The following is a 144179-nucleotide window of genomic DNA, read 5'->3' on the forward strand; positions in this document are numbered from 1 at the left end:
TTTTTGGCTAAAGCCTACATCAGGGTGAAGCTGTCACACCAAGTGCATTTAACCAGCAATAGTCTGTTCATTTTTTGGCCATATACAAAATCAGGGGCAAGCTGCGCCTGTCACCAAGTGCATTTAACCCTCAATGGTGTGGTTGTTTTTTGGCTAAAGCCTACATCAGGGTGAAGCTGTCACACCAAGTGCATTTAACCAGCAATAGTCTGTTCATTTTTTGGCCATATACAAAATCAGGGGCAAGCTGCGCCTGTCACCAAGTGCATTTAACCCTCAATGGTGTGGTTGTTTTCTGGCTAAAGCCTACATCAGGGTGAAGCTGTCACACCAAGTGCATTTAACCAGCAATAGTCTGTTTATTTTTTGGCCATATACTACATCAGGGGCAAGCTGCGCCCGTCACCAAGTGCATTTAACCCTCAGTAGTGTGGTTGGTCAAGCTGTGACACCAAGTGCATTTAACCAGCAATAGTCTGTTCATTTTTTGGCCATATACTACATCAGGGGCAAGCTGCGCCCGTCACCAAGTGCATTTAACCAGCAATAGTGTGGTTATTTTTTGGCCATATCCCAGTCTAATTCTGTCACTAAATCCATACCGGTCACCCAGCGCCTAAATACTAGGCCTCAAATTTATATCCCGCTAAATCTCTCGTTACCGCTGTCCTGTTGTAGCTGGGAAAGTTATTTAGTGTCCGTCAAAGCACATTTTTTGTTCTGGGTTGAAGTACAATTCCCAATTTAGCAATTTCATAATTTAGTGGTTTCTGCTATATCAGAGCTATTTGAAATCTATCCCTAAAAGGGTATATAATATTCAAGGTGCACATTGGGTCATTCAGAATAACTTCACACACACCCGCTACTGTGTATTTTCAAGTCTAATTCTGTCACTAAACCCATACCTGTCACCCAGCGCCTAAATACTAGGCCTCAAATTTATATCCTGCTAAATCTCTCGTTACCGCTGTCCTGTTGTAGCTGGGAAAGTTATTTAGTGTCCGTCAAAGCACATTTTTTGTTCTGGGTTGAAGTACAATTCCCAATTTAGCAATTTCATAATTTAGTGGTTTCTGCTATATCAGAGCTATTTGAAATCTATCCCTAAAAGGGTATATAATATTCAAGGTGCACATTGGGTCATTCAGAATAACTTCACACACACCCGCTACTGTGTATTTCCAAGTCTAATTCTGTCACTAAACCCATACCTGTCACCCAGCGCCTAAATACTAGGCCTCAAATTTATATCCTGCTAAATCTCTCGTTACCGCTGTCCTGTTGTAGCTGGGAAAGTTATTTAGTGTCCGTCAAAGCACATTTTTTGTTCTGGGTTGAAATACAATTCCCAATTTAGCAATTTCATAATTTAGTGGTTTCTGCTATATCAGAGCTATTTGAAATCTATCCCTAAAAGGGTATATAATATTCAAGGTGCACATTGGGTCATTCAGAATAACTTCACACACACCCGCTACTGTGTATTTCCAAGTCTAATTCTGTCACTAAACCCATACCTGTCACCCAGCGCCTAAATACTAGGCCTCAAATTTATATCCTGCTAAATCTCTCGTTACCGCTGTCCTGTTGTAGCTGGGAAAGTTATTTAGTGTCCGTCAAAGCACATTTTTTGTTCTGGGTTGAAATACAATTCCCAATTTAGCAATTTCATAATTTAGTGGTTTCTGCTATATCAGAGCTATTTGAAATCTATCCCTAAAAGGGTATATAATATTCAAGGTGCACATTGGGTCATTCAGAATAACTTCACACACACCCGCTACTGTGTATTTCCAAGTCTAATTCTGTCACTAAACCCATACCTGTCACCCAGCGCCTAAATACTAGGCCTCAAATTTATATCCTGCTAAATCTCTCGTTACCGCTGTCCTGTTGTAGCTGGGAAAGTTATTTAGTGTCCGTCAAAGCACATTTTTTGTTCTGGGTTGAAATACAATTCCCAATTTAGCAATTTCATAATTTAGTGGTTTCTGCTATATCAGAGCTATTTGAAATCTATCCCTAAAAGGGTATATAATATTCAAGGTGCACATTGGGTCATTCAGAATAACTTCACACACACCCGCTACTGTGTATTTCCAAGTCTAATTCTGTCACTAAACCCATACCTGTCACCCAGCGCCTAAATACTAGGCCTCAAATTTATATCCTGCTAAATCTCTCGTTACCGCTGTCCTGTTGTAGCTGGGAAAGTTATTTAGTGTCCGTCAAAGCACATTTTTTGTTCTGGGTTGAAGTACAATTCCCAATTTAGCAATTTCATAATTTAGTGGTTTCTGCTATATCAGAGCTATTTGAAATCTATCCCTAAAAGGGTATATAATATTCAAGGTGCACATTGGGTCATTCAGAATAACTTCACACACACCCGCTACTGTGTATTTCCAAGTCTAATTCTGTCACTAAACCCATACCTGTCACCCAGCGCCTAAATACTAGGCCTCAAATTTATATCCTGCTAAATCTCTCGTTACCGCTGTCCTGTTGTAGCTGGGAAAGTTATTTAGTGTCCGTCAAAGCACATTTTTTGTTCTGGGTTGAAATACAATTCCCAATTTAGCAATTTCATAATTTAGTGGTTTCTGCTATATCAGAGCTATTTGAAATCTATCCCTAAAAGGGTATATAATATTCAAGGTGCACATTGGGTCATTCAGAATAACTTCACACACACCCGCTACTGTGTATTTCCAAGTCTAATTCTGTCACTAAACCCATACCTGTCACCCAGCGCCTAAATACTAGGCCTCAAATTTATATCCTGCTAAATCTCTCGTTACCGCTGTACTGTTGTAGCTGGGAAAGATATTTAGTGTCCGTCAAAGCACATTTTTTGTTCTGGGTTGAAATACAATTCCCAATTTAGCAATTTCATAATTTAGTGGTTTCTGCTATATCAGAGCTATTTGAAATCTATCCCTAAAAGGGTATATAATATTCAAGGTGCACATAGGGTCATTCAGAATAACTTCACACACACCCTCTACTGTGTATTTCCAAGTCTAATTCTGTCACTAAACCCATACCTGTCACCCAGCGCCTAAATACTAGGCCTCAAATTTATATCCTGCTAAATCTCTCGTTACCGCTGTCCTGTTGTAGCTGGGAAAGTTATTTAGTGTCCGTCAAAGCACATTTTTTGTTCTGGGTTGAAGTACAATTCCCAATTTAGCAATTTCATAATTTAGTGGTTTCTGCTATATCAGAGCTATTTGAAATCTATCCCTAAAAGGGTATATAATATTCAAGGTGCACATTGGGTCATTCAGAATAACTTCACACACACCCGCTACTGTGTATTTCCAAGTCTAATTCTGTCACTAAACCCATACCTGTCACCCAGCGCCTAAATACTAGGCCTCAAATTTATATCCCGCTGAATTTGAATACAATACATTGGGCCAAATAATATATTTGTTGTTGTGGTGAACCATAACAATGAGAAAAACATCTAGTAAGGGACGCGGACGTGGACATGGTCGTGGTGGTGTTAGTGGACCCTCTGGTGCTGGGAGAGGACGTGGCCGTTCTGCCACATCCACACGTCCTAGTGTACCAACTACCTCAGGTCCCAGTAGCCGCCAGAATTTACAGCGATATATGGTGGGGCCCAATGCCGTTCTAAGGATGGTAAGGCCTGAGCAGGTACAGGCATTAGTCAATTGGGTGGCCGACAGTGGATCCAGCACGTTCACATTATCTCCCACCCAGTCTTCTGCAGAAAGCGCACAGATGGCGCCTGAAAACCAACCCCATCAGTCTGTCACATCACCCCCATGCATACCAGGGAAACTGTCTCAGCCTCAAGTTATGCAGCAGTCTCTTATGCTGTTTGAAGACTCCGCTGGCAGGGTTTCCCAAGGGCATCCACCTAGCCCTTCCCCAGCGGTGAAAGACATAGAATGCACTGACGCACAACCACTTATGTTTCCTGATGATGAGGACATGGGAATACCACCTCAGCATGTCTCTGATGATGACGAAACACAGGTGCCAACTGCTGCGTCTTTCTGCAGTGTGCAGACTGAACAGGAGGTCAGGGATCAAGACTGGGTGGAAGACGATGCAGGGGACGATGAGGTCCTAGACCCCACATGGAATGAAGGTCGTGCCACTGACTTTCACAGTTCGGAGGAAGAGGCAGTGGTGAGACCGAGCCAACAGCGTAGCAAAAGAGGGAGCAGTGGGCAAAAGCAGAACACCCGCCGCCAAGAGACTCCGCCTGCTACTGACCGCCGCCATCTGGGACCGAGCACCCCAAAGGCAGCTTCAAGGAGTTCCCTGGCATGGCACTTCTTCAAACAATGTGCTGACGACAAGACCCGAGTGGTTTGCACGCTGTGCCATCAGAGCCTGAAGCGAGGCATTAACGTTCTGAACCTGAGCACAACCTGCATGACCAGGCACCTGCATGCAAAGCATGAACTGCAGTGGAGTAAACACCTTAAAACCAAGGAAGTCACTCAGGCTCCCCCTGCTACCTCTTCTGCTGCTGCCGCCTCGGCCTATTCTGCTGCTGCCGCCTCGGCCTCTTCCTCCGCCTCTGGAGGAACGTTGGCACCTGCCGCCCAGCAAACAGGGGATGTACCACCAACACCACCACCACCACCTCCGTCACCAAGCGTCTCAACCATGTCACACGCCAGCGTTCAGCTCTCCATCTCACAAACATTTGATAGAAAGCGTAAATTCCCACCTAGCCACCCTCGATCCCTGGCCCTGAATGCCAGCATTTCTAAACTACTGGCCTATGAAATGCTGTCATTTAGGCTGGTGGACACAGACAGCTTCAAACAGCTCATGTCGCTTGCTGTCCCACAGTATGTTGTTCCCAGCCGGCACTACTTCTCCAAGAGAGCCGTGCCTTCCCTGCACAACCAAGTATCCGATAAAATCAAGTGTGCACTGCGCAACGCCATCTGTAGCAAGGTCCACCTAACCACAGATACGTGGACCAGTAAGCACGGCCAGGGACGCTATATCTCCCTAACTGCACACTGGGTAAATGTAGTGGCAGCTGGGCCCCAGGCGGAGAGCTGTTTGGCGCACGTCCTTCCGCCGCCAAGGATCGCAGGGCAACATTCTTTGCCTCCTGTTGCCACCTCCTCCTTCTCGGCTTCCTCCTCCTCTTCTTCCACCTGCTCATCCAGTCAGCCACACACCTTCACCACCAACTTCAGCACAGCCCGGGGTAAACGTCAGCAGGCCATTCTGAAACTCATATGTTTGGGGGACAGGCCCCACACCGCACAGGAGTTGTGGCGGGGTATTGAACAACAGACCGACGAGTGGTTGCTGCCGGTGAGCCTCAAGCCCGGCCTGGTGGTGTGTGATAATGGGCGAAATCTCGTTGCAGCTCTGGGACTAGCCAATTTGACGCACATCCCTTGCTTGGCGCATGTGCTGAATTTGGTGGTGCAGAAGTTCATTCACAACTACCCCGACATGTCAGAGCTGCTGCATAAAGTGCGGGCCGTCTGTTCGCGCTTCCGGCGTTCACATCCTGCCGCTGCTCGCCTGTCTGCGCTACAGCGTAACTTCGGCCTTCCCGCTCACCGCCTCATATGCGACGTGCCCACCAGGTGGAACTCCACCTTGCACATGCTGGACAGACTGTGCGAGCAGCAGCAGGCCATAGTGGAGTTTCAGCTGCAGCACGCACGGGTCAGTCGCACTACAGAACAGCACCACTTCACCACCAATGACTGGGCCTCCATGCGAGACCTGTGTGCCCTGTTGCGCTGTTTCGAGTACTCCACCAACATGGCCAGTGGCGATGACACCGTTATCAGCGTTACAATACCACTTCTATGTCTCCTTGAGAAAACACTTAGGGCGATGATGGAAGAGGAGGTGGCCCAGGAGGAGGAGGAGGAGGAGGAGGAAGAGGGGTCATTTTTAGCACTTTCAGGCCAGTCTCTTCGAAGTGACTCAGAGGGAGGTTTTTGGCAACAGCAGAGGCCAGGTACAAATGTGGCCAGCCAGGGCCCACTACTGGAGGACGAGGAGGACGAGGATGAGGAGGAGGTGGAGGAGGATGAGGATGAAGCATGGTCACAGCGGGGTGGCACCCAACGCAGCTCGGGTCCATCACTGGTGCGTGGCTGGGGGGAAAGGCAGGACGATGACGATACGCCTCCCACAGAGGACAGCTTGTCCTTACCCCTGGGCAGCCTGGCACACATGAGCGACTACATGCTGCAGTGCCTGCGCAACGACAGCAGAGTTGCCCACATTTTAACCTGTGCGGACTACTGGGTTGCCACCCTGCTGGATCCACGCTACAAAGACAATGTGCCCACCTTACTTCCTGCACTGGAGCGTGATAGGAAGATGCGCGAGTACAAGCGCACGTTGGTAGACGCGCTACTGAGAGCATTCCCAAATGTCACAGGGGAACAAGTGGAAGCCCAAGGCCAAGGCAGAGGAGGAGCAAGAGGTCGCCAAGGCAGCTGTGTCACGGCCAGCTCCTCTGAGGGCAGGGTTAGCATGGCAGAGATGTGGAAAACTTTTGTCAACACGCCACAGCTAACTGCACCACCACCTGATACGCAACGTGTTAGCAGGAGGCAACATTTCACTAACATGGTGGAACAGTACGTGTGCACACCCCTCCACGTACTGACTGATGGTTCGGCCCCATTCAACTTCTGGGTCTCTAAATTGTCCACGTGGCCAGAGCTAGCCTTTTATGCCTTGGAGGTGCTGGCCTGCCCGGCAGCCAGCGTTTTGTCTGAACGTGTATTCAGCACGGCAGGGGGCGTCATTACAGACAAACGCAGCCGCCTGTCTACAGCCAATGTGGACAAGCTGACGTTCATAAAAATGAACCAGGCATGGATCCCACAGGACCTGTCCGTCCCTTGTCCAGATTAGACATTAACTACCTCCCCATAACCATATATTATTGGACTCCAGGGCACTTCCTCATTCAATCCTATTTTTATTTTCATTTTACCATTATATTGCAAGGCTACCCAAAGTTGAATGAACCTCTCCTCTGCCTGTGTGCTAGGCCTAAATATATGCCAATGGATTGTTGCAGTGGTGGCTGACGTGAAGCCTCATTCTCTGCTATGACATGCAGACTGATTCTCTGGTGACATGAAGCCAGATTGTCTGTTACGGGACCTCTCTCCTCTGCCTGGGTGCTGGGCCTGAATTTATGACAATGGACTGTTGCAGTGGTGGCTGACGTGAAGCCTGATTCTCTGCTATGACATGCAGACTGATTCTCTGCTGACATGAAGCCAGATCCTCTGTTACGGGACCTCTCTCCTCTGCCTGGGTGCTGGGCCTAAATTTATGAAAATGGACTGTTGCAGTGGTGGGTGACGTGAAGCCTCATTCTCTGCTATGACATGCAGACTGATTCTCTGCTGACATGAAGCCAGATTGTCTGTTACGGGACCTCTCTCCTCTGCCTGGGTGCTGGGCCTAAATATCTGACAATGGACTGTTGCATTGGTGGCTGACGTGAAGCCTGATTCTCTGCTATGATATGAAGACTGATTCTCTGCTGACATGAAGCCAGATTGTCTGTTACGGGACCTCTCTCCTCTGCCTGTGTGCTAGGCCTAAATATATGCCAATGGATTGTTGCAGTGGTGGCTGACGTGAAGCCTGATTCTCTGCTATGACATGCAGACTGATTCTCTGGTGACATGAAGCCAGATCCTCTGTTACGGGACCTCTCTCCTCTGCCTGGGTGCTGGGCCTAAATTTATGAAAATGGACTGTTGCAGTGGTGGGTGACGTGAAGCCTGATTCTCTGCTATGACATGCAGACTGATTCTCTGGTGACATGAAGCCAGATCCTCTGTTACGGGACCTCTCTCCTCTGCCTGGGTGCTGGGCCTAAATTTATGAAAATGGACTGTTGCAGTGGTGGGTGACGTGAAGCCTCATTCTCTGCTATGACATGCAGACTGATTCTCTGCTGACATGAAGCCAGATCGTCTGTTACGGGACCTCTCTCCTCTGCCTGGGTGCTGGGCCTAAATTTATGAAAATGGACTCTTACAGTGGTGGGTGACGTGAAGCCTGATTCTCTGCTATGACATGAAGACTGATTCTCTGCTGACATGAAGCCAGATCCTCTGTTACGGGACCTCTCTCCTCTGCCTGGGTGCTGGGCCTAAATATCTGACAATGGACTGTTGCATTGGTGGCTGACGTGAAGCCTGATTCTCTGCTATGATATGAAGACTGATTCTCTGCTGACATGAAGCCAGATTGTCTGTTACGGGACCTCTCTCCTCTGCCTGTGTGCTAGGCCTAAATATATGCCAATGGATTGTTGCAGTGGTGGCTGACGTGAAGCCTGATTCTCTGCTATGACATGCAGACTGATTCTCTGGTGACATGAAGCCAGATCCTCTGTTACGGGACCTCTCTCCTCTGCCTGGGTGCTGGGCCTAAATTTATGAAAATGGACTGTTGCAGTGGTGGGTGACGTGAAGCCTCATTCTCTGCTATGACATGCAGACTGATTCTCTGCTGACATGAAGCCAGATTGTCTGTTACGGGACCTCTCTCCTCTGCCTGGGTGCTGGGCCTGAATTTATGACAATGGACTGTTGCAGTGGTGGCTGACGTGAAGCCTGATTCTCTGCTATGATATGAAGACTGATTCTCTGCTGACATGAAGCCAGATTGTCTGTTACGGGACCTCTCTCCTCTGCCTGGGTGCCGGGGCCTAAATATCTGAGAATGGACTGTTCCAGTGGTGGGTAACGGGAAGCCAGATTCTCTGCTATGATATGAAGACTGATTCTCTGCTGACATGAAGCCAGATTGTCTGTTACGGGACCTCTCTCCTCTGCCTGGGTGCTGGGCCTAAATTTATGAAAATGGACTCTTACAGTGGTGGGTGACGTGAAGCCTGATTCTCTGCTATGACATGAAGACTGATTCTCTGCTGACATGAAGCCAGATTGTCTGTTACGGGACCTCTCTCCTCTGCCTGGGTGCCGGGGCCTAAATATCTGAGAATGGACTGTTCCAGTGGTGGGTGACGGGAAGCCAGATTCTCTGCTATGGAACCTCTCTCCAATTGATTTTGGTTAATTTTTATTTATTTAATTTTTATTTTAATTAATTTCCCTATCCACATTTGTTTGCAGGGGATTTACCTACATGTTGCTGCCTTTTGCAGCCCTCTAGCCCTTTCCTGGGCTGTTTTACAGCCGTTTTAGTGCCGAAAAGTTCGGGTCCCCATTGACTTCAATGGGGTTCGGGTTCGGGACGAAGTTCGGATCGGGTTCGGATCCCGAACCCGAACATTTCCGGGATGTTCGGCCGAACTTCTCGAACCCGAACATCCAGGTGTTCGCTCAACTCTAATAGGGACCCATCTGCGGAAGCCACCTTGATGCCTGGTAGATGGGCCCGACACGTATGTGAGCTAAGAGCTTCCATTATTCATTTATACTCATTTATAGTTGGTATTGTACCACTTTTATCTAGAATGACCTTGAAATAAAGCATACCTCTAACGTATTAACCCTTTCAACATTGTCCTTCATACAAAACTACTCAAGCTACTAGTGTTTTTACAATCAAACCTAACTGTTGTATGACCACAAATCCTCTAATTCCTAGCTGGCCATAGCTAAAAACCTGCCCTATTATCCCCAGCATCTTTTCTAGTAAAGATGCAGAAAAAACAAAGAAAACACAGCAATATTCTATTAGTCAGGTGTGCAAGCTAACTACCACGTAAAGGCATGAGAAGCAGCATCCCCCCAAAAGATAATACTTTGCACACTGAGACATTCAAGACCAGCCCTCTACCCAAAAGAACTTGAGTCCCTCATAGCTGTTTTTAATGGGTAAAAATGGCCTTTGGGGGTGCTGTTCAGTATTTTGTTTATCATTAGGGGAACAAAAATTTTCAAATTATTTTTGGATGCCAGGCACTCTACTCTCACTTTCTAGGATGTGTGCATAGAAACTTTTATTCTTCTATTATGCTAGCATTACACACGATAGCCTCTCTTTCGGCATGTAAACTAAGCATATCTTCTAAGCACAATCAAATGAGAAAAATCAGCCTGGTTTTACAGAAGAAACCCTAATTTAACCATAATTGATAATTTAGCCATTGTTGATATGCTGTGCTGTTTACTATTTTTCATAAGTCATGCTCCTATGTTAGGTAAATGTTCTGCATTGTCAACACAATTGTCCTGTCCATATAGTACAAAGTAGTACAAAGTACCATATAATCATCTTACATAGACATTGGTCAATAGTCACCAGAAAATGGCCAATCCCTTAACAATTACCCTGAAATGACTGTATGTTGTGTATGCAAAATCAGTAATTATTATGCAACTCTTAGCAGGTTGATAAACTCAGTTAGTCATTAACAACTGGATGGTAATCAATGTGTAGAAAAGTTATACTTCATCTGAACGACATGCATTCTTCTCCAGGAACAATGGACAATGCCACAGAGGCCCCGTCTACTCAGCCTAGATATGCCACTTTTGAGGTCCCTGATATAATTGTCGTTGGGGTTTATTTTGTCTTTGTCCTTGCAGTTGGAATATGGGTAAGTCCATAAGTGGTAACATGTTATCGCTAACATCTTGCTGTGTAGGCTACCAATTCTTTAAGAACCATTCACTAAGATTGGGTGCAGACTTTGAAATGTAATTGCAAATCAACTGTTTGGGTTGCTAATTCTTTAAAGGGAGTCCTCGGTTCAATTCCAATTAAGGGCAACATCTGCATTCATGTCTACAGATTGTACCCAAGTCTAGTGTTAGTGGAGTCTGTCACCAGGGAGTTCACTGTTCAACCAGACACCATGCCTTGTAGGGCTAGCTCAGCTGAATGTAATGATTAGGGATGAGCGAACTCGAACTGTATAGTTCGGGTTCGTACCGAATTTTGGGGTGTCCGTGACACGGACCCGAACCCGGACATTTTCGTAAAAGTCCGGGTTCGGGTTCGGTGTTCGTCGCTTTCTTGGCGCTTTTGTGACGCTTTCTTGGCGCTTTTTGAAAGGCTGCAAAGCAGCCAATCAACAAGCGTCATACTACTTGCCCCAAGAGGCCATCACAGCCATGCCTACTATTGGCATGGCTGTGATTGGCCAGAGCACCATGTGACCCAGCCTCTATTTAAGCTGGAGTCACATAGCGCCGCCCGTCACTCTGCTCTGATTAGCGTAGGGAGAGGTTGCGGCTGCGACAGTAGGGCGAGATTAGGCAGATTAACTCCTCCAAAGGACTTGATTAACTGATCGATCTGCAGCTGTGGATCATTGAGCTGCTGATCCTCAATTGCTCACTGTTTTTAGGCTGCCCAGACCGTTTGTCAGTCACATTTTTCTGGGGTGATCGGCGGCCATTTTGTGTCTTGTGGTGCGCCAGCACAAGCTGCGACCAAGTGCATTTAACCCTCAATGGTGTGGTTGTTTTTTGGCTAAAGCCTACATCAGGGTGAAGCTGTCACACCAAGTGCATTTAACCAGCAATAGTCTGTTCATTTTTGGCCATATACAAAATCAGGGGCAAGCTGCGCCTGTCACCAAGTGCATTTAACCCTCAATGGTGTGGTTGTTTTTTGGCTAAAGCCTACATCAGGGTGAAGCTGTCACACCAAGTGCATTTAACCAGCAATAGTCTGTTCATTTTTTGGCCATATACAAAATCAGGGGCAAGCTGCGCCTGTCACCAAGTGCATTTAACCCTCAATGGTGTGGTTGTTTTTTGGCTAAAGCCTACATCAGGGTGAAGCTGTCACACCAAGTGCATTTAACCAGCAATAGTCTGTTCATTTTTTGGCCATATACAAAATCAGGGGCAAGCTGCGCCTGTCACCAAGTGCATTTAACCCTCAATGGTGTGGTTGTTTTTTGGCTAAAGCCTACATCAGGGTGAAGCTGTCACACCAAGTGCATTTAACCAGCAATAGTCTGTTCATTTTTTGGCCATATACAAAATCAGGGGCAAGCTGCGCCTGTCACCAAGTGCATTTAACCCTCAATGGTGTGGTTGTTTTCTGGCTAAAGCCTACATCAGGGTGAAGCTGTCACACCAAGTGCATTTAACCAGCAATAGTCTGTTTATTTTTTGGCCATATACTACATCAGGGGCAAGCTGCGCCCGTCACCAAGTGCATTTAACCCTCAGTAGTGTGGTTGGTCAAGCTGTGACACCAAGTGCATTTAACCAGCAATAGTCTGTTCATTTTTTGGCCATATACTACATCAGGGGCAAGCTGCGCCCGTCACCAAGTGCATTTAACCAGCAATAGTGTGGTTATTTTTTGGCCATATCCCAGTCTAATTCTGTCACTAAATCCATACCGGTCACCCAGCGCCTAAATACTAGGCCTCAAATTTATATCCCGCTAAATCTCTCGTTACCGCTGTCCTGTTGTAGCTGGGAAAGTTATTTAGTGTCCGTCAAAGCACATTTTTTGTTCTGGGTTGAAGTACAATTCCCAATTTAGCAATTTCATAATTTAGTGGTTTCTGCTATATCAGAGCTATTTGAAATCTATCCCTAAAAGGGTATATAATATTCAAGGTGCACATTGGGTCATTCAGAATAACTTCACACACACCCGCTACTGTGTATTTTCAAGTCTAATTCTGTCACTAAACCCATACCTGTCACCCAGCGCCTAAATACTAGGCCTCAAATTTATATCCTGCTAAATCTCTCGTTACCGCTGTCCTGTTGTAGCTGGGAAAGTTATTTAGTGTCCGTCAAAGCACATCTTTTGTTCTGGGTTGAAGTACAATTCCCAATTTAGCAATTTCATAATTTAGTGGTTTCTGCTATATCAGAGCTATTTGAAATCTATCCCTAAAAGGGTATATAATATTCAAGGTGCACATTGGGTCATTCAGAATAACTTCACACACACCCGCTACTGTGTATTTTCAAGTCTAATTCTGTCACTAAACCCATACCTGTCACCCAGCGCCTAAATACTAGGCCTCAAATTTATATCCTGCTAAATCTCTCGTTACCGCTGTCCTGTTGTAGCTGGGAAAGTTATTTAGTGTCCGTCAAAGCACATTTTTTGTTCTGGGTTGAAATACAATTCCCAATTTAGCAATTTCATAATTTAGTGGTTTCTGCTATATCAGAGCTATTTGAAATCTATCCCTAAAAGGGTAGATCATATTGAAGGTGCACATAGGGTCATTCAGAATAACTTCACACACACCCGCTACTGTGTATTTCCAAGTCTAATTCTGTCACTAAACCCATACCTGTCACCCAGCGCCTAAATACTAGGCCTCAAATTTATATCCCGCTAAATCTCTCGTTACCGCTGTCCTGTTGTAGCTGGGAAAGTTATTTAGTGTCCGTCAAAGCACATTTTTTGTTCTGGGTTGAAGTACAATTCCCAATTTAGCAATTTCATAATTTAGTGGTTTCTGCTATATCAGAGCTATTTGAAATCTATCCCTAAAAGGGTATATAATATTCAAGGTGCACATTGGGTCATTCAGAATAACTTCACACACACCCGCTACTGTGTATTTCCAAGTCTAATTCTGTCACTAAACCCATACCTGTCACCCAGCGCCTAAATACTAGGCCTCAAATTTATATCCTGCTAAATCTCTCGTTACCGCTGTACTGTTGTTGCTTGGAAAGATATTTAGTGTCCGTCAAAGCACATTTTTTGTTCTGGGTTGAAGTACAATTCCCAATTTAGCAATTTCATAATTTAGTGGTTTCTGCTATATCAGAGCTATTTGAAATCTATCCCTAAAAGGGTATATAATATTCAAGGTGCACATTGGGTCATTCAGAATAACTTCACACACACCCGCTACTGTGTATTTTCAAGTCTAATTCTGTCACTAAACCCATACCTGTCACCCAGCGCCTAAATACTAGGCCTCAAATTTATATCCTGCTAAATCTCTCGTTACCGCTGTCCTGTTGTAGCTGGGAAAGTTATTTAGTGTCCGTCAAAGCACATTTTTTCTTCTGGGTTGAAATACAATTCCCAATTTAGCAATTTCATAATTTAGTGGTTTCTGCTATATCAGAGCTATTTGAAATCTATCCCTAAAAGGGTAGATCATATTGAAGGTGCACATAGGGTCATTCAGAATAACTTCACACACACCCGCTACTGTGTATTTCCAAGTCTAATTCTGTCACTAAACCCATACCTGTCACCCAGCGCCTAAATACTAGGCCTCAAATTTATATCCCGCTAAATCTCTCGTTACCGCTGTCCTGTTGTAGCTGGGAAAGTTATTTAGTGTCCGTCAAAGCACATTTTTTGTTCTGGGTTGAAGTACAATTCCCAATTTAGCAATTTCATAATTTAGTGGTTTCTGCTATATCAGAGCTATTTGAAATCTATCCCTAAAAGGGTATATAATATTCAAGGTGCACATTGGGTCATTCAGAATAACTTCACACACACCCGCTACTGTGTATTTCCAAGTCTAATTCTGTCACTAAACCCATACCTGTCACCCAGCGCCTAAATACTAGGCCTCAAATTTATATCCTGCTAAATCTCTCGTTACCGCTGTACTGTTGTTGCTTGGAAAGATATTTAGTGTCCGTCAAAGCACATTTTTTGTTCTGGGTTGAAGTACAATTCCCAATTTAGCAATTTCATAATTTAGTGGTTTCTGCTATATCAGAGCTATTTGAAATCTATCCCTAAAAGGGTATATAATATTCAAGGTGCACATTGGGTCATTCAGAATAACTTCACACACACCCGCTACTGTGTATTTCCAAGTCTAATTCTGTCACTAAACCCATACCTGTCACCCAGCGCCTAAATACTAGGCCTCAAATTTATATCCTGCTAAATCTCTCGTTACCGCTGTACTGTTGTTGCTTGGAAAGATATTTAGTGTCCGTCAAAGCACATTTTTTGTTCTGGGTTGAAGTACAATTCCCAATTTAGCAATTTCATAATTTAGTGGTTTCTGCTATATCAGAGCTATTTGAAATCTATCCCTAAAAGGGTATATAATATTCAAGGTGCACATTGGGTCATTCAGAATAACTTCACACACACCCGCTACTGTGTATTTCCAAGTCTAATTCTGTCACTAAACCCATACCTGTCACCCAGCGCCTAAATACTAGGCCTCAAATTTATATCCTGCTAAATCTCTCGTTACCGCTGTACTGTTGTTGCTGGGCAAGATATTTAGTGTCCGTCAAAGCACATTTTTTGTTCTGGGTTGAAATACAATTCCCAATTTAGCAATTTCATAATTTAGTGGTTTCTGCTATATCAGAGCTATTTGAAATCTATCCCTAAAAGGGTATATAATATTCAAGGTGCACATTGGGTCATTCAGAATAACTTCACACACACCCGCTACTGTGTATTTCCAAGTCTAATTCTGTCACTAAACCCATACCTGTCACCCAGCGCCTAAATACTAGGCCTCAAATTTATATCCTGCTAAATCTCTCGTTACCGCTGTACTGTTGTTGCTGGGCAAGATATTTAGTGTCCGTCAAAGCACATTTTTTGTTCTGGGTTGAAATACAATTCCCAATTTAGCAATTTCATAATTTAGTGGTTTCTGCTATATCAGAGCTATTTGAAATCTATCCCTAAAAGGGTATATAATATTCAAGGTGCACATTGGGTCATTCAGAATAACTTCACACACACCCGCTACTGTGTATTTCCAAGTCTAATTCTGTCACTAAACCCATACCTGTCACCCAGCGCCTAAATACTAGGCCTCAAATTTATATCCTGCTAAATCTCTCGTTACCGCTGTACTGTTGTTGCTGGGCAAGATATTTAGTGTCCGTCAAAGCACATTTTTTGTTCTGGGTTGAAATACAATTCCCAATTTAGCAATTTCATAATTTAGTGGTTCCTGCTATATCAGAGCTATTTGAAATCTATCCCAAAAAGGGTATATAATATTCAAGGTGCACATAGGGTCATTCAGAATAACTTCACACACACGCTTCTGTGCATTTCCAAGTCTAATTCTGTCACTAAATCCATACCGGTCACCCAGCGCCTAAATACTAGGCCTCAAATTTATATCCCGCTGAATTTGAATACAATACATTGGGCCAAATAATATATTTGTTGTTGTGGTGAACCATAACAATGAGAAAAACATCTAGTAAGGGACGCGGACGTGGACATGGTCGTGGTGGTGTTAGTGGACCCTCTGGTGCTGGGAGAGGACGTGGCCGTTCTGCCACATCCACACGTCCTAGTGTACCAACTACCTCAGGTCCCAGTAGCCGCCAGAATTTACAGCGATATATGGTGGGGCCCAATGCCGTTCTAAGGATGGTAAGGCCTGAGCAGGTACAGGCATTAGTCAATTGGGTGGCCGACAGTGGATCCAGCACGTTCACATTATCTCCCACCCAGTCTTCTGCAGAAAGCGCACAGATGGCGCCTGAAAACCAACCCCATCAGTCTGTCACATCACCCCCATGCATACCAGGGAAACTGTCTCAGCCTCAAGTTATGCAGCAGTCTCTTATGCTGTTTGAAGACTCCGCTGGCAGGGTTTCCCAAGGGCATCCACCTAGCCCTTCCCCAGCGGTGAAAGACATAGAATGCACTGACGCACAACCACTTATGTTTCCTGATGATGAGGACATGGGAATACCACCTCAGCATGTCTCTGATGATGACGAAACACAGGTGCCAACTGCTGCGTCTTTCTGCAGTGTGCAGACTGAACAGGAGGTCAGGGATCAAGACTGGGTGGAAGACGATGCAGGGGACGATGAGGTCCTAGACCCCACATGGAATGAAGGTCGTGCCACTGACTTTCACAGTTCGGAGGAAGAGGCAGTGGTGAGACCGAGCCAACAGCGTAGCAAAAGAGGGAGCAGTGGGCAAAAGCAGAACACCCGCCGCCAAGAGACTCCGCCTGCTACTGACCGCCGCCATCTGGGACCGAGCACCCCAAAGGCAGCTTCAAGGAGTTCCCTGGCATGGCACTTCTTCAAACAATGTGCTGACGACAAGACCCGAGTGGTTTGCACGCTGTGCCATCAGAGCCTGAAGCGAGGCATTAACGTTCTGAACCTGAGCACAACCTGCATGACCAGGCACCTGCATGCAAAGCATGAACTGCAGTGGAGTAAACACCTTAAAACCAAGGAAGTCACTCAGGCTCCCCCTGCTACCTCTTCTGCTGCTGCCGCCTCGGCCTATTCTGCTGCTGCCGCCTCGGCCTCTTCCTCCGCCTCTGGAGGAACGTTGGCACCTGCCGCCCAGCAAACAGGGGATGTACCACCAACACCACCACCACCACCTCCGTCACCAAGCGTCTCAACCATGTCACACGCCAGCGTTCAGCTCTCCATCTCACAAACATTTGATAGAAAGCGTAAATTCCCACCTAGCCACCCTCGATCCCTGGCCCTGAATGCCAGCATTTCTAAACTACTGGCCTATGAAATGCTGTCATTTAGGCTGGTGGACACAGACAGCTTCAAACAGCTCATGTCGCTTGCTGTCCCACAGTATGTTGTTCCCAGCCGGCACTACTTCTCCAAGAGAGCCGTGCCTTCCCTGCACAACCAAGTATCCGATAAAATCAAGTGTGCACTGCGCAACGCCATCTGTAGCAAGGTCCACCTAACCACAGATACGTGGACCAGTAAGCACGGCCAGGGACGCTATATCTCCCTAACTGCACACTGGGTAAATGTAGTGGCAGCTGGGCCCCAGGCGGAGAGCTGTTTGGCGCACGTCCTTCCGCCGCCAAGGATCGCAGGGCAACATTCTTTGCCTCCTGTTGCCACCTCCTCCTTCTCGGCTTCCTCCTCCTCTTCTTCCACCTGCTCATCCAGTCAGCCACACACCTTCACCACCAACTTCAGCACAGCCCGGGGTAAACGTCAGCAGGCCATTCTGAAACTCATATGTTTGGGGGACAGGCCCCACACCGCACAGGAGTTGTGGCGGGGTATTGAACAACAGACCGACGAGTGGTTGCTGCCGGTGAGCCTCAAGCCCGGCCTGGTGGTGTGTGATAATGGGCGAAATCTCGTTGCAGCTCTGGGACTAGCCAATTTGACGCACATCCCTTGCTTGGCGCATGTGCTGAATTTGGTGGTGCAGAAGTTCATTCACAACTACCCCGACATGTCAGAGCTGCTGCATAAAGTGCGGGCCGTCTGTTCGCGCTTCCGGCGTTCACATCCTGCCGCTGCTCGCCTGTCTGCGCTACAGCGTAACTTCGGCCTTCCCGCTCACCGCCTCATATGCGACGTGCCCACCAGGTGGAACTCCACCTTGCACATGCTGGACAGACTGTGCGAGCAGCAGCAGGCCATAGTGGAGTTTCAGCTGCAGCACGCACGGGTCAGTCGCACTACAGAACAGCACCACTTCACCACCAATGACTGGGCCTCCATGCGAGACCTGTGTGCCCTGTTGCGCTGTTTCGAGTACTCCACCAACATGGCCAGTGGCGATGACACCGTTATCAGCGTTACAATACCACTTCTATGTCTCCTTGAGAAAACACTTAGGGCGATGATGGAAGAGGAGGTGGCCCAGGAGGAGGAGGAGGAGGAGGAAGAGGGGTCATTTTTAGCACTTTCAGGCCAGTCTCTTCGAAGTGACTCAGAGGGAGGTTTTTGGCAACAGCAGAGGCCAGGTACAAATGTGGCCAGCCAGGGCCCACTACTGGAGGACGAGGAGGACGAGGATGAGGAGGAGGTGGAGGAGGATGAGGATGAAGCATGGTCACAGCGGGGTGGCACCCAACGCAGCTCGGGTCCATCACTGGTGCGTGGCTGGGGGGAAAGGCAGGACGATGACGATACGCCTCCCACAGAGGACAGCTTGTCCTTACCCCTGGGCAGCCTGGCACACATGAGCGACTACATGCTGCAGTGCCTGCGCAACGACAGCAGAGTTGCCCACATTTTAACCTGTGCGGACTACTGGGTTGCCACCCTGCTGGATCCACGCTACAAAGACAATGTGCCCACCTTACTTCCTGCACTGGAGCGTGATAGGAAGATGCGCGAGTACAAGCGCACGTTGGTAGACGCGCTACTGAGAGCATTCCCAAATGTCACAGGGGAACAAGTGGAAGCCCAAGGCCAAGGCAGAGGAGGAGCAAGAGGTCGCCAAGGCAGCTGTGTCACGGCCAGCTCCTCTGAGGGCAGGGTTAGCATGGCAGAGATGTGGAAAACTTTTGTCAACACGCCACAGCTAACTGCACCACCACCTGATACGCAACGTGTTAGCAGGAGGCAACATTTCACTAACATGGTGGAACAGTACGTGTGCACACCCCTCCACGTACTGACTGATGGTTCGGCCCCATTCAACTTCTGGGTCTCTAAATTGTCCACGTGGCCAGAGCTAGCCTTTTATGCCTTGGAGGTGCTGGCCTGCCCGGCAGCCAGCGTTTTGTCTGAACGTGTATTCAGCACGGCAGGGGGCGTCATTACAGACAAACGCAGCCGCCTGTCTACAGCCAATGTGGACAAGCTGACGTTCATAAAAATTAACCAGGCATGGATCCCACAGGACCTGTCCGTCCCTTGTCCAGATTAGACATTAACTACCTCCCCATAACCATATATTATTGGACTCCAGGGCACTTCCTCATTCAATCCTATTTTTATTTTCATTTTACCATTATATTGCAAGGCTACCCAAAGTTGAATGAACCTCTCCTCTGCCTGGGTGCTGGGCCTGAATTTATGACAATGGACTGTTGCAGTGGTGGCTGACGTGAAGCCTGATTCTCTGCTATGACATGCAGACTAATTCTCTGCTGACATGAAGCCAGATTGTCTGTTACGGGACCTCTCTCCTCTGCCTGGGTGCTGGGCCTAAATTTATGAAAATGGACTCTTACAGTGGTGGGTGACGTGAAGCCTGATTCTCTGCTATGACATGAAGACTGATTCTCTGCTGACATGAAGCCAGATCCTCTGTTACGGGACCTCTCTCCTCTGCCTGGGTGCTGGGCCTAAATATCTGACAATGGACTGTTGCATTGGTGGCTGACGTGAAGCCTGATTCTCTGCTATGATATGAAGACTGATTCTCTGCTGACATGAAGCCAGATTGTCTGTTACGGGACCTCTCTCCTCTGCCTGTGTGCTAGGCCTAAATATATGCCAATGGATTGTTGCAGTGGTGGCTGACGTGAAGCCTGATTCTCTGCTATGACATGCAGACTGATTCTCTGGTGACATGAAGCCAGATCCTCTGTTACGGGACCTCTCTCCTCTGCCTGGGTGCTGGGCCTAAATTTATGAAAATGGACTGTTGCAGTGGTGGGTGACGTGAAGCCTGATTCTCTGCTATGACATGCAGACTGATTCTCTGGTGACATGAAGCCAGATCCTCTGTTACGGGACCTCTCTCCTCTGCCTGGGTGCTGGGCCTAAATTTATGAAAATGGACTGTTGCAGTGGTGGGTGACGTGAAGCCTCATTCTCTGCTATGACATGCAGACTGATTCTCTGCTGACATGAAGCCAGATCGTCTGTTACGGGACCTCTCTCCTCTGCCTGGGTGCTGGGCCTAAATTTATGAAAATGGACTCTTACAGTGGTGGGTGACGTGAAGCCTGATTCTCTGCTATGACATGAAGACTGATTCTCTGCTGACATGAAGCCAGATCCTCTGTTACGGGACCTCTCTCCTCTGCCTGGGTGCTGGGCCTAAATATCTGACAATGGACTGTTGCATTGGTGGCTGACGTGAAGCCTGATTCTCTGCTATGATATGAAGACTGATTCTCTGCTGACATGAAGCCAGATTGTCTGTTACGGGACCTCTCTCCTCTGCCTGTGTGCTAGGCCTAAATATATGCCAATGGATTGTTGCAGTGGTGGCTGACGTGAAGCCTGATTCTCTGCTATGACATGCAGACTGATTCTCTGGTGACATGAAGCCAGATCCTCTGTTACGGGACCTCTCTCCTCTGCCTGGGTGCTGGGCCTAAATTTATGAAAATGGACTGTTGCAGTGGTGGGTGACGTGAAGCCTGATTCTCTGCTATGACATGCAGACTGATTCTCTGGTGACATGAAGCCAGATCCTCTGTTACGGGACCTCTCTCCTCTGCCTGGGTGCTGGGCCTAAATTTATGAAAATGGACTGTTGCAGTGGTGGGTGACGTGAAGCCTCATTCTCTGCTATGACATGCAGACTGATTCTCTGCTGACATGAAGCCAGATTGTCTGTTACGGGACCTCTCTCCTCTGCCTGGGTGCTGGGCCTGAATTTATGACAATGGACTGTTGCAGTGGTGGCTGACGTGAAGCCTGATTCTCTGCTATGATATGAAGACTGATTCTCTGCTGACATGAAGCCAGATTGTCTGTTACGGGACCTCTCTCCTCTGCCTGGGTGCCGGGGCCTAAATATCTGAGAATGGACTGTTCCAGTGGTGGGTGACGGGAAGCCAGATTCTCTGCTATGGAACCTCTCTCCAATTGATTTTGGTTAATTTTTATTTATTTAATTTTTATTTTTATTAATTTCCCTATCCACATTTGTTTGCAGGGGATTTACCTACATGTTGCTGCCTTTTGCAGCCCTCTAGCCCTTTCCTGGGCTGTTTTACAGCCGTTTTAGTGCCGAAAAGTTCGGGTCCCCATTGACTTCAATGGGGTTCGGGTTCGGGACGAAGTTCGGATCGGGTTCGGATCCCGAACCCGAACATTTCCGGGATGTTCGGCCGAACTTCTCGAACCCGAACATCCAGGTGTTCGCTCAACTCTAGTAATGATACCTTTCACTTAGAGATACGTTCCTTGATTATTTTTATAGTACTTTTATTGTACACGCATATGAGGAGTTAGGTGCATCCAGGGCAGGCTCAAATCACTCTGTAGACTCTTGCTCCTCCTGCATTCTGTGCCAGCCACTGCTTTTCTTTCCTAACTGACAGAACAAGGTTTCTGCATAGTCATCTTATGTTGCCCTCTCTATCAAGAAGGAGAGAATGGCAGAGAAAGCAGGAGGAGCAAGGATGAACAGAGTAATTTGTGCCTGGCCTCTGTGCACTTAACTGCTCATTTACCTTAAAATAAGGGAAAATCCCCTCCTAAGACAAGGGGGCACTGCCTCGTCTGGAGAAAAAAAAGTTCAGTCTCCAGAGGTGACAAGGCTTCTTTACCATGAGAGCTGTGAATCTGTGAAATAGTCACCTCAGGATATGGTCATAGTGTTCAACTGGGATTGCTGGTAAAAGGAGACTGTACCAGTTGCTTCTAGAGACAAAAAGAAGCATGGTCTCTTTGAACTTTTGTTGACTCTATAAAAGAGCAATGCATTTTGGAACTGAACCAATCCCTTCTTCAGGAATTGCAGAATGCTGAAGTTTAATGCCTGCAGAAGAGACTGGTCCTGTCCAGAAAGTCGTTTCTCCTTTACACTGTCAATAATAGTTATCAAGAAACCACATTTCTAGACCTTTCTTTACCAGAAACACCTGGTAAAGTCCCCTTTTCCCAGTAATCAAAGTTGAACTATACTGGTTCTACTGGTGTTCCCAGTTTGGACCTCGGGGTGTAGCCATAAATATTTGCACACCTACAGGGGTGTTGTGCTCTGAGCACACCTCCATGAGGTGACAATATCCAATTGCATGCTCGTTTACAAATTTTTGGGGATGGTTGCGCCATTGCGTGTCTTTTTCCAATATAACTACAGAAGGAACAGCTTAGAAGATTTCTTAAAAATAAACATTAACATTACATAATTGTATAGAATTCTACACCTTTGGTTCCTACTCCCTTTCCCTTAATTTCCATCTCCTCCTATCTTTTGGTTGAACTTGTTGCACTTGTTTTTTTTTTTTAACTGTACTATGTAACTATTTAATTACATCCTAGATGATAAATACTGAATTGTCTTCCATGACCACCTGTAATGTGTAGAGCAGGAATCAGTAACCTTCGGCACTTCAGCTGTTGTGAAACTACAACTCCCAGCATGCAAACATGCTCGGCTGTTCTTCTAACTCCCGTAGAAGTAAATGAAACATTAGTTTCTAAACAGCTGGAGTGCCAGAGTTTGCTGATCCCGGGTATAGAGTATTCTCTTTTTTTAACACAATATCTGCAGAATACATCTATCATTACATATAATATAAAAGGTCAGTAGGAAGAGCATTAAAAACACATGGCTTATGGGAATTCCTTAGTATGTGAATCTATAAAATGTAGACCTGGAACTAATAGTGCACTGACCAATTTTTCCATGTTTTACAGTCCTCTGTCCGTGCAAGTCGGGGAACAGTAGGAGGATATTTCCTAGCCGGAAGAACAATGACCTGGTGGTCTGTAAGGAATAATAACAAAACATATTGGCTTATACTATGAATAAGGGATGACATTCTGTATTTATGTGCATTTTTCCTCTATTGATGTGAATCATCAATAGGAAACATAATCCTGCCTGCTGTTTTGGTTCTAACAAATATATTTATTAAGAGTCACTTAAAAAGCGTTGGCCAGTTCAGAAAATTGTTTGCCACAGTCAGCTATCTATCACACTAAATAATCAATTTTTTAGTGCCTACAGCCAGTGTTGAGTGAATCAAAGCATTCGAAGTTGAATTCAACCAGAAGTTTAGGAAATATTTGATTCGCAATGAATCTGAATTTTATGGTGCTTTGTGGCAACGAATCGATTTTTTCCTAAAATGGCAGCGACATGTGTTACACAGTAGAAGTAAGAAGCCCAGTAACAAGAGATCACCCATAATGAAGTGCAGCCAGCCAATCAGCAGTTAGTCAGAACCTGTGATGTCAAAGCCCTATAAAAATCCTAATCCGACCTGGTCTCAGTCATTTTACAGTGAACTGAGCATAGTGAGAGATGTGACTTGTGCTAGGGACAGTGTTTATCAAAGCTTTAATTGTAGAATCTTGGATAGGGAGAGTGCAAGTGAGTGTAATTTAACTGTTATTGGGGTGCCCACTTTGTTAAATAGATAAGCAAGTCCATTAGGCCTTGATTTTCAAATTGGGGTGAATAACCTTTCAAACAAGCTTTCAATTAGGGTGAATATTTTTACTAAAATCGGGTTCAATAAGCTGTCTAATACTACTGTTATTCGGGTGTCCACATTGACATTGAATAACTTGTTTTACATATGCAGTTACTGTACAGTATGTCCAACAGATAGGTGCCAGGGCCCTCAGAAGGAACGGGCAGTGGCAAAAATCTGGAGCCGAGTCTAAGTGGAACCAAAAGAAAGGGGGTGGGGGTAGTAGAAGAAGCTGCAGCAACAGGCCACAGCTGCCAGTGTCATCCAGCAGTTGTGTTTTGACCAACAATCCAGCTGTCCTTGAATGGTTGACTCGGTCTTCACAATTATCTCAACTGACATCAGACATCCACAGCCAAGAGTCAGAGGGTTCCTCTGACACCACACTTAGCTGGCATGGCCCAGGAACAAGCAGTGTTCCCATACCTGTCCTGAACATGCCTCTTTTTTTTCTGCTCCTTCTGCTCGAGAAGTACTGCCGGCTTTGCTTCACTTTTCAGCGAGGACGAGCTAATTGAAGACAGTCAGCAGCTTCTGCCCAGCCCAGATTTGGAGGAGAGGTCTGCTGCTTTCTCCTGTAGGTGTGCAAGTAGCGATAATGACAGTCACTTGGGAGTAGGTGTTGTGAGCAGTTAGGGATGCGGCCATAAAACTAGTGAGGGTGATATAAGTGAGGAGCAGACAGTAGTGGATGATGATGTAACTGATCACACGTGGGAGCCAGGTGAAAAGGGGGCTTCATCATCATCATCATCATCAGGGGGTGAGGGTGGCAGTATCACGATCGGCGTGACTATCACATACGTGACACAGAGGGAGGGAAAGAGGAAGGCCCTGCCCAAGTGAGAGGGAAGGTGGTGACCCCTGACTCACCTTGCGGCTGGCACCTGGCTACCCTGACGTCCCTAGACGGGTTCCTCACCCGTACGCCGATCACGTGCCTAAAACCCTGGCTTTCCCTAAGATGAGCCCTAGATAGTGAACAGGGCGGTGGGAACACTAGTCCGCACCACTAGCTCTAAAGGAAAACACCAAGGGGAGGACAGACAATACAGACTCAACATATAATCCCAGGTGGGCGACAACAGGAGACAACAAAAAGCCCAACAGGGAACCGGAGGGTAGCACTCTGGAACAACAACCAGGATTCACAGCTCCAGGGCGACTCGGTCAGAGTCATCATATATGAGACCCAAAGCCCCAAAAAATCCCTCCACTGACCGGAGAGCCTGGGAACCAGGGGGTAACGAGAACGCCCAGGATTGCGGGTCCCCCTGAAGCAGGGAAATAACAATCCCCACCCGCTGTTCTTCATTACCTGAGGAGTAAGGTCGCTGCTTAAAATATAATTTGCAGGCCTCACGGAACGTCACAAATTTGTCCCTTCCCCCAGAAAATCTGTCAGGAAGAACAACCTTGGGTTCTGTAACAACCTGGTTACCCATAGCAACCGCTGGGCTTGCGGTCTGCTGCATTTGCTGCTGTTGTTGGAGGACAGACGCCTTCAATCCTGCCACCTCCAAAGACAGGCCTTGAAGCTGTTTTGCCAAAGCAGCAATAGGATCCATATTGGATTCTAAGTAGAGAGAAAAAAAATATATTTTTTTTTTCTCCCAAAAAATAAGGGCCAGTTATAATATCACGATCGGCGTGACTATCACATACGTGACACAGAGGGAGGGAAAGAGGAAGGCCCTGCCCAAGTGAGAGGGAAGGTGGTGACCCCTGACTCACCTTGCGGCTGGCACCTGGCTGCCCTGACGTCCCTAGACGGGTTCCTCACCCGTACGCCGATCACGTGCCTAAAACCCTGGCTTTCCCTAAGATGAGCCCTAGATAGTGAACAGGGCGGTGGGAACACTAGTCCACACCACTAGCTCTAAAGGAAAACACCAAGGGGAGGACAGACAATACAGACTCAACATATAATCCCAGGTGGGCGACAACAGGAGACAACAAAAAGCCCAACAGGGATCCGGAGGGTAGCACTCTGGAACAACAACCAGGATTCACAGCTCCAGTGGGTCAGTATAGAAGTCCAGGCAGGAAGCTCTATAACTGGCAACTAGAGAAGTGTGAGAGGAGAATATAAGGAGGTTGGGAGTGGCAGACAAGAAACAGCTGAGGAGGAGAAGCTACGGATCCCTGAGTGAGACAAAAAGGATTGCAAGGCAAACACAGAAAACAATCACTAAGAAACAATGTGATCTTTAGACATAGAGCGCGCAGCCACCCGCTGCGACTTCCTGACTCCGGGTATAACGGAGTCAGACGTGGCTCTTGACACCCTCGTGACAGGCAGCTTGAGTGTGAGACAGCTGCAGGGTTGCAGTGTGCGGCTCAGCCAGCAGGCTGCAAGCATGGCCGTGAATGAGCAGGGAGGCAGCAGTGTGATATCAGGAGGCAAACTTGCCCGAGGTAGATCATCTGCTACTTAGGAGCTTACCTTTCTGGAAACGATTAGCGGTACACTGGTTCATAGAGGCAGTGGTAGGCAGTCAACATGCAGTGTTGGCATTAAAATGCCATAATTGCAGTTGTGGGAATTTGTCATTAAGTCACCAGAGGACATCTGCGTAGGATCTGTGGTCAGAATGTAAAGCAGCGCCAGGGTGCCAATGTTGGCACCACGGCCCTGCGGCAACGCATAGAATGTCATCATAAAGTGGCCTGGGAAAACTGTGGCACTAATGTAGTGGTACAGCCTGACACAGCATTGACTGCATCTCCCAGTGGCCCACACGCCTTGTCCAGCAGTCAGAGCTCCTCAAGAGAAGGAAGCTGTAATTTCTTCCTTTTATCTATTGCTCCTGATGCTCCTCCTCCTACTCCTCTTCATGTGTTTTACTACCAATCGATCACTGAGGCATAGAAGATAAATGTGCACCTGGCCAAGTTGCTCGTACTACAGTCCTTCCCTTTCCATATCGTGAACTCTGAACACTTCAGAGAACTGATGGCTTGTGCCCACCCAAGCTGGGGAGTCCCAAGCCATCATTACTTCTCAAAAAAAAAAAATGCTGTACCAGCCCCACACATGTATGTTGAACAGAAGGTTGGTCAGTCCTTGAGTCTGTCAACATCTGGTACAGTTCATGCCAGTGCTGATGTGTGGCGCTGTAACTATGGTCAAGGGCAATAGATGTCCTTTACAGTACACTGGGTTAATGTGGGTCTGGCAACTTGGCCAGGTGATGGCAATGCCTCCCTTTGCGTTGTAATCGTAGGACTTCAGCGCCAATGTCCTCCTCTGCCTCCTCATCCTCCACCTCCACTGTAGGCATAGTTCAGATTGGTCCTCCAGCATACCACCTAAGCAAAGCACGGTGTTGTCAGGCGGTTATGCACCTGGTCAGCCTAAACAAACTGAGTCTCACACCAGGAAGGAACTGCTCTGCGTCATCAACCAAGAAATCAAAGTCTTTCACCCAACTGCAAGATGTCTTAAAAATGTCCAGGAAACTGCATGCATTTCAGCCACTCTTACCGTGCAAAACATTCCCTCCTTGAGCTTTGTAGAATAGTGTTCCCCTACATCACCTCATATGCAACGTTTTCAGACAGTGGTACTCCATTCTCCACACGTTGGACCGATTGTTTGAGCAGAGGAAACCCATGACCGATTTCTTGATGATTCAAATGTACAGGACTACTCCCTGATGTAACTTTGATGTTAGCCAGTGGCAGCTCATGCGTTACTCCTGCTGTTTGCTCAGGCCCTTTGAGGAGGCTACTTTATTTGTCAGTCACCAGGACTAGAAGATGAATGATGTCATTCCACTCATTCACATCCTGGAGGGGATGCTGATAAATCTGACTTGCGAGGAGACAGAAGATGTGACGCCTACATCTCATGTCCTCCTGAGCCCTGTGGAGGCTAAACTGGCACAGGAAGAAGATGAGGAGGAGGACTTAAACGCCAAGGAATTATATACAGAACTAGGAGGTATATCTGCCCAAGCGACAAGTGGGGAGCAGGAGGAGCTAAAGAACAACAAATATGACACAGATGACCCCGACAGAACATGGCATATTAGGTGGAGATGGAGGCAGGGAGAACCTCCAAGTCCTTTGCGCAAATGGTCAGATACATGCTGAGTTGCTTACATAGTGACAGCTGCTTTATCACTAGAGATGAGCGAATCAAAGCTGCCGAAGTGGAATTTGATCCGAATTTCAGGAAGACGTCGATTCACAATGAATGCGAATTTCCTCATGCTTCGTGGTAACGGAGCGCATTTTTCCTAAAATGGCTGCTGCACGTGTGAAAACATGGAGCAAGGAACTCTAGAAAGGTGGGATCACACAGATTGACATGTCTGCATGCAGCCAATCAGCAGCTAGCCAGCCCTGTGATGTCAAAGCCCTATAAATACGGCAGCCATCTTAGATTCAGACATTTTCCAGTGTTCTGAGTGCAGGGACAGACGTGAGAAAGCGCTAGGGACAGCAATAGGAAAAACCTAATTGTGACAAAGAAAACTAAAAAAAAGATTTATAAGTGCAGGGAGAAGATAGGCAGGAATCATTTCAGAGCCTCTTAGTGCAGGCAGAGATGTCAGAAGGCTCTAAGGGATAGTGATAGGAAAAACCTCATTGTGAAAAAAAATCTATTTACAAGTGCAGGGAAAGATTATTTGGGAATCCAAATAGCCATTATACAGCTCTGTCATTCCAGCAATTTGTTCTTGGGGTGCAAGTGCTATGTTGAAAAGCCTTTAGTGGCTTATATCTGTGGAAAAAGAAAAATATATACACAGTTCACTTCTGAAGTTATATGTGGTATGTGTGATTAGGGGCGTATTTCAGTACAAAAAGAAAATATATACACTGTTGCAGTTATTTGTAGTAAAAGCGTTTAGTGGCCTATTTCATAACATAAAGAAAAATATATTCTCAGTTCACTTCTGCAATTGTATGTGTTGAAAGCATTTAGTGGCCTATTTCAGTACAAAAACAAAAATACACTGCCTGTCCCAAAAAAAAGTTGCCATCTGGATTTAACTAAGCAAATAGTTATGAGCCTCCTATTGGATAATTACTGCATGGGCGATTATCTTTCAGCTGGTAACATGTTATTTAACCACTACTGGTGCAATGAGTTGCTTCTCATTTCTTAAACAACCATGTCGAAAGACACATCTCATGGTCGTGGAAAAGATGTTAGTCTGTTTGAGAAGGGTCAAATCATTGGCATGCATCAAGCAGAGAAAACATCTAAGCAGATTGCAGAAACTACTAAAATTGGGTTAAGAACTGTCCAACACATTATTAAAAACTGGAAGTTTTGGGGACCCATCGTATTAGAGGAAGAAATGTGGCGGTAAAAAAATCCTGAATGATCGTGATCGGCGATCACTTAAACGTTTGGGGAATTTAAATTGAAGAAAAACCAAAGTAGAACTCGGGGCTATGTTTAATGGTGAAAGTAAGAGTATTTCCACACGCACAATGTGAAGGGAACTCAAAGGATTGGGACTGAACAGCTGTGTAGCCGTTAGAAAACCACTAATCAGTGAGGCAAACCAGAAAACAAAAAGGCTTCAATTTGCTAGGGAGTATAAAGATTGGACTCTGGAGCAATGGAAGAAGGTCATGTGGTCCAGATTTACTCTGTTCCAGAGTGATGGGCGCATAAGGGTAAGAAGAGAGGCAGATGAAGTGATGCACCTATCATGCCTAGTGCCTACTGTATAAGCCTGTGGGGGCAGTGCTATGATATGGGGTTGCTGCAGTTGGTCAGGTCTAGGTTCAGCAACAGTATGTGCTCCAAGAATGAGGTCAGCTGACTACCTGAACATACTAAATAACCAGGTTATTCCATCAATGGATTTTTTCTTCCCTGATGGCACGGGCATATTCCAAGATGACAATGCCAGGATTCATCCGGCTCAAATTGTAAAAGAGTGGTTCAGGGAGCGTGAGATATCATTTTCATACATGGATTGGCCACCACAGAGTCCAGACCTTAACCCCATTGAGAATCTTTGGGATGTGCTGGAGAAGGCTTTGCACAGCAGTCAGACTCTACCATCATCAAAGAAAGATCTTGGTGAAAAATGAACGCAACACTGGATGGAAATAAATCTTGTGACATTGCAGAAGCTTATCAAAACAATGCCACAGCGAATGCGTGCCATAATCAAAGCTAAAGGTGGTCCAGCTAAATATTATTGGAGGCGACTATTTTTTTGGACAGGAAGTATATATTCTCAGTTAACTTCTACAGTTATATGTGTTGAAAGCATTTAGTGGCCTATTTCAGTACAAAAAGAAAAATATATTCTCAGTTGACTTCTGCAGTTACATATGTTGAAAGCGCTTAGTGGCCTAGTTCAGTACAAGAAGAAAAATATATTTTCCGTTCACTTCTGCGGTCTTATGTGTGGAGAGCGTTTAGTGGCCTATTTCAGTACAAAAAGAAAAATATATACGCACTTCAATACTGCAGTTATATGTGGTGAAAGCATTTAGTGGTCTATTTCAGTACAAAAATAAAAATATATACGCAGTTCACAGTTGCAGTTATTTGCGGTGAAAGCCTTTAGTGGCCTATTTCAGTACAAAAAGGAAAATATATACGCAGTTCTCTTCTGCAGTTTTATGTGTTGTAAGCGTTTAGTGGCCTATTTCAGTACAAAAAGAAAAATATATATGCACTTCACTGTTACTGTCATGGAACCATGAACCAGACGTACGACAAGAGAAGTGGAAATAAGAAGGCTTTATTGAAAATCAAGCTGTAAGCAAAAGTCCAAACGGATGGCTAAACCGAAGCAGGGTCTTGCGTAGACAGAGGTCAGGAACCAGAAGGGTAGTCAGACGAAGCCTGGATCAGGAACCAGCAGGGTAGTCAGACGAAGCCAGGATCAGGAACCAACGGGGTAGTCAGACGAGGCCAGGATCAGGAACCAGAAGCAGCAGCAGTCTTAGAAGCATGTGAACACAGGAGGACCAAGCAAGGAACTGAAGCCACAGACCTCCTATATATATGAGCTAGGCATTCAGCTCCTCCCAGTGGGAAGGAGAAGCCACAGGGTGGGAGGCTACAAGAAACCCAGAAACCAAGATGGCCGCCAGCACATGTCAAACGAAGGAGAACAGTAAGAAGGTAAGACCATGACAGTACCTCCCCCTCAAGGGCCCCTCCTCCGCGGAGTAAGGAACGGTTTCTGAGGGAAGCGTGCGTGGAAGGCTCGAGCAAAGCAGGAGCATGGACATCTGCGGAGGGAACCCAGGAACGCTCCTCTGGACCATAACCACGCCAATGGACCAAAAACTGCAACCGACCGCGGACCAGGCGTGAGTCCAGGATATTGCTCACCTCATATTCCTCACGATTGCCCACTTGGACCGGACGGGGCCGAGGAACCGAGGAAGTGAAACGATTACACACCAATGGCTTCAACAGGGAGACATGAAACACGTTGGAGATCCGCATGCCAGGAGGAAGCGCAAGGGCATAGGCTACCGGGTTTACCCTGCGAAGCACTCGGAAGGGACCAACAAAGCGAGGCGCCAGCTTTGGAGTGGGCACTCGAAGGTTGAGGTTGCGGGTGGACAACCATACACGGTCTCCGACCTGGTAGGAAGGAGCGGGCGCTCGTCTGCGATCAGCCTGGAGTCTCTGGCGCTGCGCAGAGACCTCAAGGGACCTCTGGATCTGTACCCAAGAAGCACGTAGGACGGAAAGGTGATCCTCCACAGCCGGAATATCCTGGGGAGAGAATACCTCCGGTAACACGGCAGGTTGGAACCCATAATTGGCCATGAAGGGAGACGTCCCAGAGGAAGAGTTCACCGCCGTGTTCCTGGCAAACTCAGCCCAAGGCAGGAGGTCAACCCAATTGTCTTGGTGATCGGAGACATAGCAACGAAGGAATTGCTCCAAGGCCTGATTGGATCGTTCTGCGGCCCCATTGGACTGAGGGTGGTAGGCCGAGGAGAAAGAGAGATGAATCCCCAACTGGGAGCAAAAGGCGCGCCAGAACCTGGACACAAACTGACTCCCCCGATCCGACACAATCTCCTTGGGCAAACCGTGCAACCGGAAGACCTCCCTGGCGAAAATCGTGGCCAACTCTTGTGCAGAGGGTAACTTCTTGAGAGGAACACAGTGGCACATTTTGGAAAACCGATCCACAATCATGAGAATGACCGTATGGCCTCGGGATGCAGGGAGGTCCACAATGAAATCCATCCCCAGGTGTGACCATGGGCGCTCCCCGGTGGCTATGGGTTGCAAAAGGCCCAACGGAAGGTGCCGAGGGGACTTACTCTGGGCACAAACGGAGCATGCCGCTACATATGCGGCGATGTCGGAACATAGAGAAGGCCACCAGAACAGACGTGAAACAGCCCAGGACAGCTGATTCTTTCCAGGATGCCCCGCGGCCTTGGAGTTATGGTAGGTTCGCAACAACCGAGTGCGCAACTCCTCAGGCACAAAACACCTGCCGTTGGGTCTCCCAGAGGGAGCACCAGATTGAGCCGCCAAAATCTGCTCACCCAGGGGAGAGGTCAGGCTGGTGCGAATGGCGGCCAGGATCTGATTCGGAGGTATGACCGAAGTCGGAATCGACTCCTCCCCGGACAGCTCGGAGTACTGCCGTGATAAGGCATCCGCTCTGATGTTCTTGGAACCGGGTAGGTAGGAGACCACGTAATTAAAACGTGACAAGAACAGAGCCCATCTGGCCTGACGTGGTGTCAATCTCTCGGCCTCAGAAAGGTAGGTCAGATTCTTGTGGTCCGTCAGGATGAGAACCGGAACCACCGAACCCTCGAGCAAGTGCCTCCATTCTTTAAGGGCCTGCACGATGGCCAATAACTCCCTGTCACCAATCTGATAGTTGCACTCCGCGGAAGACAGTTTCCGGGAGTAAAACCCACAAGGAAGCAGAGGACCCTCTGGTGTTCTACGCTGAGATAGAAGGGCGCCTACTCCCGTCTCAGACGCGTCCACCTCGAGGACAAAGGGCAACCCAGGGTTGGAATGCGACAGAATCGGAGCCGACACAAAGGCGGACTTTAGAGCCTCAAAAGCTCGGATGGCCTCGAGCGGCCAGACCTGGAAATTACTGCCCTTCCTGGTCAGATCCGTGAGAGGCTTGGCTAGCATAGAAAAGTCCCTGATGAACTTCCGATAATAATTGGCGAAGCCCAAAAAGCGCTGCAGGGCACGGAGACCACTGGGCTGGGGCCACTGTAAGACAGCCGAAACCTTCTCAGGATCCATGGAGAACCCCTCAGCGGAAATGATGTAACCTAAGAAGGTTACCTGGGATCGGTGAAATTCGCATTTCTCAAGCTTACCGAACAGCCTGTTCTCTCGTAACCGTTGCAACACTCGTCTGACATCCATAATGTGGGCCTCCATGGATTCAGAATATACCAAGATGTCATCCAAATAGACCACCACACACTGCTGCAACAGGTCACGGAAAACATCGTTGATGAATTCCTGGAAGACTGCGGGCGCATTGCACAACCCAAAGGGCATAACCAAGGATTCATAATGACCGGTCCTGGTGTTAAACGCGGTCTTCCACTCATCGCCCGCCTTGATCCTTACCAGGTTATATGCCGCCCTCAGGTCGAGTTTGGTAAAGACCGTGGCCCCTTTGAGGCGATCGAACAGCTCGGAAATCAAGGGTATCGGGTAAGCGTTCTTGATCGTGATGCGATTGAGACCCCTGTAATCGATGCAAGGCCTCAACTCACCGCCCTTCTTTTTCACAAAGAAAAATCCAGCCCCTGCCGGGGACGAGGATTTGCGAATGTGTCCGCGTGAAAGCGCCTCCCTCACGTACTCCTCCATGGCCTCATTCTCCGCTACCGACAGTGGATAGACTTTGCCACGAGGAGGAACGGCACCAGATTGTAACTCTATGGCACAATCGTATGGGCGGTGCGGAGGTAGGGCAACCGCGCGCACCTTATCGAATACATCCCGGTACTCTTCGTATTCAGGAGGCAACAGAGAGTCCGAGGAAGTACACAGCAACTTGACAGGCCCATGGATGCAACTAGCCCCACACTGCGGTGACCACGAGAGGATCTCGGCCGATCTCCAATCGAAAGTCGGATTATGCTTCTGGAGCCAGGGGTACCCCAAGACCACCGAGTAGTGTGGAGACGAAATCACCTGGAGACAGACCGACTCTCTGTGAACGGCACCAATGGCTATCCCCACTGGAAGGGTCTCATGAGTCACGTGTGGCGGCAGAAGGGGTCTGCCGTCTATCGCCTCAAGAGCCAGTGGGGAACCTCGAGGCTGCAGAGGAATGGAATTGGCGGCAGCGAACACACTATCAATGAACAAACCACCAGCACCAGAGTCCACCAACGCCTGGGTTGTCACCGAGCCCCCGACCCAGGAGAGGACAACAGTGATCAGTGGTTTGTCAACACGGGAAACCGGGGACGAGGAGACTCCACCCAAGATCTGCCCCCGACAGGATCTCAGGTGCGAGCGTTTCCCGGACGGTTCGGACATGCCAACCGAAAATGCCCACCGAGACCACAGTACATGCATCGGCCCTCGCGTCTCCGGAGTACCCTCTCCCCCTCGGACAGGCGAGCAAACCCCAGCTGCATGGGTTCACCCCCAGACGAGTCATCCCCAGGAGGCGTGGGAGGAGAGGGAGGCACGGGTGGGACAGCAAACGTAGGCGCCAATCTGTTAGAAGACCTCCGCAGGCTCTCCTTAAAGGAAGGTCTCTCCCTGAGTCTGGTGTCAATCAAAATCAGGAAAGAAATAAGAGACTCGAGCTCCACTGGTAGGTCCTTAGCTGCAACCTCATCCTTTAAGGCATCCTAGAGACCATGAGAGAAAGCAGCGACCAGAGCCTCATTATTCCAGCCCACCTCTGCTGCCAGGGTACGAAACTCAATGGCGTATTCAGCTACCGATTGTGAACCCTGTCTGATGGACATAAGGAGCTTCGCAGCAGAGGCAGCACGAGCCGGCACATCGAATACCTTCCGAAGAGAAGCAACAAAACCGGAAAACTCGGCAACCACCGGATTGTTGTTCTCCCATAAAGGGCTGGCCCAGGCCAAGGCCTTGTCCGAGAGCAGCGAGATCAAGAAGCCCACCTTTGATCTCTCAGTAGGAAAGGCATGTGGCAGCAACTCAAAATAAATGTCCACCTGGTTAAGGAAACCTCGGCACTGAGTTGGCTCTCCCCCAAAGCGCTGTGGAAGGGGGGCAGAACCGGTCATACCCCGAGACACCGCAGGCGCAGCAACAGGTGTCGGGGTAGACTCTGGCGCAACAACCGGAGCGGCAGTAGGAGCGGGCCCAGGAGCGACAACCGACCCATCGGCAACGGAAGCGAAATGAGCCGTGCGTTCAAGCAGGGTTTGCAACGCCACAGCGAACCGACCCAACAGGTGATCCTGCTGATCAAGTCTGGCAACCAGCGTAGGTAGCGAGGATGGCCCTGTACCGTCAAAATTCATGGCTTGGTCCTAATGTCATGGAACCATGAACCAGACGTACGACAAGAGAAGTGGAAATAAGAAGGCTTTATTGAAAATCAAGCTGTAAGCAAAAGTCCAAACGGATGGCTAAACCGAAGCAGGGTCTTGCGTAGACAGAGGTCAGGAACCAGAAGGGTAGTCAGACGAAGCCTGGATCAGGAACCAGCAGGGTAGTCAGACGAAGCCAGGATCAGGAACCAACGGGGTAGTCAGACGAGGCCAGGATCAGGAACCAGAAGCAGCAGCAGTCTTAGAAGCATGTGAACACAGGAGGACCAAGCAAGGAACTGAAGCCACAGACCTCCTATATATATGAGCTAGGCATCCAGCTCCTCCCAGTGGGAAGGAGAAGCCGCAGGGTGGGAGGCTACAAGAAACCCAGAAACCAAGATGGCCGCCAGCACATGTCAAACGAAGGAGAACAGTAAGAAGGTAAGACCATGACAGTTACAGTTATTTGCGTTGAAAGCGTTTAGTGCCCTATTTCAGTACAAAAAGAAAAATATATGAGCAGTTCACTGTTGCAGTTATTTGCAGTGAAAGCATTTAGTGGCCTATTTCAGTACAAAAAGAAAAATATTCGTCGCTTTTAGTGGTGTTTTTTTTTGCTTTTAATTTATTTAGTTCAGCTAAAAGTATGTCAGACAGAGAAGTGCCAGGCCATGCACAGAGGAGTGTCAGAGGCCTAAATGTTTCTGGCACAGGCAGAGGTCTCACCAGAGTAAGGGGGCATGGCAGCAGGAGTTGCAGCGAGAGGCCTGAGCTCCCGGTGTCATACAGCGGTTGTGTCTTGACCAGCCACCCAGCTGTTCTTGATTGGTTAACTCGGTCATCCACTTCATCCCAAGTGATCCCCAGCCAACAGTCGGCGGGTTTGTCAGACACAACCCTTAGTTGGCATTGCCCGGAAGCAGGCCCTGTGCCCTCACCTGTCCTCAACCTGCCTCTGTCCTTTGCTGTTCTCCAGCCACAGAAGTATTGTATGCTGTGGGCTCAGCTCCACTATACAGCGAGGACGTGTTACTACAGGGGAGTCAGCAGCTACTGCCCAGCCAAGATCTGGAGGAGACATCCGCCGCTTCCTCTGCTAGGTGGGCAAGTAGTGATGAGGAGAGTCGCGTGGTGTTGTGTTGCGAGCGGTCAGGCTCCTGACCCAGAGACTGTTGAGGAGGACATCGGTGAGATGCAGACACTACTCAATGATAATGAAGCCAATCACACTTGGATGCCGGGTGCAGAAGGGGCTTCATCATCATCAGGAGAAGAGGGAGGCAGCTTGCCTGTGAGGCAGCGGCTGAGCCAGCAATGTGGTAGCATAGCTGGGAGTCAGCAGGATGGCAGCAGTGGGATGTTGGGAGCCAAACATGCCCAGGGTAGACCAACTGTTTTGCAGCAGCCTACCTTCCCAGGAAGTAGTGGTGTAGGGATTCACGTAGGCAGCGGCGGTAGTAGTCAGTCAGTGTGGACTCTTGGAGGGGAAATAACCTACTCGGCAGTGTGGCAGTTTTTAGTTAAGCCGCCGGAGGAGGTTAACATGGCCATATGTAGAATATGTGGGCAGAAGGTGAAGCATGGCCGGGTGCCAATATTGGCACCATGGCCCTGCGTCAACATATGCAGCATCAACATAAAGTGGCCTGGGAGAACCGTGGCTTCAATGTGGTAGTCGAGCCTGCTGCAGTAACCACTGCATCACCCAGTGGCACGCACCCAGTTTCAGGCAGTCAAGGCTCCACCACCTCAGTCGAAGGGAGCTGTCTGTAATTCCTATCTTCTGCTGGTCCAGATGCTTCTGCTCCTCCTCCTCCTCCTCAGTGATTTTGTCAGCAATCGATTACCGAAGCGATTGCCAAGAGACAGCAGTATGCGTGCACTCATCCAACAGCGCAGAAGCTGAATGTGCTCCCGGCCAAGTTGCTGGTGCTGCAGTCCCTCCCTTTCCAAGTGGTGGACTCTACGTTACAGAGAACTAATGGCTTGTGCTGAGCTAAGGTGGAGAGCCCCAAGCCATCATTTCTTTGCGAAAAAGGCAGTACCAGCCCTGCACAAATATGTAGAACAGAAGTTGGGCCAGTCCTTGAGCCTGTCGGTGTCTGCCAAAGTGCATGGCAGTGCTGACGTGTGGATCTGTAACTACGGTCAGGGACAATACATGTCCTTTACGGCCCACTTGGTGAATGTGGTTCCTACACAGCCACACCAGCAACTTAGCCAGGTCACGCCGCTTCCACCTCCACAGTTTCACACCATGTCCTCAGCCTCCACTGCAGGGACAAGTCACAGTGCCCCTCCAGCATACTACATGTGCAGGGCACAGCAGTGTCATGCTGTTCTGCAGCTCATTTGCCTTGGCGAACTGAGTCACACAGGGGAGAAACTGTGTATTTCAGCAAGAAATCGAATCCTGGCTTTCTCCCCGACAAGTCAAAATCGGAACCATGGTGACCGACAATGGAAGGAACATTGTGTCAGCGCTGCGTCAAGGAAGGCTGAGCCATGCGCCCTGCATGGCACATGTGTTCAATCTGGTTGTCAAGCGGTTCCTGAAGTCTTCCACCCATCTGCAAGAAATCCTAAAAATGCCAGGAAACTTTGCATGCACTTCAGCCACTCGTACCCCGCAAAGCACACCCTTCTTGAGCTGCAGCAGCAGAACGGCATCCCTCAACATAGGCTGATATGCGACGTTTCCACCCGTTGGAATTCCACCCTCCATGTGTTGGACCTACTATGCGAACAGAGAAAGGCCAACGATTTCTTGATGATCCAAGCAGATAGGTGTAGTCCCCTGTGTAACTTTGATCGGCCATATTGCAGCTCACTTATGCATCATTATTGGTGAGAGGAAGATATATGGAATGTTTTATTAGATGGGGATAGCACTGCATCACGATATATGAATGTATATTAAGTATATATTAAGTATTCATTGGAGGAGAGTTGGGTACAACCCCTTGTGGGAGGTATGCTGTATATATATCCACATTATGTGAATTTTATTATGGCTTGAGAAAGGCCTATGTGAAGCCGAAACATTGCCTGTCTGCTGATCTTGCACAAAGGAAGACGCTGGTCACGTTTCATCTTTATTTTTCTGTGTAACTTTGATGGCAGCCAGTGGCAGCTCATGCGTGACGCCTGCCGTTTGGTCAGGTCCTTTGAGGATGCCACGTTATTTGTCAGCCACCAGGAGTACCAGATGAACAATTTCATTCCACTGCTTCATGTCCTGGACCAGATGGTAATAACAATAGCTGGTTAGGGGACAGGAGATGTGACGCCTACATTTCACAGCCACATGAGCCATGTGGGGGCTGAACTGGAAGAGAAAGAGGAGAGGGAGTAGAACATTGGAGCACAAGCTATGTGTAGCGAAATGGGTGGTTTTTCTACTCAGCTGACAGGAGAGGAGGAGCAGGAGCAGCCAGAGGAGCTACAGGGTGATGAGGAAGATTAGACAGAGGACCCAGAGACACCACTGCAGTATGCAGTGGAGATGAAGGCAGGGAGTCCCTCTAGGTCACTTGCACAAATGACCCGATGCATACTCTCTTTTTGCGTAATGACAGCTGAATTGTCACCATTCAGCAGAGGGATGACTTCCGTCTCTCTACCTTGTTGGACCCTTGCTACCGGTCCAGAATGGGGGCCTTTTTTACACCCACTGAGAGGGAGGACAAACTGAACTGCCTATGTAGTCAGTTGGCCGCTGCCTATCTGCGCCATCGTCCATCCTCTCGGAGGTCTGACCGGGGGGGGCCCTCTGCACTCAAGTTCCACTGCCATGGCTGCTGTGGAGTGGTGGGGTGGCAGGAGCAGTACCAGCTCCATCAGCAGCAGCCTGAGTCTACAGTCACTAATGAGTAGCTTTCTTCACCCGCATAGTGACCACAGTGAAGAAACTACTCACTAGCAGCAGGTAGACCGGGAGCAGGACCTGATCCAGCAGGTGGTGGCATACTTGGACAGCACCCTGCCAATCTGCTAGACTACTGGGCAGCCAAACTGAATTTGTGGCCACAACTAGCATAGTTTACCCTGGAAAAGCTGTCCTGCCTGGCCAGTAGTGTGGCATCAGAGAGGGTGTTTAATGCGGCAGGGGCCATAGTTACCCCAAGGAGAACTCGCCTGTCCACCCAAAATGTGGAGAGACTGACCTTTGTCAAGATGAATCAGACGTGGATCAGCCAGGATTACCATCCACCAATGCCTGATGCATCCGATTAGATGATCCATGCTGCCTCACCCAAACCTTGAAAAAAGAGACCGTTTTTTTTCTGGCTACCTGCCTCAGCTACTACTCTGATGTTGCCTCCCTGCTTTTGCCACACATCTGATGCCAAGTGCTCCTTCTTTCACCAACCATCATCAGCGGGTACTGGTATTGCCACCCACAGCCCCACTCTGTCACTGAGTAACTTTGTGGTCTCCTGATGCTGCTGCTGCCATCTCCACACTATGTCACCTTGCCACTCTGAGGTATTCTGATGCTGATGCCATTTCCACACTATGTCACCTTGCCACTCTGTGATATCCTGATGCTGCTGCTATCTCCACACTATGCTACCCTGATACTCTCTGGTATCCTGATGCTGCTGCCATATCCACACTATGTCACTGTCATGATAGGGAGTGGGGGAATCTCCCCACCGTATTATGCAGTCTGTTACTAAGCCTGGACACAGGGAAAAGGTACAGGTCACCTCCTACAGCCTAATCCTTACCCTGATCTCCTGACCAAATGAGCACCCCCTAAAGGTGGGAGGGCTCATACACTGGAACCTGGATACTGCTGACCCTAACGGTCCCTTGCAGATGGAAGAAAGATAGATAGAGCAGCAACTGAATGGCAGGTAATAAGCACCAGGTAAAACAACACACCAGAACAACACACCAGAACAACTTTCCTGCCGCAGAAAAGATGGAACAATGGCAACCAAACAACCAGGAACCTCCTGCGAACACCGGATGCAAGCTGACTCCAGGCAAGGCTGCTCCTAAACTTTAGGTTCACCCCTCCGGGAAACTGATGGTGCCCCCTTCCGGAGGCATAGACAGACAAAGGGATGTCTAGCAACCATGCCAGGCATAACACCAAACATTCCAGACATAGTACATCAAACAAGACATTACCACACACCCATAACATAAACCCACACTAAACACAACAACAGGTAAGGGTAGGGGATAGCACATAGAAACAAGGGGGTGACATTGATGTTTAACTAGGATGCAATCCAGGAACATCAACACTCCAACACACACACACACACACACCAAGGCTGAAGACAAAACAAGATCTCAGGCTCAAAACACAAGGATAAATAGAGCCTAGAGACCACACCCAGTTCCACATCAAGGAAGACATTAACCCCACAACCTCCAGACCGAAGGAGGAAACAACTTAAAGGGGAAGTGCACACACAAGCATAAAAAGCAACACGACTCTGCTCCTACTGTGACCTGCCAAAATCTTGTGCTGTTACTGCACTGCTGTTGCCCCCCCTCCCCACTCTGTTTCAGGGCCACTATTGTGACTCTTCATGATGTTGACACCCTCAACAGTCTATTACAGGGGCACTAGTTTCCCAGTTTGGCCGTGTTGACATCACTATTTATTTTTCCATTCTTCTGATCCATCAGAAAAACAGAAAAATAAAAAAGAATGAGTCCAGTCGTTTAAGCGTCCATAAGGCCTCTATCACATGGTCAGTATTTTCTGTCAGGATTTGATCATGATTTGGAAGCCAAACGAAGGAGTGGGTCCAAAACACAGAACAGATACATATATTTCCATCACTTTTTATCTCTGTTTTGGACCCATTCCTGTTTATGCCTTACAAAAACTGATCAAATGCTGACCAAATATTAATGGTTTGAAGGCGGATGCTCAAATACAGGATCAACTTTTTTGGGCTGTCCTTCTGATGGATCAGAAGAACGGAAAAATAAACATTGATGTTAATACAACCTTAATGCTATGTCACGAACATTTCCGTGACAGGTACCAGGAGATCAGAAAGATTGGCAGCACGTTGATCTTACAAGTTCCTTGTGGATCAATTTGGATTTGTGTTGTTTTGGTAATGGTCACACCCCTTGCTTCAGGTGTTGTGGGTGTGGTCATTTGACCTTGACTATTTATTTCCATCTCTCCCTCTACGTTTTATGGATTCTTTCCCTGCACTTCAAGCTAGCTGTTTTTTGGATCTCTGCTGAGCTCCCTGGTGCTGCCTTTGCTCTTAGTTAAGTTAACTCTTGTTTTTCCTATTTGTATTTTGTTTGTTATATCTCCCTGTCTTTTGGTATTAGGCCTGAGGTAGACCTCTGCTCCTTCAGCTGGGAAGGAATAGCTCATCTGTAGCCCTGTCACTATCTTCAGGGTCGGTTCAGGGTAAGCCAGGCTCCTAGGTTCCGACAAATGAACATTCCTACCTTTGAGGTCTGTTCATTCTGTTAGCAGTCAGAGCTGAGCTTAGGGTTTCATCAGGTCTTATACCTTCTCCCTCCCTATTGTGTTTGGTGTGGAGTCTCCCTTTCACACCACGCCGTGACATGCTGACACCCTTCCCACTGTAATGGGTCCACTACTTGAATCTTGGGCCACTGCATGGTTAAGTCCACGCTGATAAATTAGACTGGATGCTAACATTGACCTGTAATGCTGAGTTCTCACTTCAGATATTTGGTTAGTTATTTCCATCACTTAGGGCTCATGCACACGACGTATTTTGCGTTCACAAACTGGCCTGTTTTTTTAATTCCGTATGCGGTACATATACTGAACCATTCATTTCAATGGTTCAGCAAAAAAAAAAATGAATGGTCTCCGTGTGCATTCCGTTTCAGTATTTCCGTATTTCCGTACCGTGAAAAGATAGAACATGTCCTATTCTTGTCCGCAAATCGTGGTGCTTGGCTCCATTCAAGTCAATGGGTCCACAAAAAAATGGAGCACATACGGAAATGCATCCGTATGTCTTCCAGTATCCGTTACGTTTTTGCTAAACCATCTATTGAAAATGTTATGCCCAGCCCAATTTTTTCTATGTAATCACTGTATACTGTATATGGCATACGGAAAAATGGAACGGAAAAACGGAAAGGAAACAGAAACGCAACGGAAACAAAAAAACAGAACAACGGATCCATAAAAAACTGACCGCAAAACACTGAAAAAGCCATACTGTGGTGTGCATGAGCCCTTATTGTGAGACAAATTCAGGAGCCAAGCCTACTCTCGAATTAGGTATCATGAATACAGCTGCATCTGTTCTATGGTTTTGACTTATTCCTGCTTTGGGCTGAAAATAAGTGATGAGAATAACTGACCAAATAAGTGGTGTGAACTAAGCCCAATAGTGACGCACGTCATTCTATTGCTAACAGAAGGGATTTAAAAGCATGTGTTTGCACTGCCTGCAACATGGATTAAAATAAGTTTTTTTTTCTCCACTACTTTTTTGTTGCTTTACTGAAGGCTGCTGTATGCTTTTTTTGGAGTTTAGCTAGGGGTTAGATAGGAATGTAGGTGGCCTGCACGATGATGCACACATCCATATACTGTATGTGACCTGCCTGTCATTTTGATGCACAGTAACTGTTTCGCTACAAGAAAGTATTAGTTATGCATGTTGCTGCAATTTACAGTGATGTACATCTCAAGATTAATTTTCCCTAAAGTTTAACTGCAGGCCAGGATAAACCTGATTTAGCATGCTTTGTGATGAATTAATTCATCATGAAGAAAATGTTTTTGAGAAGCTGGCATCTCTTGTGATCAGGAGGATCGTGGGAGTGTGCAAAGGCATGCATGTTCAGCAGACCCTGTCTCAGCCAGCTCATATCTGCACTGCAGTGGTAGGATATGTCATAAATGTACAATAGGTGTGAGTCCCACCTCTGAGACCTGCTCCTATCTCAAGCAGGGCCCTGAAGTAAGCCGTGCTTGTGTGCCCCTATTCACTGCTATGGGACTTAATGAAATAGCCAAGGGTTCAACTTTTTTTGAGAGTCCCATAGCAGTGAATGGAGTGGTGGATGCGTATGCATGGCTTGCTCTCTATTCATTGTTATGGGGTGCCATTGCTCAGCTTTTTTCTAGGATGCCAGGGGGAGGGATCAGAGGAGTTAAGATGGAACTGAGCGGAAAAAAGTTCATGTGACCGATGGATATGATGTTACAGGGTGAGGTGGGGTGCCAGGAGTGGAACCTGCTCCCCATTCCTGATCAGAAATTGATGGATACTGATGCCATTCATAGTGAGAAAAGCTTTATCAGAATTCAGCATATGATTAGCCATTGAGTGTAAATGGCATTCGGCAGCTTGCTATGTGTTATGATAAATGTAAGAAAAATCAATCTGGATAATTATTTTATTACACAATGGTGCAATTGATCCAATGAAATTGCGATCAAAGGCGTGCATAAGGTTCACTGTTAGTACATTAGTTTGTCAGCACAAGTCGACGAACGTTCACAATCTTATTATGCTATTGTATACTTACTATCATAATTGTTAATATTATTTTATATTAATGACTGTACAATCAGCTTTATGGCTCATATTAAAAGCCAATTTACACATAGCAATTTCTTAACCTTGACGACTGTCAGCGAGAGTTGTTTTGTGCAGATGAAGTCTCATTTCTATAATAGATAAGCAAATCATAAACTCAGATATCTATGCTTCATTACAGGGTATATACATGTTCACATATATTGATGCATGTATTCACTGTAACATCAAAAATGCTATATAAGTGAGTAAAATAAAAAATATATATATATATCATTGCTCATTCGGAGCAGGCGTTTTTGTTTCCCTCACATATACTATTGAAAGTTTGTGAGCATTGTCTAGGTTTAGGCATGGATGGCTCACAAATAAAAGGGGTGTGTAACTGTGTATGAAAGTGCCCACTAGTGTTGGGCAAGGGCAAGCATGCTCGGCCGAACACTAGTTCGACTCGAGCATCGCGAAGCTCGGCACATTGCGGTGTTCGGCCACCGCGGTGGTGACAGCGACATTACTTGTGCTATACATCCTGTTTAACATGTGCGCATCCTAAAATACTTTATTTGTGCATACACTTACAAAACCTGCGCTACTGTACGTGTGACATACTCGCAAGCATATATACCATTTAATATGCGCAAGGCGAGCAGTAAGAGAGGGGGAAGTGGCCGTGCTGCTGATGCTGCACGCAGAGGCCTTGGCCCTGGGCGCGGTGAAACTGTGCCTGCTGCCAGAGCACAAGAAACACACTCATCCACGATACCTAGCTTCATGTCCCAGTTTGCAGGATGGTGCCAGACACCACTCTTGAAGTCAGACCAGTGCAACCAGTTGGTCGGTTGAATTGCAGCAGATAATGCTTCCAGACGGTTAAGCACCACCCTGTCTTCCACAAAATCCAGTCTCGGTAGCCAAGAGTCTGCTCACCCTGATCCTCCTTCCACCATGAAGAGTCTTGGCAAACAAGTGATCCCACACTTGGATTTTCCGAGGAGCTGTTTTCATCGCCATTCCTTAATTTGGGCTTCTCGCCAAGCCAGCTTGAAGAGGGACATGAGGAGATCTTGTGCCCTGATTCCCAAACTCTGGAGCAGCCACAGTCACAAAAAGATGATGGTGGGGTACGGCAATTAGTTTCACAAAGTGGATGATTATGATGAGACACAGTTGCCAATAAGTCAACGGCAATTAGATGTCTCAAGAGGTTGATGATGAGGATGAGTCACAGTTGTCAATAACTGAGGTTATTGTTAGGTCAACAAGTCAGGAGGATGACCAGAGTGAGAAAGTGGAAGAGGAGGTGCTGGACGATGAAGTCACTGACCTAACCTGGGAAAGTGGCAAGCCGAGCGAGGACAGCAGTACAGAGGGGGAGGGATCCACAGCACCGCAACTAGCTGGAAGAGGCAGTGGAGTGGCAAAAGGGAGAAGGTGGGCCACACCAAATAGGCCCGCATCTGTTCCCCGGAGGACCCTCTTGCAGCAATCTCCCTTGCCAAGCAGTAGGTGTTCCGCAGTCTGGAGCTTTTTCGAGGAAAGTGCGGACGATAAAAGAATTGTCATTTGCAACCTGTGCCGTACCAAAATGAGCAGAGGCATGAACACTAGCAACCTCACCACCACCAGCATGATCCATCACATGGCATCAAAGCACCAAGCCACCCACCCACAGACCATAGCACTAAATGCACACCTTTCCAAATTGCTGGCCCTGGATATGTTGCCATTTAGACTTGTGGACACTGAATATTTCCGCAGCCTGATGACGGCGGCTGTCCCGCGTTACGCAGTCCCAAGCCCCAAACACATGGACAAGTGCTTTTGGCCAGGGATGCTACATTTTTCTGACGGCACACTGGGTGAACGTTGTGGAGGCCGGAAGCGAATCATACCCTGGGATGGCACAGGTGCTACCGACGTCAAGGATTGTGGGCCCTACTTCAATCAGGGTTTCTGCCGCCACCTACGTTAGTGGCTGCAACCCTCCACTTCCACCTCGGAATTATCATCTTGCAGCACCAGTCAGTCAGTAGCTGGAAGCAGTGTAGCACTGCAGTGGGGAAGCGTCAACAGACCGCGCCTAAACTGATCTGCTTAGGTGACAAACAGCACACTGCCGCAGAGCTGTGGCAGCGGATAAGGGACCAGACTGAGCTGTGGCTCTCGCCACTCAACCTACAACCAGGCATGGTTGTGTCTGATAATGGCCGTAACTTTGTGGTGACTTTGGAGCTCGACAAGCTCACACACATACCATGCCTAGCCCACATGTTCAACCTTGTGGTTTAGCGGTTTCTCAAAACCTACCCCAATTTGCCTGAGCTACTGGTGAAGGTGCACCGCGTGTGTGCCTATTTCTGCAAGTCATCGACAGCTTCCACCGGTCTTGAAACGCTGCAGCAGCCTTGCAATTGCTAGCTCACCAACTGTTGTGCAATGTGAGCACGCGCTGGAACTCGATGTTCCACATGTTTGCCAGGCTTTTTGAGCAGTAGAGGGCAGTAGTGGAATACCAGCTGTAACATGGTAGTTGCCTTTTTAGTCAGCTTCCGCTCTTCACAAGCGATGAGTGGGTAGTGATGTCTGACCTCTGTGAGGTTTTACGCAACTTTGAGGAATCAACACAGATGGTCAGTGGCGATAACTCTCAACGTAACCATCCCACTTCTGTGTCTACTCAAACACTCGCTGCTCACAATTAAGGCGGACGCTTTGCATGTGGAAGAGGTGAAAATTTGAGCAGACAGTACACAGGGTGATAGCCAGAAAACCCTCAGTTCATCTTCTCAGCGCGAATTGGATGATAATGTTGAGGAGGAGGAGACGGTTGCCTCCGCTACAGAGGGTAGTACCCATGGAAGTTTTATTCCATCTGTTCAGCGTGGATGGCTAGAAGAGGAGGAAGAGGATGAGGAGAGCGAGAGTCATCCTCCTGAAGAGAACAGCAAAGTCTTGTCTGTTGGGACTTTGGCACACATGGCTGACTTTATGTTAAGCTGCCCGTGACCCTCGCGTTGTACGCATTTTGGCCTACACCGATTACTGGTTGTTCACTCTTCTCGACCCCCGCTACATAGAGAACTTCTCATCTTTCATTCCTGTGGTGGAGAGGACGCGAAAAATGGTGCAATACCAGAAGGTCCTTGTGGAAAAATTGCTGCCAAAATCTCCAGCTGACAAGGCTGGCTGCAGAGTACGTAGTTCCTTGGCTAGCCAAGGAGGGGAGAACAGAGGAACACACAGCAGTTCCAACAGAGGAAGGCAACACTCTCCAAGGCCTGGGACAGTTTTATGACAGCCCACCAGCACCTTCAACCTGATGCGTGGCCTAGTGTCACAAGGAGGGAAACATTTTGGAAGATGGTGAAGGAGTATGTAGCAGACCAGGTCAGCGTCCTCAGTGATCCCTGAGGAACTGGCGCTCCACACCTTGGAGGTGGTGGCCTGCCCCACCACCAACGTTTTGTCAGAGTGTGTATTTAGTGCTGCTGGGGGCATAATAACTGATAAGGTTGACTCTTATACAAATTAACAACACCTGGATTGCCCATAACTTCTCTACTCAACCAGAGGAAAGCGGCTGAACATAAAGGCACCCTAAATGTGGCTTTTATGGTGTATTGAATATACTGTATTTCCATGCACCCCTTCTACCACTAAAAAGGTTCCTTGTAATTTTTGGCAGCCCTTTACCTTAGTGCATAGACTTAATGAGTGTAGGAGTCCCACTACCTGAACAATTGTACCGCAATATGAATGAGGCCCTCCTTTATGTGATATACAGGTTGTATCAAAATGCCTCTTCCTTGTAATGTTTGTCAGCACTTGCACTTTATATTTATAAGTAAATATACAGGAAAGAATGTTTCCTAACAATTTTTCCTCTAAAATCTATTTTATCAGATTGGTGCATATTATTGTCAGTCTGTAAAAGTGGCGTACTACTCGGACAACATCGTTCCCAGCAGCGACCTGGGAGTCCAAGATGTACCCAGACATCCTCCCCATGCTGTTCCTGAACCATTTCAGTGGTGTTTCTATCAATTTCTGACCTTTTCCTATAAACCAGACACCCTCTCCCTCTTCAGAGCAGGGGGTGCCTGGTCTAATGCTTCGGTTCTCCCATTGGTTACCATTGTGCTTGGGTGCTCCTTAAAACACCCGAGCATCCCGAGGTGTTCTACTCGAGCACCCGAGCACTTTGTTGCTCGACCAAAAACAAAACATTTTTCCATGGTTTTCATAAAAACAAAAGCCATTGCTTTTAATTTTCCTGGTACAAATACATGTGCCGCTGGAATTGGTAAAGATAGAATACATAAGTACATGTGATTGAACATAACACTAAACCTGTTGCCAAAAAGGGATAATTTTTTATTTGTTTATTCAAAACAAACTATTGCTTTTTCCAATATTGTTTGGACTGTTTCCCTTTTAAAAAGCATAACAAATCTAACAGTGCAATGTGTTTTTAAACAGGCAGTCTGCTGGTATAGTGTATATGTGTTTACCCATAGCCACATGCTAAATGTCACTGTCGCCTTGACATTGCTTATGCTGTCTTGGCTTTAAAGAGTTTTAAAGGCGTTGGATACAGTCCTAGGAGACCTCAGAGTGTCAAGGATGACTTTTCAGGGCAATCAGAGGGCTTTTGATTCTGGGTGAATTTATTTGTACCCAAATTGAATCTGCCAACTGATTTGTTCAAATTAGACAGGAAACTAATTTTAAAAGATTCAATAATCTCTAGACACTGATCAGTGCCTGTGATTTTGTCCTGTGTCCTGACTCTCACCTGTGTTTCTGTGCTTTGTGCCTGAACGCCATACTTGCTCATTAACCTTCCGTGTACCGACCCCAGCTAAATATACTGATTAACTTGTCATCTGCTGATTTAGCTATATCCGTACCCTCCTAGTTTGTACTTTGGTTTGTTCTACTAATTAAATTCTTGTTTGCAGATTTGGCTATCGTATATCCATACCGTTTAAGTTTGAACTTTGGCTTGTTTTTTTTATTGATTAACCTCTTTTCTGCTGATTTGGCTATATCTGTACTTTCCTGTTTTTTTCTTCAGCATTTTTGATTATTTTCTCTGCAGGCCTTTAAGCCATTTGATTAGGTCTGCATCCTGCGAACTCGCACCTGTTTTTTGTCACCTTACTCCGCAGATGCAACCTGTGTCCCTAGTAGCCAAGGTAATCCCTCTTTGCAGAGGGCTCTGGTAAATTTCTAAGGGTAGCCTTAGTATATACTAACTGGAGTGATTCATGATGATAGTTAGTTGCTTTGAGTTTCTTGACTGTTCCAGCCAGTAATGCCTAGTTGATATCATAACAACTTCACTGCCCTAGTCCACTAGAGATGTTACTATTATCCCTATAACTGTCCTACACCATTAGGGATGCTACTACTAACTGTTTTTCTGCTCTAGACCTGCAAGAATATTTTAACCAATTCACTAATCTAGATTACCAGGGATGTTACACATAGCTTCTGGTGAAATTAAGATTATGCGGAAAATAAGAGATAATGGCAATTATTAACAGTCATTAATTATTTTACATTTTAGAATATGTAAATTGCAGATATGCAGGTGTTAGCATGCCCACAAACTATTCTTGCACGGGGCCTCAGCTCCCTGTGTGGAGGTCACAATATCTACCTGGATTCTGTAGCTTCTCACAAACTGGAATTTAAGGCTGATATGGGATCCATATGGGATCATGGGGGGGGGGGGGAGGAGGCTGACTTAGTTGTTGTCCTGGGGTGATTTCTAGTGGGTCCCTTATCACTGGACGATGAGGAGAAGACACACAGAGACACCAGCATGTTCCATTTGCACTGTTAAATTTACAGCATTTTTTTTCTTTAAAAAATGAAAATGTTCTTTTTGTGTTTTTTGCATGGAAGACATTTATGACCTATCACCAGGATATGCATGGATCAATATCCAATCAGTGGGGTCCCGATCAAATAGACCACTGTTAACCATTAGAATGAAGCATTGTTAGGAACATGGCTACACTAATGGATATTAATGACATACAGTTGCAAGAAAAAGTATGTGAACCCTTTGGAATGATATGGATTTCTGCACAAATTGGTCATAAAATGTGATCTGATCTTCATCTAAGTCACAACAATAGACAATCACAGTCTGCTTAAACTAATAACACACAAAGAATTAAATGTTACCATGTTTTTATTGAACACACCATGTAAACATTCACAGTGCAGGTGGAAAAAGTATGTGAACCCTTGGATTGAATAACTGGTTGAACCTCCTTTGGCAGCAATAACTTCCACCAAACGTTTACTGTAGTTGCAGATCAGACGTGCACAACGGTCAGGAGTATTTCTTGACCATTCCTCTTTACAGAACTGTTTCAGTTCAGCAATATTCTTGGGATGTCTGGTTTGAATCGCTTTCTTGAGGTCCTGCCTCAGCATCTCAATCGTATTGAGGTCAGGACTCTGACTGGGCCTCTCCAGAAGGCGGATTTTCTTCTGTTTAAGCCATTCTGTTGTTGATTTACTTCTATGCTTTGGGTCGTTCTCCTGTTGCAACAGCCATCTTCTGCTGAGCTTCAGCTGGTGGACAGATGGCCTTAAGTTCTCCTGCAAAATGTCTTGATAAACTTAGGAGTTCATTTTTCCTTCCATGATAGCAATTCCGTCCAGGCCCTGATGCAGCAAAGCAGCCCCAAACCATGATGCCCCCCCCCCACCACCATACTTCACAGTTGGGATAAGGTTTTGATGTTGGTGTGCTGTGCATCTTTTTCTCCACACATAGTGTTGTGTGTTTCTTCCAAACAACTCAACCTTGGTTTCATCTGTCCACAGAATATTGTGCCAGTACTGCTGTGGAACATCCAGGTGCTCTTGTGCAAACTGTAAACGTGCAGCAATGTGTTTTTTTTTACAGCAGTGGCTTCCTCTGTGGTATCCTCCCATGGAATCCATTCTTGTTTAGTGTTTTGCGTATCGTAGATTCGCTAACAGGGATGTTAGCATATGCCAGAGACTTCTGTAAGTCTTTAGCTGACACTCTAGGATTCTTCTTCACCTCATTGAGCAGTCTGTGCTGTGCTCTTGCAGTCATCTTTACAGGACGGCCACTCCTAGGGAGAGTAGCAGCAGTGCTGAACTTTCTCCATTTATAGACAATTGGTCTTACTGTGGACTGATGAACAGCAAGGCTTTTGGAGATACTTTTATAACCCTTTGCAGCTTTATGCAAGTCAACAATTCTTAATCGTAGGTCTTCTGAGAGCTCTTTTGTGCGAGGCATCATTCACATCAGGCAATGCTTCTTGTGAAAAGCAAACCCAGAACTGGTGTGTGTTTTTTATAGGGCAGGGCAGCCGTAACCAACACCTCCAATCTCATCTCATTGATTGGACTCCAGTTGGCTTACACCTCACTCCAATTAGCTCTTGGAGATGTTATTAGTCTAGGGGTTCACATACTTTTTCCACCTGCACTGTAAATGTTCAATAAGTGTGTTCAATAAAATCATGGTAACATTTAATTGTTTGTGTGTTATTAGTTTAAGCAGACGGTGATTGTCTATTGTGACTTAGATGAAGATCAGATCACATTTTATGACCAATTTGTGCAGAAATCCATATAATTCCAAAGGGTTCACATACTTTTTCTTGTAACTGTATCCTAGCAATATTTCATCAAAAGAATCAGTGGGGTCTGATCCCTAAACCTCCTCCAAAAAATGGTATTAAGTGTCCTTTATTGCAGTTGGGAGAGGCCATAGGGGTTTGTGAGCTGTTGCACAGGGTGGCACCACTGTTACAAAACAAGCAAGCACAGTAGAGTAGAATAAATCATGGACTAAAATGTATATGCACTGAAGCTATAAATATTTTGCGCCTTTTTTTTCTACATTCCAAGTCAGAAACAATTATGGCATCTATAAATCAATACAAGTCTTGTCGATAGACCCATATACACCTCTTAGATGCCTATAACTTTGTCCTTATTCTTGCAGATTGGTGCTTCGTTAATGTCCAGCAATGTTGGCAGCAGTCTGTTTGTTGGAATGGCAGCATCAGGGGCTGCAGGAGGTTTGGCAGTTGGAGGTTTTGAATGGAATGTAAGAAAAGTTGTATTTATTATTGACAATACTCTTTGAAGAGCTAAGTTTGAAATTTGTCTCATCAATTAATGGGATATTACCACCTCAGACATTTTTTACATATCCACAGGATATGACAGTGATGGTGAACCTTTTTAAGACCGAGTGCCCAAACTGCAACCCAAAACCCACTTATTTATCGTAAAGTGCCAACACGGCAATTTACCCTGAATACAACAGTCCAATATAGTATATCTTCCATGTACTTTATAGTTTAGCTATAATAACCTGCCTACATTCAGTGCGCTGCCTGTGCTGTTCATAGTGCGCCCTGCACTGATGAATGGCAGGAAAAGTCTAAGGCGTATAGGTACACCATAGACTTTTTCCAGGGTGTGGGTGCCCACCGAGATGGCTCCGAGTGCCGCCTCTGGCACCCGTGCCATAGGTTCGCCAACACTGGGATATGACATAAATGTCAGTCTGGGGTCCCAGAAGTGAAACCAGCATCTATTTCTAGAACAGACCCCTCTGACCACATTTTGCCTCAATGCAGAAGCCAAAGGTTTTCAGGGCAAAACTGTCAAGTGGGCTGTGCTATGTTTCCCTAAGGCCTCATGCACGCAACCTTTTGTATTATGGATGACGTCCGTGTGCATTCCGTATTTTGTGGAACTGAATATCTGGCCCCTGATAGAACAGTCCTATCCTTGTCCGTAATGTGGACAATAATAGGACATGTTCTATTTTTTTGCAGAACGGAAATACGGACATACGGAAACGGAATGCGCACGTAGTAACTTCCGCTTTTTTGGAGGACCAATTTAAATAAATGGTTCCGTATACGGTCCGCAAGAAAAACTGAACAGACCCGGAAAGAATATATGTTCGTGTGCATGAAGCTTTAGACTTCTGGCACATGAATTATTTTTTTCCGTTTCCGTTCCGTTTTTTGCGTTCTGTAAACGGAACAATTCATTTCAATGGATCAGCAAAAAAACGGAAGGTACTCCATATGCCTTCCGTTTCCGTATTTTCGTTTTTCTGTTCCGTTCAAAGATAGAACATGTCCTATTATTGTCCGCATAATGGAAAAGGATAGTACTGTTCTATCAGATGTTCTGTTCCGCAAAAAATGGAATGCACACAGATGCCATCCGTATTTATTGCGGATCCGTTTTTTGCTGTCCGCAAAATACTGAAAAAGCCATATGGTCGTGTGCAGGAGGCCTTAGTCTCATATGAATGGGATTTATAGAAATATTGTAGCATAGCCTATTTGTCTTTTTCCGTTGTCTTAAAGGGATTGACCACTCTCTGGTTACAGTTGACCAAAGTGTTTGTAAGATGATTATATGACACTTACTAATATAGACCTTGTTGAAATTCTGTACTATTTTCTATATTTCATAATGTATTCCCCCTTGTTTGCAAAGTCTTTTGTGCTGTCCACACAGAGGTCCTCTCCATAAGATGGCTGCTGATGGAGGGTCATGTGACCAGGCAAATCACCTCCATGTGATGTCTCCTCAATTCAAATACCTTGCACCTTCCATCTGTAGTTCACTGTTGGGAGTTTAGTGCAGTTGCTGTGTGTTTGAAGGCAGGAGGAATCACATGGAGGTGATTTGCCTTGTCACATGACCCTCCATCAGCAGCCATTTTATGGACAAGAGAAGACCTCTGTATAGACAGAACAGAAGATCTGCCTAACAAGGGTGCATGGCTTATGCAATATAGCAAATGGCACAGAATATCAACAAAGGCTACATTAGCAATTGCCATATAGTCAGCTTACATACTCATTGGTGACAAGTAGCCAGAAAGTAGCCAACCCCTTTAACCACCTCTGGTTGCCACATCAAGGTGATATGGGGTTGGGACGGTACCATTCTAGAGATAGATTTGGCTCTCAGAGATGGAAGCCACATTTGTGAGATTTTTATGCACATATTGGAATATACCTTTAAAGAGAATTTGAAATCAAAACATTACCTTGGCTAAATAATAAATCAGAAATCAAGTAAAATCCAGATTTTGGTTATTGTGTTTCTTTTATTTTTAGATATATTGGCATTTTTCTGTATTGTTCCAGCGGCCATTTTAGCATAAGTGATAAGAAGAAGTGTCACCATATTACTTGTCAACTTAGAACTAGATTCTCAATGAAATCTCTGGCACTCCAGCTGTGGTGAAACTACGACTCCCAGCATGCTCTATTCATTTCTATGGAGGTCTGAGAACAGCCAAGCAAGTGTACATCTTGAGAGTCGTAGTTTTGCCACAGCTGGAGTGCCGGAGGTTAGCCACCACAGGAATAAGGTGACAGAATGATAGATGCTTGTCAGTGTCTGAGAAGCTACTGCATTTCAAAAGTGACGACTAATATGGCTTCACCTCCTGTAGTCCTATTAAAAATGGCATCTAGGAGGCCAAACAACAACCACTCAGAAAGCTGGAATAATAATGGGAACAGGGTCTTTAAGGGTCTATTCACACGTCCGCAAAATGGATCCGGAAACGTTCCGCAACGTTCAACTGGACTCATTTATTTTCAATGGGGCTGGAAAAGATGCGGACAGCACACAGTGTGCTGTCTGCATCCGCACTTCCGTTCAGCAAAAAAATAGAACATGTCCTATTCTTGTCCGCAGACACAGACAAGAAAAGGCATTTCTATTATAGTGCCGGCCATGTGCGGTCCGCAATATGCGGAACGTACATGGCCGGAAGTCCGTGTTTTGCGGACCGCAAAATACTTGCAGACATGTGAATGAACCCTAAGAAAAATAGCAAAAAAGTCCTTGTGATTTGTGAACAATGTATCAGCCAATGAAGTTCTCCATTCTTAGTGTAATAATAACCTTGTTGCTTCATGCAAGGCATCTTGGGTGCTGGTGGCCCTTGGATGGATCTTCGTACCTGTATATATTGCCTCTGGAGTAGTCACTATGCCAGAGTACTTGGAAAAGCGTTTTGGTGGCCACCGTATTCGTATCTACATTTCTGTTCTATCTCTCCTGCTCTATATCTTCACTAAGATATCGGTAAGTTTGAAACTTTTAACTAGTTAAAGTTATGATTCACTATTTTACACTTTATTGCTGTAATTATTTTAATAGTTGTACCATTAAAGGGGTTGGCTGGTCTCTGAAAACAAAAAACTGTAAAATGTTATGAACCTGTGGGCATTAGCATAGGAAACTCTCCAAGCCCCCTATATATCATCACAGCACCCTGTTTCAGTGGATACTGGTGGACACCACATTCATGGCAATCAAAATAGCAGCGGTCACATGATTTGCCCACGGTCACACAGTGAGAGGTTTGTGTCTGGGCATGGCAGGTATTTTCCTCCCAGCATGTGTTGCTGGGCTGATTTACAGCCAGGTGAGGTCAAATACCGGACCGGATTTTAAGTGCCGGTCTGGGTTTTAGCAGCACCTGGCTGTCCTTAAATAGGCAGCTGGGCTCAGAAGCGAGGTGTGAAAACAGGTTGGTGCTGCTATAAGCAAGGACTCTTTGAGGCAGAATTGCCGCATGGTGTGAATTACCACCAACACCGCAAGGTGACTTTTTGCTTGTCTATGACTGCATGTTTTGTCACTTGCCTAAAGTGTGAATAAAACACTGAACTGTTTGATCCAAAGAACTTGCTGTTGCCTCTATACTGCGTCCGCTAATCCTGTCTACCAGAGCGAAACCTCACATCACCTAAGGGTACTTTCACACTTGCGTTGTTGGATTCAGGCAGGCAGTTCCGTCGCCGGAACTTCCTGCCGGATCCGGTAATCTGTATGCAAATGGATGCCATTTGTAGACGGATCCAGATCCGTCTCACAAATGCATTGCAATACCAGATCTGTCATATCAGTTGGCATCCGCCATTCAATCAGTTTTTTTTTACACAGAAAAAAAGCCCTGCATGCAGTAACATTTTTTCAACAAAAAAATGGATGGTAGATGGAAATGGCTCAAACAGATGCCAAATGGTGCAACAGGATTAGTGATGAGCAGCATAGGCAATATTCGTATTCGCGATATATCATAAATTTTTTTGCCTAATATTCTAGATCTTCGTGAATTCTCGAAGTGCCGATTTTCGCAATAAAAATTCCCAATTAGAATTTTCCTGATCAACATTAAACAGGATCATTTATATATTTTTTTACAGAATCCTGCTGTTTTTTTTTCTTATGATGCGTCAAAAGAACGGAAAGCTAAACGGTGGTGTATACTCAGCCTAAGGTTCTGAAGTGAGATATGGAGGGCTTGGGGGTTTCATATGCGTGAGTCCATAAGTGCATGACTGTTTACAGATGTTTTTCACAAAGTGGGTAACCCCTTTAAGCAGTTCCAACCTAATTCTTGTAACATACTCCCATGTACTCTAAATGCCATTTTAACGGTAGGTCTAGACAAAATGATCTTTGGATCAGGGATGTACACAAAAATCACATAACTTTATAGTAAAATGCCAAAGGGTTCCCCTAGAGCAGTGTTCCTCAACTCCAGCCCTCAGGGTCCACCTGCCAGTCATGTTTTCAGGATTTCATTCGTATTGAACAGGTGATATAATTAGTGTCCATGCATCAGGACTTACTACAGGTATTCATTCTGTGGGATATTCTCAAATCATGACGACAGGTGGGTCCCAAGGACTGGAATTGTGGCACACTGCCCTAGAGATCTGCCACACTATACCTTGATTAAACGTTATTTTCACCATAACATTTTTAGGTCTACAATAGAGTTGAGCGAACACCTGGATGTTCGGGTTCGAGAAGTTCGGCCGAACTTCCCGAAAATCTTCGGGTTCGGGATCCGAACCCGATCCGAACTTCGTCCCGAACCCGAACCCCATTGAAGTCAATGGGGACCCGAACTTTTCGGCACTAAAACGGCTGTAAAACAGCCCAGGAAAGGGCTAGAGGGCTGCAAAAGGCAGCAACATGTAGGTAAATCCCCTGCAAACAAATGTGGATAGGGAAATGAATTAAAATAAAAGTTAAATAAATAAAAATTAACCAAAATCAATTGGAGAGAGGTCCCATAGCAGAGAATCTGGCTTCCCGTCACCCACCACTGGAACAGTCCATTCTCAGATATTTAGGCCCCGGCACCCAGGCAGAGGAGAGAGGTCCCGTAACAGAGAATCTGGCTTCATGTCAGCAGAGAATCAGTCTGCATGTCATAGCAGAGAATCAGGCTTCACGTCACCCACCACTGCAACAGTCCATTGTCATATATTTAGGCCCAGCACCCAGGCAGAGGAGAGAGGTCCCGTAACCGAGAATCTGTCTTCATGTCAGCAGAGAATCAGTCTGCATGTCATAGCAGAGAATGAGGCTTCACGTCAGCCACCACTGCAACAGTCCATTGGCATATATTTAGGCCCAGCACACACACAGGCAGAGGAGAGAGGTCCCGTAACAGAGGATCTGGCTTCATGTCAGCAGATAATCAGTCTGCATGTCATAGCAGAGAATCAGGCTTCACGTCACCCAACATTGGAACAGTCCATTGGCATATATTTAGGCCCAGCACACAGGCAGAGGAGAGAGGTCCCGTAACAGAGAATCTGGCTTCATGTCAGCAGAGAATCAGTCTTCATATCATAGCAGAGAATCAGGCTTCACGTCACCCACCACTGCAACAGTCCATTTTCATAAATTTAGGCCCAGCACCCAGGCAGAGGAGAGAGGTCCCGTAACAGACAATCTGGCTTCATGTCAGCAGAGAATTAGTCTGCATGTCATAGCAGAGAATGAGGCTTCACGTCAGCCACCACTGCAACAGTCCATTGGCATATATTTAGGCCCAGCACCCAGGCAGAGGAGAGAGGTCCCGTAACAGAGGATCTGGCTTCATGTCAGCAGAGAATCAGTCTGCATGTCATAGCAGAAAATCAGGCTTCACGTCAGCCACCACTGCAACAGTCCATTGTCAGATATTTAGGCCCAGGCACCCAGGCAGAGGAGAGAGGTCCCGTAACAGAGGATCTGGCTTCATGTCAGCAGAGAATTAGTCTGCATGTCATAGCAGAGAATCAGGCTTCACGTCACCCAACATTGGAACAGTCCATTGGCATATATTTAGGCTGGGGAAGGGCTAGGTGGATGCCCTTGGGAAACCCTGCCAGCAGAGTCTTCAAACAGCATAAGAGACTGCTGCATAACTTGAGGCTCAGACAGTTTCCCTGATATGCATGGGGGTGATGTGACAGACTGATGGGGTTGGTTTTCAGGCGCCATCTGTGCGCTTTCTGCAGAAGACTGGGTGGGAGATAATGTGAACGTGCTGGATCCACTGTCGGCCACCCAATTGACTAATGCCTGTACCTGCTCAGGCCTTACCATCCTTAGAACGGCATTGGGCCCCACCATATATCGCTGTAAATTCTGGCGGCTACTGGGACCTGAGGTAGTTGGTACACTAGGACGTGTGGATGTGGCAGAACGGCCACGTCTTCTCCCAGCACCAGAGGGTCCACTAACACCACCACGACCATGTCCACGTCCGCGTCCCTTACTAGATGTTTTCCTCATTGTTATGGTTCACCACAACAACAAAAATATTATTTGGCCCAATGTATTGTATTCAAATTCAGCTGAATATAAATTTGAGGCCTAGTATTTAGGCGCTGGGTGACCGGTATGGATTTAGTGACAGAATTAGACTTGGAAATGCACAGTAGCGTGTGTGTGAAGTTATTCTGAATGACCCTATGTGCACCTTGAATATTATATACCCTTTTAGGGATAGATTTCAAATAGCTCTGATACAGCAGAAACCACTAAATTATGAAATTGCTAAATTGGGAATTGTATTTCAACCCAGAACAAAAAATGTGCTTTGACGGACACTAAATAACTTGCCCATCCACAACAGTACAACGGTAACGACAGATTTAGCGGGATATAAATTTGAGGCCTAGTATTTAGGCGCTGGGTGACCGGTATGGATTTAGTGACAGAATTAGACTGGGATATGGCCAAAAAATAACCACACTATTGCTGGTTAAATGCACTTGGTGTGACAGCTTGACCAACCACACTACTGAGGGTTAAATGCACTTGGTGACAGGCGCAGCTTGCCCCTGATGTAGTATATGGCCAAAAAATGAACAGACTATTGCTGGTTAAATGCACTTGGTGTGATAGCTTCACCCTGATGTAGGCTTTAGCCAAAAAACAACCACACCATTGAGGGTTAAATGCACTTGGTCGCAGCACCGCACAAGATACAAAATGGCCGCCGATCACCCCAGAAAAAAGTGACTGACAAACGGTCTGGGCAGCCTAAAAACAGTGAGCAATTGTGTAGTGTACGGGAGAGTAATACCCCGTCACTACTGAAGGGTCACTTGGGTATTGTCGTTCCCCCTGTATTTAAGGGGAGGTTGGTATAGAACATCTTGTCAATGTACTGCTATGTATTTTCCTGTTACTGTGAAACGTGCATGTGCAGGCCGGCTAGGGTGTCATTCCAGCTCTTAGTCACTAGAGGGAGCTAGGGAACCCTAGGTTATATAAGGCCCAGTCAGGAAGTAGTAGCAGAGAGACAGACAGTGGGAGCAGAGGTCAGAAATGATCCTGTGTCTGAGAGAAGGCCAGGCTATGGGCCTGTGAGAGCAGAGCAGGCCTGAAGCCTGCCGACTAGGAGAGGGTGGTAAAGGCCCTGTAACCGGGTTCCGGATCCAAGGAGAAGGTTCCCCTCCTGAGTCATCATCCGTTCAGATGAAACAGCATAAGTAAGCCATCAGCCAAGACACCGAATACCACAGGGGCCGATCAGATAAAGCAAGAGGTACTCAAGATAACAGAGGAGGTACTAGATAAGGACAGCTTCAAGGGTACGCCAGATAAAGGGCATTAGACCTTGGAGAGAAAGTCACATGTGTCAGGACCAGTCAGGAATAGTGTGCAAGCCGCCTGTACTGCATCTCCTGCAATCAACACTCTGTATTATACATTGCTAAGACCGGCCATCCTGTAATTCCAAGAACCACCTGTATTCTTATAGAAAACCAACTGTCTTTCATGGAACGGCGCTTCCAACTGCGTCCATGTATTATTATCGCTGATATTCAGTAAATGTTCCAGTTTTTGTTGGCTATCCTATGCTTGCTTCATTCTTCTACAATACCATACACGGCGTGTCACCGTTTAATTGACACTGGCGTCACGAACTGTTAAATACCTGCCTGTTCCAGTATTTGCCCCAATTGAAGACGACAGTGGATCCCAGGTTAGTGAGTCAATCTGCACTACAAAGCCCAGCATACACTACTGACCCCCTGGGACACTGCAATTGAATTTCAGCAGCTCAATGATGCACAGCTGCAGATCGATCGATTAATCAAGTCCTTTGGAGGAGTTAATCTGCCTAATCTCGCCCTACTGTCGCAGCTGCAACCTCTCCCTACGCTAATCAGAGCAGAGTGACGGGCGGCGCTATGTGACTCCAGCTTAAATAGAGGCTGGGTCACATGGTGCTCTGGCCAATCACAGCCATGCCAATAGTAGGCATGGCTGTGATGGCCTCTTGGGGCAAGTAGTATGACGCTTGTTGATTGGCTGCTTTGCAGCCTTTCAAAAAGCGCCAAGAAAGCGACGAACACCGAACCCGAACCCGGACTTTTACGAAAATGTCCGGGTTCGGGTCCGTGTCACGGACACCCCAAAATTCGGTACGAACCCGAACTATACAGTTCGAGTTCGCTCATCCCTAGTCTACAATACTGATGATCGAGCACCAAAATATACGGGTGTTCGGCCGGCACACATTGCTATATTCGTGTGCTCGGCTGAGCACCCGAGTATAATAGAAGTCAATGGGAGACAACCAGGCACCCCCTGCTCTGAAGAGGAGAAGGTGTCTGGTCCATTGGAAAAGGTCAGAAAGTGACAGAAACACCACCAAAATGGATCAGGAACAGCATGGGGACGATGTCTGGATGCAGCCTGGACTCCCAGATCGCTGCTGGGAACCATGTTGTCCGAGTTGTAAGCCATTTTTACAGACTGACATAAAATATGCACAAACCCCCCCCCCCCCCCCCAAAAAAAATCTATTTTACAGGAAAAACTGTTAGGAAACATTCTTTCCTGTATATTCAATTGTATATAAAGTGCAAATGCTACAAAAAAATACAAGCAAGAGGCACTCCGAAACAGGCTGTATATCACATAAAGGGGGGGCCTCATTCACATTGTGGTGCAATTGTTCATTTAGCAGGACTCCTACACTGATAAAACCTATGCACTAAGTGAAAGGGCTGCCAAACATTACAAGGAATCGGCACTCCAATACACCCTTTATTACACATAAAGGAGGGCATCATACACAGCCATTTCTAAACTATAAATCAGTGTGTACAGTCTCTTCAGGAACACTCCAAGTATGTGGAACATAGAGAAGCAGGCTTCTCAGCCTATGGCCTCCTGCACACGATCGTAGGTGTCCCGTTGCCTTATTGGGGACCGCATATGCATTGACTTGAATGGGTCCGCAAATCTGGAGATGCGAACGGAACCCCACGGAAGTAATACGGTGTGCTTGCGTGGTTTTTCGTTCCGTGCTTCCGTTCCGCAAGAAGATAGAACTTGTTCTATCTTTTTGTGGAACGGATGGATCGCGGACCCCATTCAAGTAAATCGGTCTGCGATCCGCATGCGGCTGCCCCGCGGTTGGTGCCCGTGCATTGCAGACCGCCCTTACGTTTGTGTGCAGGAGGCCTACCTCTTATCTCACAACCCTCTATTCCCTGCAACTAGTTACTGAGCACAGGGAAGAGAGAGGAGCAGTACTAACATTTACCACTGACAGTAAGTTACAGTACAGAACAGTACAATTACTGTCACTGCTGAAAGCTGCAGCTCTGCTCCTATCTTCCCAGTGTGTCTCTGGTTAGCACTGGTAAGATAGAGAGAGGATGGCGCTGTGGTGTTCAGGGCTGACAGTAAGCACACTGCATGCTAGTGTCAGTGCTAAGAAATATCTTCCATCTGCACAATAAAAGAGCCAAGCTGCCAGCAGTCAACATTGGCAAGTCAGATAGGCAGGGACATGGGCAGATATAAGTAGGGTACATGTAGGATATTTCATATTAGAGTTGAGCGAATTTCTTCAAAATTTGATTCGGCTGCTTCTCCAAATAACTTCATCATGAAGCGCATTTTTTGTAAGTAGCGGGTGCAATGACAGGGCGCGGTGATAGCGCCGCCCCCTTCATTGTACCCCTCAGATGCCGCGTTCATACATGATTGCGGCATCTGAGTGTAATTTTAAACTGTTTTTAACTGTTTTAAAAAAATATTACATCAAACTTACCGCCTCTATCTGCTCATGACGGGCCAGCCGCCACCATCTTGCTTGAAGATCTCGGACGAAATCCTGTGCGGCGCAAGATCACGCCATCACGCCGGCTGGCGTGGGGGCGCATGACGTCATCACACTGGCCGCCGTGATGCTGTAATCTCATGCTGCATGGTATTTAAGCCGAGATCTTCAATCAAGATGGTGGCGGCCGGCCCGTCGCAAGCAAATGGAGGCGGTAAGTTTGAATTTTCATGTTTTTTACACTATTTCAGGACAAATTGATTCGCTGACACTAAACACGAGGAAATTCGGCTTCTGTGCAAATCGAATTCTTCCTGAAATTTGGATTGAATTCCACTTCGTCAGCTTCGATTCGCTCATCTTTATTACATATGTTCCACATAGTCCTCTTCAGAACTCTATAGAGTGCTGAAGATGTTACTCTCCTTAGGAGCACTTTAGCTAAATGTTACTAAGGATAATCTTTACTCCTTGCTTTCTATTTAAAAAACACCTGTCCCTAATAATGTATATTACAAAAATGCTCACATACTTTAATGACATGTAGATCCATTTTTTATCAGCTATCACCTTCACCAAAAGTTTCCTGTAGTTGCAAATAAGTTCTTCACAATGTGGGTGAATTTTGGATCATTCCTGCCTGTTTCAGTTGATCAATATTTCTGGAATGCCTTGCATACGCCGCTTCTCTCAGGTCGTGCCTCAGTATCTCAAAGGGATGAGGGCAGGAATTGAGCATTCTGAAACACAACTCCTCTTCTTTTACAACCATTCTTTTAGTGATTTACTTGTGTGCTTTGGGTCATTGTCTTGTTATATCACCTAACCTCTCTTCAGCTTGAGATCATGGGCGGCCTCCCTTAAGTTCTTCTGCAAAATGCTTTAATCCACCATAGAATTTATTGATCCTTTAATGATTGCAAATGGTCCATGCCCTGACGTGGCAAATCAACCTCAAACCATGATACTCCCTCCATTATGCTTCACAGTCAGGATGAGGATTTGGGGTTGATGTGGAGTTTACTGTCCCTTTATGTAGTTAGTAGGCTTTTTCTTTAATAATATTCACGAGAAGGGCTTCCCCCCTTAAAGTGATAAATTGTAGCAACCGAATGTAGCATAACAAATGAATCTAACTTATTTTATGCTTTGATTTAATATAGGGTTTATGGAAGCATACAGATTGTTTTTTTTTATATATATATTTTTTTTCCCTTTTAGACAGATATTTATTCTGGAGCTCTCTTCATCCAGGTGTCTCTGGGTTGGAACATTTACCTGTCCACCGTTATATTACTAATAGTCACAGCAGTTTACACTGTTGCTGGTAACTATCTTTATAATGCATCTTGTAGATATCATTAATGTCTTAAAGTGGACGAGCATTTACAATATAATAGGTTTTTAGTTAAAGTAGATTTGTCATCTCTCCTGACATGCCTTTATTTGTAAAAACTTGTGTGTTCCTAAAATTACACTTCTATAGTGTTCCTCTGTCATCCCTTCTGGAAATTGTGAAACTGGACCCTACAATTTACCCTTTTCAATTGAGCATGAATGGGGCAGGGCTTCAGCAAATGGTCTTCAAAAGTGGGTGACCCTGAACAGTTTGGTGGGCATACCCTAGTGCAGGGATAGGCAAACTGTGGCTCTCCAGCTGTTGTACAACTACAAGTCCCATCATGCCCTGCTGTAGGCTTATAGCTGTAGGCAGACTGGGCATACTGGGAATTGTAGTTTTACAACAGCTGGAGACTAGAGCCCCAGTTTGCCCAACCCTGCCCTAGTAGATTGTGGTGGGGCCTAAAACACTCTGCTCAAATATTGAGAGTTATAATATAAGACAGGGATAAGCAATTTTCGGCACCTCATCTGTTGTCCAACTATAACTCCCATCATGCATGCCTTTGATGCTGTTCTCGGAACTCTCATAGAGGTGTATGGAGCATGCTGGGAGTAGTAGTTTCACAAGAGCTGGAGTGCAGAAGGTTGCTGACCCCTGATATAGGAATATACGTGTAGATATTCATCAAGCAGGGCGCTTCTTGTGATTGAGAATATAACAAAGTGGGGTATATTAAGGGGAGAAACAGAACTGGATCGCACATCCACAATGCTATGCTTTGATCCAATTTAACTCACCTCTCAGCGCTATATTAAAGTGTACAGCCCCCCATACTACATGCTGTACAAGAGGCACTAGTGTACATTTTGATCAAAAGGCATAAGCCCACTCACCACTCCAAGGTCGCCTCTTAGAGTGGGACCTACTCTGACAAAAAGGCGCTGCACAATGCATTGACAAAGCGGCACTGCCCTAGTAGAAGGCAGGACACTCCCCAGTGGCGTTGTGAGGGGGGTCCGGTGGGTGCGGGCCGCACCCGGTGACACCAGTCTGATGGGGTGTCACCCGCTGGGCCCAAGTCCCCAACACCACTAGCACCCGCCCCCTCGTAATTGTGTCACTGATCTGATCCTGTAGTTGCCGGCTGCACGGGCATGAGTTCAGCCACTTCGGCCTTCGTGACCTCCCGTGGTGGGTCTTGCGGGATCACACGCCACAGGACGGGGTTGCGCGCCAAAGACACTGAACTTACCTGAACTCATGCTCGCGCAGCCAGCAAATACAGACTGTACATGATCAGTAACAGGATCAAGTACGAGGATGGGGGCCAAACTACATAATGGGGGGCAGTCTGGGGGAAAAATTACTTAGTGGGGGAGCAGTGTGGCGGGCAAACTACATAATGGAGGGCAGTGTGCGGGCAAAATTACTTTGTGTGGGGGGCAAATTACTTAATGGAGGGCAGTGTGGGGGGCAAACAACATAGTGGGGTAAATTTATCAAAACTGTCCTAAAGAAAATCTGTGCAGCTTTAGTTTTGTTCTGCTTTCTGCTCTGATTGCCTACTAACAAGTAGACAGCATAAATCTGCCTCGGAGTCTATGTCCAATTACAAGACCTAATCAGAGAAGATTTGTAAAAACTGTCTCTGTTGCCAGTAGCAACCAATCACAAAACGGCTTTCATTTTTCAGGAGCAGAATAAGAAATTAAAGCTGCGCTGTGATTGGTTGCTAAAGGCAACAGAGGCAGATCATATAAATTTGCTTGGGCCAAGCCATCATGGCAGGAGTAAGCTAAGCGTGGTGGTTGCTTAGGCCGATAATCTCGTTATATCACTGACATGGACTGCTCCAGTAACTCCTGCCCGATCAATCAAATCATTGGTGGTAAACACATTAGACAAAAAGATAATATGGCCAAACACATTAAAAGAGTTATTACACGTAAAAAATGTAGAGGATGATAAAATGGAAAAAAGGATTTCATCCTAATAGGTGACACAATAAATGCTTGGAACCAGGTTAGTAAAAGGATGGGAACACCCAGAGATTTTACTAAGTATCTAAGAAGTCAAAAATTTCTCTCCTATTGAGACAGTTGCTTCCATTACAAATTAGGAATTTCTAGCACTAATTAGGTCATTTATTATCAAACTGGTGTAAAGTAGAACTGGCTTAGTTGCCCATAGCAACCAATCAGATTCCACCTTTCATTTTCCAAAGGAGCTGTCAAAAATGAAAGGAGGAATCTGATTGGTTGCTATGGGCAACTAAGCCAGTTCTACTTTACACCGGTTTGATAAATGACCCCATGAGTATTTAAAACTTAGAAAATAGAAAAAATATCCCCACAGATGATATGGCTAAGAAATAGGAGCTATTTTTATATTACACACAAGTGACAGCGATAATGAGTAGAAACAGATGGTAGGCTAATAAGAAAATGTGAGGAAAATCATAGAAATTTTGAGAAACTACAGAGTTAGGAGAAAACATGGGCAAGTTACTGTATATGGCATATTTGGGGCAAGAAGGTGTGTTGTGGTGTTATAAAGGGAAACTGTCATCAAAAAATGACTTATTCTTTTCATCACGTTTTTATGTTTAACATACCTTTAATGAATTTTTGATGGTGTTATTTTTAAATTTTCCATGTCAATATATATGTATATTTAAACAAAAACATAAAATCCTGGAGTTTTTGCACTGGCCACTAAGCCTAATAATAGATACCACTGTACAGATCACTTTACTGCAGTTATCTGCTTATCTGTCATTCTAATCCTGCCTGCAATGATATTACCTGTGTATATAGATAATACATGATCCACTATTCACAATAGGTAAATGTCAAAGCGTATCTATTCTTTCCTTGTACAATAATTGTGGCAGAAAGGGGAGAGGCGCTCATAGGGTAATAGTTTTTGGGTTAAAAAGTTGGCAATAAAAATAAGTTGTGCTCACCTTTTTGTGTTGTGCAAGCATAGGCACAACACTGGTGTAGGCGTGTGGTTAGACAGTGGTCGGTGCTGCCAGTATCGTTCGCTTCTTGCTTGTAGGGTTGTTAGTCCTCCAGAGGAGAGATGAAATGACAATACAAGGGTGTGGAGTAATTGTGGGACCCGTTTTTCGATACGTCTTGGCGCCACGACACGACCTCAGGTAGTTGTAGATCGTTCCTTTATTGTTTATATATAGAGGTGACAATGCGTTTCGGAGTTGTGAACACTTCTTTTTCGAGTCTGAAGTTAAAAGTTCCTTGTACAATGACCTCTGCACAGGTCACAGTGCATGCCTAGAAAACTCTTCCATAGAAGTCAATAAGGACCTATCAAGACTATTGTGTCTATGGCCCATGGGGCTGCTGTAAAGCAATGCTCACTATAGGAAAAAGTGCCAGCCTCTCTGGTGGTTGGGACCATGGGAGCTCACAAAGCCTGGTGCTTTTTCCTATACTGTGCAAGCAGGCCACCGCTGCTGGATTGCAAGGTGGTCATAACAATGGAAACAAGCAGTGTGTAATGTGATGGAACAATTAATCAAGCCAGCAGAAGAAGCAATATGGATAATAACAATACATTAGTAAGTGCCTTGTATTAACTTTCTCTACATGATAAATGCCATTTGCTAAAGTGAGACAGACCCTATAAAGAGCTCCTGTTAGCATGATAAATACTATTAAACCAGACATAATATCTGGCAGGATATTGCTGATTAAAACAATACCTTTCTTTTGTCTGTATGTTAAACAGCCTCAGAGATATCTCTGTTTTTATTCATATGAAAATTAGCAAGTTGGAACCCCAGGGAGTGGTGATAAATCCTTGGAGCACTGCTTTTGTAACACCCCCTGTGCTCTGTATACCCCCTCACCCCTTGATTGGCAGAGCTAGTCATCAGCATACTGAGGGCAGAGTTGTGTAGAAGAGCTGTCCTGGCATGTACATAGAATATACACTACATGCCACAGCCTTACCATAATAGAAGAGTGAATTTATATGTTTAGAGAGCTAATATACATATTAGGACTTTATTCATAGGCACAATACACGATTATAGTAAACATAGTAATATGTGTTACTGTAGAAAAACACTCTTCTCTATGTGGTTTAGCTTTACTATATTGAGATTTGTTTTTTATTCTTACAAAACATAAAGCATATTACTGGTTTATTCACAGGAACAACACATGATTATACAGAAACCAGCAATATATATTAGCTTTCTAAGTGTAAAAAACATTATTCTCAACATGTTAAGGCTATAGCCTTTTACCATGGGTTAAATGAGAGGAAAAAAGTCTCTCCTAAGATCTAAACCTGGAGTCTCTACATGAAAGGCTGACTACTTACCTCCAGGCTACAGCCTTATCATATTGAAGACTGTGCATTTTTCTAAACTTAGAAAGCGAACACATATAACTGGTTACATTATAATCATGTATTGTGCCTGTGAATAAAGCAGTAACATGTACATTAGCTTTCTAAGCACACAAAATCCACTGTTCTCAACATGGTAAGGCTACAGTAATTAGTGCAAATGATAAGCACATGCTAGCACACAGCTCTATGACATAGCTCTGCCCTAAGCACGATGTCTTTGCCTGCCAAAAGAAATAAGTGTGCAGAGCACATAGGGTGTTACAAAAGCATTGCTCCAAGAATTAGGTCCCACCCTCTGGTTCTCCAACTTGCTCATTTGCATACGAAAAAAATTGTGTTGAGCATACAGAAAAAAGGAAGGTATCATTTTATCAGCATGATAAGCTCAGGTTTAATAGAGTTGATCATGGTGACAGAGCCTCTTTAAGTCTTTCACTACCATGAGTCGCTATTTCAAGACTAACACACTCAATAGTGTTAGCAGCGAAGAAAGCCCTGTTAAGTAGGTGGTAAGTCATCGGATAATTTGCTACTAATGAAGGGAGCAGCCTGCCGTGTAGCTGTGCCATATGTATGAAACTAGCCCAAGCCTTTCACATTTTCAACTAGACTATACCCCCCCCCCCCCACCCCAGTCAAGGGCAGCAAAAGAATTGCCTGAAACACAGAATATTTAATTTTTAATGATGTAATAATTCTGTGTGACGTATTCTTTTGTATTAATTAGGTGGACTAACTGCAGTCATCTACACTGACACCTTGCAAACTGTCATCATGGTGGTGGGGGCCTTTGTCCTCATGTTTATATGTAAGTATGACACTTACTTATACTGAACAAAAATATTTTGCATCAGCTGACCTCAAAGATCTGAAACATTTTTTACATACACAATAGACCCATTACTCTCAAATATTGTTTACAAATCTGTCTGAATCTGTGTTAGTGAGCACTTCTCCTTTGCCGAGATAATCCATCCCACCTCACATATCAAGCATATCAAGGTGCTGATTAGACAGCATGAATATTGCACAGGTGTGCCTTAGAATGCCCACAATAAAAGGCCACTCTGAAATGTGCAGTTTGATCACACAGCACAATGCCACAGATGTCGCAACGTTTGAAGGAGCGTGCAATTGGCATGCTGACAGCAGGAATGTCTACCAGAGCTGTTGCCCGTGCAATGAATGTTCATTTCTCTACTATAAGCCGTCTCCAAAGGCGTTTCAGAGAATTTAGCAGTACATCCAACCGGCCTCACAACCGCAGACCACTTGTAACCACACCAGCCCAGGACCTCCACATCCAGCATGTTCACCTTCATCATTGTCTGAGACCAGGACACCGGACAAAACAAAACAAGGATACCGGCAATGTGTGTTCCGCATTTCGTGGACTGCACCTCACCAGCACTATAATAGAAAATGCCTTTTCTTGTCCGCAGTTGTGGACAAGAATAGGACATGTTCTATTTTTTGGGGGAACGGAATTGCGGATCCGGAAGTGTGGATCTGGAAGTGCGGATGCGGACAGCACATAGTGTGCTATTCCGCATCCGTTCCGGCCCCATTGAAAATGATCGGGACTGCACCCGTTCCGCAAAATTGCGCAACGGATCCGGACTATTCATACGGACGTGTGAATGGACCCTAAGACATGGGACCACTGAGGCCAGCAATTGGCTGAAGCAGAAAACAGGCTGCAATACATGCCCAAACCACTGGGTAGTAACAGACAGACACAGTCAAGTCAAGAGCAAAGGTAAGGAATGACACATCTGTATGTACAATACAGTCATACTGGTTGCAAGGGAGGGAGTAGGACAATATATAGCAGCAAGATCAGACCACATAAGGTTTTTTGTAGTCTGTAACCAAGAAGACACATAGAAGTTGTATATCCAAAACAGTAGAATACTTTATATTAAAAATATTGGAGCATTATAGACTTTGTTGCAGAATTACTATACTTGCCATTTATTTTGCAGCTTTTAACGAAATTGGCTGGTACTCTGGACTGGAAGAGAAATACATGGAAGCCATTCCAAAAATAATTGTACCTAACACAACATGTCATCTGCCCCGTAGCGATTCTTTCCACATGTTTCGTGATCCACTTACTAGTGATCTACCCTGGCCTGGTCTCATATTTGGTCTGACAATATTATCCACTTGGGTTTGGTGTACTGACCAGGTGAGTCGAAAGCACATGGCTTCCTTTAAAAAAAGCTCTAAAAGGTGGGCCGGCGGGCTTGCCCATAATGCTCTGCAGTCCGCGGATGATATGAACTGGTCTGTCAGGCACTATGTTGGCTTCCAAGAAAAGATGCCATTCTGACTCCAGTCACTGATTGACAGCCACATCCTGTCATAAGACACAACAGTGAAACACACAGGACAGCCATTTTAGGGATTGGGAAGATATGTTTAGTTAGGTAGATTAACCCCTTCCCGTCTAGCGCCGTAATAGGACAGCCCAGCAAGAAGTGACTTGCCGCCCAGTGCCGTACTATAAAGGCGGGCTTATAGGATGGGTGCAGGATCAGCGGCAGGGGTCCGGCAGTCACTGATAGCCGCTGTATGCCCTGGCATCGATGAAAACACTGATGCCGGCGCATTAACCCTTGATGTGCCGCGGTCAGCGCTGACCGAGGCACGTGCGATGTGTGGAGGGAGGCAGAGAGCTTCCATCGGGTCCCCGTCACAGCAGCGTGATGCCTTACTTAGGTATCATGGCTGCCTTCCGTGACAGCCTGTGAAATCAGGCCCCCTTGATCTCACAGGCAATCAGGCTGTAAGTGTAATACACTTACGGCCAATGCATCACAATACAGAAGTATTGTGATGCATTGTAAAGGGAATCAGACCCCTAAAAGTTGAAGTCCCAGAGTAGGACAAAAAATAAAGTGAAAACAAAAGTTAAAAAAATAACGTTTTACCCAAAAATTGAAAGTTTCAAGTAAAAAAAAAAGTGTCCTTTTCCCAAAATACTGTAAAAAAAAAAAAATTTTATAGGAAAAAAAATCTAAGTAGACATATTAAGTATCTCCGTGTCCGTATCGACCAGCTCTATAAAAATATTTTATGACCTAACCCGTCAAAAGAATAAAATAAAAACTGTGCTAAAATAGCCATTTTTTGGTCACATTTTTTGGTTTACAATCACTAAAAGTGCAACAGCAAGCGATCCAAAAGGTGTATGCCCCCCAGAATAGTATCAATCTAACCGTCACCTCATCCCTCAAAAAAGTAGCCCCTACTTAAGACAATCGCCCAAAAAATAAAAATAAACTATTGCTCTCAGACTATGGAGACACTAAAACATGATTTTTTTTGTTTCAAAAATTATTTTATTGTGTTAGATGTAGTGTTGAGCATGAATATTCGAAAAGTGAACTTTTATTGCAAATATCGGCACTTCGAGAATTTGCGATTATTTAGAATATAGTGCTATATATTCGTAATGAGGAATATATATATATATTTTTTTTAACACAGTACACATCAGGTGATCATCCCTCCCTTCTTCTAGCTTGTGGGCCAATGAGAAGTTAACTTATATATATAAAATTCAGATAGTTAGGGGGAAATAGTCAGTGTAGGTTAGATTGATCTATAGTGTAGCTATAGTGGTTCTGCTGTCCATATGTACATGCTACAGACATAGTGGTGTGATGTCACAAGTTGCACGTATTGCGAAAAAATATGTGCATCATTAATTGCCGAAAATTCCCAAGCGCAAATATATTGGAGCGCTCTATCTGCATATAAAGCTATTCTAATGTTCTGCCGTGCCAACCATTTTCTCCAGTCTCAGGAAACTTATACCAGCTTGAAAAATGTAGCATAAGTGACCCACACCGATATTTCGCACGCATTAAGCAAATAATACATTGCCGAATATTCGCAATCAAGAATTTTATCTCAAATTCTCAATTTAGCGAATATATGACGAATATTCTACAAAATATTGTGAATTCGAATATTGCCCCTGCTGCTCACTAGTTAAATGTAAATTTAAAAAAAATGGAAACATATTAGCTATTGCCGCATCCGTAACAACCTGCTCTATAAAAATGCCACATGACCTAACCCCTCAGGTGAACACCGTAAAATAGATAAAATAAAAACAATGTCAAAAAAGCTATTTTTTTGTCACCTTACATAACAAAAAGTGTAATAGCAAGCGATCAAAAAGTCATATGCAGCCCAAAATAGTACCAATCAAACCGTTATCTCATCCCGCAAAAATGATACTCTACATAAGACAATCACCTAAAAAATAGGGATGACGGTGAAAATTAAGTCACCCTCCTGATATTTATATTAGAGCAAACGCTCATGGTGATGCAGCAATAGCTGGTGAAAGCTCCAAATCTTGCTCACCTGATCGCATGGACTTGTGGGGAGGCAGATGGGGTCAACATCCCATCCAGAAATTGAGTGCCCATGACCTGCAATATTTTTGTATTCAACTTGTGAACTTGTATAATGAACTTGCTATCACAGCCTGCAGTGAGCTCTCTCGCTGCTCTTACAGTAAAGAATCCTCATCTAAGACTATGGTGTAACCTTCTTTCCTCTACACGTAGAGGATGCCCTATTTATAATGACACTATATTTTGCACTCTCTCTCTCTCTCCCAATGTAAAGTTGACAAATGCTGTTGATTTACATTCTGGGAAATGCTATTCATCCATCAACCTTAAGTAGTATGAGGCATGACAGTAATATGATGTAGGAAAGTTGCATGTATCCTTAGAAAAATCACACAGGGCTGGATTTTTTGCAATGGTTGCATGCTACTTTGTAACTTTCCCATAAGTAAACATTAAAATTAAAATTGCATTAATGCTGCATTTTTAATGCAAATCACAGGCAACTCCCTGTCACTGTGCATGAGTATTATTATGTATTCTAGTTTATTATTTGCATTGCAGTTTTATACCAGAGCAGAAACACATTTGGTAGCAGCGGGGCAAGTGTGATCTTTGCAGCAGCCACAAAGTGTTTAGGATCTTTAGTGATTCAACTACTAACTATTATTAGGAAGTTGCTGGATCCCTTAAACAGTATTTTACATGAAGTGTATCCAAGCTTTTTTTTCATAACCAGGTAATTGATTAGTTTGATTCTTTATACTCTTTCACTGATATTAATCCACCCTTCACTAATAAAATACTGTAACGTAAGGGGCTAGCGTTAACTAATTAGGCAAACTTCTTAAAGGAGAAGTTATTCTTTGAAAATCAGTACTAAGAATTTGAAATAACATTGAACATGGAATTTTGAGAATGGATCCATTAATGTCTATGGAAAATGTATTCCAGATAATTGTGCAGAGGTCTCTGTCGGCCAAGAATTTATCCCATGCCAAAGGGGGCTCTGTTGTTGGGGGCTACTTGAAAATCCTTCCCATGTTCTTTGTGGCACTGCCTGGAATGATCAGCAGAGCATTATATCCAGGTAAGATTACTGTCCATTGTGTTAAAGGGCATGTGTCATCAGAAAATGACCTCTTGTTTAAATCACGTTTTTATGTTTAACATATTTTCAAAGAGTTTTTGATGATGTTATTTTAAATTTTTCATGTCACTATCTATATTTAAACAAAACCCATAAAATCCAGAATTTTTCGCACTGGCCACTAAGCCTAATAATAGGCACCACTTCTTGTTCTGTACAGATCACTTTACTGCAGTTATCTGCTTATCTGTCATTCTAATCCTGCCTGTAATTATATCACCTCTGTGTATAGATAAGACAGGATCCACCAATCACAATAGGTGATTGTCAAAACTTATCTATTCTTTCCTTGTACAATGACCTCCTCACAGGTCACAGAGCATGCCTAGAAGACTCTCCCATAGAAGTCAAAAAGGTCCCCTCCTGACCGTTGTGTCTATGGACCATTTGGCTGCCATAAAGCAATTTTCTCAATGCTTTCTAAATGCTGTTAGGAACAGCTCAGGCAATATGGCGGCTCCCAAAATCACATTCTGGAAACAGAATTAAAAAAATTTGTAATCTGAAAATAACAACAGATTGGACAAAAAGGATGTGCTGCTATCTGGTTTTAACTGGTAGATAGAAATCTTGGTGACACATTTCCTTGAAACATACAATAGTTCTTCTGGTTACAAGGTTAGAAAAAGACTAAGGTCCAATTGGTACAACCAATAATCCTACCATATTTACAGTACCTAGAGGTAAACTATAAATCCCAATGACATGAGTGCCATTACCCAATGTGAGGGGTCAGCATCCCAACTCCAGAAATCTAGTACCAATAACTTGTGATGTAATTATTTTCAAATCATCTGGTTCCTACTTGAATTTGTAAAATGAATCAACCATCACAATCTCCTCTGGCATACACTTTAATAGTCTTACTGCCCTAACAGTAAAGAATCCACATGTTCCTTTCTCTAAAATTTGAGGACACTCCTTGTCATGGTTACAGGTCTACATATAAAAAGCCCATTATATTTAATTCCTTTTTACATGTTTTTGTAATGTTAAATGGGTTCTATGAGATTACAAAGAATGATCTAGTTATAATGTATGGCTTAGCAGTACCACTCTTTCTCCATGGGTTGTGACTAGTATTGCAATTCATACCCCCCAATCAAGTAACTAGAGTAGAGCTGCCAGGGGCTGATTGGCCATACAGGATAATTTCCTGGTGGGTCGATGCCCGGTCCACCTGGGCCCTCCTCACGGACTGTGGTTTTTGGCTCTGTTGGGGTGATATAATGTGATTTTACTTTTTAGAATTAGTGATTTTTAAAAATACCTTTATTAGTGATTATCTGGGTATAGGTATGTATATACCAACAGAGTGTGCTACAATTTCACAAGAATTTGTATACATATATTTCTTATGACCGGGGAGTAGTAGCCCCTACACATAACATTTACTAGTGATACAATAAGTCAGTAGGTTTAGGAAGTTCGAGGATCCAGTCAGATTATTAATAAAGATAATAGATAGTAGTGAGACAAGGTCTGAGAGAAGGGGCAGGGCAGACAAACTGCTTACCCTACAAGGCCCTCAAAAGACTGCTCAGCCCAGGGTGACCCCCTGATGGTGGAGGTTCCCTGTCCCCGTTCCCTGTCCCTATTGTGAATCTCATCCCTATTTTTCTAATCCTCTGGAAGGGGTAGGTGGTGACCCCATCTATACTTAACCACCCTCCATTCCTGATTTATCGTTATTATAATATTTTTCCCTGGCTAGGGTCAACCTAGGGATTTGTTTAGTTTTTAGGTTCGGGGACAGGGAACCTCCACCATCAGGGGGTCACCCTGGGCTGAGCAGTCTTTTGAGGGCCTTGTAGGGTAAGCAGTTTGTCTGCCCTGCCCCTTCTCTCAGACCTTGTCTCACTACTATCTATTATCTTTATTAATAATCTGACTGGATCCTCGAACTTCCTAAACCTACTGACTTATTGTATCACTAGTAAATGTTATGTGTAGGGGCTACTACTCCCCGGTCATAAGAAATATATGTATACAAATTCTTGTGAAATTGTAGCACACTCTGTTGGTATATACATACCTATACCCAGATAATCACTAATAAAGGTATTTTTAAAAATCACTAATTCTAAAAAGTAAAATTATATAAACCCCATGTGATAATAAAATCTAATAAAAATCTAATTACTAGGCAACTGTGTGATATAATGTGCCACAATTTGGACCTAACTACAAAACAGGGCCACTTTTAGTATTTTTTCCAGGGCCACTTTAAGTTCCCAGACCGCCCCTGAGAGCTGCAATACCAAACACAGCCTATGGACAGAAGAAACTTTTTTCTAATCTTGTACAACCCCTTTGTGGCTCCAAACGTGGACTGCTACTGTTGAAATATTGATATTTAGAAAGTCCAAGGTACTGCAAAATAACTTATAAAAACAGTGATCCAGTTCATCAACTTTATTGAATGTTCTTTGCAGATGAGGTCGGCTGTGTTCACCCTGACGAATGCCGGAAATACTGTGACAATGATATGAGCTGCTCAAATGTTGCATATCCCAAGCTAGTAATTAGACTGATGCCTGTTGGTGAGATGTCAACTTATTATTATTTTGGGAATCCCACTTACCACGTGACACAATGGGCCTCATGTATCTAAACAGACTCAGAGACAAAACTAGATGGTACTTCCCTTTAAGAGAAGCGGAAAATGAGAACAATCTATGTCCAATTGTCCTATTAAGCTCATGTACAGTATATGGTCATCATAGCGAGGAGTCTACCAACACGGGTTCATCCTATTTAAGCCAGAGCAGTTTGAGAACTGGTCATGTATTACATGGTAGCTCATTCATTTGAATAACTCTTTAGAGACTTCAAATTTAGTGACAGGAATTCTGAGATATTTTACTGATTTGAGAGATTTTTAGATATTGTCACTCATAGCAGCTAATAGCTACTAGAAGGTCTTGAGAGGTGAGCTTTGCTTTTTGGTAGGCGAAAGACTCAGTTTTTCTTAAATCATATCTTTAGACACAAAAATAGATACTGCATGTCTTAATTTTCGAAAAAAAAACATATTTTACAGTCATATTCACTGATTGCAATGAAGGAACACTTACTTTTTCCCCCCAGTCATTTTATTAAAGGGGTTATCCAATGAAAAGTATATTTTTACTATCCTCAGGATGGGTGATGAATCTTGTATAGTAAAGGGTCCGTCTGCTGGCACCACCAGCAATCCCAAGAATAACGGGATCCCTGAGTCCTATCTCTGTATGGAGTGATGGTGCGCGTGTTGGTCCATTGACTTCTATAGGACAGATAGAGCACTCAGTCCTTATAATCATGAGCTCTTAAATTCTTCTCCACCCTTCCTCCTGATTGGCATCTTTTTTCCTTTGAATATTATAGGAAAAGCACTATCAATCGTAAACTGTAGGACTGGGGGAGTCTGCTGCTCGTGAATATTGGGATTCCAGTGCTCAAGTCTTGCTGGTGATTCTCAACAGACATTTTAAGAAAACAACTGGGACAGAAAAAATGTCATCCAATGCTTCAATTAGGGTCTCTGTCACTATACACTCAGACAGGGCAGCATAAAGGGCTCAGCCACTCATGGCTGGGCAGTGTGCATAGATGGTACAGTATATGGAAGTGTAATGAGTGGCACTTGCCATACAGCACATATTGGGATATTGTCCTTTATGTGCAATGGCTCTGGGACAGAATACCTCCAGGCATCTAATGGAGCATGCCACAATAATTCTTCTTTTAGATTCATACAGAATTTGGAGGTGTACACAAGGTTACACCGACATTTAGGATTGTGTCAAGTGATGACCCTTATTAATTCAGATACAGTGGCTCCATCAGTCACCAACTATGTTCCCCATTAACCTGTACCATACTTGTCACTTTTCTAGACTACAATGGGTCAGACCATTCTGTCTTGTCAATGAATGACGGCTCAGTTTCACTGACTTTTGTTTCCTTCTTCTAGGATTAAAGGGTTTAATGATAGCAGTAATTGTGGCAGCTCTAATGAGTTCTCTCACGTCCATCTTCAATAGTGCCAGTACCTTATTTACCCTCGATATCTGGATACGTGTACGCAAGAATGCAAAGGAACAAGAGCTTATGATTGTCAGCAGGTACCGTGTGGGCATTCATGTTTCTAGTAAATTCTAGGGAAGTAATCAGATGGCATGGTGACAGCAAAGTGACCAAAATGTTGTTGAATTATCTCTAGAAACCCTGTAGACGTTAGGATGGTCTGGCTTATGCCCAACCTACGACCGGCGGGCCAAATGCGGCCTGCGAAGCTGTGTCATGCGGTCCGCGCAGTGACTGGACTTTATCAGCGCAGGGCACGCTGAGAACGGCACAGGCAGCAAAGCAATGCTGCCTGTGCCTGCAATCTCCCTGCCCAGCCCCACCTCCTAGATAATTTATTCACTGCACTTGCCTCTGTGAAATTGAAGAGAAGCGCCGTAATCTCGCACAGGCGTAATCTTGAAGTGCGCATGCACCGTCTTCCTGGCCTCTGCCAGTGCGCCTGTGCGAGATTACGGTGCTTCTCTTCAATTTCACAGAGGCAAGTGCAGTGAATAAATTAGCTAGGAAGTGGCTGTGGGTGGGGGGGATATCTGTGGAGGACTCTGAAGGGGGGATCTGTGGAGGACTCTGAAGGGGGGATCTGTGGAGGACTCTGAAGGGGGGATCTGTGAAGGACTCTGAAGGGGGGATCTGTGGAGGACTCTGAAGGGGGGATCTGTGGAGGACTCTGAAGGGGGGATCTGTGGAGGACTCTGAAGGGGGGATCTGTGGAGGACTCTGAAGGGGGGGATCTGTGGAGGACTCTGAAGAGGGGGATCTGTGGAGGACTCTGAAGAGGGGGATCTGTGGAGGACACTGAAGGGGGGGATCTGTGGAGGACACTGAAGGGGGGATCTGTGGACGACACTGAAGGGGGGATCTGTGGACGACACTGAAGGGGGGATCTGTGGACGACACTGAAGGGGGATCTGTGGACGACACTGAAGGGGGGATCTGTGGACGACACTGAATGGGGGATCTGTGGACGACACTGAAGGGGGGGATCTGTGGACGACACGGAAGGGGGGATCTGTGGACGACACGGAAGGGGGGATCTGTGGACGACACTGAAGGGGGAGATCTGTGGACGACACTGAAGGGGGGGGATCTGTGGACGACACTGAAGGGGGGGATCTGTGGACGACACTGAAGGGGGGGATCTGTGGACGACACTGAAGGGGGATCTGTGGACGACACTGAAGGGGGATCTGTGGACGACACTGAAGGGGGGATCTGTGGACAACACCGAAGGGGGATCTGTGGACTACACTTAGGGGGATGTTGGGGTGGGAGGTTCTGGAGGGGTGTTTGGGTGGGAGCTCTAGAAGGGGTGGGAGGTCCTATAGGTATGTGGGGGTGGGAGATCCGGGAGGGGGGCCCATAATTTTTTTTGCTATGGGGCCCAGTCATTTCTAGCCACGCCCCTTATTGTTAAGATTGGATCGATGGAGCGCCCTGCTGTAGGAGAAGCTGGCGGGAGATGAAAGGAGGAGGGGCCAGCTCCTGGTGGTGTCGGGCACAAGCATGGCGGTGGAGGATCTGACTTGCTAAACTCATGCTAAGACGACTGATGTTCTGCAGAATGTTATGCACATTTTGCTTCGCTTGGTATCATTCAGTAGACGTTACAATTGATCAAGCAACCAAGAGAATTTAACTGGAGCAGAAGGCAGTGGATCTCTGCATCTGCTAAAGGTGTTTTCTCATAAAGGCAGCCCCTGTCTATTTTAGCGCATATGGACAACACAAAGGGGGATCTTCTGCTTAGAACCAATTGGAACCAAAATATTTTTTGTAAGGATGGCTCCTGTTCTGGTGGACTTGAACCGTCCTTGTATTACTTGTATCTATGTAATACTTCAAGCTCATAAAAATCCATGTTTCTTCTTTGCAGAGTCTTCATTGTCATACTTGTGGTTATCAGCATTTTGTGGATCCCTGTAATACAAGCAGCAAAAAATGGTCTGCTCTTTGACTATGTGCAATCTGTCACCAGCTACCTCTCTCCGCCAGTCACTGCAATATTTGTTCTGGGAATTTTTATCAAGAGGATCAATGAACCCTTAGGTTTCTGCTAAAATGTTTTATTGTATCTGCTGAACATATCCAATACTGACACTAAATGTGTTACATCTATTGACAGGGTGCATTCTGGGGTTTGCTTATTGGCCTGGTGGTAGGCTTGATTCGAATGATCATGGATTTTGTGTTTCGAGCTCCAAATTGCGGCGAGGTGGATACAAGACCTTCAATACTCAAGGATGTCCACTACTTGTATTTTGCAATCCTTTTATTTGGATTCACGTCAATTGTCTGCATTGTGATCAGTTTGTGCACAAAAGCCATACCTGACAATAAGGTGAGGATGCAGTGTTTTTTTTTGGGGTAACTTATTAGAAATGGTAAAGTCAAGTCTGAATTCTGAACTTTAAAATATGCATATTCTATTTATAGAGGTTAATTCATTAGCACAATCCCTGTTCATTTGGCCCATTAGGGATACTACTTCTGCTCTATGAGCCAGAGCTGAGACACTATCAAGCAGCTGCTCTAGATCTTCAAGTTACCCATGTATTAATTTTAAGGCTGAGTGAATCTATTGTAAATTAAAGGGGTTATTCAAGTTATTTTTTTGTTCTTTCTATGTTCCTAACTAAGCAAATGTAACAGCTTTCCAATTCACTCACTTTATCTCCAGTGGCTGGTTTCTCAGATTTCACAGAGGGTCACATGACCTGTGATGTCAGCTTCTCTCCCTGCTCTGATAAAGGTCGTTTACAATCCTGTAAACAAGACGTCACTGTGCTGGCTACGCCGCCCTTACTGCTAGGATTCTTAACCCCTTCAGCTGCACAGCAGTGAGGAGACAATGCTGGGCACTGGAGCTGATATACTAGAGAGAGCATTGCACAAGAAGGTAGGGGGAAGATCCTGTGTGTATTAGCAGTGTCATTATACAGGTGGGACATGTAGTCCTCCACATACAACATGCTGCAGAGTCTCCCAGCACTCAGGGCAGCTCTTGTATTCACTCCCTTAGCAGTGTCATTATACAGCTGGGACTTGTAGTCCTACACATACAACATGCCGCAGAGTCTCCCAGCAGGCAGACATGTCACTCAGGGCAGCTCTTGTATTCCCTCCTTTAGCACAGCAGGGGGAGGGGCAGAGATTGTTTTTATTGCATGTAAACAAAGGGCCAGAAAAGAACCAGGGAAATGAGGAAAAATCTTTTTTTTTTTTGCATAAAACTTGCTTAGCTTAGTTATACATCAGACTTTCAGTGCTATATTATTTTTTTTTATAACTCGGACAACCCCTTTAATTGTTGTGAACTTCACAAAAATGTGTTTAGATTCAAAGCTTTTTGCGATACACTTTGGACAAATGACATAACAGCACCCGTTGCCATTGTTAATGTTGGCAGGGAAAACCATGAGGGAGGAAGAAGACGGATAATCACATATCACTGGGTGGAAGTGGAAGGGTAGACTTACCCCGATTGACCGAAAGACAGCCCCATCAGCCAATCCAGGAGGAAGGAGGGGGGGGGGAGTAGGCAGTGAGATGCCTGAGATGTTGAACTAACTGTTCAGCTTTTGACTGGAAATGAGTGCCTGGCAGAGTAAGTGCATTACAGAGTCTACAGAGTCACAGGCAACTGTTGTAGTGTGATAAGTATTACAAAACCATGGTAATAACCATGGTAATAACACAATTTTTACATGCATGTTATTGAATGCCTAGTTGAATGACAATTCACTGTAAACACTATGTTGTTGTATCCAAGTTAGCAAATGCATAAGATCCGCTGCAAAATGAGCATTGCACTTTGAATTCATAGATGGTTCCCGAGAATTAGCTATTATTCACATCACTAGCCAATTCTCAGTGGAAATCGTTATCATACCAATATAGCACCATATTGTGTTTGTTATTGAGAATGCATTTGCACCAATGCTCACTAGCTCTGAGAATTGATTAATGTGTGCCATGTTAGAGCTGATTGGCCAGGGTGAGGATAGTCACACAACTGATCACTTGATAAAGTGCATCAAGCAGCAAACATCCTGCTAGCTTCCTCCTTGCCAACTCCAACTGGGCAAGGTTAGGACAATGGCAGGAAATTTGGGTAAATAGCACATGCTCCCTATATGGCACAAGTGATTAATTTATATGTGCGACACTTTGATGATTACGCGATCCCGGTTATGATACCCAATCATCTCATTGGGGGAGTCAGACAGAACGGGGACCTCACTCAGAATGGCAAGCTGCATGCTTGCTTGCTTACTATATGTGATGACAACTGTACCCTTACCATCAAACAGTCCAAATAAATCACATCACCCCATCCAACACAAACCATGACACCATGAATAGCAAATAAATCACACCAACAAAAACCATTGCCGTCACACAATGTATAGCTTCTCAGCATGAGGTTACAAATATCCTGTATCAAGATTAGTGTTGAGTGAATTGAAGCATCCGAAGTGCGATTCGATCCGAAGTTTAGGAATAATTTGATTTGCATCAAATCCAAATTTGCTGATGCTTCATGGTAATGAATCCTAAAATGGCGGCTACACATGTAACAAAGTGAAAGTTTCACGACCATGTTGATGGCCGTGACTCCTTGGGAGCCGCATACAGTTGCCCGCGGCTTGGGTTGTAGTGTCAACCGCAGCTGGAGGCATAATGTTGTTAGCCTCAAGTGCGGTTGCCGCGGACAACAGTTATGTGCGCGGTCCCCTTGGCGTTGTGTGTGTGTTTGTATACACTTTTGTATGTCTGTGTGCACTCTGTTTGATGTTTGGTGTGCACCGACATCTTCCCTTTACTGTGGCTGTCCGTGGCAACGTTTGGTTGATATGTACATGTGATGGCAGTGTCCCGGCCTTCGGGCTGACTCCCAGGACATGGTTGCCACCCATGTCGTAGACTGCGGCAACAGCCACAGTGTGTTCTTGGATTTTGACACTTCCCCTTTAAGTTGTGTTTTCCCTTCTGTGGTATTGGAAGGGTTAACTCCCTTTCTCTGTGTGTGAGTCACTGGGGGTGTCTGACTGTTGGGTGTGGCTTCTTGGCCCTATAAAGCCTCAGTTGAAGGCAATAGTCAGAGAGGGTGCTTCAGCCATGCTTGCTGGAGACATCCTCCTGGTTACTTTACCATCTGTCAGTGGGGGCCTCCCTTCTGGTCATAAAATATTGTTTCACGGTGTTAGCAAGGTGTGTGTGGTGTTTCCATATCATTGCAGCTTATGGTCCTGGGTTCCTGTGTGATGTCTGGTGTGTGCTGTGTTCGTTGGTGATCTGAACTGCACCACCTGCACATGGGTTCCAGGCTTTGTTGTCTGTGGCAGGTGAGTGATGTGTTGGTTGCATTTGCCTGTCACTGCCATAAGTTGCTTCTGTTTCCCCTTGTAGCTTGGCCTAGTTAGACTCCTGTTTCTCCGTGTCCAGGAGGAACGGGCTGTCTACTCAGCTCCTAGCTCAGGGTCCGACGGAGGGTCAGTAGGGATCCGAGGTTCCTGAGTATGGGCCCTCCTACCTTTAAGGGCGGCCCATGCAGCTAGGAGTCAGGGTCAGATTAGGGAAGCACTAGGGGGTGACCTGCTCCCTAATTCTGTGGTTTTGGCCAAGTGGCAACCCTACCATCTCCTGGCACCGCACGGCTGAGAGTTTTCCCCATCCTCAGCCGTGACAGAAAGTAAGAAGCCCTGGAACGTGAGATCCCCCATAATGCCGTGCAGATTGCAGCCAGCCAGCTCCTGTGATGTCACAGCCCTATAAATGCCTCAGCCCGTGCGGTCTCCGCTAGAGATGAGCGAATCAACTTTGGGTGGTACATCTGAAGTTGATTTGCAAAAAACTCTGTTGCAATACTGTATGGAGTTACCGCTACAGTATTAGAATGTATTGTCTCAGATGAGTCAAAGTTATGACTTTGTGAAGTCGCTTGAGACTTTGTGTAATACCTTCGGGAATTAATTATTACTGTAAAAAACCTTGGTACTGAGCTCGGGTTCGGTTCCAAGCTACAACTAGAAACCGAACCCGAGTTTGGCACAAAGGTTTTTTACAGTAATAATTAATTCCTGCAGATATTACACGAAGTCTCAAGCGACTTCGCAAAGTAATAACTTCGGCTCTTCTGAGCTAATACATTCTAATACTGTACATAGCAGGAATTCTGTACAGTATTACAACAAAGTATTTTGTGAAACGACTTCGGATGTACCATCTGAAGTCGATTCACTTATCCCTGATTTACGCCACTTCACTCTGAGCTGAGCATAGGGAGAGACATGACAAGCACTAGGGACAGTGATTAAGAAAGACTTTAATTGTAAAATATTCAATAGGGAGAGTGCAGGGACACTGTAGTGAGATCGTAGGGAGACAGTTTACACACTACAGGGAGAGCATAGGGAGAGCATAGGAAGAGTGCAGGGAATAATTGAACCATGTCAGTGCAGGGACAAATTGAACAGTGTCCCCCTTGGTTAATATATAAACAATTCTATTACGCCTTGATTGTGTAATTAGGGTGAAAAAGCAGTTTAATACTACTGTTATTGAGGAGTCCACATTGTGGCCATGAGACTGGTAAGGGTGATATCAGTGATGTGCAGACAGTAGTGAATGATAATGTAGCCAATTGCACATGGGAGCAGGGTGGCAGCTTGCCCATGAGACAGCGGCAAGGTGGCAGCGTGCAACTCAGCCAGCAGGGTGTAAGTATGGCCATGAGCTAGCGGGGTCAAAGCAGTGTGAGATATGGGGCCAAAGATGCCCGGTGTAGACCGTTTGCTACTCAAGAGCCTACTATTCCGGAAACAACTAGCAGGGCATGGCTTCAGAGAGGCAGCTGCAGGCAGTCAGTACAAAGTGGCGGGGGTAAAAGTTCCTACTCGCTGGTGAGGGAATTTTTCATCAAGTTTCCGGAAGACGTCAGCAAAGTCATTTGTAGAATCTGTGTGAAAAAGGTGAAGCATGGCCAGGGTGCCAATGTTGGCACCACGGCCCTGCGTCAACACATGGAGCATCACTATAAAGTTTCTAAAATGGGGTCACTTTTTTGGAGTTTCTACTCTAGGGGTGCATCAGGGGGGCTTCAAATGGGACATGGTGTCCAAAAAAATTCTACCAAAATCTGCCTTCCAAAACCGTATGGCATTTATTTCCTTCTGCGCCCTGCCATGTGCCCGTCCAGCAGTTTACGACCACATATGGGGTGTTTCTGTAAACTACAGAATCATGGCCATAAATAATATGTTTTGTTTGGCTGTTAACTCTTTCTTTGTAACTGGAAAAAAATAAAATAGAATGAGAAATCTGCCAAAAAAGTGAAATTTTGAAATTGTATCTCTATTTTCCATTAAATTTTGTGCAACACCTAAAGGGTTAACAAAGTTTGTAAATTCAGTTTTGAATACCTTAAGGGGTGTAGTTTCTTAGATGGGGTCACTTTTATGGAGTTTCTACTCTAGGGGTGCATCAGGGGGGCTTCAAATGGGACATGGTGTAAAAAAAAACAGTCCAGCAAAATCTGCCTTCCAAAAACCATACGGCGCACCTTTCCCTCTATGCCCTACTGTGTGCCCATACAGTAGTTTACGGCCACATATGGGGTGTTTCTGCAAACTACAGAATCGGGGCAATAAATATAGCATTTTGTTTGGCTGTTAACCCTTGCTTTGTTACTGGAAAAAATGGATTAAAATGGAAAATTTGCCCAAAAATTTAAATTCTCAAATTTCATCTCCATTTGCCAATAACTCTTGTGCAACACCTAAAGGGTTAACAAAGTTTGTAAAATCTGGTTTGAATACCTTGAGGGGTGTAGTTTCTAGAATGGGGTAATTTTTGGGTGGTTTCTATTATGTAAGCCTCACAAAGAGACTTCAGACCTGAACTGGTCCCTAAAAAGTGGGTTTTTGAAAATTTCTGAAAAATTTCACGATTTTCTTCTAAACTTCTAAGCCTTGTAACATCCCCCAAAAATAAAATATAATTCCAAAATTGATCCAAACATGAAGTAGACATATGGGGAATGTAAAGTAATAACTATTTTGGGAGGTATTACTATGTATTATAGAAGTAGAGAAATTACACATTTTTGGTAAATTTGGTATTTTTTTATAAATAAATTTTTTATTTTTTTTTACTTCATTTTACTAGTGTCATGAAGTACAATATGTGGTGAAAAAACAATCTCAGAATGGCCTGGATAAGTCAAAGTGTTTTAAAGTTTTCAGCACTTAAAGTGACACTGGTCAGATTTGCAAAAAATGGCCAAGCCCTTAAGGTGAAATCGGGTCCTTAAGGGGTTAAAGAATAAAACAAAAAGATTTAACTTTACTACTAAAGTTTCATGCAATTATCTATTCTACAGTATGTACAGTGGATATAAAAAGTTTACACACCCCTGTTAAAATGTCAGGTTTCTGTGAATGAGACAAAGATAAATAATTTAAGAACTTTTTCCACCTTTAATGTGACCTATAAACTGTACAACTCAATTGAAAAACAAACTGAAATCTTTTAGGTAGAGGGAAGAAAAAATATAAAAATAAAATAATAATATGGTTGCATAAGTGTGCGCACCCTTAAACTAATACTTTGTTGAAGCACTTTTTGGATTTTATTACAGCACTCAGTCTTTTTGGGTATGAGTCTATCAGCAAGGCACATTTTGACTTGGCAAGGTTTGCACACTCTTCTTTAGAAAAACACTCTGTCAGATTGAGAGGGCATCTCCTGTGCACAGCCCTCTTCAAATTACCCTACAGATTTTCAATCGGATTCAGGTCTGGGCTCTGGCTGGACCATTCCAAAACTTTAATCTTCTTCTGGTGAAGCCACTCCTTTGTTGATTTGGATGTATGCTTTGGGTCGTTGTCATGCTGAAAGATGAAGTTCCTCTTCATGTTCAGCTTTCTAGCAGAACCCTGAAGGTTTTGTGCCAATATTGACTGGTATTTGGAACTGTTCATAATTCCCTCTAGCTTAACTAAAGCCCCAGTTCCAGTTGAAGAAAAACAGCCCCTTGGCATGATGCTGCCACCACCATGCTTCACTGTGGGTATGGTGCTCTTTTGGTGATGTGCAGTGTTGTTTTTGCACCAAACATATGTTTTGGAATTATGGCCAAAAAGTTCAACCTTGGTTTCATCAGACCATAACACCTTTTCCCACATGCTTTTGGGAGACTTTAGATGTGTTTTTGCAAACTGTAGCCTGGCTTGAATGTTTTTCTTCATAAGAAAAGGCTTTCGTCTTGCCACTCTACCCCATAGCCCAGACATATGAAGAATACAGGAGATTGTTGTCACATGTACCACACAGCCAGTACTTGCCAGATATTTCTGCAGCTCCTTGAATGTTGCTGTAGGCCTCTTTGTAGCCTCCTAGACCAGATTTCTTCTCGTCTTTTCATAAATTTTGGAGGGCCGTCCAGTTCTTGGTAATGTCACTGTTGTGCCATATTTTCTCCACTTGATGATGACTGTCTTCACTGTGTTCCATGGTATATATAATGCCTTGGAAATTCTTTAGTACACTTCTCCTGACTGATACCTTTAAACAATGAGATCCCTCTGATGCTTTGGAAGCTCTCTGTGGACCATGGCTTTTGCTGTGGGATGCGACTAAGAAAATTTCAGGAAAGACCAACTAGAGCAGCTGAACTTTATTTGGGGTTAATCAGAGGCACTTTAAATGATGGTCGGTGTATGCTGACTCCTATTTAACATGTTTTTGAATGTGATTGCTTAATTCTGAACACAGCTACATCCCCAGTTATAAGGCCACAAGGGAGCCACTGAGATTTATCGCCCAAGGGCCCACATGAACCTGGAGCTGGCCCTGACCTTACGGCTCCTTCAGGTACCAATAACTGGGTACAGCTGCCACCTCTGCACCACCTGTAGCTGCACTACTGCACACTGCATCTCTAGGTCACAAGGGATAAGAACTGCAATGGTGGTCTAGTCTAGGACCTTGTCAAGGACTGTTCAAAATGTTAACTTCTTTGTATGCTTTCATTATTTCTAGCTTGGTCGTATGACTTGGTGGACTCGAAAAAGAATTGATCCAACTCTTTACCAGAAAGCTGAAATAACTGGATCAGAGAACATAGCTACAATATGATCAACTATTCCACCTATTGAGAAAGAGCCAGGTGACAGAGATTTTTCTTTCTGTAATCGTTGTGTTTGGGGATGCTCACTTAGATCCTTCACCGAAGCACCAAACACTTCCATGATCAGTGATGAGATGCAATATTTAGAATTTTAATACAGTATAAAATATGCTATTGTGTCTACTGGGGTTGAAATTGTGAGTTATCTGGGATCCTAGGCATTAAATAGGTTGTCCTCTTTATTCATATTAAAGAGCTATCATCAGGAGAGGTCATCAATATCAGATCGGTGGAGGTATGACTCCCGAAACTGCCACTGATCAGCTGTTTGGAGAGAAGGCCGCGCTTGAATAAGCTGACCGGCAGGGGTGCCAGGATAGGTCATCAATATGAATAATGGGGGCAACCCCTGGCTGAATAAATAAAAAAAAAATTAAGGGAGTATACTATAGAGAGGATGCTAAAATAATTTGAACTTGCCTTCTGGAGACCTTTCCGACCCAGTGCCTATGGTCCATCCTCTCTTCTGGACTGAGGCTATCGTGGAATATTTTGGTGCCAGCAGTGACGTGCTTTAGATGGCCATGTTGTAGCTGTAGCCTGGCAGGATAAATATATGATATATTATTTTAACTGCTGGGTTTCAATTTGCTCCAAAAAGATGGAACTCAGACATCCCCTTTCAAAGGCCTTACTAACCTCTATAAATTGCATTTGCAAGCACCTATAACTTACTTTTGTGTTTGTATGCTCTGCACTAATGTCAAAATCATTAGTCATGAAAGACCGAGTATAATTATTGTGCATGTATTTTTCAAGTCATCCCACCATTGCACTAGATTTTTAAAACTCTTCTCTCTTGGGGATCTCAGTGGACTGTGGAGACCTATGGTAATATATTAGGAACCCAGCTGAAACTCACATCTAAATTTTCTCGATTTTCTATTGACGGTGAAACTCACAACATCTTGGCCTAATTTGGTGGAAAAAGGCACATCTAGGGATGAGATTTATCATCTGCCTGCACCAGTTTACTAGCAAAACAGTCATAAATAATGTGTTTGCAACTTTATAAATGCCATTGCAACAAAATATTCATGCAATTGGCATTTTTTCACTGTCCTTGCCACTTTCTGAAAATGGACTGTAGGGATGGTGGGGCTAGGAGGTCACATTTCTCTTCAGTTGTTCTGGCACAAAGGAAGACAGAAATCTACAGCAGCTCCAAGCTACAGTAGATTTCATTCTGCCACAAGGACTACTGGAGGAAACGTCTTATTAGGCGCATCCTCCATCAGCACAGGAGATTTCAAAGACAGGTGCAAAATGCTGGTGTTTGATAAATCTGCCCCCTAGTGATTTTTGGCCATGTTAGACAAGGGTGTGTGGCTTAGTTGAAAAGGGTGTGGATTTTCAGGAAATGAGCATGGCCAAAGATTCTTTTTTTGCACAAAAACTGTGCCAAAATTTCTGTCTTAAAAATCAGAAGGAAAGAAAACTTAAAGTTGACTTAAGCTTTTAAATAGACAATCTATAGATGCCCAAAATTTGACATGCAGCTTGAGCCACTGTGAAAATTCTGGCATATTTAAAGGAGTTATCCAACCACTATAATGCTCCCCCTATGCCCAGGCCACTAACAAATCTAGTACTTACCTCTCTCCCCGGCACCAGGGGCATAGCTATAGGGGATACAGAGGTAGCAGTCGTTACCGGGCCCAGGAGCCTGAGGGACCCAAACACCCTTGTACCACATGAGAAGACACCTGTTTTATAGAAGGTGTATGTTGGTCCAGTTACACCTCTGGCTGGAGGGAAGGTGTTAGGTCAAGAATTTGGCATGGTGGGGAGGCAGTTTCAATTTTTGCCTCAGGCAGCAGGAAGGCAATGTGCTTCCCTGCCCCTGGCCACAAAGCAATGATGGAAGGGGGGTCCCAAGCTGAACTATTGCACCAGGGCCCATGAACCTTTATCTACGCCCCTGCCCGGCACCCACATCGCTTCTGATGCCAGCACAGCCACAGCTGCATCTCCCCATCCCGGGGATGAAAACATCCGGCGACGGGGGTGGGACAGCCAATAGCAGGCTAGGAGGGGGACGAGCCTCCCTAGCATCATGGGTTATACAAGAGAGGCATGTCCCCTTCATGGCCTGCTATTGGCTGACCGCCCCCCGCCCCACACGTGATGGGGAGATGCAGCGTCAGCCATGCCGGTATCAGAAGCGACGCGGGAGCAAGGTAAGTACTATCTATGTGAGGTGCCTGGGCATTTGTGGAATAACCCCTTGAAGGCCTCCCTGTCTACACATCTAACTCATGGTAAATCTGGGCCATTTTCTTACTTCCCAAAACGGTTCTGTTTGTACCCGCAGAAGGAAGCATGATTCCACAAGTAACAATTGAAGACAGTTCTATACAGGAGCAGAAAAGGGGCAATGACCGTAAGTACACAGATTATCCATTCTACATCACCATGGGGGTCATTTATTGAGACCTGCCGCTTCGAAATGTAAGAAGCTTCCGAGATGTCTTCCATTTAGACCTTTTACGCCTGAAATGGGCATAGAAAATGGTAATTGAGATGGACCTGCTGGCCCGTCTCCTTCCCTGACCACGCCCACTTTTTTAAACCTGGCGTGAGCGGGGAAAAGTAACACCTGCTTACATGTCAGATGCCCATCAGATCCTACAGAAGCTTTTTCAATTTTCTGTAATGTCCATATAAATTTGCCTGGGCTCCAATTTCCACGAGCGATAATCAGAGATAAGTATCCGAACAGTGGTGGTCTGACCACTTGGAGTCCCAGAGTCGTCTGTGAGAATGAAGTAATGGTGCACATGTGTAACCACCACTCATTTCAGTACCGTGAGACTGCTAGAAATAATGCCGAGATGTTTCTCTATGTAAATGTTGTGAGTAGGAAAACCACTTTACTGTAGTTCACCTTTTATTGAAGATTTCATTTGGCTTCAGTGTAAGCCAAATATCAAATCAGTGGAGTTGAACTGCTGTCTCCTTGAGTGATCAATTGATTAAAGGGGCCAGGGGTGGATTGGCCATAGACGCTACAGGGAAATTTCCCGGTGGGCCGATGCCCAGGGGGCCAATCAAGCCCTCTTGATGGTGGCAGGCCAGGTACATAATGATCTGATGATACAGAACGGTTCCAGTAACCAAAGAAAGGAATGGGACACTCACTGTTTCACAACAGCCCCTTCAATCAGATGATCTCACTGGGTGATGCGTTTAATAGTGCTATTACACAAGTCAAGACATTTCATGAAATTTTGATGTAGTCTATGATTGGTATTGACATCATTATGATATAAATTAAAGGTGATGAGCATGGTCAACTGGTTGACAACAAAATAAAAATCTTTTCTCTTGACTTCACTCTCCAACCAATGAGTTTTCTTGCACAAATATACAGCAAATCTATATAATGCATTGCTATGTTTTGTGGTTGATCCTATTTTTCTATTGACGATGACATGATGACAATTAGAGATGAGCGAATTGAAGTTGATGAAGTGGAATAATGAATTCAAATTTCCTCACGCTTCGTGGTAAAAAATTACATTTTTTCTTTAAATGGCTGCTGCACATGTTAGGACATGGAGCAAGGAACCCTGGGAACGAGGGATCACCCACAATGCCATGCATGCAGCCAATCAGCTGCCAGCCAGCCCTGTGATGTCACAGCCCTACAAATAGCCTCAGCCATCTTGGATTCAGCCATTTTCCAGTGTACTTAGTGCAGGGAGAGACGTTAGCAGGCGCTAGGGACAGTGCTAGAAAAGACTTGAAAACTTTTATTTTGCTGAATAGAAGTTCAGGGAAAGAGCATTAGAAATGTAGGGAAAGAAAGGATAGGGAGGAATTATTCCACAGCATTGAAGCAGAACAAAGTCCAATAGGGGAGGTTACAGCCTGGGTAATAAAACAATCCTATTACACCTTGCTGCACTGACAGCGGATCCAAATTGCCTTTATACTGCTGCTTTCAGATTTGCAATAGATGATACCTCTGTAATTATGGGGTACAAATGCTGTATGATACAGCCATTAACAGGGTGTATTACTAGGAAATATTTCTACGTCTTATTAGCCCTTATGAAGTGCAGTTATATGTTCTAAACAGGGGCGTAACAATCGAAGTTACAGAGGGTGCGACAGGGCCTAGCGGGGGGGAGGGGGCCCGCTGCACTCACATGTAATAGGAGCGCTCTGACGGGGCCCGGCATGAAGTACAGTGACAATACCAGGCTCCGTCAGATCGCTCTTCAAACATGTATACTATGCACAAAGGTAGGTGGAGCGCAGATGCAAGGGGGGAGGCAAGCACTCACTTGGCAGTTATTGTTACTGCCGGGCTGTTGTATCCAGAGTGAAGAGGGCTCCCTGCTTCACTTTTCTTCTGGGCTCCGGAATCGGCCTCCAGCAAAGCAAGCAGCGCGATGTGAGTATGGGAGCGCGTCATCAGGGAAGAAGGTAAGTATGTGTTTTTGTTTTTTTGTTTTTTTTCCATAAAGCTGCAGACGGGAGGCAAAAAAGGGGGCCCCAACTACAGTGAGGGGGCACAAAAGTGGACATTTTTACTGAGGGGGCACCTAATCTGCCATAGCACATATGTGGGCATAACTACTGTGAGGGGGCACATATGTGTGCATAACTAATATGAGGGGGCACATAATATGGCATAACTAATATGAGGGGGCACATATGTGGGCATAACTACTATGAGGGGCAGATATATGGCATAACAACTGTGTGGGGCACATAATCTGGTATAACTACAGTGAGGGGGCACGTATCTAGGATAACTACTGTAAGGGGGCATAAATCTGGCATAACTACTGTGATTGGGCACATATCTGGCCATAACTACTGTGAGTGGGCACATATCTGGGCATTACTACTGTGAGGGGGCACATATCTTGTATAACTACTGTGAGGGGAAACAAAAGTGGGCATAATTACTGTGACAGGAACAAAGCTGGGTATAGCTGCTGTAAGGGGCCTAAAGGAGGACATAACTTTTGTGAAGGGGCCACAAGGTGGGTTTAATTACTGTGAGGGGCCACAATGTGGGCATTGGTACTGTGTGGTAGCACTTAGGGGAAATGTCCTGGATTACCCTGCTATACATTGGGATGGCTCTGTCTTGCAGGACCAGCACAGCGCCCCCTGCTGGTGATTTCACCATCCCTTCTGTATGCGATTATTCTTTTTTTCTCTATCACTACAGGGACCTTGTTACGGATCCAGTAGACATCATGCCAACGTCAGCGACACTCTGGATGAGGTAGGACCAGATTTTATTAGTTAGGACTGGGTGAGTGTAGCCATGCATTGGGCTTAGTGAATTGGGGGAGGGGGGGGGCACTCCAAAGTTTGCACTGGGGCTCATTATGTAGTGTCCCACTAGGTAGGGGTGGGCACTACACAAGGGTCAATTGGGTCACGTGTTACTCCTACTCCTAAGGGACAGTGGCATTATGTTTATTCATGCATTCTAATGTATTGTCTATGTGCTTTTACATGTGTTGTTTCCCCTGTTATATGCTCAGCAGGCCTATTGGGGTGTAGTTAGGCATCCTAGACACTAGAGGGAGATAGGGAGCCCCTATTATAAATGTTCAGGCCCAGACAGGGAGGGGTCAGGTCATAGTCAGGAGTCTGTGAGGACAGAAGTGAGAAGGCACCAGCCCGAGATATGCTGAGGGCCTCCTCCTGACATGCAGCTAGATAGTCCAGGCTTCTAGTTGCCACCAGGAGGCTAGTGGAGAAGTACAGCCTGCCTGGAGATCCTGAATCCAACTAGCACAGAAGAAGTAACCCCAGTAGTAGGGATGGACCTCCTGGGAGCAACCTGCAGTTACCCTCCAGCCAAGCAGTGCCAGTGCAACCAGCTCAGATAAGTAAGCTGATGGGCAGAGGTACTATAAAGTGAGAGCAAGGGTCAATACGGGAGGAAGATTAAGTACCAAGGATTAAAGCCAGCATCTAGGCATCCGGGTCTTGGGATACAACCAGAATAGCTGTGGGATAGTTCAGCCTGGTCTGTGAAGCATTAATCGTTTACCCTCCAAGTATCTTGCAAGATTATTACCTGCCATTGTTGAGAAATAAGCCTGCTTGTAAAATATATGACAAAAGGGACTGCTTTACCATCTTGTATGTACAAAGTTGGACTGTTGAAAGTAAAGCTACGTTTGGTTCATCATACCATCTGTGCATTTCCATTATTGCTACTGGAAACCGGTGTGCCACCGTTACAGGCACTGGCGTCACGATCCTTAAAGGGACCTTGCCCCAGGCACTCTAAATACCTGCAACATCCAGGGCACCTCATCCACCATCAGGCCTGGTCCCTACATCCAGAGTGTGCCCCAGAGAAACTGGTGTCTACCTCTCCTTCACTGCTGCATGCCTGCCCAGGGTTCTCCTCCAAACAGTGAGTAACCCTCGAATGCCCATAACCGTGACCTCACAATCGCAATACCCTGCAGGTCTGGCGTGCTGCAATAGCACTCTAGTTACGCCACTGGTTCTAAAGCCTATTTTGGCGTGTATTAGTGGGAAAAAAGGGCTTATTTGCCATTCAGTGGTGCAGTTATATGTTCTTATATTAGTGGCAAAAAAAGTATTATTTGCCGTTCAGCTGTGGAGGCATATGTTCTAAAGCCTTTTTTTGGCGTGTATGGGTGGGTTTACATGAGCGTTGCGGATTCCGATTTTGTTTTCCACTATAACATGATTATAACAGAAAATAACGGAATCCATAAGACGGAAATCAAAACAGAAGCCTTTAAGAGGCATTCCGTTTTGATCCGTCATAATGAAAGTCTATGGGAATCATAATGGATCCTTCTGTCGACAGGACTTTTTTTTCCGTTCTACATAACGGAAACCAGACGGATCCATTAAAATTCCCATAGACTTCTATTACGACGGATCAAAATGGAATGCCTTTTAAAGAAGTCAATGGGCAACATAACGGATCTGTCCTGGTTTACGTTATGCAGGACTGGACTGCATAATGAAAACCACAACGGATCCGTTATGCTGCGCATTGACTTGTATTATGAAGGATCAAAACGGAATGCCTCTTAAAGGCTTCCGTTTTGACTTCCGTCTTTTGGATTCCGCTATTTTCCGTTATAACCATGTTATAACGTAAAACAAAAACAGAATCCAGAACACTGATGTGAACCCACCCTATTAGTGGAGAAAAAAGGGCTTATTAGCCTTTGTGTGGTAAATTGAGAAAGTTACAGCCCTTTTTGTCGTTTATTAGTGGCAAAAAAAAGTATTATTTGCTGTTCAGCGGTGCAGTTATATGTTCTAAAGTTTTTTGGGTGTGCATTATTGGCAAAAAAATATATTATTTGTCGTTGTGTGGTGAAATGACAAAATTACAGCCTTTTTTGGGGTGTATTCATTTCCTTTTTATTTACTTATTTGATCTAACAGTATGAACAGTATGTCAGACAGAGAAGTGACACAGTGGAGTGGCAGAGGCCTAAATGTTTCTGGCGCAGGCACAGGTCGCAGCAGAGTAAGGGAGCGTGGCAGCAGGGGTCACTCCATATGCTGTGGGATAAGATCCACTATACAGCAAGGATGAGCTACTAGAGGACAGTCAGCAGCTACTGCCTAGCCAAGTTCTGGAAGAGACTTCCGCCGCTTCCTCCGGTAGGTGGGCAAGTAGTGATGAGGAGAGTGGCGTGGGAGCTACTGTTGCGAGCAGTCAGGATCCTGGCTCAGAGACCATTGAGGAGGACATCAGTGACATGCAGACAGTACTCGATGATGATGTAGCCGATTGCAATTGGGAGCCGGGTGACAAAGGGGCTTCATCATCATCGGGAGAAGAGGGTGGCAGCTTGTGCTTGAGGCAGCGGCGGAGCCAGCAAGTTGGTAGCATGGCCAGGAGTCAGCAGGGTGGCAGCAGTGGGAGGTCGGGAGCCAAATGTGCCCGGGGTAGACCACCCACTTCGCAGGAGCCTACCTGCCCGGAAAGGAGTGGTTCAGGAGTTCACAGAGGCAGCGGCGGTAGCAGTCAGTTAGTGCGGAGTGTTGGGGGTAAAATCACCTACTTGTTAAGCCGCTGGAAGAGGTGAACATGGCCATTTGCTGAATCTGTGGGCAGAAGGTGAAGAGTGGCCAGGGTGCCAATGTTGGCACCACGGCCCTGTGTCAACATATGCAGCTTTACCATAAAGTGACCTGGGAGAACTGTGGCTCCAATGGGGTGGTTAAGCCTGCCACAGCAACTGCTGCATCACCCAGTGGCACTCACCTGATGTTTAGGCAGTCAAGGCTCCACCACCTCAGCCGAAGGGAGCTGTCTGTCCTTTCCATCATGTAGCGGTCCTGATGCTCCTGCTCCTCGCCCTCCTACTCCTCGTCATTCCATCAGCAATCGATCACCAAAGCGATTGCCAAGAGACAACAGTAGGCGTGCACTCATGCAACGGCTCAGAAGCTGAACGTGCTCCTGGCCAAGTTGCTGGTGGTGCAGTGCCTCCCTTTCCAAGTGGTGGACTCTGCACCTTTCAGAGAACTGATGGCTTGTGCCGAGCCGAGGTGGAGAGTCCCAAGCCGTCATTTCTTTGCCAAAAAGGCAGTACCAGCCCTGCACAAATATGTAGAATAGAAAGTGGGCCAGTCCTTGAGCCGACAACGGAAAGAACATGGTGTCGGCACTGCGTCAAGAAGGGCTGAGCCATGCGCCCTGCATGGTGCATTTGTTCAATCTAGTTGTCAAGCGGTTCCTGAAGTCTTCTGCCCATCTGCAAGACATCCTAAAAATGTCCAGGAAACTTTGCATGCACTTCAGCCACTCATACACTGCCAAGCACACCCTCCTTGAGCTGCAGTGGCAGAACAGAGTCCCCCAACATAGGCTTATATGCGACATTTCCACCCGTTGAAATTCCACCCTCCATATGTTGGACCGACTATATGAACAGAGAAAGGCCATAAACGATATCTTGAGGAGTACTCCCATGTGTAACTTCGATGTCAGCCAGTGAGCCGTTTGCTCAGGCCCTTTGAGAAGGCCACGTAATTTGTCAGTCGCCAGGACTACGGGATGAACAATGTCATTCTACTGCTTCATGCCCTGGAACAGATGCTGGTAAATCTGGTTGGTCAGGAGACTGGAGACGTGGCGCCTAGATATCAAGGTCACATGAGCCCTGTGGGGGCTGAACTGGAGGAGGACACTGGAACACAAGCAATGTGTAGCGAAATGGGTGGTTTTTATACACAGGTGACAGGAGAGGAGGAGCAGGAGCAGCCAGAGGAGCTACAGGCCAATGAGGAAGATGAGACAGAGGACCCAGACACACCGAGGCAGTATGCAGTGGAGATAGAGGCAGGGAGTCCCTCCGAGCCACTTGCACAAATGGCCCGATGCATGCTCACTTGCTTGCGTATTGAAAACCGAATTGTCAACATTCAGCAGAGGGATGCCTTCTGGCTCTCCACCTTGTTGGTCTCTCGCTACCGGTCCAAAATGGGGGCCTTTTTTACACCCGCTGAGAGGGAGACAAACTGAACTACTATAGAGACCAACTATGTGCCCAATTTGGAAACCCAGAAGTTGAATGGGGCAGATCCATCAGTCAGTACGTGTAGGCATGTGCACACGTACTGTTCCACTATGTTGCTGAAATGCTGCCTCCTGCTAAGATGTTCCATATCAGCTGGAGGTGCTAGTTGTTGTGGTGTGCTGATAATGCTTTTCCACATTTTGGCCATGCTAACTCTCCCTTCTGAGGTGCTGGTGGTGCCCCAGCTTTGTTGGCGACTTCTTCCTCCTCCTCTGCCTTCGCCTTGTGCTTCCACTGAGCCCTCGCTGTCAGGTGGGAATGTCATCAGCAGTGCGTCTACCAGCGTTCGCTTGTACTCACGCATCTTCTGATCACGCTCCAGTGACGGAATTAAGGATGGCACGTTGTCCTTGTAACAGGGATGGCAGTCCTCCCGATACCACTGGATCTACATTGACAAGGCCGTGAACAAGGTCCTGGTGGACCGAAACGTTGGCCATTATCTAAAAAGATCTCTTTGGGATGAACAATTAAATAAATGAATTATCTCTAAATTCAATCCAAATGAGTGCCGTGGTTACTTCATAAATCCTATTTGACCACTTCCACTGAGCACCAACAGTACAAAGGAGTGCCATCCACTATAATTATTGTAACAGGGATCCAGCAGGGTGGCCACCCAGTAATCAGAACTGGTTAGAATGTTGGCAACTCAGCTGTCGTTGCGCAGGCACTGCAGCATGTAGCCACTCATGTGTGCTAGGCTGCCCAGAGGCAACGACAAGCTGTCCTGTGGGAGGTTTATTGTCTCGGTCCTCTGTATCCCCCCAGCCATGCTCCAGTGATGCCCATGAGCTGCTTTGGGTGCCACCTGGCTGTGAACACAGTTCCTCCTCATCATCATCCTCCTCATCCTCCAGAACTGTGTCCTGGCTGGACAGTTGTATACCTGGCCTCTGTTGGTGCAGGAACCTACCCTCCGAGCCACTTATGAATGACTGGCCTGATAACCGTGGAAATGATCCCTCTTCCTCCTCCTTATGCTCCTGTGCCACATCCTCTTCCATCATCGCCCGAAGCATTTTTTCAAGGAGACCTAGAAGTGGGATAGTAACGCTGAGGATGGTGTCATCGGCACTTGCCATGTTGGTGGAGTACTCAAAATAGCGCAACACAGCACACACGTCCTGCATGGAGGCCCACTCGGTGGTAAAGTGGTGCTGTTCCGCAGAGCGACTCACCCATGCGTGCTGTGGCTGAAATGCCACTATCGCCTGCTGCTGTTTGCACAGTCTCTCCAGCATGTGCAAGGTGGTGTTCCACCTTGTGGGTACGTCCCATAGGAGGAGGTGAGCGGGAAGGTCGTAGTTACGCTGCAGCGCAGACAGGCGAGCAGCAGCAGGGTGAGAACACTGATAGCGTGCACAGACGGCCTACACTTTCTGCAGCAGTCCTGACATATAGGGGAAAATTTTCAGGAACCTTTGCACCACCAAATTCAGCACATGCGCCAGGCAAGGGATGTGCATCAAACCGGCTAGCCCCAGAGCTGCTACGAGATTTCGCCTATTATAGCACACCAGCAGCCCGGGCTTGAGGCTCAGTGGCACCAACCACTCATTGGTCTGTTGTCCCATGCTGTCCACAGCTCCTACACGGTGTGGGGTTTTCCCCCAAACAGATAGCTTTCAAAACAGCCTGCTGTCGTTTCCCCCTGGCTGTGCTGAAGTTGGTGGTGCAGGCGTTATGATGACCGGATGAGGAGGTGGTAGAGGAGGAAGCAGAGTAGGAGGAGGCAACAAGAAACGTCCTGCAATCCTCGGTGCCGGAAGGACATGCGCCAAACTGCTATCTGCCTCAGGCCCAACCACCACTGCATTTACCCAGTGTGCTGTTAGACAGATAAAACGTTCATGTCCATGCTTACTGGTCCACGTATCGGTGGTTATGTGGACCTTGCCACAGATGGCGTTACGCAGTGCACACCTGGTTGTGCAGGGCAGGTATAGCTCGCCTGGAAAAGTTGTGGCGGCTGTGAACCACGAACTGTGGGACAGCCACCACATAAGGTTTTTAAAAGTCTCCGTCTCCACCAGACGGAATGACAGCATTTTAAAGGCAAGGAATTTTCAAATGCTGGCATTCAGGGCCAGAGATCGCTGGTGGGTAGGGCGGGACTTCCTCTTTCTCTCCAGTGTTTGAGGGATGGAGAGCTGAACACTTCCATAGGACAGTGTCGAGATGCGTGGTGGAGGTGGTGGTATTGCTGCCACATACTCTGTTTTCGGGGTGGTAGGTGCCACTGTCACTCCAGAGAGGGAGGAAGAGGCCGAGACCGCAGCAGAAGAGGGAGCAGAAGGAGCCTGAGATCTTTCATGGTTTTTGAGGTGTGTACTCCACTGTTGCTCGTTCTTTGCATTTAGATGCCTGGTTATGCAGGTTGTGCTCAGGTTTAGAACATTTATGTCTCGCTTCAGGCTCAGATTGCACAGCATGCAAACCACTCGCGTCTTGTTGTCAGCACATTGTCTGAAGAACTGCCACGCCAGGGAACTCCTTGGAGCTGGCTTTTGTGTGCTCAGTCCCTGGGTGCGGTGGGCAGTAACAGGCGTACTGGCTAGGGGACGGCCACTCTGCTTTTTCACCCTGCTCCCTCTTTTGCTGTGTGGCTGGCGCTGTGTGACCACCACCTCTTCCTCCAAACTGCATACGTCAGACACATGACCTTAATTCCATGTAGGGTCTAGGACCTCATCATCCTCCACATCATCTTCCACCCACACTTCACCCCTGCCCTCCTTGCTGGTCTGCACACTGCAGAAAGCTGCAGCAGTTGGCACCTGTGTTTTGTCATCATTGGAGACATGCTGCAGTGATCCTCCCATGTCCACACCCTGAAACATACAGTGCTGCCCATAATTATTCATACCCCTGGAAAATTTTGACTTAAAGTTACTTTTATTCAACCAGCAAGTAATTTTTTGATGGGAAATGACATAGGCGTCTCCTAAAAGATAATAAGACGATGTACAAGAGGCATTATTGTGGGGGGAAAAAAAACTCTCTCAGCTTTTATTTACATTTTGAACCAAAAATACAAGATGTTCCGCACTGTGGAAAATCTCTGAGGACGTGGTCGGAAGCCAAAAGTGACACCTGTGCTGGCCAGGAGGATAGAGAGGTGAAAAATAATCCAAGGATCACCACCAAGGCCATCCTGGTGAATCTGGGCTCTGCTGGTGGCAATGTCTCAAGGCAGACAATCCAAACGGACACTGCACACTGCTGGGTTCCACTTCTCCAGATAAGGCACACAAAAGCTCACTTGGCCTTTGCAAAAGCACATCTGGACAAAGAAGACGACTTCTGGTCTTCTGTGTTATTGTCAGATGAAACAAAAATTGAATTGTTTGGTCACAATGATGTTTCCTTCATTTGGTGTAAAAAAGGAGAAGCCTTCAACCCAAAGAACACCATCCCCACTGTCAAACATGGCTGTGGGAACCTAATGCTTTGGGGGTGTTTTTCAGCCAATGGACCAGGGAACCTAATCACAGTAAACGGCACCATGAAAAAAGAGCAATACATGAGGATTCTCAATGACAACATCAGGCAGTCTGCAGAGAAACTTGGCCTTTGGCACCAGTGGACATTTCAGCATGACAATGACCCAAAACACACAGCAAAAGTGGTGAAGAAATGGTTAGCAGACAACAACATTAACGTTTTGAAGTGGCCCAGCCAGAGTCCAGACTTGAATCCATTTGAGAATCTGTGGAGGGAGCTAAAGATCAGGGTGAGGGCAAGAAGACCCTCCAACCTGAAAGATTTGGAGCTCATTGCTAAAGATGAATGGGCAAAAATACCTGTGGAGACATGGAAAAAGCTGGTCTGCAATTATAGGAAGCGTTTGATTGCTGTAATAGCCAATAAAGGCTTTTCTATTGATTATTGAGAAGGGTATGAGCAATTTTGGACTGGACACTTTTTGCTCAAATGTACATAAAAGCTGAGAAATGTTTTTTTTCCCACAATAATGCCTCTTGTACATCGTTTTATTATCTTTTGGGAGACACCGATGTCATTTCCCATCAATAAATGACTTGCTGGTTGAATAAAAGTAACTTTAAGTCAAAATTTGCCAGGGGTATGAATAATTATGGGCAGCACTGTAAGTGGTTGGGCATCAGTGCACTCAATATCTTCCACTTCTGGGGCACGGCTAGGTGGATGGCCCATGGAAACCCTGCCAGCAGAGTCATCAAAAAGTATAAGAGACTGCTGGATGACTTGGGGCTCAGACTGCTTGGCTGATTTGCAAGGGGGTGAGGTGAAAGACAGATGCCCATGGGCTACAAGTGCCAACTCTGCGCTTTCAGCAGGGTACCGGGTGGGAAACAATGTGAAGGAACTGGAGGCACTGTCTGCCACCCAATGTACTACCGCCTCTACTTGTTCTGGTCTCACCATTCGTACACTGGTATTCGGGCCTACAAAATAACTCTGAACGTCCTGTCGCCTACGTGCACCTGAGGAAGGTGTTTCATTTGGGCATGTAGCTGGCACAGATCGACCATGTCCTCTCCCAGCAACAGGAGCTCCACCAACACCAGCAGCACCACAACCAGGGCCACGTCCCAGATTAACTATATTAATTTCCCTGTCACATATGCAGTGCAGGTGCACCTTACACCAAAAATGGTTATATGTCACCCACCAAACTAACAGACAGATTAACTATTATATTTCTGCGTCAGGGGTACAAAGATGGTGTATAGCACTCACAAAAAAATCATTATAGATCACCCACAGAACAAATAGCCAGATGAGATTCCTAACACTTTTCCTCACTTCAGCTGCCTGCTTCCTGTCCCTGCACTACTCAGAGCTGATGGGCGGTGCTACACGTGATCCAGCTTGTATAGAGGCTGGGTCACATGATGCACTGGCCAATCACAGCCAGCCTGTGATGGCTTCTAAGTGCCCACAGCTTAAAAGCTTGTTGATTGGCTGCCCTGCAGCCTTTCAACAAGCTTTATTAAATGCCCAAACACTGAACTTGAACCCAAACTTTTGCTGCAAAGTTTGTAGTTTGGGTCGCTCAACACTAATCGCTGACCAAATGCTGACCGTGTGAAGGCGGATGCTCAACAGACAGGATTGTTTTTTTGGGGGGTTATTGTTCGTTATTGTTTGACGAATCAGAGGAAGAGTAAAATTATCAATGACGTCAACACAAACCTACTGCTGACACCCTCTCCACTCTGTCAGGGGGGCTCTACTTGAGTTTAATAGAACAGGTTTGACGTCGGTATAAAAGGAGTGCGCTCTTTCACGCTATAGTAGGATCTTGGACCTCTGCACGGTTCTTTATACCTGGCACTAACATAGACCTGTAAGGTCAAACTTGAGTTATTTGGTCAGTTTTGGCCCCGTGACTGCCCAAATAGTGAAGTGTGCAGTGATTCTAAGAGCGGCGCCTGTCATCTGCGTGTCATACGGACTCACAGTATTATTTCACTACCAGACTCCCTATGCGTGTTACTGCAAGGCACAGTGTTCTACACCTCTATACAGACTCTCTACAGCCAGAAAATATCTGTTTTTAACATGATTCGCCGTGATTAAATTCGGATCAAATCAAATCTTTTTTGAAAATTCAGTGAACCAAATTCGGCTAACTGAAATTACCTCATTTCTAATGACAATGCAAGATGTGGCTAGTTTCCATGGACATGATGAGGGCTATATGTTTCTCTGTGCTCCAGTACAGCCTTATGACCTGGGTGTAATATCTGTTGTCTTCTTACAGCCTCAACACATTCTTGGTGGAAAAAGTTGTACTTCTGGTTCTGCGGTATCTCCATGCAGCCCGAAGCAAAATTGTCCAAAGAAGAAGAGATAATGTTGCAGAGGAAGTTGACCAGTATTGAAGAAAAGCCACTGTGGAGGAACGTGTGCAATATCAATGCCGTCATCCTCCTCACCATTAGGGATGAGCGAACTCGAACTGTATAGTTCGGGTTCGTACCGAATTTTGGGGTGTCCGTGACACGGACCCGAACCCGGACATTTTCGTAAAAGTCCGGGTTCGGGTTCGGTGTTCGTCGCTTTCTTCGCGCTTTTGTGACGCTTTCTTGGCGCTTTTTGAAAGGCTGCAAAGCAGCCAATCAACAAGCGTCATACTACTTGCCCCAAGAGGCCATCACAGCCATGCCTACTATTGGCATGGCTGTGATTGGCCAGAGCACCATGTGACCCAGCCTCTATTTAAGCTGGAGTCACATAGCGCCGCCCGTCACTCTGCTCTGATTAGCGTAGGGAGAGGTTGCGGCTGCGACAGTAGGGCGAGATTAGGCAGATTAACTCCTCCAAAGGACTTGATTAACTGATCGATCTGCAGCTGTGGATCATTGAGCTGCTGATCCTCAATTGCTCACTGTTTTTAGGCTGCACAGACCGTTTGTCAGTCACATTTTTCTGGGGTGATCGGCGGCCATTTTGTGTCTTGTGGTGCGCCAGCACAAGCTGCGACCAAGTGCATTTAACCCTCAATGGTGTGGTTGTTTTTTGGCTAAAGCCTACATCAGGGTGAAGCTGTCACACCAAGTGCATTTAACCAGCAATAGTCTGTTCATTTTTTGGCCATATACAAAATCAGGGGCAAGCTGCGCCTGTCACCAAGTGCATTTAACCCTCAATGGTGTGGTTGTTTTTTGGCTAAAGCCTACATCAGGGTGAAGCTGTCACACCAAGTGCATTTAACCAGCAATAGTCTGTTCATTTTTTGGCCATATACTAAATCAGGGGCAAGCTGCGCCTGTCACCAAGTGCATTTAACCCTCAATGGTGTGGTTGTTTTTTGGCTAAAGCCTACATCCGGGTGAAGCTGTCACACCAAGTGCATTTAACCAGCAATAGTCTGTTTATTTTTTGGCCATATCCCAGTCTAATTCTGTCACTAAATCCATACCGGTCACCCAGCGCCTAAATACTAGGCCTCAAATTTATATCCAGCTAAATCTGTCCCTAGTGCTGTAGCTGGGCGAGTTATTTAGTGTCCGTTCAAGCACATTTCTTGTTCTGGGTTGAAATACAATTCCCAATTTAGCAATTTCATAATTTAGTGGTTTCTGCTATATCAGAGCTATTTGAAATCTATCCCTAAAAGGGTATATAATATTCAAGGTGCACATTGGGTCATTCAGAATAACTTCACACACACCCGCTACTGTGTATTTCCAAGTCTAATTCTGTCACTAAACCCATACCTGTCACGCAGCGCCTAAATACTAGGCCTCAAATTTATATCCAGCTAAATCTGTCCCTAGTGCTGTAGCTGGGCGAGTTATTTAGTGTCCGTTCAAGCACATTTCTTGTTCTGGGTTGAAATACAATTCCCAATTTAGCAATTTCATAATTTAGTGGTTTCTGCTATATCAGAGCTATTTGAAATCTATCCCTAAAAGGGTATATAATATTCAAGGTGCACATTGGGTCATTCAGAATAACTTCACACACACCCGCTACTGTGTATTTCCAAGTCTAATTCTGGCACTAAACCCATACCTGTCACCCAGCGCCTAAATACTAGGCCTCAAATTTATATCCCGCTAAATCTGTCCTTAGTGCTGTAGCTGGGCGAGTTATTTAGTGTCCGTTCAAGCACATTTCTTGTTCTGGGTTGAAATACAATTCCCAATTTAGCAATTTCATAATTTAGTGGTTTCTGCTATATCAGAGCTATTTGAAATCTATCCCTAAAAGGGTATATAATATTCAAGGTGCACATTGGGTCATTCAGAATAACTTCACACACACCCGCTACTGTGTATTTCCAAGTCTAATTCTGGCACTAAACCCATACCTGTCACCCAGCGCCTAAATACTAGGCCTCAAATTTATATCCCGCTAAATCTGTCCTTAGTGCTGTAGCTGGGCGAGTTATTTAGTGTCCGTTCAAGCACATTTCTTGTTCTGGGTTGAAATACAATTCCCAATTTAGCAATTTCATAATTTAGTGGTTTCTGCTATATCAGAGCTATTTGAAATCTATCCCTAAAAGGGTATATAATATTCAAGGTGCACATTGGGTCATTCAGAATAACTTCACACACACACGCTTCTGTGCATTTCCAAGTCTAATTCTGGCACTAAACCCATACCGGTCACCCAGCGCCTAAATACTAGGCCTCAAATTTATATCCAGCTAAATCTGTCCCTAGTGCTGTAGCTGGGCGAGTTATTTAGTGTCCGTTCAAGCACATTTCTTGTTCTGGGTTGAAATACAATTCCCAATTTAGCAATTTCATAATTTAGTGGTTTCTGCTATATCAGAGCTATTTGAAATCTATCCCTAAAAGGGTATATAATATTCAAGGTGCACATTGGGTCATTCAGAATAACTTCACACACACCCGCTACTGTGTATTTCCAAGTCTAATTCTGGCACTAAACCCATACCTGTCACCCAGCGCCTAAATACTAGGTCTCAAATTTATATCCCGCTAAATCTGTCCTTAGTGCTGTAGCTGGGCGAGTTATTTAGTGTCCGTTCAAGCACATTTCTTGTTCTGGGTTGAAATACAATTCCCAATTTAGCAATTTCATAATTTAGTGGTTTCTGCTATATCAGAGCTATTTGAAATCTATCCCTAAAAGGGTATATAATATTCAAGGTGCACATAGGGTCATTCAGAATAACTTCACACACCCGCTACTGTGCATTTCCAAATCTAATTCTGTCACTAAACCCATACCTGTCACCCAGCGCCTAAATACTAGGCCTCAAATTTATATCCCGCTAAATCTCTCGTTACCGCTGTCCTGTTGTGGCTGGGAAAGTTATTTAGTGTCCGTCAAAGCACATTTTTTGTTCTGGGTTGAAATACAATTCCCAATTTAGCAATTTCATAATTTAGTCGTTTCTGCTATATCAGAGCTATTTGAAATCTATCCCTAAAAGGGTAGATCATATTGAAGGTGCACATAGGGTCATTCAGAATAACTTCACACACACGCTTCTGTGCATTTCCAAGTCTAATTCTGTCACTAAATCCATACCGGTCACCCAGCGCCTAAATACTAGGCCTCAAATTTATATCCCGCTGAATTTGAATACAATACATTGGGCCAAATAATATATTTGTTGTTGTGGTGAACCATAACAATGAGAAAAACATCTAGTAAGGGACGCGGACGTGGACATGGTCGTGGTGGTGTTAGTGGACCCTCTGGTGCTGGGAGAGGACGTGGCCGTTCTGCCACATCCACACGTCCTAGTGTACCAACTACCTCAGGTCCCAGTAGCCGCCAGAATTTACAGCGATATATGGTGGGGCCCAATGCCGTTCTAAGGATGGTAAGGCTTGAGCAGGTACAGGCATTAGTCAATTGGGTGGCCGACAGTGGATCCAGCACGTTCACATTATCTCCCACCCAGTCTTCTGCAGAAAGCGCACAGATGGCGCCTGAAAACCAACCCCATCAGTCTGTCACATCACCCCCATGCATACCAGGGAAACTGTCTCAGCCTCAAGTTATGCAGCAGTCTCTTATGCTGTTTGAAGACTCCGCTGGCAGGGTTTCCCAAGGGCATCCACCTAGCCCTTCCCCAGCGGTGAAAGACATAGAATGCACTGACGCACAACCACTTATGTTTCCTGATGATGAGGACATGGGAATACCACCTCAGCATGTCTCTGATGATGACGAAACACAGGTGCCAACTGCTGCGTCTTTCTGCAGTGTGCAGACTGAACAGGAGGTCAGGGATCAAGACTGGGTGGAAGACGATGCAGGGGACGATGAGGTCCTAGACCCCACATGGAATGAAGGTCGTGCCACTGACTTTCACAGTTCGGAGGAAGAGGCAGTGGTGAGACCGAGCCAACAGCGTAGCAAAAGAGGGAGCAGTGGGCAAAAGCAGAACACCCGCCGCCAAGAGACTCCGCCTGCTACTGACCGCCGCCATCTGGGACCGAGCACCCCAAAGGCAGCTTCAAGGAGTTCCCTGGCATGGCACTTCTTCAAACAATGTGCTGACGACAAGACCCGAGTGGTTTGCACGCTGTGCCATCAGAGCCTGAAGCGAGGCATTAACGTTCTGAACCTGAGCACAACCTGCATGACCAGGCACCTGCATGCAAAGCATGAACTGCAGTGGAGTAAACACCTTAAAACCAAGGAAGTCACTCAGGCTCCCCCTGCTACCTCTTCTGCTGCTGCCGCCTCGGCCTATTCTGCTGCTGCCGCCTCGGCCTCTTCCTCCGCCTCTGGAGGAACGTTGGCACCTGCCGCCCAGCAAACAGGGGATGTACCACCAACACCACCACCACCACCTCCGTCACCAAGCGTCTCAACCATGTCACACGCCAGCGTTCAGCTCTCCATCTCACAAACATTTGATAGAAAGCGTAAATTCCCACCTAGCCACCCTCGATCCCTGGCCCTGAATGCCAGCATTTCTAAACTACTGGCCTATGAAATGCTGTCATTTAGGCTGGTGGACACAGACAGCTTCAAACAGCTCATGTCGCTTGCTGTCCCACAGTATGTTGTTCCCAGCCGGCACTACTTCTCCAAGAGAGCCGTGCCTTCCCTGCACAACCAAGTATCCGATAAAATCAAGTGTGCACTGCGCAACGCCATCTGTGGCAAGGTCCACCTAACCACAGATACGTGGACCAGTAAGCACGGCCAGGGACGCTATATCTCCCTAACTGCACACTGGGTAAATGTAGTGGCAGCTGGGCCCCAGGCGGAGAGCTGTTTGGCGCACGTCCTTCCGCCGCCAAGGATCGCAGGGCAACATTCTTTGCCTCCTGTTGCCACCTCCTCCTTCTCGGCTTCCTCCTCCTCTTCTTCCACCTGCTCATCCAGTCAGCCACACACCTTCACCACCAACTTCAGCACAGCCCGGGGTAAACGTCAGCAGGCCATTCTGAAACTCATATGTTTGGGGGACAGGCCCCACACCGCACAGGAGTTGTGGCGGGGTATAGAACAACAGACCGACGAGTGGTTGCTGCCGGTGAGCCTCAAGCCCGGCCTGGTGGTGTGTGATAATGGGCGAAATCTCGTTGCAGCTCTGGGACTAGCCAATTTGACGCACATCCCTTGCTTGGCGCATGTGCTGAATTTGGTGGTGCAGAAGTTCATTCACAACTACCCCGACATGTCAGAGCTGCTGCATAAAGTGCGGGCCGTCTGTTCGCGCTTCCGGCGTTCACATCCTGCTGCTGCTCGCCTGTCTGCGCTACAGCGTAACTTCGGCCTTCCCGCTCACCGCCTCATATGCGACGTGCCCACCAGGTGGAACTCCACCTTGCACATGCTGGACAGACTGTGCGAGCAGCAGCAGGCCATAGTGGAGTTTCAGCTGCAGCACGCACGGGTCAGTCGCACTACAGAACAGCACCACTTCACCACCAATGACTGGGCCTCCATGCGAGACCTGTGTGCCCTGTTGCGCTGTTTCGAGTACTCCACCAACATGGCCAGTGGCGATGACACCGTTATCAGCGTTACAATACCACTTCTATGTCTCCTTGAGAAAACACTTAGGGCGATGATGGAAGAGGAGGTGGCCCAGGAGGAGGAGGAGGAGGAGGAGGAAGAGGGGTCATTTTTAGCACTTTCAGGCCAGTCTCTTCGAAGTGACTCAGAGGGAGGTTTTTGGCAACAGCAGAGGCCAGGTACAAATGTGGCCAGCCAGGGCCCACTACTGGAGGACGAGGAGGACGAGGATGAGGAGGAGGTGGAGGAGGATGAGGATGAAGCATGGTCACAGCGGGGTGGCACCCAACGCAGCTCGGGTCCATCACTGGTGCGTGGCTGGGGGGAAAGGCAGGACGATGACGATACGCCTCCCACAGAGGACAGCTTGTCCTTATCCCTGGGCAGCCTGGCACACATGAGCGACTACATGCTGCAGTGCCTGCGCAACGACAGCAGAGTTGCCCACATTTTAACCTGTGCGGACTACTGGGTTGCCACCCTGCTGGATCCACGCTACAAAGACAATGTGCCCACCTTACTTCCTGCACTGGAGCGTGATAGGAAGATGCGCGAGTACAAGCGCACGTTGGTAGACGCGCTACTGAGAGCATTCCCAAATGTCACAGGGGAACAAGTGGAAGCCCAAGGCCAAGGCAGAGGAGGAGCAAGAGGTCGCCAAGGCAGCTGTGTCACGGCCAGCTCCTCTGAGGGCAGGGTTAGCATGGCAGAGATGTGGAAAACTTTTGTCAACACGCCACAGCTAACTGCACCACCACCTGATACGCAACGTGTTAGCAGGAGGCAACATTTCACTAACATGGTGGAACAGTACGTGTGCACACCCCTCCACGTACTGACTGATGGTTCGGCCCCATTCAACTTCTGGGTCTCTAAATTGTCCACGTGGCCAGAGCTAGCCTTTTATGCCTTGGAGGTGCTGGCCTGCCCGGCAGCCAGCGTTTTGTCTGAACGTGTATTCAGCACGGCAGGGGGCGTCATTACAGACAAACGCAGCCGCCTGTCTACAGCCAATGTGGACAAGCTGACGTTCATAAAAATGAACCAGGCATGGATCCCACAGGACCTGTCCGTCCCTTGTCCAGATTAGACATTAACTACCTCCCCATAACCATATATTATTGGACTCCAGGGCACTTCCTCATTCAATCCTATTTTTATTTTCATTTTACCATTATATTGCGATGCTACCCAAAGTTGAATGAACCTCTCCTCTGCCTGTGTGCTAGGCCTAAATATATGCCAATGGACTGTTGCAGTGGTGGGTGACGTGAAGCCTGATTCTCTGCTATGACATGCAGACTAATTCTCTGCTGACATGAAGACAGATTCTCTGTTACGGGACCTCCCTCCTCTGCCTGTGTGTGTGCTGGGCCTAAATATATGCCAATGGACTGTTGCAGTGGTGGCTGACGTGAAGCCTCATTCTCTGCTATGACATGCAGACTGATTCTCTGCTGACATGAAGCCAGATCGTCTGTTACGGGACCTCTCTGCTCTGCCTGTGTGCTAGGCCTAAATATATGCCAATGGACTGTTGCAGTGGTGGGTGACGTGAAGCCTCATTCTCTGCTATGACATGCAGACTGATTCTCTGCTGACATGAAGACAGATTCTCTGTTACGGGACCTCCCTCCTCTGCCTGGGTGCTGGGCCTAAATATATGCCAATGGACTGTTGCAGTGGTGGGTGACGTGAAGCCTCATTCTCTGCTATGACATGCAGACTGATTCTCTGCTGACATGAAGACAGATTCTCTGTTACGGGACCTCTCTGCTCTGCCTGTGTGCTAGGCCTAAATATATGCCAATGGACTGTTGCAGTGGTGGGTGACGTGAAGCCTCATTCTCTGCTATGACATGCAGACTAATTCTCTGCTGACATGAAGACAGATTCTCTGTTACGGGACCTCCCTCCTCTGCCTGGGTGCTGGGCCTAAATATATGCCAATGGACTGTTGCAGTGGTGGGTGACGTGAAGCCTCATTCTCTGCTATGACATGCAGACTAATTCTCTGCTGACATGAAGCCAGATTGTCTGTTACGGGACCTCTCTCCTCTGCCTGTGTGTGTGCTGGGCCTAAATATATGCCAATGGACTGTTGCAGTGGTGGCTGACGTGAAGCCTCATTCTCTGCTATGACATGCAGACTAATTCTCTGCTGACATGAAGACAGATTCTCTGTTACGGGACCTCCCTCCTCTGCCTGGGTGCTGGGCCTAAATATATGCCAATGGACTGTTGCAGTGGTGGCTGACGTGAAGCCTCATTCTCTGCTATGACATGCAGACTAATTCTCTGCTGACATGAAGACAGATTCTCTGTTACGGGACCTCCCTCCTCTGCCTGGGTGCTGGGCCTAAATATATGCCAATGGACTGTTGCAGTGGTGGCTGACGTGAAGCCTCATTCTCTGCTATGACATGCAGACTAATTCTCTGCTGACATGAAGACAGATTCTCTGTTACGGGACCTCTCTCCTCTGCCTGGGTGCCGGGGCCTAAATATCTGAGAATGGACTGTTCCAGTGGTGGGTGACGGGAAGCCAGATTCTCTGCTATGGAACCTCTCTCCAATTGATTTTGGTTAATTTTTATTTATTTAATTTTTAATTTAATTCATTTCCCTATCCACATTTGTTTGCAGGGGATTTACCTACATGTTGCTGCCTTTTGCAGCCCTCTAGCTCTTTCCTGGGCTGTTTTACAGCCTTTTTAGTGCCGAAAAGTTCGGGTCCCCATTGACTTCAATGGGGTTCGGGTTCGGGAACGAAGTTCGGATCGGGTTCGGATCCCGAACCCGAACATTTCCGGGATGTTCGGCCGAACTTCTCGAACCCGAACATCCAGGTGTTCGCTCAACTCTACTCACCATCAACGTTTTCCTCTGGGGTTACTTTGCATAAACAACAATGAGCAGACAGAACAATTGACAGTAGTTGTGGAATATCAAAACCAGAACTGTCACCTCGAACCTTAGATCTACTACACCTTGTAGGAGATGTCATGTTTTTCTATGGAATGTATTCTTTAAATCTATTTACACTCATGTCCTCTGTAGATTGAAGACCATTTGTAAAAGTTTTCTAGCACTAAATTGTATTTATAGCTACTTTCACACTGGCGTTTTGGCTTTCCATTTCTGAGATCCGTCATGGGCTCTCACAAGCGTTCCGAAACGGGTCAGTTTTGCCCTAATGCATTCTGAATGGAAAAGCATCCGCTCAGAATGCATCAGTTTGCCTCTGTTCCGTCTCCATTCCGCTTTGGAGGTGGAGACGCAGCGTTTTAGTGTCCGTCTGACGAAACTGAGCCAAACGGATCCATTTTCTATGACACAATCTGGCACAATAGAAAACGGTTCCGTCCTCCATTGACTTTCAATGGTGTTCAAGATGGATCAGTTTTGGCTATGTTAAAGATAATGCAAAAGGATCTGTTCTGAACAGATGCAGACGTTTGTGTTATCTGAATGGATCCGTCTGTGCAGATCCATGATGGATCCGCACCAAACGCAAGTGTGAAAGTAGCCTAAGAAGCCAAAATAAAAGCCCAATTAAATGCTCAATAGCAGTCAATGTCCACCATAAAGTTCCCTAATATCTGGAGGAGAGGATTGACAGGTCTCTGATTTTTTTTTTTTTTATATATGTTCCAGCTGTAAGTCAATTGATGCAGACAGAAGATGTTGTGATACTCTAAAAGCGGTTTCTAGGAGTACAATTTTGATGATCTATCTTCAGTAATCCGTATTACATCATTGGGTGTCCAATTCTCGGCACCCCCATGGTCAGCTATTTGAAGAGGCTACAGCTATCTGATGAGCACTACAGACTATTCCTAGACCAGTGATGTAATCTTCATGTCACGTGGCTTGTGTACAGCACTGTCCTATTCAAGTGAATGGGCCTAGACTGCAATACCAAGCACAGTCACTATACAAGGTATAATTGTGCATGGCATGCTGTGAGGTGGGCACAGCGCTTCTCCTTATGAAACAGGTGACCTTTGGGTGTGCCAGGAGTTGTACCCCCACAGATCTGATATTGATGACTCGTACTGAGGAAAGGTCAATATTCTACTCCCAGAAAACCCCTTAAAGGAGTTTTAGTACAATAATGTACTAAAAATAAAGGTTATATATAATTTTATGTACAAATATTACCATGTACCCATGGTTACTCATAACAGTGAATTGCATTGCACTCCATGCAATGCAATAGCAAAATCTGCCAGGTATTCCATGGCAAGAAAAGCTCCAATGAACACTGATGTGAAAGTGCCCTACAGGGAGTGCAGAATTATTAGGCAAGTTGTATTTTTGAGGATTAATTTTATTATTGAACAACAACCATGTTCTCAATGAACCCAAAAAACTCATTAATATCAAAGCTGAATATTTTTGGAAGTAGTTTTTAGTTTGTTTTTAGTTTTAGCTATTTTAGGGGGATATCTGTGTGTGCAGGTGACTATTACTGTGCATAATTATTAGGCAACTTAACAAAAAACAAATATATACCCATTTCAATTATTTATTTTTACCAGTGAAACCAATATAACATCTCAACATTCACAAATATACATTTCTGACATTCAAAAACAAAACAAAAACAAATCAGTGTCCAATATAGCCACCTTTCTTTGCAAGGACACTCAAAAGCCTGCCATCCATGGATTCTGTCAGTGTTTTGATCTGTTCACCATCAACATTGCGTGCAGCAGCAACCACAGCCTCCCAGACACTGTTCAGAGAGGTGTACTGTTTTCCCTCCTTGTAAATCTCACATTTGATGATGGACCACAGGTTCTCAATGGGGTTCAGATCAGGTGAACAAGGAGGCCATGTCATTCGATTTTCTTCTTTTATACCCTTTCTTGCCAGCCACGCTGTGGAGTACTTGGACGCGTGTGATGGAGCATTGTCCTGCATGAAAATCATGTTTTTCTTGAAGGATGCAGACTTCTTCCTGTACCACTGCTTGAAGAAGGTGTCTTCCAGAAACTGGCAGTAGGACTGGGAGTTGAGCTTGACTCCATCCTCAACCCGAAAAGGCCCCACAAGCTCATCTTTGATGATACCAGCCCAAACCAGTACTCCACCTCCACCTTGCTGGGGTCTGAGTCGGACTGGAGCTCTCTGCCCTTTACCAATCCAGCCACGGGCCCATCCATCTGGCCCATTAAGACTCACTCTCATTTCATCAGTCCATAAAACCTTAGAAAAATCAGTCTTGAGATATTTCTTGGCCCAGTCTTGACGTTTCAGCTTGTGTGTCTTGTTCAGTGGTGGTCGTCTTTCAGCCTTTCTTACCTTGGCCATGTCTCTGAGTATTGCACACCTTGTGCTTTTGGGCACTCCAGTGATGTTGCCGCTCTGAAATATGGCCAAACTGGTGGCAAGTGGCATCTTGGCAGCTGCACGCTTGACTTTTCTCAGTTCATGGGCAGTTATTTTGCGCCTTGGTTTTTCCACACGCTTCTTGCGACCCTGTTGACTATTTTGAATGAAACGCTTGATTGTTCGATGATCACGCTTCAGAAGCTTTGCAATTTTAAGAGTGCTGCATCCCTCTGCAAGATATCTCACTATTTTTGACTTTTCTGAGCCTGTCAAGTCCTTCTTTTGACCCATTTTGCCAAAGGAAAGGAAGTTGCCTAATAATTATGCACACCTGATATAGGGTGTTGATGTCATTAGACCACACCCCTTCTCATTACAGAGATGCACATCACCTAATATGCTTAATTGGTAGTAGGCTTTCGAGCCTATACAGCTTGGAGTAAGACAACATGCATAAAGAGGATGATGTGGTCAAAATACTCATTTGCCTAATAATTCTGCACTCCCTGTAATAGTGTTTGAGGACACCACTGTACTGTATATTAAGAAAAAAAAAATCATGTTTTTTCCAAATCATTTGCTGCCGGGTCTTGAACCCAGGACCTGCTGTATAACAGAATAAACCTTAGCAGTTAAAAGGGTTGTCTCACTTCAGCAAGTAGCATTTAGCATGTACTGTAGACAAAGGTAATATAAGGCACTTAGTTATGCATTGTGATTGTCCATATTGCACCCTTTGCCGGCTTGATTCATTTTTCCATCACATTATACACTACTCGTTTCCAGGGGTTAAGACCATAGATGCACCAAATTATACAAGACGGTTGGGATAGGAGCTGCTGTTCATGCTTGCCTATAAGCAGGGATGGCCAGTTCGCCGTGTTCGCCTGCGAACAGATGAGGGCTGCCATCTTAACTCACAAGTCCGGCAATGTACAGGTTAGTCCTTACCTGTGCCGGGAGCCGGTGCGGCTGTTCCCAGAACTGCCTGCTTTCTGTGACCGCATTTGTTTCAGACCAGCTCAGGCACAGGTAAGGACTTACCTGTGCATCGCCGGACTTGTGAGTTAAGATGGCAGCCCGCATGTGTTCGCAGGCGAACACGGCAAACTCGCCATCACTGCCTATAAGTTATCCCATGTTCCCAGCCATCAGGGAGGCTGGCTGTGGCACAGACCAATCTGATATTTGGAGATCTAGAAAAACCAGCTTACAACAGATGTTTGGTAGATCCTCAGCTTGTGCAGATGTGTTGTCATTGGCCATAAATTGTGAAAAGAACACCAAATGGGAACATTGTGCTATATGGGATTCCTCTTTTGCTCAGGATAGATCTTGAAAGGACCTTATCTGGGGATTCCAATATGGCCAGAATTTCAGTTTTTTGTAGGATATCTTCCTTTACTTTGAAATTGAGAAGGTGATGAATAACATCTCTGGTAGGCTATTTGAATTTTGGTTTTCTCCTCAATGCTCAATGACCCCTTATAATGTCTTTTTTTATATGAGTCACCAAGTATGAAAATGAACAGTTGTTTGATAGTGATGATCAGCATAGGCAATATTCGTATTTGCGATATATCCCAAATTTTTGGCCTTAAATTCTAGATCTTCCCGAACTCTCGAAGTGCCGATATTTGCGCTAAAAATTTGTGATTAGAATATTCGCGATCGACACTACTGGGGAGGTTCTTATATAGTAAGGGGGAAGGCAACTTTCCTATTGGTTGCTAGGGATGTTGCTAAGCTCAAAGATATTGCAGCCTTCTCATTGGCCCACAAGCAAGAAGCAGGGAGGGATCATGGATACTGATGAAAAAAAATCTAGAATATTCATGATTACGGAGATATAGCACTGTATTCTAGATCTTCGCGAATTCTCAAAGTTCCGATATTCGCGATAAAAATTTGCGATTAGAATATTCGCGATCAACACTATTGTTTGATTGTATCTTAAATTGCTTCATGTGATGAATTCAGGAGGTTACTGAGCCTTAAAGGGAACCTGTCACCAGGATTTTGGGTATAGAGCTAAGGACATGGGTTGCTAGATGGCCGCTAGCACATCCGCAATACCCAGTCCCCATAGCTCTGTGTGCTTTTATTGTGTAAAAAAAATGATTGCAAAAAAGGGTGTAAAACTGTACTTTCATGTAACATAAGCATTTCATGTATTTGTGCTGATTAAGGCATTAATAGGCCACATTTGCATCGACCTCTAGATGAGGCTATTACTCTCACTATTTAGAGATGAGGGAATATATCAGAACAATTCAGTGTGTGTAAAGTCAAAAAATAGACAGAAGTAAGCACATGTCAAGTGAGAGAGCTGAGAGAAAAGCCAGCCCTGGATTATGTACCAGTCATAGCAAGGCCAGAGAGGGAAAAAAGCTAAAAAAAAAAAAGCATGCCATATGTAAAAGAGGAGGTGTAGAGAGAAGTTCTTTGGAGAATTGCTTTCTGAAAGGGACAACTGAGTCTCTATAGCCGCTTGTCTTTTTACAATGCCTGGGCACACCCTTGGTGCAGATTGGCCATTTGCATGAGAGAATATGTACAAGAAAATTGTAGAATCATACATTGTAATTATATCAACCTGAAAAAAATGGGCAGAGCATAGTCTGATGTTGGGGTCTGCCCCGTGGTTGCATGTTTGTTAAAGATTCATCTACTGTATAGACGTACAGTGTGAGGAGAATGTGAGAATTGATTTAAAGGGACATCTTGACATATTAATTACCTTTGCAGCCGTTTAACTTTGTGGAAAGTGTACTTGTGTAACATCTGCCAGTCCATGCATGCTGAGAACTGTAACTGAACTGATGTGCTTGAACTTGAATCTTCAGTAAAGAACTGTTCTTCTGCAAAACTGCCTCTTTAATTGCCTCCTCCAACACTATACAGGACCTTGCCTTGCACTTCACAATTCATCACCATCAATGGCACCCCAAACCAACATAAGGCAAGAGAACCCCAAGACCTGGGTGTGCTCCAAAGGGAAGTAAGGTGTGCCCTTCCCATCACTGCATGGCTCATGGGAGCATTTGAGTACCCACTATACCCACCATTCTTGCTATTATTAATCCTATCCTCTCTTCTTTCCCCATCGGTACTCACTACATTAGTTCGAACTACTAATCCAGAGAAATTAGAGCTACTCTCTTGGTAAGAAGAGCAGGTAGCGCTGACTTTGCAGAAGTTAAACACTATAATATCAAGGGCTTGCAATTGACGGGCTTTATATAACAAAAAATGAAGTCTCTCTTGCCTGAAGTATGAACAATAGCCACGATAGCACAGAAATTGTTCTATGTATGGAGTGCTGACAGTTAGAGACCTCTGACCATTATTCCCACCCATGAGCATGGAGCAATCTGTCTATGGTGGTCTTTCTCAGAAAACTACTCTGTGGAGTCAGGGAGACAAGCAGAGTAAGACCTGGATGTTGTAGCCGCAAATCAATCCTTGTAAAGCTGTTGATAGCTGTGGATAAGCATAAGGATTGGTACAATCTGGCAGTTAGTCAAATTCCCCTAGTGAGATACTTTCTGACATATAATGAGTTTCCATTGTTCCTGTGCTTTCTAAAATCAGGCTGCACAGTTAAATAATACTATATGCCAACTGTAGTTGTCATGTTCTGTGTTACACTAAAATCACCAGCAGATGGCAGAAAAACTCCAGCAATTTGCTTTATCTGTGCTTCGCATTTGCAGACTTTTTAGAGTCTGAGTTTTATTTGAACATGTTGCTTGCTGTGCATACATTATGTAAAAAAAAACAAAAAAAACTTTTAACTACAGTTGATGGATCATATTCATTTTTTACAGGTGTTACCTCTCGGTAAACCCCCTCAGACATGCTTTTTAGAGGACTGAGAACAGAATGCCAAAAAGCCATAGTACAGGTCCATTATACTAACATTGTCATTTCCTATTTCAGAATATTTAATCGCATGAATATCTCGCATGCATTTGGGAGTTCAATTTAACACAAATCCGTGCCCCTCTTTCCTCCAGAAGTGACCATCTTAGGGTATGATCACATGGCCTCTAATGCCACCAGATATAAGACAGCTATCCTATAAGTCAATGTTAAACCTTGTAAGAGGCCTTGAGACATGACTTGGATAATAACTAAGCCAGCATCTCATCTGCAGACAGCTGTTTCAGGGCGAATGCCCCTCATCAGTGCAGAGAAGAGGTAAGGATTTGGGGGATACAAAATCTCCTTATGGACAGTGTAAGGAATTCTGGAAAGAAGGTATGCAAATGAGCTATTAACAAGCCTTTAATGCCACCAGATGTAAGATAGCTATCGTATAAGTTAATGTTTGACCATCTCAAGGCCTCCTATAAGGTCGAATATTGACTTATAGGATAGCTGGCTTACATCTGTTAGCATCAGGGGCAGAGCATATGAAGAGATCATTTACATACGACACTGATAACGACTTATCTCATGTACTACGTTTATAATATTGTAATAATATTACTGTATTTTTTGCTTTATAAGATGCACCTGATGATAAGACGCACCTAGGTTTTTCAGGAAGAAAATAAGAAAAAAATGTTTTAACCAAAAGGTGTGCTTTTGGTGGGTTTTCAACTAATGGTGGTCTGTGGATGACACTATCATGGGAGATCTGTGGATGACACTGTTATGGAGGGGATCTGTGGATGACGCACTGTTATGGGGGATCTGTGGATGACAGTATTATGGGGGATCTGTGGATGACACTGTTATGGAGGGGATCTGTGGATGACACTGTTATGGAGGGGATCTGTGGATGGCGCACTGTTATGGGAGATCTGTGGATGATACTGCTATGGGGATATCTGTGGATGAAACTGTTATGGGGTGGTTCTGTGGATGACGCTGTTATGCGGGGATATGTGGATGACACAGAGGTTATATAGCATCTTATGCTAGTCCCCTCTGTGTCTTCTCATGTCCCTGTGTAAATAGTGACCCCCAATAGTGTACTCCATTACACCGGGCCCTGCTCACAGCAGTCTTCATATGCACAAATTAGTCATGTAACCCTCAACAAGTGGCAGTCCTTTGTACTTTAGTACTGTAATCGTCCGTAGTAGTACTCACTATCAAGCTAGCAGGTAGGCCGGCAGCGTAGGTAGGCCGGCAGCGTCACGTCACTCACTCAGTCATGCTCCTGCTCTTCCAGCTTCATTAACTCAGTAACTGAGTGACGTGACGCTGTCAACCTGCCTGCTAGCTTGATAGTGAGTACTACTACGGACGATTACAGTACTAAAGTACAAAGGACTGCCACTTGTTGAGGGTTACATGACTAATTTGTGCATATGAAGACTGCTGTAAATGGGGCCTGGTGTAATGGAGTACAGGGACTGCATCGGGCCCCGCCGAGAGTGAAACAGCAGCTGCCAGCCTCTACCCCCTCCTCCCACCCTGCGCGATAGAGCTCTGATACATCGCCGGCCGCGCTGTGCAGCATAGCGTAAAAATAGTAACCTTTTCTTTATAAGACACACTTCCATTTTCTCCCCAGTTTTTTTTTACCGTCTTATACGGTAATATTGTAACCCCCCCCCCCCCCCATAAAATATCCTGTTTTACTCTGGGAAGAAAATTATGAATTTGTTAAACTATTTTTACTCTCAGTGTCTGGTATATGCTGACGTTTGTAAGCTATTTGGCTGCCATGTTTCCATCTGCCAGTTCTTGAAGCTTTGAAGGTGGATGATCTGCCAGGAAGAATTGTAGTCACTGGAAATACAGGTTTTAGATGAATGCCAGAAGCAATATTAAGGAAACCTAATAATCTATGTTGCCCTTCTATGCCAAAGATCCCAGCATCTCTTTAGAACTTGGTTCACCTGGGTGGCTATGTCCACTGCCAAATACAACACTTTTCACTTGAGAGACTGGCATTTTGAGAGTCATTTTGGGACATCTTAGAAAAAAAAAATCTGAATTTTCAGAAGTTATCCGGAGTGCTGAGTGTTAATGTTAATTTCTTTATTTTTTTCAAGTGTTACTTAAAAACATAGATGAAAGTTGACAAAAGGACCGCATGCTCCATCTACAGTAGTCTGCCCTTAGATTATTTCCTTTCTGTTTCTCTCTGAGGGTAGGTTCATGTTTATCCCAAACAGTTGGGAATTGCCTGGGATACAATTGGTTTCAAGCATCTACTACTCTTTGAATAAAATATATCTTGAGATAAAAGCCATTGAAAAGCAATCAAAGGTGTTTGCTTAACTCATTTAGTTTAGATAACACATCTCATAAATCATGAGTGTTAACTCGAATACATTGCAATATATTTTTTACATCTACCATCCCAGCATCATAGACTATACCTACACTGTTTCATCAACATCCCCACAACTACAACATCAACAGCATCTACCATCCCAAGGCTACATCATCAATGGCACCTATCATTCCAATACCCATATCAACTACTATCTGCCATCCTAACTATATCAGCTACTGTACATCTACCATCACAATAGCATTAACTGCATCTACTATCCCAACAACATCCATCGCTTCTTCCATCCCAACAACTTCAACTGAATCTACTAGTGTGGAGCAAATCAAAGTGAAAAGAATCAGAATTTCAGGAAAACTTTGGTTCTCCATGAATCCGAATTTCCTTGCGCTTCGTGGTAGCAAATCTTATTTTTTTTTCTTAAAATGTTGGCTACACTTGTTACAAAGTGAACCCTCAATAAGAGAAATACATAGTGACGGTCTGCCACAAAAGATATCACAAGGAATCTTTTTCATCAGCATATAAAATCAATCATCACCAATAGTCCAGATATGCCCGACCTGGGTTTCGCTCCAGCTTCTTCAGGGGCAAATCTTAAGGTCAATTAGTTCAGGGCAGTCTTTATATTGCTGATCCACTCCACTTATCATTCTCAATCTTAATTGTGTAATGTCAAGATTCTACAAAAAACTTGTTGTGGTAAATAAATAAATAGTACTTAAAATGATACAGTATTATAAAATAACAGTAAAAACTCCATTTCATGGACATGGATATTACCAGATACCCGTCCCTTTTTTCTTAGGGCTCTTTCACACCTTGCGTTCTTGTCTTCCGGCATAGAGTTCCGTCGTCGGGGCTCTATGCCGGAAGAATCCTGATCAGTTTTATCCTAATGCATTCTGAATGGAGAGAAATCCGTTCAGGATGCATCAGGATGTCTTCAGTTCCGGACCGGAACGTTTTTTGGCCGGAGAAAATACTGCAGCATGCTGCGCTTTTTGCTCCGGCCAAAAATCTTGAACACTTGCAGCAAGGCCGGATCCGGAATTAATGCCCATTGAAAGGCATTGATCCGGATCTGGCCTTAAGCTAAACGTCGTTTCGGCGCATTGCCGGATCCGACGTTTATCTTTTTCTGAATGGTTACCATGGCTGCCGGGAAGCTAAAGTCCTGGCAGCCATGGTAAAGTGTAGTGGGGAGCGGGGGAGCAGCATACTTACCGTCCGTGCGGCTCCTGGGGCGCTCCAGAGTGACGTCAGGGCGCCCCAAGCGCATGGATGACGTGATCACATGGCACGTCATCCATGCGCATGGGGCGCTCTGACGTCATTCTGGAGCGCCCCGGGAGCCGCGCGGACTGTAAGTATGCTGCTCCCCCGCTCCCCGCTCCTACTATGGCAACCAGGACTTTAATAGCGTCCTGGCTGCCATAGTAACACTGAAAGCATTTTGAAGACGGATCCGTCTTCAAATGCTTTCAGTACACTTGCGTTTTTCCGGATCCGGCGTGTAATTCCGGCAAGTGGAGTACACACCGGATCCGGACAACGCAAGCGTGAAAGAGCCCTTAGTCATATGGGTCACGAGTCTAACCTAACCAATAGGAACTTACTAATGGACACACCTCCTTGTGTTTCTCTTAATGAATGGAGACTTTCACCTATCAGGAGGATATCTGGACTATTGGTGATGATTGATTTTATATGTTGTTGAAAAAGATTTCATCCTGTGAGTGAATACAGTGTCCTTGTTATATCTTTTGTAGAAGACCTTCACTATGTATTTCTCTTATTAAGGATTCAGCACGGAGATATAATACTGACTTTGATGGTGACCAAAGGAAAGAGTGTCAGAGCAAAAACTAGAAGGCGGATAACATTGTGAAAAGGGACCAGGAAACTAAGCCAACTCCATAGAGAAGTGTATGCACTTACCTCTTAGAGACCTCTGCATTGTGAATCGGCGTGGATCTGGTAATGTTTTTACTGTGACTTTTGGTAGAGGAAACTGTGGCCTATCCCTGGATCCTGCAGCCAACATATAAACTCTGTAAAGGACAGAAACCTTATGAATTTTAATATTTAGGCACGTGTATCTAGATCATTTGCTGTGCCATTCATACTTAATCTGTTCAGTTATACATAGACTTACTGTGCATCAGACTTAGTCTCAACAGGCAGATAATCTATACTGTAGGCATCAGTAGCTAGTACACTTACTGTGCTATTAGTAACTTAATCTATTCTATTATAGGTAGACTTACTGTACGTCAGCAAACAAATATTGGTTCATAAAGGCAGCGACAGTCAGTCAGCACAGAGTGGTGGGGGGATTTTATTATCAAGTTGCTGGAGGATGTTAGCATGGTGGGATATTCCATCCCAAAAGAGCATCATCAGCTGCATCTACCATCTCAGCAACTACATCAGCAACCACATCATGAACTGCATCTACCATCCCAAAAACTATATCATCAAATGTGTATACCTTCACAAAGCTGTGCCATCAACTCCATCTACCATTCCAACAACAACATGATCCACTGGGCTTGCTGCACTAAGTGTGCTTCTGAATAAGTGGAGTTTAAAGAACCGGAGTGCTAGTGCCATGTGTGATTTTGTGGTGGTGATTGCAAATATCTGCATATAGTTTATAGCAAAGGTCCTTCTGAGTTAAGTGCTTGCATTTTGGTACTGACATTGTTTAAACCATTTTTTTCTCTGCTGTGTACCTGGCTAAGGGGAGTGGTTTGTGCTCCCAGGTGATATAAATTGCATCACTGAACTCCTCCTGAGCTCACTCTACTGGGCTTGCTGCACTAAGTGGGCTTCTGAATAAGTGGAGTTTAGAGAACCAGTGTTTAAGACAAGGAACAAGAAATTAGGGTTTGATAGAACTTCCTTTTTGTGTTTTTTTGTTGGTTTGATTCTAGCAAATTTTCCAATTACAGCAGAAAGGGTCTAACTATTTACTGTTTTCCTTCTTTCTTTACTGTTCTTCCCACCATTGACCATCCTGTGCCATTCGATGGTGAGTACATTTACACTAGATGCAAGCAAGTTGCATATTTGGAAGCCCAGATCTTGGATCGAAATAGGCAGCTTGAAACGCTTAGGGGCATTGCAAACCTGGAGAGAGGCTTATACCTCACTGTGCAGGCACTGATTGGGGTCAGTGAAATGGAGGTGAGAGGAGGGGGGACAAGATTAGGACTATCAGGTCAGCATTTGGGTTAATGTAGGAAGAAGGGGTAGAGGGAAAAGTGCCAGGGAGGATTGTCCTGAGCTGGAACGCCCTAGTAAATATGTCTTCTTAGTTGATATTAGGGATGAAAGCCCAGGGCACACAACACTGCAGTAGGGTGTTTCTTCTAGCAACCAGGAGGATGACCGCTGCAGGAAGGATGGAAAAAGGAGTGCAGCAAAGGTCAGACAGGTGCTGGTGGTAGGGGACTGTATTTTTAGGAGGACAGATAGGGTCATCTGTCGCAGAGACCGCGAATGCCGAACAGTGTGTTGTCTTCTGGGTGCTCAGGTTTGGCATATTGCGAATCGGATTGACAGATTGCTGGGTGGGGCTGGGGAAGACCCGACAGTCATGGTACACATTGGCACCAATAACAAAGTCAGGGGGAGATGAAAGGTCCTTAAAAACTATTTTAGGAAACCAGGAGAGAAGCTCAAGTCCAGGACCTCCAAGGTAGTGTTTGCAGATAAACTACCAGTGCCACGAGCATCACCAGATAGACAATGGGAGCTTAGGGAGGTAAATAAGTGGCTCAGAAGGGTTTGGGTTCATGGAGAACTAGGCTGAGTTCTTGGTCGGTTACAGGCTCTACAGTAGGGACGGGCTGCACCTTAATAGGGAGGGTGTAACTGCTCTGAGGAAAAAATGGTTAGATGGCTGGAGGAGCTTTTAAACTAGGATTTGGAGGGAGGGGGGTTATACTAATAAGTGGTTAGATAGTGTAGATAGAGAGAGGAATATAGGAGGGGACAGTGGTGATTTAGTGTGGGCTGGGGTTAGTGAGGAAAGTAGGGAGAAGACTGGGCAGAACTATACACAGATGAAAAACAGAATTGCTGGTAACAAGAACCTGTTACATACAAACGTCAACCAAGGTAACCCAAAAATCCCAGATATTCACTTTACAGGTAATAGTAATTTAAATGGTATTTTCACAAATGCCAGAAGTTTAGCCAGCAAAATGGGGGATCTGGAGGCTATGGTACTAGAAGAACACATACAGTCAGGTCCATAAATATTGTGACATCGACACAATTCTAACATTTTTAGCTCTATACACAACCACAATGGATTTGAAATGAAACAAACAAGATGTGCTTTACCTGCAGACTGTCAGCTTTACCTTCAGATTGTCAGCTTTAATTTGAGGGTATTTACATCTAAATCAGGTGAACGGTGCAGAAATTACAACAGTTTGCATATGTGCCCCCCACTTGTTAAGGGACCAAAAGTAATGAGACAATTGGCTTCTCAGCTGTTCCATGGCCGGTGTGTGTTATTCCCTCATTATCCCAATTACAATGAGCAGATAAAAGGTCCAGAGGTCATTTCCAGTCTGCTATTTGCATTTGGAATCTGTTGCTGTCAACTCTCAAGATGAGATCCAAAGAGCGGTCACTATCAGTGAAGCCATCATTAGGCTGAAAAAACACAACAAACCCATCAGAGAGATAGCAAAAACATTAGGCATGGCCAAAACAACTGATTGGAACATTCTTAAAAAGAAGGAACACACCGGTGAGGTCAGCAACACCAAAAGACCCGGAAGACCACGGAAAACAACATTGGTGGATGACCGAAGAATTCTTTCCCTGGTGAAGAAAACACCCTTCTCAGCAGTTGGCCAGATCAAGAACACTCTTCAGGAGGTAGGTGTATGTGTGTCAAAGTCAACAATCAAGAGAAGACTTCACCAGAGTGAATACAGAGGGTTCACCACAAGATGTAAACCATTGGTGAGCCTCAAAAACAGGAAGGCCAGATTAGAGTTTGCCAAACGACATCTAAAAAAGCCTTCACAGTTCTGGAACAACATCCTATGGACAGATAAGACCAAGATCAACTTGTACCAGAGTGATGGGAAGAGAAGAGTATGGAGAAGGAAAGGAACTGCTCATGATCCTAAGCATACCACCTCATCAGTGAGGCATGGTGGTGGTAGTGTCATGGCGTGGGCATGTATGGCTGCCAATGGAACTGGTTCTCTTGTATTTATTGATGATGTGACTGCTGACAAAAGCAGCAGGAGGAATTCTGAAGTGTTTCGGGCAATATTATCTGCTCAAATTCAGCCAAATGCTTCAGAACTCATTGGATGGCGCTTCACAGTGCAGATGGACAATGACCCAAAGCATACTGCAAAAGCAACCAAAGAGTTTTTTAATGAAAATAAGTGGAATGTTATGCAATGGCCGAGTCAATCCCCGGACCTGAATCCGATTGAGCTGCATTTCACTTGCTGAAGACAAAACTGAAGGGAAAATGCCCCAAGAACAAGCAGAAACTGAAGACAGTTGCAGTAGAGGCCTGGCAGAGCATCACCAGGGATGAAACCCAACGTCTGGTGATGTCTATGCGTTCCAGACTTCAGGCTGTAATTGACTGCAAAGGATTTGCAACCAAATACAAAGTTTGATTTATGATTATTATTCTGTCCCATTACTTCTGGTCTCTTAACAAGTGGGAGGCGCATATGCAACTGCTGTAATTCCTGCACCGTTCACCTGATTTGGATGTAAATCCCCCTCAAATTAAAGCTGACAGTCTGCAGGTAAAGCACATCTTTTCATTTCAAATCCATTGTGGTGGTGTATAGAGCCAAAAATGTTAGAGTTGTGTCGATGTCCCAATATTTATGGACCTGACTGTAAATGTAGTTGGTGTAGGTGAGTCATGGTTGGACTCTTCGCATTACTGGTCTGTTAATATTGAGGGTTTTACACTATGTATGCAAGACAGGTTTCAGTAGAAAAGGCGGAGTGTGCCTATATGTGAGGAGTGATCTGAAGACAAGTGTGAAAGAGGCAATTGTGGGTGAGGATGTGGAAACCTTATGGGCGGAAGTTCAAAGGGATATAAACACTTAAACAATAATACTTGGTGTAATCTATAGACCCCTAACATCACAGAGGAGATAGAAGCTCAAATGTATAACCAAATAGAGTCACTGCACAGGCGGGTACAGTGGTCATAATGGGAGATTTTAACTTTCCAGACATTGACTGGGGTCATGGTTCTGCCTCACCGCAAAGGGTAGAAGATTCCTCAACTTGCTGCAGGACCACTTTTTGAGTTTATAGAAGCTCCCACTAGGGGCAATGCTCTGTTGGATCTGGTAATTTCTAATGATGCAGAGCTTGTTGGAAATATTATTGTTCGAGAAACACTAGGTAATAGTGACCACGATATAATTATATTCCCCCTAAACTATAAGAAGCAAACTCTGTCAGGCAGAGCAAAGACACTAAATTTTAAAAAAACTAATTTCCCCGGGTTTAGGGCAGCATTTCAGGGAATAGACTGGGAGCAGCTACTGTGGCATCATAATACTGAGGATAAATGGGAGCGCTTTAAATCCACATTGAGTAATTGCCCTTAGAAATTAGTTCATTTAGGTAACAAGTAGAAATGGCTAAAATTAAACTCCCCCATGGCTTACAGCTACTGTAAAAAGGGCAATAAATGACAAAAAAGGGCATTTAAAAATACAAATCTGAGGGGTCAGCTGTAGCCTTTGAAGTTTACAAGGGGGTTAATAAAATCTGTAAAAAGGAGATGGATTACACCCAACAGTTTCTAAAGAGCTCAGTGCAATCATTGCTGTGCCCCTGTTTATAATTTTTAAGGATTCTCTAGGTAACTGGTACAGTGCCAAGTGATTGGCACAAGGCAAATGTGGTGCCCATATTCAAAAAAGGATCTAGGTCCTGCACAGGTAATTATGGAGAGGCAGTCTGTGGATGTAGTGTTTCTGGAATTTGCAAAGGCTTTTGATACTGGCCCTCATAGATGTTTAATAGGTAAAGTAGGGTCTATAGGTTTGGAAAGTATAGTTTATAATTGGATTTAAAACTGGCTGAAGGACCGTGTCCAGAGAGTTGTGGTCAATGATTCCTATTCAGAATGGTCCGGGTTATAAGTGGTGACCCCAATATTCAGGGCTGGGCCCTCTATTATTTAATTTATTTATTAATGATATCGAGGACGGGATAAATAGCACCATTTCTATTTTTGTTAATGTGGATAAATGGAAAGTTCTGCGTCTTGGTAGTAATAATCTCTGTGCTTCATATGTCCTAGGTGATGTAACACTGGGAGAGTCACTTATAGAGAAGGATTTGGGTGTCCTTGTAGATAGTAGATTAAATGACAGCATAAAGTGGGGAAAATTGGCTTTTACCTCACTTTTTTTTTTTTTTTTACTTCCTCTGGATCAACTTGCAGGATGACAGGCCGAACTGGATGGACAAATGTCTTTTTTCAGCCTTATTCAGGGCCGGCCTTTGGGGTGTGCGTGCTGTGCGGCCGCACAGGGCGCCATGGCAACAGGGGCGCCTGGCGGCCGACACAGCTTGCAGTCGGTCTCTACAGGCTACAGCAGCCGGCCGGCCCGACCTGAGCTGAGATTAAGTGCAAAATTGCAGGGGGCGCCAGGCAGCAAACACTAAAATGAGGATCATGGGAGCCTATGGCTCCTGTCCCCTCTGTTCTTCCTCATACGCTTCAGGCTAGTGGCCTGAAGCCTATGAGGTAGTAGAGCGAGCGTAGTGTGTAGAGCAGGTCGAGTGATATATTTTACATTGGACTGTATGCTGGATGGGCTGAAGGCAGGATGAGTGATGCATTTTACATGAGACTGTGCAAGAAGGACTGAAAGGCAGGAGTGTGATGTATCTTACATGGGACTGTATGCTGGAGGGGCTGAAGGCAGACTGCAAAATGAGGGAGTGTGATATTATTTACATAGGACTGTATGTTGGAGGGGCTGAAGGCGGAGAATGATGTATTTTACACGAGACTGTATGCTGGAGGGGCTGAAGGCAGTAGAGTGATGTACCTTACTTGGGACTGTATGCTGGAGGGGCTGAAGGCAGGAGAGTGATCTACCTTACATGGGACTGTATGCTTGAGGGGCTGAAGGCAGGGAAGTAATGTGTCTTACATGGGACTGTATGCTGGAGGGGCTGAAGACAGGGAGAAGGTTGTATCTTACATGGGACTGTATGCTGGAGGGGCTGAAGCGGGGGCATAATTATTACTATAATACTACAGAGGGGGCCATTATAATATTAATAATAATAATACAGAGGAGGAAATAATAATAATATAAAGTGGCCAGTATATATTATAATTATACAGAGGGCATTATAGTTATGGGCACTACGGGGGAGGTCTGTTATCTGAGGATGATAGTAAAGTGAGAAATCCCCATAAATTCCTGTGAAACTCTGCTGAGACGAGACGCGGCTTAAGAAGTTATCATGACGGTCCTATCTCCGAATGAAGATGCTGAGGAAAGTTTACTTCACTGGAGACGTCACTGGATGTAACAGGTATGTGCGGTACTCTTTTTTTTTTTTTTAACCAAATATCTTTCTTTAAATGGGGCCTGGGGGCAGGGGACTGGATAAGGATAAGGATGACATACACTGGGTATGATTAAGGGGGCTGGGGACTGGATAAGGTGGGTGACACCGTGACAGTCACTGGGTATGATTAAGGGGGGCAGCGGACTGGGTAAGGGTGACACTGGGTATGATTAAGAAGGGCAGGGGACTGTGTAAAGGTGACATGGTATGATTAAGGGTGGCAGTGGACTGGCTCTGGGTGACACTGGGTATGATTAAGGGCCTTAATCATACCCAGTGTCACCCATAGCCAGTCCCCGGCCACCCTTAATCATACCCTGTCACCTTTACCCAGTCCCTTGCCCCCTTAATCATACCCAGTGTCAACTAAAGCCAGTCCCCTGCCCCTTTATCATACCCAGTGTCTGTCACCCTTAATTTAAGGGGGGCAGGGGACTGGGTAAGGGTGACACTGGGTATGATTAAGAAGGGCAGGGGACTGGGCAAAGGTGACAGGGTATGATTAAGGGGGGCAGGAGACTGGCTCTGGGTGACACTGGGTATGATTAAGGGGGGCAGGGGACTGGGCAAAGGTGACAGGGTATGATTAAGGGGGGCAGGAGACTGGCTCTGGGTGACACTGGGTATGATTAAGGGGGGCAGGGGACTGGGCAAAGGTGACAGGGTATGATTAAGGGGGGCAGGAGACTGGCTCTGGGTGACACTGGGTATGATTAAGGGGGGCAGGGGACTGGGCAAAGGTGACAGGGTATGATTAAGGGGGGCAGGAGACTGGCTCTGGGTGACACTGGGTATGATTAAGGGGGGCAGGGGACTGGGCAAAGGTGACAGGGTATGATTAAGGGGGGCAGGAGACTGGCTATAGGTGACACTGGGTATGATTGTACTTGTTTGCACTTAAATTATCTGTAATTAAAGAAAACTGTTTGTTACAAAGATTGTTTTCCTCTTTGTGTATGTTTAGGTGAACCGGGGAGGGGGGCGCCACGAGATTAGCTCGCACAGGGCGCCTAAACACCTAAGGCCAGCCCTGGCCTTATGTACTATGTTACTATGTTACCATAGCAACATCATCAACTACATCTATCAGCCACTGCATCTACATCCTCCCCTGCATCTATCATCCCAACTGATATATCTTCTGCATCTACCATATGAATGGAATACCCCTTCAATCAAAGTGTTTGGAGACAGAAGTCACCCTCATTCCTCAATTTTAGAAATAGACAATAAAAAAATAAACATATTTGGAATCACCACATCCGAGTATGTCCAAGCTAGTGATAAAAAAAGTGATCAAAAAGTTGCATGCACCTTAAAATTGCGCTAATAAAAACTACAGCTTGCACCACGAAAAACAAGCCTTCAAACAGCTCTGTAAACATTATCATTACATTAGCTGATTCCCTGAGATTTAATTATTGAAGGCCTGCTTTTACAATAGGTCATCAACATCACATCTGCGGTTGTCCGACTCCAGGCACCAGAACCACACAGCTCCATTGACTGTGTTGTGGAAGTGCCTTGTTAATGTAGTGCTGCTCTTGATGATGTCATTCCCTGTTCTTGTCATTCAGCACAATGCCCAATAATATCATGCAAATGCTATATAATTTCATTCTAGGGTTTATGGATGCAATGCCCTGATGCAGTGTCCCAGGGGGTCAGTAGTGTATGCTGGGCTTTGTAGTGCAGATTGACTCACTAACCTGGGATCCACTGTCGTCTTCAATAGGGGCAAATACTGGAACAGGCAGGTGTTAAACAGTTCGTGACGCCAGTGTCAATTAAACGGTGACACGCCGTGTAGGGTATGGTAAAAGAATGAAGCAAGCACAGGATAGCCAACAAAAACTGGAACTTTTACTGAATATCAGTCAGGATAATACATGGACACAGGTAGAGCACAGTTCCATGAAAGACGGTTGGTTTTCCATAAAGATACAGGTGGTTCTTGGGAATTACAGAATGGCCGGTCTTAGCAATGTATAATACAGAGTGTTGATTGCAGGAGATGCAGTACAGGCGGCTTGCACACTATTCCTGTCTGGTCCTGACACATGTGACTTTCCCTCCAAGGTCTAATACCCTTTATCTGGCGTACCCTTGAAGCTGTCCTTATCTAGTACCTCCTCTGTTATCTTGAGTACCTCTTGCTTTATCTGATCGGCCTCTGTGGTATTCTGTGTCTTGGCTGGTGGCTCGCTTATGCTGCTTCAGCTAAACGGATGATGACTCAGGAGGGGAACCTTTTCCTTGGATCCGGAACCCGGTTACAGGGCCTTTACTACCCTCTCCTAGTCGGCAGGCTTCAGGCCTGCTATGCTCTCACAGGCCCATAGCCTGGCCTTCACTCAGACACAGGATCATTTCTGACCTCTGCTCCCACTGTCTGTCTCCTACTACTACTTCCTGACTGGGCCTTATATAACCTAGGGTTCCCTAGCTCCCTCTAGTGACTCAGAGCTGGAATGACACCCTAGCCGGCCTGCATATGCACGTTTCACAGTAACAGGAAAATACATAGCATGACATTATAAGATGTTTTATACCAACCTCCCCTTAAATACAGGGGGAACGACAATACCCAAGTGACCCTTCTATAGTGACGGGGTATTACTCGCCCGTACACTACACTGATAATGCATTCCACTAAACCAAGACCACCATAGGATTCACAGGAGCTTGGGAATTGCATATCATACTTAGGGTACATGCACACGACCGTATTTTGTTTCAGTGTCCGATCCGTTTTTTTCGCGGATAGGATGCGGACCCATTCATTTCAATGGGTCCGCAAAAAACAAGGACAGCACACAGTGTGCTGTCCGCATCAGTATGTCCGTTCCGTTTCTCCGCTAAAAAAAAAGTGCATGTCCTATTTTTTACTAGTTTGCGGACAAGTATAGGCATTATTACAATGGATCCGCAAAAAAAACGGATCCGCAAAAAAACGGATGCCATACGGAATGTCATCCGTTTTTTTTGCGGAACCGCAATTTGCGGACCGCAAAACACACACGGTCGTGTGCATGTAGCCTTAGGGCTCATTCAGACGGCCGTATGCTGTCCGCAAAAACACTGAATGCTATCCGTTTTTTTGCGGATCCGCAAAAAAACTGATCCGCAAAAAAACGGATAGCATTCAGTATTTTTGCTGACCCATAGACTTCAATAGGGCCATGTCCTGATTTTCACGGACAAGTATAGGACATGTTTCATTTATTTTGCGGAACCTTGGAATAGAAAAGGGCCCCATAGAAGTGAATAGGTCAGCATCTAATCCGCAAAAAAACGGATCCGCATTTTTGCGGATAGCATACGGCCATCTGAATGAGCCCTTAGAAAGAGAGCAAAAGAAAAGGGTTAGGTACAGTGTTAAGGCTTTTTGATTTTTTTGGAAATGTTCGGATGAATGCTCATTAGCAATTATCGTTCATCAGGCAATTGTGATTTTTAAGCGCCAGTGTTTGCCAGTGGCAGATCTTGCTGTCTTATACGATCTACTAGACAGCATGGGGATGAGCGATGACATAATGTAAGTCTGTTTTTAGATGGAGAATGTTTTTTTTTTTTTTTTTTATTGCGACTTTATATTTTGTACATTGCTTTTGTGGTTGCATCCTTATGGCTGAACTTCCCATCTACATAAACACCCTAGACAAATACCTCTTTAATACAGTTGAAGAACCCTTCACACAAATTTCTTCTTTAGTGTAATCTGGCATATTTTTATAAGTTTTATTTTACTTTGTGGTCGCCAGTTTCTTATTTTACTGATGAGTAAATATTTTGTGGCACCTTTCGGAGCCTAAAATGTACTGTTTGCATTCCTGGAGATTATGTGGAATGAGGATCTTTTTGCCCAAAGAATCACTGACTACATTACTGGCAATGATGAACATCCTTGACTTTTATACCATGCCAAATAGACTCCTCTGCATCCAGCTCTCAGTTTAATACTTATAATAACAGGGATTTTACAGAATTACTTGGGCTCGGGTGAATTGTTGCTTTTCTGACTCATAATACTTGGTTCGAAAGCATTAACATTTTAAAATACTTCATATATTTTTTGTCTATCGCTCACACAAAAGGTCATGGCTTTGTGTTACACTCCGTGGACATAAATATTAAGAACATTTTTCTTGTGTGAATATTCTAGGGCAATTTTTTTTATTTTATGTTCTTTACTATATATTTTTTCAGTATTAGGGAGAATAAACTGTTTAATGCAGCAAATTGCAAAGGGGTGAAATTTCATAAATAAACTGTTTTGAAACCTTGAAGTTATAAAATATATATACATAAAAAAACCATAATATTTATCTCCCTCTTCTTGCTCCACTTTTGTGTCCTAATGCCAAATCTGTAACATCCACGACCCAGCGCAATTTATTATATGGTATGGCCACACTCAGGCTTCTGCAGACAATTTTGGAAGCCAGAACCAGGAGTGAATAAAAAAAAAAGAGGAGATGTCATATATGCAGGGGCATTAAGGCAAAGTGAGGCGGTGGCGTCAGGCAGTGCTCTGACTTTCATGGGTTCATCCACATTTTACGGACAAGTATAGGACATGTTCTGTCTTTTGAGGAACGTGCATACTGATGTGGAAAGCACACAAAGTCATCTATTCCACCTTCACCCCATTCCAAAAAGGTGGCATGGTGAGGACAAGCCAGCAGTCACATTTATCTTTATTTATGTCAGTTTTCTGGCATAAATGAAGACTGTTTAATATATGAAGAGCCCTGCGCCTCATCACAAATTATATATATATCCTCTAGCAGTGCTGGGAATATGACTGTTTGCTGTTCTAAAAGTCCAAACAAAGAGGAAGTTATAGAGTCAAGACGGGAAGTAGAATACTTGGAGTAACCTCAAAAATTTTTTTTATCCAGAAACCCACTCACCTGTTTTTATATAAAAAAATGTAAAATCACATATAGGTTTTTAATATGTGATTTTAAAAAATGGCGGTAGTGCCTCTTAATGACATGCTAACTATTGATCTGGAAATTGGATGTAATGTAATACAAACAATCCAATAAAGACTAGGAAGCATGTAAGGCTGAGTTCGCATCACCATTTAGCTTTCTGATCTTCTTATCCGTCAGGAGGAGAAAAAAAACAACAACAACAACGGATCCTGTTGCATCAGTTGTCATCCGTTTGAGCCATTTCCATTTGAGATCCATTTTTTAGACAGAAAAAAATCACTGTATGCATGACTTTTTTTTCCATCTAAAAAACGGATTTCGGATGGAAACTATTGACAACTGATGCAACAGGATCGTTTTTTTTTTTTTTTACAGGATCTTGTTTATTTTCTTCTCTTTCTTCTCTTGACGGATCAGAATAATGGAAAGCTAAATGGTGATGTGAACTCCCCCTTGTAGTTATATGTTTCCATCTTTACTTTGTCCAATGTTCTGCTCGGTGAAACCACCACTGTCCACTTGCAGTGCTCGTGTTGCTAGCATAACAACGGGGCAGATACAGTAAGGCTTGCATTACAAACAACGTAGTATAAAGACCGTTGGCGCAGACCTAATTTGACTTCGGGCTTAACCTAAGAGCATTGCACTGGCAGTCCCCTGGAATTCACTCTTTAACCCCTCTACAAGGATGTGGATTTCACTGCAGGGAACCAAGGAACCAGGTTGCTACCTCCTGGAGTAGTCTTGATGTATTTGGCAGCTCACCCACAGGGGTCAGATACATGATGCAAAGCACCAAGGGATCAGGAAAAAGGTGTAGTCTGGACACAGACGAAGGGCATGCTGAGTATGTGTGTATTGCAGATAGTAATTCCAAGGTTGGGGGAAGGAGGCAAGGAGCAGAATTGGTAGTCTGGCAAGATATGGTACACAGGTAGTCAAACAAGAGATCACACCTTTGCAAGTTACTAGACACTAGACACTAAAAAACCTCAAAGCTCAGGCAAGGAGGTGGAACCATAGCCTAGCTAAATAGGAAGGCTGGTCAGCATCTTAGCAGCTCAAAAGGGAGCAAGAGGGAAGGATTAACTTTAGCTTATGCTGTAAGGAAGTCACTTAGCGCTACTCCCAATGCACACAGGGTGATTAGAGTGATGACTGTGCCTGCCCCATCAATAAATTTGAAGCATTCCCAGGCAGTCTGTGCAGCAAAAGTTTACATTTACACACTATGAGCTGGTGTAGATTTGAACTATCATTTATGCCATAAGAGACCATGCTTAGCGCATTAAACCTCAACCTCTTTTCTTGCCATTTTTAAAAAGTTCTGAGAGAAGTGAACATTTCAAATTATGGTGCAAATAATGAGCGTGCTATATTTTGCAACCTTTTTTATGCCATGCGTGGCTCTGACTGTGTGTACAGTCAAAGGGACCTAGTTCCAGAGCTGTGGTCATAGCAGGCCTGATCCTACCGCCACTAGACCCTCAATAGACAATAGCAGCCAATGGCAGAGTCGAGGCAGATAAGGCATCTGTTTGCAAAGGTTGCAAACAGACTTTTGGCCTTTCATGAATGGATGGAGAGGACTTCTGCAGTGTCCAACTTATGTGTGTATAAGTGGTCCCCTTAAATTTCTGTATTTGTATTTAATGTATTGTTTCTCCTAAGTTCAGGCTGGCATTGTCATTACATCTATTCACCCATAGGTGGAGCTGTCATTACTTAGACAGAACAGAAAACAAGTAGTTAGTCAGTGTTTGAGAGTCAGAGAGAGGAGAAGGAAGTGTATGGAGGAGCAGAGCAGGATCAGTCTAAGATGTAGCTGCCTTTCTTTCCTCTGGGCCCTGATCAAGCCTGGAGCGGACAGACCAAGTAGTAACAGCAGCCCAGCACAGACAAGTGAGTATATGTACGAATATAGAGAAAGTCTAGCGAAGATTAGATCTGAGTCTAGCCAAGGGACTTCACAAGCAGTGACCAGTGACCAAGAGGAACTTAAAGGTACCCAGACACAATCGGATGATTAAAGGCCATAATTATCCTTTTTCACTAAATGCCTTCTGGGACATAGTAAACCTGAACGCCCATTGTCGCGCGTTCCCGAATGTCTATGTACAGGAACGCGTGACAAAACGCCCCAAAGAAGCTCAAGAACTTTTTTGAGCGTAGGGCATTTTACAGCGCGTTCAAACGCGCTGTGAAATGCTCAAGTATGAACCAGGGCCATAGGGAAGCATTGGTTTCCATGTGTTGAGCGTTTTACAGCGCGTTTGAACGTGCTGTAAAACGCGCAAGTGTGAACTTAGGGTAAAACATTATTTTTTTGTTTCAAAAATGAAATCATTATGTAAAACTTACATAAAAAAAAAAAGTTGACATATTAGGTATCGCCGTGTCCATAATAACCTGCTTTTTAAAAATATCACCTGACCAAACCCCTCAGGTGAATACCGTAAAAAAAAGCCATTTTTTGTAACCCTTACACCACAAAAAGTGTAATAGCAAGCGATCAAAAAGTCATATGCACCACAAAATAGTACCAATCAAACATCATCTCATCCCAAAAAAATGTGCCCCTACACAAGACAGTCGCCAAAAAAATATAAATAAAATAGGCTTTCAGAATGTAGAGACACTAAAAAATCATTTTTTCTAAATGCTTTGTTATGTAAAACTGAAACAAACAACAAAAAAGTCATGTTTGGTATTGTCGCGTCCATGACAACCTGCTCTATAAAAATACCACATAATCTAACCTGTCAGATGAATGTTGTAAATAACAAAAAATAAAAACGGTGCCAAAACAGCTATTTCTCTTTACCTTGCCTCACAAAAAGTGTAATATAGAGCAACCAAAAATTATATGTACCCTAAAATAGTACCAACAAAACTGCCACCTTATCCCGTAGTTTCCAAAATGGGGTCACTTTTTTGAGTTTCTACTCTAGGGGTGCACCAGGGGCTTCAAATGGGACATGGTGTCAAAAAACTAGTACAGCAAAATCTGCCTTCCAAAAACCGTATGGCATTCCTTTCCTTCTGCGCCCTGCCGTGTGCCCGTACATCAGTTTACGACAACATATGGGGTGTTTCTGTAAACTACAGAATCAGGGCCATTAATATTGAGTTTTGTTTGGCTGTTAACCCTTGCTTTGTAACTGGAAAAAATGGATTCAAATAGAAAATCTGCCAAAAAAGTTACATTTGTAAATGTTATCCCTATTTTCCATTAATTCTTGTGGAATACCTAAAGGGTTAACAAAGTTTGTAAAATCAGTTTTGAATACCGTGAGGGGTGTAGTTTGTGAAATGGGGTCATTTTTTATTTTATTTTTTATCATGTGAGCCTCACAAAGTGACTTCACACCTGAACTGGTCCTGAAAAAGTGGGTTTTAGAAATTTCCAGATTGGCTTCTAAACTTCTAAGCCTTGTAACATCCCCAAAAAATAAAATGGCATTCACAAAATGATCCAAACATGAAGTAGATATACGGGGAGTGTAAAGTAATAACTATTTATGGAGGTATTACTATCTATTATAAAAGTAGAGAAATTGCAATTTGGAAATTTTACCACTGTCATGAAGTACAATATGTGACGAGAAAACAATCTCAGAACGGCCTGGATAAGTAAAAGCGTTTTAAAGTTATCACCACATAAAGTGACACTGGTCAGATTTGCAAAAAATGGCCTGGTTCTTAAGGTGAAAAATGGCCTGGCCCTTAAGGGGTTAAACACCTATACCATCAAGGGCACCTCACTCAACACCCATCTGGCTGGTGTTCCCTGCAATAGAGAGTGCCCCGGAGGATTTAGTGCTGTCTACCCCTCCACTGCAGGCCGGCCCAGGGGACAACTGAACTGTGAGTACTACTACCCTCACTCAGCACATCATCACCATTATACTCCCATAGCACCCCTAGGGCACGGGCATTGCGCTTCTGTCCTGGAGAAAGATGGAGAACTTGTAGAGACCCTTAGTGTATCGGCTCAAGAAATATCTCTTAAACAGTACTTCTCCAACTGAGAGTCTGGAAGCAAGTTGTGTGAAAATGTTATTTGTAACTTTGGAATTTTCTGCTGCTATAAACTGGCATTGTGTGGACTTGGACTGGAACTGTCATTGTTTTGTTAGGGTTTGGCCTAGGACTATTCTCTGTAGGATTGCCACTTTTTCCCGGTATCCTTGGCTGTAAAGAGGATATGGCTTAGGACATGGCTTAACTTGACCCTAATGTTTTGCTCCTACCTTGAGTTTTGCTAGATATCTTTTTAAGTCATTTTGAAAATAAATTACAGTCCAAAATGATGCAAACTGCAAAGGCATCATATGTGAACAGGTGTAAAGGTTTGGCCAAATGGAGTGGTTGGCTGCATGCGGTCAAGCTACTCCCATCCACAGTAGCCAACAACAGTACGATTTCTTAGTACAATCTAGCCACAGTCACTGGACCTTATCAGAACAGGAAGCTAGCATATTTAGTCAAAACAATTAGTAAACTTTTGGGAAATCTTTTCATTCACTAGCCACTTGTTGCATTACTAGTAATGACAGTGAGAAAATCCCACTTGAGGCATAAGTTTGTTAAACTGATGCTTCAATTCTTTTTTTTTTTTTTACTGTTTTTAGCACCAAGTCTCTATCCACTTATAATAGGTTTCTTGCTGCCTTGATGCTGGGCATCTTTCCACCAAAACAGGAGTGGTTTTATACATTCCACCTTCTATTCCACCCATCCAGTTTCCCACAATGTCAAATCTCTCGAAGAGGAGTCGGAGAATCAGAAAGTATGTACTGAGCATGCTCAGACTCCACAGACATATAGAAGCTTAAAAATACTGGATTACAATGAGAACAGTAAAAAAAAAAAAATATTGGCCCCAGGTTGTGGGTGACAATACTGGCCAGGATGGTAGTTTATGGGCCATTGGCAACCCTATGTAGTGCTCATTGAGTGATTGGTATACCACAAAGTAGATATAGGTGGGGGAGCTTATTTCAGAGGGTAGCACTTCAATGACCTGTAGCGGCATGATAGAGCAGGCTGTTATGTGGCCTATGTGACCTGGTGGCATCTCTTGTGGATTCAAGATCCCCAACCCTGTTTATGCAAAGACTTCCAATTCATTAAATCTATGTCTTAATTGGGAGCCTCTGTGAGAAGCAGTGGTGACAGTGTACCCACCTATCTACTGGCTCCCTGTTCTACTGCATGGGTTGCACATATGATATGTCCGCCCCTGGTTTGAGATCATTGGAAATAAAATGTGGTTCAAAAAGAGCTTGGAGTAAGACACTATTTTTAACTTGATATAAAATAGCAGCCTATGTTCCTGAAAGCTTTGTAGCTGTTGAGTCATACTCTCTGCATCATTGCCGTCTCAACCACAACAGGCTGGTGGTCTTGCATGTTATTTTTACATTAAGCATCATTGTAATGTCATATGTGTTTAATTTCGGGAAATTACAATGACACAGCGCATGAATCCTAGCAATAGAAAAGCCATTGTTTTACTTCGTTTTTTTTTCCAGTCTCTATTCAAAACCACAGGTAGTTAATCGACTGGTTTACTGCCTGGAATCCTACACCCATTATCCGAATGGCATAGGAATCCGTTTCACGTTAACAAAGGCAGAGGATGGGGGGGGGGGTCTTCATGAAAGCTGGATTGTTGTTCTAGAAGAAAGCTCTGAGCCTGACGAAGTGCAGAAGAAGGAACAGACTGAGGTATTGATGACAGCTGCAGTACCTATGGCTGGCATGGTGTATCTCATATTGAAAATGGAGTTTGTGCAGGGAGGATAACATAAACACAATCCAAATTCCCCAGGCTTCCTTCAGACAACATCAGCTTGAAGTTACACAGCAATGAACGGCAAAGTCCTAAGATTTGCCTACCTTAAAGTGAGCAATCAGCAATACGTTTAATAAGAGACGTAACTCAAAACTTCTGGTCCCAGTGCAAAATCTTTAATACCCCTCTTACTAGTGTTGAGCGATCTCGAACTCTAAAGTTCGGGTTTGTACCGAACTTTGCGAGTTCAGGTACCTGGACCCGAACCAAAACTTTTCAGGAAAAGTTTGGGTTCTAGTTTGGTGGTCGGGCATTTAATAAGCCTTGTTCAAAGGCTGCAGGGCAGCCAGTCAGCAAGCTTTTAAGCTGTGGGCACTAAGAAGCCATCACAGCCATGCCTAGTAATGGCATGGCTGTGATCACGTGTAGCACCGCTGGATCACGTGCGTATTGCAGGGACAGGAAGCAGGCAGCTGAAGGGAGGAAAAGTGTTAGGAATCTCATCTGGCTATTTATGCTGTGGTTGACCTTTTTTGTGCGTGCAATACACCAGCTTGCACCCTTGACACAGAAATGTAATAATTAATCTGGCTGCTAATTCTGTGCGTGACCTAAAGCGATTTTTTGTGGGTGCAATGCACCATCTTTGTACCCCTGACACAAAAATATAATAGTTAATCCATCTGTTAGTTTCGGTGTTTGACATATACCTATTGTTTGTCTGAGATACTCCTGCACTGCATCCGTAACAGGGAAATAAATCTAGTTAATGCATCTGTTAGTTCGGTGAGTGACATTCACCCATTGTTTGTCTGAGGTACACCTGCACTACATACATGACAGGGAAATAGATCTAGTTTATCCATCTGTTAGTTCGGTGGGTGACCTAAAAAAATGAGGAGAACATCAAATATGGGAAGTGGCCCTGGTCGTTGTGCTGCTGGTGTTGGTGGAGTTCCTGTTGCAGGGAGAGGACGTGGACGTGGTCGATCTGTGCCAGCTACATGCCCAAATGAAACACCTTCCTCAGGTGCACGTAGGCGACAGGATGTTCAGCGTCATTTTGTAGGCCTGAATACCGGTGTATGAATGGTGAGGCCAGAACAAGTAGAGGCGGTAGTAGATTGGGTGGCTGACAGTGCTTCCAGTTCCTTCACATTGTCTCCCACCCGATCCCCTGCTCAAAGCGCAGAGTTGGCACCTGCAGCCCATGGGCATCTGTCTTTTACCTCACCCCTTTGCAAATCAGGCAAGCAGTCTGAGCCCCAAGTCATGCAGCAGTCTCTTATGCTTTTTGATTACTCTGCTGGCAGGATTTCCGTCGACCATCCACCTAGCCGTGCCCCAGAAAAGGAAGAGATTGAGTGCACTGATGCCCAACCACTTATGTTTCAGGATGTGGACACGCGAGGACCACCGCAGCACGTCTCTGATGATGACGAAACACAGGTGCCAACTGCTGCGGCTTTCTGCAGTGTGCAGACCAGAGAGGAGGGCAGGGGTGAGGAGGGGAGGAAGATGATGTGGAGGATGATGAGATCCTAGACCCCACATGGAATCAAGGTCATGCGATTGACGTGTGCAGTTCGGAGGAAGAGGTGTTGGTCACACAGCGCCAGCCCCACAGCAAAAGAGGGAGCAGGGTGCAAAAGCAGAGTGGCCATCCGTTAGCCAGTACGCCTGTTACTGCCCACCCCACCCTAGGACTTAGCACACCAAAGCCAGCTCCAACGAGTTCCATGGCGTGGCAGTTCTTCAGACAATGTGCTGACGGCAAGACGCGAGTGGTTTGCACGCTGTGCAATCAGAGCCTGAAGCGACGCATAAATGTTCTAAACCTGAGCATAACCTGCATGACCAGGCATCTAAATGCAAAGCACGAGCTGCAGTGGAGTACACACCTCAAAAACCACAAAAGTTCTCTGACTCCCTCTTCTGCTGCAGTATTAGCCTCTTCCTCCCCCTCTGGAGTGACAGTGGCACCTGGCACCCCGCAAGCAGAGGATGTGGCAGCAACAACACCACCACCGTCACCAAGCATCTCAACACTGTCCCATGGAAGCGTTCAGCTGTCCATCCCCCAAACACTGGAGAGAAAGAGGAATTACCCACCTACCGACCAGTGATCCCTGGCCCTGAATGCAAGCATTTTAAAATTCCTGGCCTTTGAAATGCTGTCATTCCCTCTGGTGGAGACAGAGACTTTTAAAAACGTTATGGCGGTGGCTGTCCCACAGTACGTGGTTCCCAGCTGCCATTACTTTTCAGGCGAGCCATCCCTGCCCTGCACAACCAAGTGGCAGACAAAATCAGGTGTGTACTGTGCAACGCCATCTGTGGCAAGGTCCACATAACCACCGATACATGGACCAGTAAGCAGGGGCAGGGACGTTATATCTCTGCATACTGGGTAAATGCAGTGGCGGCTGTGTCTGAGATGGATAGCAGTTTGACGCATGTCCTTCTGGCACCGAGCATTGCAGGACGTTTCTGGTTGCCTCCTACTCCGCTTCCTCTTCTACCGCCTCCTCATCTGGTCATTTCAGCATAGCCAGGGGGAACCGACAGCAGGCTGTTTTGAAACTCATCTGTTTGAGGGAAAAACCACCCACAGCGCAGGAGCTGTGGAAGGGCATGGAACAACAGACCAATGAGTGGTTGGTGCCACTGATCTTCAAGCCCGGCCTGATGGTGTGCGATAATGGGCGAAATCTCATAGAAGCTCTGGGGCTAGCCGGTTCGATGCACATCCCTTGCCTGGCGCATGTGCTGAATTTGGTGGTGCAGAGGTTCCTGAAAAATTACCCTCATATGTCAGAGCTGCTGCAGAAAGTCTGGGCCATCTCTGTGCGCTTTCAGAGTTCTCACCCTGCTGCTGCTTGCCTGCCTGCGCTGCAGCGTAACTTTGCCCTTACCGTTCACCGCCTCATATGCAACGTACTCACAAGGTGGAACTCCACCTTGCACATGCTGGAGAGACTGTGCAAGCAGCAGCAGGTGATAGTGGAGTTTTAGCTGCTGCACGCACTGGGTGAGTCGCTTTGCGCAACAGCACCACTTCACCACCGAGTGGACATCCATGCAGGATGTGTGTGCTGTGTTGCGCTGTTTCGAGGACTCCACCAATATGGCAAGTGCCGATGAAGCCATCCTCAACGTTACTATCCCACTTCTAGGTCTCCTTGAAAAAACACTTTGGGCGATAATTGAAGACAATGTGGCACAGGAGGAAAGGGTCATTTCGACGGTTATTAGACTAGTCATTTACAAGTGGCTTGGAAGGGTGGGTTCGTGCACCAACAGAGGCCAGGTACACTACTGTCCAGCCAGGACAAAGTTCTGGAGGATGAGGATGATGAGTAATACGAGGAACCGTGTTCACAGCAGGATGGTACCCAAAGCAGCTCATGGGCATCACTGGAGCGTGGCTGGGGGGATACAGAGGACACAGATGATACACCTCCCAAAGAGGACAGCTTGTGGTTGCCTCTGGGTACCCTGACATACATGAGCGATTACATGCTGCGGTGTCTCTGCAACGACTGCCGAGTTGCCCACATTCTAATTTGTGCTGATTACTGGATGGCCACCCTGCTGGAGCCCTGCTACAAGGACATCTTTAATTCCATCACTGGAGCGTGATCGAAAGATGCCGAGTACAAGCGCACGCTGGCAGACGTGCTGCTGATGGCATTCCCACTTGACAGTGGAGGCTCAGTGGAAGCACAAGGTGAAGGCAAAGAAGGAGGAAGAAGTCGCCAACGCAGCTGAGGCACCACCAGCACCTCAGAAGGCAGGGTTAGCATGGCCGAAATGTGGAAAAGCTTTGTCAGCACGCCACAACAACCAGCACCACCAGCTGATACAGATGTCTTAGTAGGCGGCAGCATTTCAGCAACATGGTGGAACAGTACGTGTGCACACGCCTACACATACTGATTGATGGGTCTGCCCCATTCAACTTCTGGGTCTCCAAATTGGGCACATGGCCTGAACTTGCCCTTTAAGCCTTGGAGGTGCTGGCCTGCCCTATGGCCAGAGTATTGTCCGAATGTGTGTTTAGCACGGCAGGGGGGGTGATCACAGACAAGCGCAGCTGCCTGTCCACAGCCAACGTGGACAAGCTCACTTTCATTAAAATAAACCAGGCATGGATCCCACAGGACTTGTCCGTATCTTGTACTGAGTAGACAAGTATACCGGCCACACCC

General features: G+C 45.3%; 1 protein-coding gene across 1 annotated transcript; it reads left to right on the forward strand.

The window, feature by feature from the left end:
* Positions 1-10447: 10447 nt before the first annotated feature.
* Positions 10448-111909, forward strand: LOC122944134 (sodium/glucose cotransporter 4-like). The gene is made up of 17 exons (XM_044302364.1): positions 10448-10582; positions 23238-23309; positions 52037-52141; positions 55006-55170; positions 63689-63794; positions 68923-69003; positions 70181-70386; positions 73523-73658; positions 76154-76261; positions 77677-77827; positions 79666-79830; positions 79911-80130; positions 87834-87865; positions 91427-91448; positions 92311-92383; positions 103300-103465; positions 111867-111909. Exons 1-17 carry the CDS (start codon positions 10448-10450, stop codon positions 111907-111909), a joined length of 1986 nt encoding a protein of 661 aa, XP_044158299.1.
* Positions 111910-144179: the final 32270 nt, after the last annotated feature.

The sequence above is a fragment of the Bufo gargarizans genome, chromosome 7 (assembly GCF_014858855.1).
Source record: "Bufo gargarizans isolate SCDJY-AF-19 chromosome 7, ASM1485885v1, whole genome shotgun sequence".
NCBI lineage: Eukaryota > Metazoa > Chordata > Amphibia > Anura > Bufonidae > Bufo > Bufo gargarizans.

Excerpts from the sequence above, each read along its gene's own strand:
- LOC122944134 (XM_044302364.1), top strand. The coding sequence starts at position 10,448 with ATGCATTCTTCTCCAGGAACAATGGACAATGCCACAGAGGCCCCGTCT. Across the intron at positions 23,310-52,036 it reads GAACAATGACCTGGTGGTCT|ATTGGTGCTTCGTTAATGTC; the intron begins GTAAGGAATAAT and ends TTATTCTTGCAG. Across the intron at positions 80,131-87,833 it reads AAGCCATACCTGACAATAAG|CTTGGTCGTATGACTTGGTG; the intron begins GTGAGGATGCAG and ends CATTATTTCTAG.